Source organism: Carassius carassius, chromosome 24 (genome assembly GCF_963082965.1).
Source record: "Carassius carassius chromosome 24, fCarCar2.1, whole genome shotgun sequence".
NCBI lineage: Eukaryota > Metazoa > Chordata > Actinopteri > Cypriniformes > Cyprinidae > Carassius > Carassius carassius.
The window spans coordinates 20,411,960-20,556,138 of NC_081778.1; the positions used below are offsets into that span (position 1 = coordinate 20,411,960).

At 37.4% G+C, this 144,179-nt stretch overlaps 4 protein-coding genes, 1 long non-coding RNA gene and 2 pseudogenes across 6 annotated transcripts; 5 read left to right on the forward strand and 2 right to left on the reverse strand.

Annotated features, from left to right (window-relative positions):
- The first annotated feature begins 6,649 nt into the window (after positions 1–6,649).
- Positions 6,650–8,565, forward strand: LOC132103130 (induced myeloid leukemia cell differentiation protein Mcl-1 homolog). The gene is made up of 3 exons (XM_059507973.1): positions 6,650–7,166; positions 7,346–7,596; positions 7,719–8,565. Exons 1-3 carry the CDS (start codon positions 6,788–6,790, stop codon positions 7,833–7,835), a joined length of 747 nt encoding a protein of 248 aa, XP_059363956.1. The 5' UTR covers positions 6,650–6,787; the 3' UTR covers positions 7,836–8,565.
- Positions 8,566–17,934: 9,369 nt separating this feature from the next.
- LOC132103510 (vacuolar protein sorting-associated protein 72 homolog) lies at positions 17,935–24,767 on the forward strand (annotated as a pseudogene).
- Positions 24,768–26,001: 1,234 nt separating this feature from the next.
- LOC132103131 (tropomodulin-4-like) lies at positions 26,002–34,650 on the forward strand. 2 transcript variants are annotated; one of them, XM_059507974.1, is made up of 10 exons: positions 26,002–26,139; positions 29,573–29,735; positions 30,659–30,815; positions 31,123–31,245; positions 33,021–33,113; positions 33,253–33,383; positions 33,576–33,683; positions 34,066–34,209; positions 34,296–34,440; positions 34,564–34,650. In XM_059507974.1, the coding sequence occupies exons 2-10, from the start codon at positions 29,628–29,630 to the stop codon at positions 34,584–34,586; spliced, it is 1,032 nt and encodes a 343-aa protein (XP_059363957.1). In that variant the 5' UTR covers positions 26,002–26,139; positions 29,573–29,627; the 3' UTR covers positions 34,587–34,650. The 2 variants fall into 2 exon arrangements, with proteins under 2 accessions (XP_059363957.1, XP_059363958.1); XM_059507975.1 differs by having other exon boundaries at positions 26,136–26,236.
- Positions 34,651–38,027: 3,377 nt separating this feature from the next.
- On the forward strand, positions 38,028–41,082 carry LOC132103132 (lysM and putative peptidoglycan-binding domain-containing protein 1-like; annotated as a pseudogene).
- A 678-nt stretch (positions 41,083–41,760) lies between these two features.
- LOC132103134 (tumor necrosis factor, alpha-induced protein 8-like protein 2 B) lies at positions 41,761–48,826 on the reverse strand. Its single transcript, XM_059507976.1, has 3 exons — positions 48,661–48,826; positions 43,181–43,500; positions 41,761–42,623 (listed from the first exon to the last, which is right to left on the reverse strand). Exons 2-3 carry the CDS (start codon positions 43,496–43,498, stop codon positions 42,381–42,383), a joined length of 561 nt encoding a protein of 186 aa, XP_059363959.1. The 5' UTR covers positions 43,499–43,500; positions 48,661–48,826; the 3' UTR covers positions 41,761–42,380.
- Positions 48,827–56,708: 7,882 nt separating this feature from the next.
- On the reverse strand, positions 56,709–64,155 carry LOC132103511 (soluble guanylate cyclase 88E-like). The gene is given in 12 exon segments (XM_059508632.1): positions 56,709–56,921; positions 57,754–57,833; positions 57,836–57,891; positions 58,120–58,277; positions 58,510–58,636; positions 59,133–59,257; positions 59,462–59,580; positions 60,656–60,797; positions 60,936–61,193; positions 61,282–61,373; positions 63,685–63,802; positions 64,111–64,155. Coding segments are annotated over 12 exon segments (1,533 nt in total).
- Positions 64,156–110,017: 45,862 nt separating this feature from the next.
- Positions 110,018–112,130, forward strand: LOC132103135 (uncharacterized). Its single transcript, XR_009423342.1, has 2 exons — positions 110,018–110,110; positions 110,916–112,130. It is a non-coding gene; the product is annotated as an uncharacterized LOC132103135 (long non-coding RNA).
- The last annotated feature ends 32,049 nt before the right edge of the window (positions 112,131–144,179 follow it).

Sequence of the window (144,179 nt, forward strand, 5' to 3'; positions counted from 1 at the left end):
GGGCGGTCTTCAGTAGGGCCCGGGCCACCTCGCTACCTCCGCATCGCCCCTACGACTGTGCCATTGATCTCCTCCCGGGCTCTTCTCCGCCTAAGGGTCGTTTATATTCCCTTTCAGGTCCAGAGAGAGAGGCCATGGACAAGTACATACGTGAGTCACTTCAGGCTGGGCTCATCCGCCATTCCTCCTCTCCCGCTGGTGCAGGGTTTTTCTTTGTTCAGAAGAAGGACGGCTCCCTGCGCCCTTGTATTGATTACAGAGGTTTGAATGACATTACTATCAAGAACAGGTACCCCCTACCTTTAATGTCTTCTGCTTTTGAATTATTACAGGGAGCTCGGGTCTTCACCAAGTTAGACCTGCGCAACGCCTACCACTTGGTGCGCATTCGGGAGGGGGATGAGTTGAAGACGGCATTTAACACCCCTTCGGGACACTACGAGTACTTGGTTCTTCCGTTTGGTCTGACCAATGCTCCAGCCGTTTTCCAGGGACTCGTCAACAGCGTGTTGGGTGACTTGATTAATCAATTTGTCTTTGTGTATTTGGATGATATTTTGATTTTTTCTTCTTCTCTCCAATTACACACCCAGCATGTCAGACGGGTTCTCCAGCGGTTACTAGAGAACCAGTTGTTTGTCAAGGCGGAGAAGTGTGAATTCCACGCTGAGTCTGTTACGTTCCTTGGCCATATTATTTCTACGGAGGGGATCAAGCCTGATCCCGCTAAGATTGAAGCTGTTGCCCAGTGGCCGGTCCCTGACTCCCGGAAGGCTCTGCAGCGTTTCCTGGGTTTTGCCAGCTTCTACCGGCGTTACATCCGGAATTTTGGTCAGATCGCTGCACCGGTGACAGCCTTAACCTCCACTAAGGTGTCTTTCAGGTGGAACCGGGAAGCGCAGGTAGCCTTTGACATTTTAAAGTCCCGTTTTGTCTCTGCACCTATTCTGATGGTTCCAGATCCGGAGGCCCAGTTCATTGTCGAGGTTGATGCTTCTGACGTTGGGGTTGGCGCAGTTCTATCTCAGCGTTCCCTCCATGATGGGAAGGTTCATCCATGTGCATTCTTCTCTCGTCGTCTCAGCCCTGCAGAACGTAACTATGACATCGGCAACAGAGAGCTGCTGGCGGTACGATTGGCCTTGGGTGAGTGGCGTCATTGGTTGGAGGGGTCAGCGCAGCCCTTCTTGGTCTGGACGGATCACAAGAACCTAGAATACATCCGTTCGGCCAAGAGGCTGAGCTCGCGTCAGGCCCGCTGGGCACTCTTCTTTGCCAGATTCAATTTCACCCTCTTGTACCGGCCGGGATCAAAGAACACCAAGCCTGATGCCCTCTCTCGCCTGTTCGGTGCTCCGGGGGGGGGGAGTTTGCGGCCGAGGCCATCCTTCCTGAGGGGGTGGTGGTCGGGGCTCTTTCGTGGGGTATCGAGCAGCGAGTTGAGGAGGCCGGTCGAGGGGTGCAGGTGCCGGGAGAGTGTCCGGCGGGCAGGTTGCTGGTGCCGGCTGCGCTGCGCTCTGAGGTCCTTGAGTGGGGTCACTCATCCAGGTTAGTCTGCCATCCAGGTATTCGGAGAACGTTGTCTGCCATCCGACAGCGTTTTTGGTGGCCTACTATGGCCGCAGATGTTAGACAGTTTGTGTTGGCCTGCCCCACATGTGCCCAAAGTAAGCCTGTCAATCGCCCTCCTGATGGTCTACTGCATCCTCTCCCTATCCCTTCCCGTCCTTGGTCACACATTGCCCTTGATTTCGTCTCTGGGCTTCCTCGGTCGAAGGGAAACACTGTAATTCTCACGGTGGTGGATCGCTTTTCCAAAGCGGTTCATTTTATTCCCCTGCCCAAGCTACCCTCCGCCCGGGAGACCGCCCAACTGGTGGTGGATCACGTCTTCCGTCTCCACGGGTTACCGGTGGATGTGGTTTCTGATAGGGGTCCCCAGTTCGTCTCCCGGTTCTGGAGGGAATTTTGTAGACAGATTGGGGCCTCTGCTAGTCTGTCATCTGGTTTTCATCCTCAGACCAATGGGCAGTGTGAGCGGGCCAACCAGGATCTAGGAAGAATGCTCCGCTGTCTAGCATCCAACAATCAGAGTTCCTGGTGTCAGCAGCTCTCCTGGGCAGAATACGCCCATAACACCCTTCCTGCGGCCGCGTCAGGTATGTCCCCTTTTGAGTGTGCTGTTGGTTATAATCCACCTCTGTTCCCTTCACAGGAACCCGACGCAGCGGTTCCATCCGCCCTGGCTTTCGTCCAGCGCTGCCGTCGCACCTGGGAGAGAGTCAGGAGGATTTTGGTCCAAGCCTCTGACAGAACCAAGGCTGCAGCTGATCGTCGCCGGTCCTCTCCTCCTACCTATGTGTGTGGTCAACGGGTTTGGCTCTCTACCAAGGATCTGGTAGATCTGAGGACCTGATACCAAGGTTTCAGTACCGCATGCGCAGTAACGTATATGTATTTACCGTAAGTACGATTGTGCGCCGTACTGACCATATATGTCTATGGTACTGACTGTCATTACTGACTGACACTAATCACCTGTCTTTTTGGTGTGGGTGTGTGTGTGTGTGTTGGGATGGTGACAGCTCACCACGTCTGCCTGTTTGTGTTTTCCCCACCTCCCTTGTTCCCCGTTGTTAACCATAATTGCTCGCCACCTGTTCTCTATTTCCTTCTAATTTTTTCCCTTTTATTATTCCCTGTGTTTCTCTGTCTATTGTCAGACTGTTGTTATTCGTTCCAATAGCTCCGATCATCTAGCAGCTCTTTGTACTCACCCTGTCGTGTCTTGTCCTCAGGCTCCAGTGTGTTTGGCTTATTTCTCTGCTCTAGTTCTTACAAGCCCAGAGCTCCTAGTAGCTTCAGCTGTTCATCCTGTCACTACGAGTGAATCCTGTGAAACGTGACTCATCTGCTGTTCATCCTGTCACTACGAGTGAATCCTGTGAAACGTGACTCATCTGCTGTTCATCCTGTCACTGCGAGTGAAACCTGTGGAGCGTGACTCTTTCTTCTCTGTCTCCGCTTTGTGAATAAAGCCTTGAGTTTACCCGCACCTGAATCCAGCCTGCTTTCTCCTGACAGTGAATAGAATACTTTATTAATAATTTGTTTACTGAGTTTGGTCTTTTTAAAACACTGTTTTAATGCATAAAGCCACGTACTTTCATGTTAAGCATGCTTTTAGAATGTCCCAATTATTCATTTGTGAATTAATCTGGTCAAGAAGAGTAAACTTGCAGCAGCTAACATCTCTTGATTCAATAAATCAGACATAGTGAGTCAAGTTAACAATAAAAAAACTGCATTATAGTAAAGGCTTTGTAAAACTGTACAGCGTTTTTACCTTTTTAAACAGCATTCTCCGTCCTACACCAACTACGCACACATTTCCTATCATGTATGTCTTTGAAAGACGATCGAACCAATCAGAGTGGGTGTGGGGCAGGGCTACACGTGCAACCCCGCCCCAAGTGCAGCCCCGCCTCGATCTGCAGGCTGCCAGCAAGTACTGTACTCCTCGCTGCAGACTGTAGCGCAGTGACGTGACGTATGTTTACCGCGCATGCGCAGTAACGTATATGTATTTACCGTAAGTACGATTGTGCGCCGTACTGACCATATATGTCTATGGTACTGACTGTCATTACTGACGATCGAACCAATCAGAGTGGGTGTGGGGCAGGGCTACACGTGCAACCCCGCCCCAAGTGCAGCCCCGCCTCGATCTGCAGGCTGCCAGCAAGTACTGTACTCCTCGCTGCAGACTGTAGCGCAGTGACGTGACGTATGTTTACCGCGCATGCGCAGTAACGTATATGTATTTACCGTAAGTACGATTGTGCGCCGTACTGACCATATATGTCTATGGTACTGACTGTCATTAATGCGCATATCCAGGTTCCCTCACTGCTTCTAATTATAAGAATGCTTTGGTCATAATCATAGAGAGTGTCTTTGAAAATGTGTGCAATTTCAAACATTTATGAAATGTTTTATGATATAGTATTCAAATGCTGGTCTTTCATAGTCTTATTTCGCCTAAAATGAACCATTAAAGATGTCTAAAAATAGAGCAGAAAGGCTTTATTAATGTAAGTAATGCCATTGATGGTTGCATGCATTGCAAAAAAAAAAATCATATATGTAATCTTTTTCATTAACATTATCAAAGATTAATAGATACTGTAACACATGTATTGTTCATTGTTAGTTCATGTTAATTAATACATTAACTAGTGTTTACCAATGACACCTTATTGTAAAGTGTTACCTCTTAAATTGACCTTCATATGTCTTAATATGACTTTTTGGGGACATTGTCAGTGAGAAGAAATCTGTTTTTCTTTCTCTGACAGACTGTATAGCCCTCAACTGTAAAATTTTGAATTTTTTTTAAAAAACTTCAAACTTTCAGGCCATGCTTTCTCAAGCCAAGCCAACCTAAATTTTGACTTGAAAAACTTTATTAATTTAGTTGATGTTAATGCTGGTTATAAATTAAATCTCTTAGGTAGTTTACAGACAAAGCAAATAACACTTTTTCTAACACCATGCTATAATATATTTAAAAATACATTTAAAATATTTTCCTTGTATGGATCTTCTGCCTTTCTTCAAAATGATTTAATATTGCTTTAGTATTGTTTGTTCTTTTATGTAAATTAAGTGACGTGAACTGGAGTGCATTGTCTGAACAATACAACCTGAGTTCCGGGAGTCATGTTCTCGTGCAGTGAGATATTTAAAGACTGTCCACCTGGCTGTGTGAGGAATCGCAGGAGGAGAGTCCTCTGTGGGTTTTTATTCATTCAAAGAATTTGAGGGCTATTGCTTGGCTTATTGTTTTATCAGTAATGGAGGTGAAATTCAGATTTTTTTCTCTTGTGTCATGTCTATAGTCTTAATCTATATTTGTATATACAATTATATTTTCTGTTTTGTTCTTTGAAATAAATAAAAAAAGATCACTGTCATCAGTTTGGTTTTTTTAGAGGCACCTTGCATAAAATGGGATGCAGACACTGAAAATATACTGTATGTAGTCAACGGAACTTAAAACTACTTTACTGGCTTAAATGTTTCACATGCAGAATTGCCAACGCAAAAGAAAAATGTCCAAATTTATTGTTAAAAAATAGATAAACAAGAACCATACCAAAAGAAAGATTAAAATAAGAAAGGCAGTGGCTATTTACACTAAGTGCAAATGGCTATAGATTCTATTTATACTATGTTAAAATAGCAGGATTTTCTGCTATTTATATTACTTATTGCAAATAGTGGCAATTATTTGCACCTCAGTATTGTACATTATAAAACAGTATGCAATAATTACTGAGTGTAAATTATAATTTTAATTCAAATTATTAAGTGGATGCCACCATATTAGGACAATAAAGCCCTCCCTCACAACTTTTTGATTATTTCCTTCGTTCTTATTTAAAATAAATGCTTTTCTGATGTGATTTGAATTTTGAAAAGGTAGAAAAAAAACTGTCAAAATGCAGATTCGGACCCGGATCGATTGCATCAAATTGTGAACAACACACGTTTTACCAGCTGCACTATTAGAGCCGACAACTGTACTTTATCTGTTGTAATTTTGACTAGCTCAATAAGAAATATAAGGTGCCATTAAAGTGTAATATTACAATATACACAGTAAAGTAAAGTGCAACAGAATGTTAATATATTGTAAGATACTACACAGATATTACAGAATAAACTTTAATTCCGTATAATTTTACCTCAGATGAAACATGGTTAAACATGGTTGTTTTTCCCATCTTTTTTTAAACCTTAATGTTCTTTTATACTTTAACATTTTATTAGTTTTCTATTAAGTATGCGCATCGTTTTAATGCACGCATGACGCGAAAACAACTAACGTCATCACGCAATGCAAATTACTAGCGCATGCGCGGTAAACACATACGTGACGTACATACGTGACGTCACCGCGCTACAGTCTGCAGCGAGGGGTGTCTCGGCTGCAACCGGGTGTACCAAGTATAGGTCTCTGCAGGAAAGTAATGGGAGTTACCAGATCAGGTTTTTTTTACACCATGATACCTGATTGGTTGACGTCATAGTGACGTTAGGTTTAGGGGTGGGGTTGGGTAAGGGGGATCATTCAGATTGCATGATCTAGAAACACCCAGCAGTTTGCAAACACCCACAAGGTGATAAACGCACACTTTTGCTCTGCAGAGACCTACTTGACATTCTTTGCTGCAAATTCTGTTCTTCAACTAGTTCTCACTAGGGGGAGCGCCACTCTTTGGATAAAAGGCGGACCAACCAAGAAAAGAAAGCATAGGGTGGAATCTTTAAACCCAAACACAAGAATATGCCATTGATCTCTGGTCGTTTTAAACGGAATTGAACGCTATTGCTTTGAAACATTTTGACATTGCTTCTGCTGGTGCACCCAGTTTCGTTTTACGAAGAGAGTGTAAATATTCGCATTGTCACAGATTTGGGCTTTACAGGAATGTGGAGCGCATTTTACATACGGAAACTGATGTACCTAACGTCTCGAAAGCGCTGTGCCTGGTTTCGTCAATGATTGGTCAAGAGACAGACGGAAAACAGGCCGCCTCCACCCCCTGTTCGACTGTGTGTATATATATGACATCGAAACTTCCCACCAACGAGCTTCGCCTTGTTAAAGTAAATGTGGTTAATTTGCGGTAAGTTTCAATTTCAACTTTGAAGGACGTCGTTTCCTACCATTTACGTCGTTGATAAATTGGATTAAAGGCATTAATGTGAATTAGCAACAATGTTCCCTGGGAGTAAAGTTTCACACGACAGCGGTTTGTGGCCATGCATCGGAATAAGAGCTCTTAACGGCAACAGCAGATCGGGCGGGTTGCTTCACAAGCCACTGGTAATGCCACGACTGAAGCACCAGAACCGGTTTACAGGGAACACACTCCAGGGCTCGGTACCATCCTCGCCTGAGCCGGATTGCGAGAAAATACCAGATGAATACACGTCTACCTACGACGCCCTGGAAATGGACACACGAGAGATTATTGACATTTTCTTAAAAAACTTTACTAAATTCCCTCATTCTAAAAGTGGGAATAAACAGGTTCTGGCAACAATGAATCGGGTTGTGGAAAGTCTTGCAGTGAAGCACGAACTGGTTTACAAAGGTAATTTAACAAGTTCTTGCTGGATCTACGGCTTCCATTTCTCTTTGTTTCATAATGTTTATGGGTTGATAAGTGCAGGGAAACGTTGTTCAAGAGTCTAATGGCAGCCTCGTCCACAGCACGCACCTATTGCTGCCTTTTATGATTCAACAGTGACCTTTAACATCTCTCTCTTTCAGGTATGATTGCACGTCTGAATCAGGAGCAGAAAGGAGAAGATGTGAGTTTTGTCAAGACTGTGGCAACCGAACTCTTCAGCGATGGCATCACAAACTGGGGTCGCATTGCCAGCCTGCTCACTTTTGGGGCAATGGTATGCAAGCATCAGAGTGATAAAGGACATAGCAAGTGTGTGAGCCTGGTGGGGGAAGAGATCTCTTCCTATCTTCTCACAGCCCAGCAGGACTGGCTGCGTAAAAACAAAGCATGGGTGAGGATTTTTTTATTTCCAATCACAAAACTGCATATGCATTTATTTATTTTAATTTTTTTTTAAGTTTTGCTTTGTTTTTAACCTGTTCTCACCTAGTATATGTATATTTTTCTCCTTAGGATGGCTTTGTGGAATTTTTTCATGTCCCAGATACAGAAGCGGCTGTGAGAAACACATTGATGGCCATTGGTAGTGTGGCTACATTCGGAGCTGCACTTGCTTATTTGATACGGTGAATCCAAATGGACTTTGTGACAGATATTGGAAGACAAAAAGGAATCTATGTGAACAATTTGTATAAGAGAACAGTTTTCCTTTTTCTTCAATATTTTATTTTTTTTGGATGTCAAGTGTATATAAAAACTGGTTCAAAGTGATCTTTTGAGAAATGTAAACTATATTTTTATTTTTTTATTAAAAGGTGAAATTGAAAAATTTCAGATGTTTAAATCTGAATTGTTGATCTGCATGTGCAATTAACAATTTCAGTGTCAGTTTTTGTGTGCAGTTTAAACAAGAATCACATTATATTGTCAGTACACTTCCAGCAGTGTTCTGTATGCTTTATATATAAAAATTGGGAATTTTTAAAAAGATGGTGTACATTAAAATTCACAAATACTTTTTGCATCGGCTATAAAAAGATGTGTAATTACCCATTTTAGTACAACACCTTCACATTTTCATAATGTCACTTTTTATTTCAGAAATTTAGTGCATATATGTCCCACACGACTTCATGTGCCGATAAGTAAGCTTTAAAGCTTTTATCTAAAAGCTTATGGTGGTTTTGTTTTGAGTCCTTGCTTAGGACTATGATAGCTTACCACAAGGCTGCTAAATGTTTTCATTACCTGCAAAAAGAACTTTTGGATACACTGAGAAGTTTAAGTACATATGGTCTTTGACCTTTTTCTGTAAATATAATGTTTTCTAAACTTCCAATTAAACTATTTTTTTGTAAAATATTGTTCGTTGATTAATCCCTCACCGCAGTTAACCATGGGGCTAGGTAATAAGTCCAAGGTTCATGTGTTTTATTTTGTCAATTATTTGTAGCTTCAAAGGTTTTCTAGATTTTCATCTGTATCTGCCTTTGGAAAAAGTTGCATTGTGCTGTGGAAATGTTTTGGTAAGTTTGAGAGTATATATATATATATATATATATATAAATAAATATTTATATATTTTGTCACCCATAATCTGTCTAAAATTATTTTATTCTGAGAAACCAATATTACACAAAATATGAATTTCCGTTTTGTTTCAAGCTGCACAATGTGTAGCAGGAAGTATGACGTAGCAAATATCGTGTTCTGATCTTTATACAGAGGAAGTTTCTCCATTGATTTCTTTCTGTTTGCTGTACTTTTTGGCTTAAGGTGCTGGATATAGCCAGTTTGGCTTGATTTCTAATGTGGAAGTAATAGTTGTTAACAACAATTGTTAACATCACGACTGTCACACGGTTTGCGTGATTTACTTTCCTGACGTTACACTTCCTTACAGTGGGCCATTTTTTAATGCTGATTGGCCAGAGTTTTAGAAAATCACATGAGGCTCGAAGAAACTTCAACAGTTTATATTATTAAATAAAATACTAAATTAATGAATGAATTAAAAAAAGTTCTGGCTGAAATTGCTGTGAATGATATCAGATGTTAGTGGGTTACATGATAATGTCCACTTCCTTAGTGAATGACATCTATAGCCTATCACACGAAATATTTCCATAATGAAATGGCAATTCATAATGCATTGACATTCTGGAAATACTTTGCATGTGTGTGTGTGTCTCATACCCTTGATAAGCAAAGGCCAGTTAAAGAAGGAAATATCATGGACCATGAGCAAGGCATTAGAGCTCCAGTGATGTTCATACATCAAAACTATATATATATATATATATATATATATATGAAAGCGAACGAAACCAAACAACCACTATCAATTTAAATTTGTCAAAATATCTTGTTTTGTGAAAGAGTCGAATATGACAGAACCAATGAGGACTAAATTTAAATTTTGGGTGGATGTTAACTCTTGAAGCCAGGAATTTACTTATCAAAACATACAGGAATTTTCTTCCTTCCAGGATATCCTGCTGGGAAATCAGATGTAGAATTATTCAGCCTGCTTAAAATATTTCAAGCTGATCCGAAAAAGAATTCACTGACGAAACACAGTGTAGTCCCTGGTTTTTCTGGCTAAACCTGACAATATTTGTGTGAGTGTGCTTGTTTGCTCAGATTGGCTTTGTGTCTGGTTACAGGCCATCCGTGGGGTCTAATGAGGACTATGGTAATGACACACACAGAGCCTCACCTGATCCTCCAGCTCACTGCTGCAGCACCTGCTGTGGTTACCTGAGCTGGGCAGCACATGGCTGATATACTCAGTGGAATACAAATAAAGCCATGCGACAATACATGTAATAATCTGTACAATATTGTGCTATGGTAGTCCTGGATTGTTTTATTTTTTTAAGTATCGCACAACAGATATCTTTAGTGAGAGGTAAAAAAAAAAACTCATTTGTGATTTATTTGCTTGGCCAGTTTATATATATATATATTGCTGTCGTTGGTTCTTAGCCTTTTTTAAATAACTGAAATAAATTGGCGAAGTGATATGGAACTGTAACGTGGTCAGGACTGAAATTGTTTTATAGCCATGTGGTAAAAACGCCCTTCAGTCAATCAGAATCAGGCATTCTAGATTGCTGTGTTATATGGATTATAGAAAGTAATAATGTTTAGAAACTTATTTGGCCAAACAATCTCATCACATGTTTGGCAAGGAAGTCTGCCTGTTTGATCATTTAGCTTTATTTAGCTCTTTAGCTTTGTAACAGTTTTCGTCATTCCCCCTTTTTTGTGTTTGTTTGTAGTTCCTAGTGTTTAGCTTTCATTTTCTGGTAAACTTACTGAATTATTCACATTGAAGACCACTGCTGGCTCATCAGGTTTGTGACCTTTCTTCTACAGCAACATTCCACAAAGAAAACACATCACTTCCACATTCTGTCATAAAGATAACCACTCAACAAAAAGTGTGAACCCCCAGGTTATTGGTTTTATGTGTAAACTGTGTGTTTATACATATTTCAAATATTTAATCATCCGATTAAATGGTTAAACGGTTCCTAGTGCTTTATATTAGACTTATTGTTACCTTTGAGTCACATGACTTGTGTCTTGGATTGAGTATTCCTTGGTTTGTGTGCTATGTACACAAATGCATAAGGTAAAACTCACAAATATGGACTGGCATACATGATATAAATAAATGTATCTCATCAGATTTCCCTTTTTCTAGTCCTCGCTCACATTTTTTTTCCCATCATGGGTAATTTATTCCGAGCACATGTAAATGTAATACAAATCCTGTCCTTCTATTGTTAGAGCTTACACAACAGGGACAGCACAACCAATATTGCTCAAAATTGTGATGATGTTTGAGAAGAAAGTGCTTGGTAGTCCGACATGTTGAACTTTGTTACATTGGTGAAGCAATACAACTTTTATATAAGTGAAAGAACTTTGAAACTATGCTTTCTTCGTATTGCATTTAACAGTGTTTTGATTGTTATGCACTTTGAGAACTCCAAGCAAGTGGTTAAAACAACTGTTTACATAGAACATTATTGAGTAAGTGTCAGGTATAGCAATTATGGAAGGCTAATTCTTAGATTTAGATACCAGCATGTTTGTGGAAAGATTTGACTCTAAGTCCTCATCATTACTGTAAAGCTGGTCACCTTATTCTCTGATGTGTGGTTGACAGGCAGCAGGTCAATACTAGTCTTAAGTGGTAATGTGGTCTGGTCTTGTTTGGACAGGTCTTAATCTATTTAGACTGTAAAATGTTTGAGGTGAACAAGGCCAAATGGTTATTTACCTGTGTCACGCATTCATTGTCAAAATAACTTCTGACTTAAACTCAGAGCATATGAGACTGACTGATGTTGTGGTCGAAGAATATTGTATTTGTTATTATTTGTTATATACCACTACTAGCAACTCCAGATGTATTACATTTGCAGGTTTGAGTCGATTAGCAATATGACATAACAAATAAAACACTTACAGTAATTACTTTAATATAGTCTTTATATTATATGTCTGCTGTCATTGTCTATTTCATGGTCCTGTGTTTTCTGAGAAATGAAAACGTAATAGTGTCTCATCCTCTTTTCTTTTGTAATTATTTAACCCAAGCAGAAATCTACTGAGTTACTTTCACTTTTGCTTTTGTAAGATAAGGGATGACTAGTTTCTTGGTACTTTTACAACTGTTCAAACCTGCAAACGTCCAAAGAAAGGACATTTTCTTGTAGCATATGGCATGCACAATATTGAACATATTAAATGTCCCCAAAACACAGATAATTGCCAGCTGTTGTCAGTTCCTGGAGGGCCACTGTCCTGCAGAGTTTAGCTACAGCCCTAATTAAACAAACCTGAACCAGGTTATATATATAAAAAAAAAGGCAGACAGGTGTTTTTGAGATTTTTGGAGCTACACTCAAGGTTTAAAACGATCCATAGACTGAACACACCTGTATATGGCTTGTACTTTGATAAGTTTCGCAAGATTGATCTTTCTACCCTGTCTACTAGAATGGTGTTTAAAAGTGAAACTGTAAAAGTGGGGGGGAAAAAAGTAAAATGATTTACTACAAGTCATCCAATCCAAAGAGTTAATGATCATGATGTAATGGGATTTCATTTTTTGTTTTTGTTTTTAGATTACGTTACAATGGAAAATGCAAATATAGGCCTATGGAATTTTTGTTCTTTCAGCTGAGTTCTCCTTTGCTGTTTTAATCATGGGGATATCTGGATTTTCTGTCACATGCTGTCATATGAAAATCGAGAAAAAAGATGTTGTGATTATTATTATTTTTTTTTTTTGTGGCAAATATGTTTCTTTCTTTCTTTCTTTCTTGAAAGCATGTATCCCTCTATTAAATCTAGTTTATACAAAAAGAGAGATGGTTGAGCTCTTAACATATCTCTAGTTAAAAGGAATGTGTACAAAGAAACTGCCAAAACCACACCTATTTACATCAAGGAAGTTATAAAACCCGGATTCCCCTTAACTTATTATTTGTGAGTATTTTGCATGATGCAAAGTTTTGTTGTGTTTATACTTTACATGTTATTATTTTCCCAATGTGAATATCAAAATACTCATGCATGTCTATAAAAGCAGCCTAAAGGCAAAGTGTCATGTTTGGAAAAGGTATTGACGAGGAATGTTTTGCTGCAGCATGTTGTTCTAGGGTGTATAAGATAACTCTGCCTAAGAAGAAATGGAAATGAGGAAACATTTCACTCAGGCTGACTAATAAATCCTCAGAAGTTTTATGTTACAGATGATAAAATGTAAATATATGCAAGGCATGATAAATATAAAGGGATTATTTTTCTCCTGTCAGTTGTTTTGCATGTGCTGCATAATGTTGTAAAAAAGCAAAAGGTTCTGAGCAACTTACAGGTGTCTTTGTTATTTTACCCATCCATATGAGCATATAATCAGTTTTTTTGTTTGTTTGTTTTTATTACAGTTTAATTAGTTTAGAATATTGAATATTTTATCCCTGTTGCAAAAGCAATGCCATCATATGTGTGGGTGTTTTGTACTTTCAGAAAACTTGCTGTTACAGGTTCGGATACCGACACAAATTCCTTTCTGTTTCATAAGAGAAGTAGTGAATAGTGATCCAGAGGTCTCTTGTCAGACACTATATATGTATATATATATTCTATGTATATAGAAATAACACATTCCACATGGTCCAGTCAAGTCACCTTTATTTACATAGAGCCACAATATTGATTTGTCTCAAAGCAGCTTTACAGTGCCAAACAGGAAAACAGTTTGTCAATAAAGTAAAAGGACAATAGCAAAGAGTCATTTTTCCAGCTAAAGTTCATAGATGAAAGTCATCATCCAGCTCTCTTTCAATAGTGTCTGTCTAAGGTATGCTGTCCCACAGAAAGACACTTCCTAATATTTGTTGAAGTACTGCATATCTCATTTAGATACCTGAAAGAGGTGATACTTTAATAATAGGAATAGTTCAACCTAAAAATAAAAAATAATAAAATTTGCTAGAAATTCACCACAGTTCAGACTCTCAGATAAGTTTCTTCATTGGAGCAGGTTTAGAAAAATGCAGCATTACACCACTTGCTCATCAATATATCCGCTGCAGTAAATGGGTGCCACAAAAACATCACAAAAAGCCACAAGTAATCCACATGATAAGATTTGGCAAAAAAGCCACATTTCTCCAAATTATTCAGATGAAGAAACAAATGCCATCTTGTGTTTCAGTTATCGACTGCAGTGAAAATGACCTTAGATGGCTTCTATAGCATTGTTGCAATGTTTGTCTTGCACAGACAATTATTTTGTGCATTTTAATGAACTTTTTTTCTTGAATCAGAACTAGTGACCAACTTAATTATTGTGATTTCCAAGTGAAACAGACAGACGTTTGGATGAGGAGTGGATGTTCTGTTCTGTTCAAGCCATCAAACTGACATCAGAAAAGAAATGTCATAGAAGGGAAAAAACTTTCAGATTTTGGTTATGAAAAGAAACTTTGTGTGTGTGTGTGTGTGTGTGTGTGTGTGTGTGTGTGTGTATGTGTGTGGATTAACGGATTAATTGCACAAGATGTAACAAAGTTAATTGGGTCTATTTTGATTCAATCACACTTGGATGGATGTCTAATGTTTAACAGTCTGCAAAATAGTCATGCTTAAATACATCACTATGTTGCAAGAAATCCCAAATTACACTGAGCTCATGTTATTTATACACTTACAGCACATTGACCTTGCTGGGAACTATAAACACATGAGAGCTTGTCAATGCTCGGTTCCCACGGCTTACTCTTATTTCAGTTGATCTCTTTTCTGTTTCCCATGCAGGGTTTAGTTTCTTAAAAACACATTTCCTGCAGAACTTTTCGTTTTCATTTTCACCTTAAACATCTCAATATCCCAGTACATTCATTGGTAGTAGGCCTGCAGTTTCAAATTCTACTCTAACCCCATTAAAGTGTACAATGTACACACAATGTTGTCGCTGTGCAATGCCTGTGATGTCACCTACAGCGTGACACAACTTGTCCTGTTAGTCTGAAGATACCAGCTTGGCATAGTCTGATCTGTTGGCAATGCAGCCTGATGTTTTGATATCATTGTACTCTGGCATCCATTGATCTTCTTCCCACAACTTTCAAAAGCAGCCAACTTTAAAAAGATGTCTGCTTCAATCTGGATAAACTACTGGATATATCAAAAGCCAAACCTTTGATTTCATATTAGAGTTCAGTTGCTTAATTTTGCTTCAGTATCATAGTATCATATCGTTTTTATTTGATCAAAAAGTAGAAAAATAGTGTGCAATCTATGGTAAAAAAGAAAAAAGAATGTCAGAATTGTCAGAATGTTACGGCAGCAATATTTTAGATTTTGAAATTAAATGTACAAAAAAAAAGGATATTTCATTAACTGATATAATGATAAATATTAACCTACTGAAGTACTCAAATCTGTTTATAATTTACTGACAACACAGGCTATAATAAGAAGGCCACATGTACAATCAAAGTTCGTCTCAAGTAGCTTTCCCACAAGTTGAGGTAAATACTAATACAAAGAATGTACACAGTGTCATGTAAACAAATATAAAACACTATCATTGTAACACATATGATACTACAATAATACAATAACTATTCATTTAACAACATAAGATGTAACACAAATCCCAAATATACACAACTAAACTCAAATAAGAAGGAACTAAGAAGAAACTTCAGTGAAGAATTAATTAACAGGTTACCAATTAAAAAAAATCAGATTTTTACAGTCTCTGTATGTACTTCCTGTGTGACTTGCAACATTCCCTTCATTCTGTCTTTTGTCTTGTTTTTCGTCATATCATTGTCAGACACATTTTTGAATACTTTGGTCAGTTTCTGTTGGGTAAAGTTTTTGTTCTATGATACATTTAATTGGTATATTTAATTAATTACACATTTTGACATTCCTATGAGGAAAAGAAAAAGCCTTGGTTTTCTTACAGAACCAGTGTGTCCATTATGATTCACATTAACTTTACATTGTTATCTAAAGACAACTTTGCAACAGTTATGCTTCCTCAAATTTATGACAAGTTGTGTATTTAAGAAGATAATGTGCATGACACATGCAGCAGCTGTATTGTCATTAAGGGGTGTGTATCAGGTGTGTGTAAGGTATGTGTCATTTTAACTGGCCACCTTTCAGCCACATCTGCCGGAATGCCTTACTGTGGTGTTTACTTCTGTATGCACTCTGGACACTTTTAAAGTGATTTATGGCATATTTTCACACTTTGGAGTATCATTAAATTAAGATTTATACAACTAAAGGGGTGTTGTGTCAGTTTACTGCCTGCTTGACAGTCTCAAATGTTTGCATTGATAAACACTTTTCAGAGATATTTTATACAAGTGTGTAAATCTTTCCAGTTTAGAGTGGCCTTAACATTACATAACTAATAATGATTAAATAGCATGTTACTGCCATTTAGTTTTAGGTTTTGGTTTGTGTACCACAGCATGGATCAAATGGATCAAAAGTGACAGTAGACATTTTTTTTTCACATGATTACCTGATAAACCCCATAACGCCCGATGTACTAGCAACATCCTAAGAAGAATGGCATCTACACTAATATTAGTCTCTTTCATTCTTATTCCGAGATCACTCTGGGCATACAGATCCAGTCTGTATCCAGATCTGATGGTCACCGTAGCCACTCAGATCCAGTCCATATTTAGATCAGATGGTGGATCAGCACCTAGAGACGACCTCTACAGCCCTGAATGTCAGCGGAGACCATGTCAAGATGCGTTCCAGAGGCAGATCCCCTGCAAATACCTTGTCACCTCGATGACCATTGGCACAAGACCACGGGAACCAGAAGTCCTCTGCACAATCTGACCTATGTTGCAGCCTGGAATTAAACCACGCCATGTTGGTTTCGTCTGGCCAGAGGAGAACTGGCCCCCCAAATGAGCCTGGTTTCTCCCAAGGTTTTTTCTCCATTTCTGTAACCGGTGGAGTTTTGGTTTCTTCTCCGCTGTTGCCTTGGGCTTGCTTAGTTGGGGACGCTTGACTGATTTCACAGACAGATGATGATATCACTGAAACTGACTTTAGCTGGAAAAATGACTCTTTGTTATTGTCCTCTTGCATTGTTGTCAAAAAACTATTTTCTGTTTGACACTGTAAAGCTGCTTTGACACAATCAGTACTGTATAAAGCACTACATAAATGAGAATTGACTTGACTTGAAATGCTGATTTTCTATTCATCAAATATTCCTGTAATAAATGTATCACAGTTTCCACAAAGATTTTAAGCAGCACAACTGTTTTAAACACTAATAATGATAAGTGGTGTTTCTTGATTACCAAATCATCATATTAGAATGACACTGAAGACTGGAGCAATGGCTGCTGAAAAATCAGCCTTGCCATCACAGTAATACAGTAAATTATGTATTAAAATATATTAAAATGGAAAGCACTTATTTAGAAGTGTAACAATATTTCACAATATTACTCTACTTACTGTATTTATGAGCAAACAAACAGCCTTGGTGAGTAAAAACATTTAAAAATTTCAGATAATGTACGTTTATCAATAACTATAAACTGAATTAACTCCAGTTGAGTGACAGCTTAATTTAAATCTAAATGTTCCACCTTGCTACTTGCTTCATTTGTCTATTTGATGTTTATTTAATATTTATTGCAAGAAATATCTATTACATAACAATTAATACATACAATTTTTCTGTATGGGTTTTAAGCTATACAGTCTATGGTTTTAAGCTGTTTTTAAATGTCTTAAATATGTAATAGGTTTACAAAAATGGCAAATATTATATCATATTTTAGTCACTTTAACCTTCAGAGGGTTGAATACATTTGCTTTTATAGACCATTGAAAACTTTTTGAGAATTTTAACCCTGTTTTGTTTCCTTTTAGTGAAAAATGCCAGATAAATTCTGTTTCACAAGTATTCTCATGGTCTGTCATGTCAGGATGCTTTAGACTTGATCTGAATCTCAAAAGAATGTTTTAAGCAGTGGCATATGCTCTCTGCTTCAGGAGAAAAGAGGCCATGATGTGAGTGAACAGTGGGCTGGACGTCTGAGAAATTACGTCACCATGGATTCAGACAAGAACATTCTGTTCTGAGGTCAAAACATGAGTCCGGTCTCCAAACATGCCCAAACAGAAACAGTGACCTTATGTAATGTCACGTTGTAATGCATTTGACGTGGACGATGATGCAGAAGGTAATGACAACCCTAACAAAAACAAACTAAACCTGACAACTGAACAACTTTAGAAAACATAAATACGTTATAAGTGTCTCTTTGAGATTTGCTGTACTTATTACTGGATAATTGGGTTGCATTGTGTTTCTCTACACTGGACAACAATCCTTTATATGGAAACATTTTATCCACTAATTCTGTTTGATGTCTAACGTTCTTATGATTCCTCTATAATGTCACTGATCTGATCTAACCTCTCATTTCAGTGGCGTGTGGTCCAGATTGGCCCAAAAGGGGGATATGTAACACCCCGACAAAGGTTTTTTTCCCGACAACAGTGTGTTTTCACATTCCAGCGTTGTGAGATCATCCTCTACTTCAGCTCTCAGAATGTGTTCAGAGGCCCAAACAACGACATCTTTCATTTGTTACCAATCATACTGCCATCCATGATAGAGCCTTTGAGCTCTGTACCGCACAACAACAACAACAGACTCCAGTCTGTAAACACTACTAATGTCATAATTCAAGTTTGTCAGGGGGGAGCTTCAATTTCCTCTGTGAATGAACATGCCCCCTCTCAGATTCTCCAATGTTTTTGTATTCTAAAAAGACAGAAGGAGGGAGAGAGAGAAAGATAAAAAAGGATACGAAAGCCAGACATCAAAGTAAAAAGAAACCAAATACAATGCTGAATACAAAGCACTCATTGATGGCATCAGCATTCTTTTTAAAAGCCGAAACCCACTCATTTTCCACAGAAATTCTAGAATCAGCTGGTTCACATTATTCTGGACCGTTCTAGAACTTCAAGTTCTGAATGAAGAATGATTGTAATCTGGCAGAGGGAAGCATTACATCTGCATTACATTTCCATGTCTTGGAATGAACACCTTCCTTATTCCTTATTCCTGAAACAATGCTAGCACACCTCTGCTGTAAATACCCTTTGGCGTGGGAGGAAGTAAATGCATGAGAACACATTTTAACCATTGCAAACATTTTAACATTCTTCGAAACAAATCTGCTTGCTTTCTTGGTTATAACATAGCAAGTGTTTGAACTTTGAAGCATTTCAAGTATGTAAACTTTGTAGTTAGGATGGGGTTTGTGGGTGTGTTTTACCTTTGGTTTTCAAATGAATGTAAATTGGTTGAGAAGGAATGACATTGAATGTTTGCGCAAAACACACACTGCAGCTTTGTTCCAAGGACAACTGGGTTCTGTCAGTGCTGCATTCACTACTTTCCCAGGAAAGACTAGCAAAAGTGTATTGTCTATGGTAAATTCAGAGATGAAAAAATACAATGAGCACCATTTTGGTAAATTACAATCTTTATATATTGTTTAAAACCCCCTACATATTGGTCATTAAGGGAAATTTGGTAATAGGGTTTCTTATGTGTGTGTGTGTGTGTGTGTGTGTTTGTGTGTTTGGCTGGGTAAATGAAAGATCTGCATGGGTGGCAATAGATGTGTACTTTAACCTTTCCCAGACTAGGAAAGGGAATGCAAATACGGAACCATGGAATTCAAATGATCTTGACCTCTTGGGGAACTCTTCTCACAACCCTAGAATGGTTTATTTTAATCATTGCCATAGATGCAATTCATTAGGGTAGATTTTAACTTTCTAGTCCCGTAATCAATACCTGTTTTCTCGTTTAAAGGATTACAGTTTGACAGTGTTGTTGTTTTGAATTAAATTCAGCTTTCCTGTAAAATGAGTAGTTGTTCTCTCAAGGATTTCCCCATGGACTTTTGCAAATTTTTAAAACCACTGAACCTGGCCTTGGCATTTTCCCTTCAAGTCCACAAAGGTACCAGCCAATGGCCAATGGCCAATTTTCACATTCAATTTACATAAAATGTTGGTCTTTAAATGCCTCATGCCTTTAATAATTAAAATAATAATCTGAGCTACTTGGTTAATCTGAAGCATGAGTGAGTGGCCATCTCCAAAAGAATCAGTCTCTTACAATCTAACTTTTGTTGTAAGGCATTTTTAGACGTCATGAGTCTTTCATGACATATCGAGATTCAAAACGATGAGAGTGGAAAGTTGTTTCGGAATGTTGCTCTCATTTCTGATTAATACAGTACATATTAGAAATATGTGAAGACCTTTATGTTGGTTCCACTGATATTTTTTTAGATTAAAGGCTATGTACAAATCAATAAAGTGATCAAATTAATAATCATTTCCAAAATATTTATACGAGTTATTCAGAAGAGCCAAGTTCAAATGTTGTCACATTCCACTCTCATTTAACAATCATAATTTGTTGCTTTTTACGCTTAACAAGATTCATCAAGCATAACATAAACAGATAAAATAGGGTTTATTTATTTTTCTACTATTCATAGAAACCTCATATTGATGACATTTGGATGCTAATGATCCATGACCACTACTTTAATAACAAGGAGAACAGCAGCCACATCATTCTGTCAAAAGTTACTTAAGAATAAACCAAAATAGTATTTTTAAATCAGTTTTAGAGGATATATGTTTTAATTTATGTCCACCATTAAATAATTTATTTTGATAAATGTTGCTTTTTTATTTTATAAAATCAGTTATAAACTCTTTATCCAGTGGGCTGCTAGTCAAAAAGACTGGAGAAGTCATGCTGAAATTATCATAGCAAATGATCTGATGAAAATGAGAAAACCTGCTTCATAGAATGCCTCATATAATTTCGGGAAGTCATTTTAATTAGCTACGTTACAGCTGGTGTGAAGCGAGATTTCAGAAGATAAACTTGAACCATCGTTTTCCAACACGAGGATACTTCAGTGCATTCGTTCGTGCACTGTAGCTCTGACTCCTCCTGGCGGCTGTGTGATGATTCTCCGTGCTCTGTTAGGTTGGTCTGGAACAAGACCTTTACATCGATTATTCTCCTGATTCTCTCCTGATGATACAGTAATATTTACAGAATATACAGTAATATAAAAACGAATTTAATTCTAAATTCGTTTTTTTTAAAATCATCTTTACGTATCTGTGAAATAGATTTAGGTGCCATGATGTGTTTTATCTTTCAGCAGGGCTCCTCGAAAGACTGCTGGATGCAGAGGAGGATGAGTTCTATAAGACCACCTATGGAGGATTTCACGACGTGAGTGATGAAATATCACCTGTGCAGTTTGTCATCATGGGCTTGTGTTGACAGCTGTAAGACATTTCTACTTCAACATGGATGTCTGGACCGGATTATTATTGTCTTGAGACTGTCAGGAGATCACTATCACATGTCTTTATGAGTCATTGTGCTTTTATTTAGTAAAAATAAAAAAGTTTTTTTTCCTACTATATACAGTAAATTATATTTATATGTATTTTGTATTTAATTTAACATTAGGATTATTTTACATTTAGTTATTCTGTTTGCTTGGTTATTTGCGATACTTAAAATTAATTTAAATAAGCTCAACTTAATGTATTGTGTAGAGATTTTCACAATTCATTTTGTAAAGCAGCTTTAAAAATGTACAATTCTAATAAATTAGATATTGTATATATAGTATAAATTATTTATTCTAACTAAATGAACATTAATATATATATACACACACACACATACATATATATATATATGTACTTATACATGTATGTAAATATATGTGTACATTTATATATATAAAATGTACTTATTTTTTTAATACTTTATACTATAATTATACTGTCACGGCTTATGCTGCTGGAAGGAACACGGAGCCGAGGGATAAACAAAACAAGGATTTATTAAATAAAACATAAACAAGGTAAGTCGTAAATAACAGGTGGCAAGAGGCAAGTGGCAAGTAACAGGTGACAAGTAGACAAGTTGACATTTAGACGAGTAGACCCGACAAAACAGAACTGAAAGGACAAGGCTTTTATAGAAGGGATAATTGGGGAAACACAGGTGGATGGCATGACTAAATTAACAGGGACATGGAACACATGGGGAAATGAAGAGACACACCTGGAAACTAATCAAACCAGACATGGAAGACAGAAACTGGGTCACAGGGGCAAAAACACACAAAATGAGTCCAGGTGTGTGACATATACTTATTTATATATATATATATATATATATATATATATATATATATATATATATATATATATATATATATATATATATATATATATATACACACATTTTTTAATATATGAAAAGTGACAATTCCTTATGTATTATTCAATATGTTGATATTAGCACTGTATGTCGTGTTTTTACAATACTTTTTTACTGTTTTTAAAATGTTTCAAATACATTTAATTATTTAATATATTCAATACACAATTATTACATACATTAATGCATAAGGACTACATAAGGATAAGGTTAAGCATACTGTATGATAATTTGCTAATTGGCATACTGTATATATCGCATAGCTTTTTTACAATGTGTATATAAAGAACACAATAATAGGGCAGACATGTAATATCTTTATTAAAACACTAAAACTTCCTTTATTTTTCAAGATTTAATGCATATAGGTGTATATAAAGGTGAACATATACATTAACTTTTGTCTCACTTTGTTGTTTATATAGTTGCACATTGCATATATAAAAATATATGTAATGGTATATCAGAAATAAAGTTTTAACTGAAAAGAAATTTAATTATTTTTTTTTTGGACAATTGGATATCTTGTTATAATCATGGAAACATGGTGGGTGGAAAATGAGATGACATGACATGGTTAACTTGATGGATTGAGTGATTTAGATATTCATTATATGAAAATACAAGTGATAATCAAATATGTTAAAAATATATTATTCTGTATATATTCATATTTCCCAGTATGTGGGAAAATATATCAGTTATTCTGATTTATCAATTTTGTTGTATTCTGTTTTAGGTGATTAGTTTCTTTAATCCATTTTCTTTATTTCTTTATTATTATACATACATACATATATATATATATATATATATATATATATATATATATATATATTTTACATATTTACCCTTCCTTTTTCCAAGATATGACTGCCATAAAAATAGTTTCTCTGAAGAAAGCAAACAGTATATATCAACAACATTATCCAACAGGAAGTGAATGGATGGTAATGATAACAGAGGTTTCCAAAAATAATAAAAAATTGCAATAAACCTCTGGTGGACGTTTACAATATACTCATAAAGCACAAACAAAATATCATCAGGTTTTGAAGTCATTGTTTCTTCTTCATGTGAATTAGATTCCAGTGCAATAAAACGTGTTTGTTGGCTAAGCTGTCAGTGAGTCAGGTTTACATCCCCTCCATAAACACCAAGATCTTAAACATGTGGCGACAAGCATCATAAAGTGCCGAGAGTGTGTCATAGTAAATTTTTGTAAACTTTGAAATTGTTTTGGTCTTAGACAGGAAGTCGGTACGTCAGTCAACAACAGAACACACATGGCTGACGTACCTAAAGCTGTCGAAGAAAGGGTACTAGACATGAGCAACCTTTGAGGCCAAGGTCACAGCACAGATGAATCTTCGATCACTGGGTAAGGAATTGATAACTGATAACTGCAAATTGTTCTTTGTGTAAAACCTGAATTCATAGCTGTTAATGTTTTTTTTTTTTTTTGGCAGAAAACTATGAGCGATTGGAGGCAAATAAGAAATTACAGGTTCATATGAAGCGTCGGTGTGTGGGTTCTGTTATCTGATATCACTCTGTGCTCATGCCCCTGGTGTCTGATGTCACTCTTAAAGAGGAAAACGTGGATGTAGAGGGGTATCTTCACATAGTTCCTCAACTCTTTCTGAATGTTTACTTTTTACTTCTCTTGCATTTTAGACTTTAGACTTTTATTGTCTTTCAGTGGGTGTGTACACTAAATCTATAACCTTTATATCGCCTGGCGCTTAAAAATATGTAGATAAGTGTTCTCATGTTTACAAATTCTCTTCCCTTCATTTATTTGACCTAAAAATAGAGGTTTGTTTTTGCTTTTTATGTGTGCATGCATTATTTAAAAAAATGTTTTTGACATCACTGTTTCATTTTACATGTGTAATATATATATATATATATATATATATATATATATATATATATATAAAATTTAGAAACATGTTAAACATACTTTAGATATAACATAAATAAAATAAACAATTAAAAAACATTAATTTAAAAAAATATATAATTTGATACAAATTACTGTCATCTTAGGGTACAGATGCAGTTCTATCAAAAAAAAATACTTTATTATTGAAAATGTATTAAATAAGATTAATTTATAATAACTAAAAGCTTAAAGGGATACTCCACCCCAAAATGAACATATATATATATATATATATATATATATATATATACTGTAGACACACACACACACACACACACAGGCCATCATCCTCCCAGTCGGACTCTTACTGCGCCACCTAGTGTCCTCTTCACTAATGCAGCTGCTGTAAACCCTTCCCTGTCATCAGAGCCTGCCAAATGCTCCTGCATTTGATTTCCCTACAAATGATCCTTCCAGTGTTTCTTTCCCCAGTCCCCACCTCCTCGAATTCCTGTCCAGGAGATCTGCCCTGTTACACATAAGCCTGCGCTCTACCGAGACCCCATCACAGACATTCCCTACGCTAATGTATAAGCCTTTAGGGTCATCCGGGAAGCCTAAATAAGTATGTGGCTGCCCATGGCCTGCCCTGTACTGGCACAGTGCAAAGAATCTGTGCCAGAAGGTCATTATTAAACAAAGCATGCAGAACAATACACAAGAAAGATGGACAAGTAGTGAAATAGAACAGGGAAATCAATCACTCAGTCAGTGGTGGTTTCTTAATTAGGGCGATAGGGCGATGCACCACCAAATTGTGAAAAGGGATATTCTTCTATCAGATTCAACCACAGTGTTACTGTAGCTGTCACTGTTCTAGAATGTTTGTTCTGCCTTTGGAGATCCCTCTGTTAATTATATTTAAGCTGTCAGGACTATATGGCCTGAATAAAGCACACCAGTATCTTACCAGTAAAATTTTGATGGATGATTGTTGTGGAACTTAAGAAGATTACAGTAAATTACGGTAGTTGTACATTATTAGACATGTGAGTCTGTTATTATTATTGTGCAAATAAATGTGACGTATTTTTTCCCTCAGTTTTTGCTGTTGCACTGTATACATAAATTGTAAATTTATTTTAATTTTTTTAATGATCATGAAACAGTCTTGCAGAAAATGTAGATTTGTGAGAATAATCCTCCAATTTAATCTTAAACTTGGTAAAACAATTATCTTTATTTAAAATGTTTTAAATATTAGTCTTATTATTTTCCTTTTTGTTATATTGGGATAAATCATACTGGGATATATGCAAGAATTGGATCTATCAATCTATTTATTTATCTATCTGTCTGTCTGTCCGTCCATCCAAAAATAATGTTCTTTGGTGACATTCAACTGCATAGAACTGTTTGCTGTCAAATCTATGTCCAAGTGTAAGTTACCAACTTTGTAAGTACAATAAGCTGCATTGTTTAATTTTTTTGTTGTTGCTTCATTTCATAATTGCTCAATTAAATGTCTGTTTTATGCTTTATTTATTTATTAAATGCACTGTTTAATGTAATTTATTATGTATTAATAAGTATTTATAATGTGTTCATATTATTAAAAACAGCATTAAATATTGCTGTCATGCAGCCTTTTAGATGTCATTACCTTTTATAATAATTAAGAAAAATGTGGTCCATCTATAAAATTTGCTCATGTTGGAAAGATCCCACTTACTAGTACTATTAAATGTAGCCAATATATAAACTTTGACATTCAACTCGAAACAGATAGCAGAACTTCAAACCGGGGTCTCTCTGACTTGCAATACCGCCTCTATACCCTAGAGGTCACTCCTCTCTACTAAAATGTTACCCGTTTAACGAGTAAACCTGAGTTAATCAAACACATGACTACATTGAGTCTCTCTCTGTCCCTCTGTTTCATAGTCACTAATCTCTCAAAGCCCAAATGATGAAATGCTGACCTCATGAAGAGTAACTCGTATCCCTGTCTCAGCTCAATCCAGATAGCAAGCGAGCGAAGAAGGGAGGGCTTAAGGGGGGAACGGCTACCGGGGAGGGGGGCGACGGAGGGCTATTCTCTGATTTCAGACATAGAGTTGCTGTACAGAAGATCCCAGCAGCTCTGAGTCCTAGTGTGGGTAGGTAACACACTAACTGTCTTTCTATAATCTGTCTCTTTTAGCACCAGGATAACATTAATATAATTTTTTTGGACACTGCATATAGTTATATACAGTAAGCAGGATTTACCTTTTTTACTGACTGTTTTATTTGTTTCAAATGTAAAATGCTGTAATTGTTGCAGTCAGCTGCTAACTGCATGAATTATTGTTCTGGCGATTTTGTTGAAGAAATTAGTTTATTATAGTGTAGTTCATGGACAGAGGCCCCAGTGGGTGGTTTGTAGTATAGTATAAAGTGTATAGTAAAAGTTAAAGTTCCAGTTAATATATAGTTAGAGATTCTAGATCTTGTAGGATTAGTTGGATAATTTTTTTGGTTAAGGCTTTATGCAGAACAGTGTTTTTGCAGAGTCTTCCTGCAGATGCACCTGTTGATGTGAGTGAATGTCAAAACAACAATCCTAACAATCATTAAACAATCTTTATTTTATTTCAAATGAAAGTTTTTAATACCAGCTGATTGTCATCCTTTCTTTGGTGGCATAATGTTCTTAGAATTTTCTTCTTACTTTCCCAGCCAGCCTTACTTGCAGTACTGCTGCACACTGCAGCTTTGCAAGCGGAGAGGATTTACGCAGCTGGAAGTAGCTGACTTGTGAAGCTAAAATTAATCTGAGGGTTGATTTGGAATTTTACACTTGGGTGGTTAGGCTTGGTGAAGTCAACCTACAAATAGTGTGAGGTCTTATGAGCTGTGTGTCAGCTGGAAAATGCTGAATGATCAAAATCCATAACTGAAATATGGATCTGAATAAGGTTCTTTTTAGGCTCATCAGAGCTCCGGACACTTGGCAAAATCTGAAGTGTCAGTGACCGAAATTTGTTCTGTGTCCTTCTGAAGTACCAGAGGGGGAATTGGGTTTCTGAGACCCAACCAAAGTTTTTGTCATATGGACAATAATAACTTTATGTCCTCTAGAAGGAAAGCAGTCTGAAGAATCAGATTGCTTTTGGAGGTGTTTAGTCAGTTTGCAGTTTGAAATTGTCATGTTTTTCAAGAAAAAAGCAGAAAAAAAGAAAGGACTAAAAATAAAGGATCCAATATGTCTTTTTTTTTTGCAACCATGCCATAGATAGAAGAATCTTGTTGGGTTCTTCTTTTAGTGAACAGTTATTTTGCTTAGTGTGAAGAAGGAAGTCTGAAGAACCTTTATACGCTATAACTTTTTGCAATGGAAAGTTTCCATGCATGTTAAAGGTTTTTCATGGACCCATAGATGCCATTACAGTCTTAAACATGAAGGTTCTTTATTGCTATCTTTGGTTCCATGAAGAACATCCATGGAACTTTTCCATTTGACAAAAGGTTGTGACAGTTGCTTGTAACAGTTAAATAACAAGGATTCCACGTTGAAGGACTAATTAAAAAACAAAACAAAACAAAAACCTTTTCACAACTAGAGAGCCTGAACAGGTGAACTTAAGCTAATACTTTTAAGGCTTGAGTTGGTGTCACTTGGGAGCTGTGAAAACAGGTGTTAGGAACAGGCAGACAGCCGATCTTTCCTGGGATATGTGCACAACACAAAAAGATGACACCTGGTCAGCAGAAGGCCTGCTTTTGGCCTGTATGTTTATTGTAAGACTGAAGAGACAAAGTAGTTATAGGCTATTTATAATCCTCGAGCCATCAGCCTTGACTGACAGGTTCCTGAAAGAATGGTGTCAGATGCATTATCCATTTCTGAGGGCAAGGTCATTTAGACGCTCACAAAAGATAGTGTAATTTGAATTTGTTCAGAACTGAGATTAAGATTAGTTAGATAGAAACATAACAATAGTTCTATTTTAGCCATGTCAAGCTAATTTCTAGCTTTACCGTTCCTAAGAAATTGAATCTCAATAAACAACAATTATCTGCAAATGATTCATAATTATTCTTTAAATGAGTTGAGGGCTGAGTTTGGTGATGGTAATCCTGTTTCTAGAGTCAGTAAACTTTTGGTGGGCTGAATGATGTCTACAATCTTTAGTTTTCATTTTCTGTTCTTAGCTCTCTGATCCTGTGTTTGTGTCACTGGCTTTACAAATTAGTGCAACACTACTCCGGTCTAACACCTAGGATAGTCAGACAACCCCAAATACACACCCAAAACAAACTCGAACACCCATTTGTCTTTCTGATTTTTTTGCCATAATGTGAAATCAGCCATCACTAACTCTAATAATCTGCAAATGTTATTTTATTTTGTTTATCAAGAATTAGAAGTGTATGAAGAATGCAGAACATAACAGACCCTTGTGATTCATTGTGTGATATTTAGCTGTAATATTCATTAGCATATATTTATAACCCGTTACCTCACTGGTTTCCAAATGGTTTTACCACATGATTGTAAACACAGTTTGACTAACAGTTTAAAAGTAATTTGATTAGAAATATTTAAACATCAAAAGCATCTTTAAAGTCATATGTGCAAACATGCAAAAATCTTTCAGTATCAGCAGACTTTTGTTCTGTGTAAAAATATCTAAGCATTCTTAAAAAAAACCTAGGATCAGTTTACTTGAAAAGTAGCATCACATGATATGTGAGACCTTTTTTCAGAGAAAACATCCTTATGTAAGTTTTCTTTCTTATGTATAAATCTAATACAGTGCTGTGAGGTTATGCATAATATAAAATAAAATAAACACAATATGCCAAAGGTTATGTTCCAACATGTAGTTACAGACAGATGAGTTTAGGTCAGTTACACAACCTGTATTGTCTGTAGTTTGTGTTGCAGATCTAGTTTGGGTGTGGTGGTCTGAAACTGGTAAATCGCCCATGACTCTATCAGTCTTCATGAGGTGGATGGGCGGCAACTCAGGCCACCTTCACGAGTGTGAGCCAGTGATAACTCCTCACAGTTCTAACCTTCTCCTCCTAACTGTAACCCAAAACCCAAGCGTTACTGTTCAGGGACTAAAAATAGTCAAGATTCTCTCTGTCTCTCTGCCTTGGAATGAAAGAAGCAGTGAGTACTTTCCTCATGTCCCATATGATCGGCGCGTCTACTGTAATACGATCATGTTGTCAGAAAGGCCTATCTCTGTTCCCAAGTACACTGTACCCTCAGACCCCAAAAGCCCTTCCTGTACACAAATACTAACCTTGTTCTTTTAATTCAGCTGGGCTTTGTGGCATTTAACAATGTAAGCAGTTCCCTATCATGCCCTTTCAGCGGCTGGCTCTTTTGGCCAGGCTGAAAGTGACTTGGACTGGAAAACATGTTTTTCCTTTTTTTTTTTTTTTTTTTACTTCTACAGAAAGCATTGAGGGACTGAATAAAGCAAGCAGCCATTATTGTGCCTTATTTGCAAGCCAAATACCGTAAAACAATTTTTTGTGCAAGTTTCTGGCTTAAACTTTCTTTCTCTCTCTCTCTCTCTCACTCTCTCTCAGGGCCTGCTGTCTTTGGGCGAGCTGTGTGAATTGAGAGTACCATCAAGCTGCAAGCATGTCTAAGAGCGATCCCCGAGACATTGACGAGGATGCCATCCTCAGGGGCCTCAGCGCCGAAGAGCTGGATCAGCTGGAGTATGAACTACAGGACATGGACCCTGAGGTACTATGCTGAACAACTGTTGGCAAATAAAGCATGGCTAGGTGACATTTGAGTAGAATTTGAAATGTTTTGCCACATGCAAATTTTTGAAGAGACACCAGTTGTAGATAACAACTTAAGGCTGAAATACACTACACAACTTTTACCAAGAATTTTACTCAGATTTTTAGTCTGGAAGTTGCTCAAAATCAGGCTGCAGATTTGAGTTCACAGTTTCACAGGAAATAGTGTAGTGTATAATGGTCACAGACTCCGATTTTCAAAACACAGTTTTCATTTGTCATACATCTCCTTGAAATGAGGCGCATGTTTATGTGTGAGTTTCTTTTGTTCAGAACAGCTTCAAAGTCTGATAGTGTGTGATCATCAGGTGTTTAAGGTATAGTGCTAGTTTGTAATCTGTACCCATTTACAAAGTTGGTAAGTCTATGATGCAAAACACACAAATAATAAAGGGATAATGTACAGTCAGCAGGTCATTATCGCAAAATAAACTCCAAAAAGGTGTTCAGGACCTCTGAGGCCATTTTCACTACAAACAAGACACAAGATGGCATCAGTGGTGGTTGTGTGAACGAGTCCAGGCTGTGATGCGTGAGACATTAAAGTACTGGTGTTTCGGAACAGTGGCCTGATATAAACCATTGCTATGGGCGACAGCGAATATTCAAAAATATATGACTACTGAATGCTTTGTTTGACCAATCAGAGTCAAGTATTCTGGAGAGCTGTGTTATGATTAATCATAATTGCTGCTGAACTTTGCTGTGCTCAGAACAAAATTTGTTAATGATAATTCCTCCTAGTACAGATTTTTTTTTTTACTTGATTTTGGAAGGATGAAGCAGTCAAATGTGCATACGTGAATGGGTGAGTTCTGAAAGCAGAAATCATTTTAAACAATCATTTTCTTGATCTTTCAGAATGACATGCTTCCAGCCGGGTTCCGTCAGCGCGACCATACCAAGAAAAGTCCCACAGGCCCCTTTGATCGCTTCGCCCTGATGGATTACCTGGAGAAAGAGGCCATGGACCATAAGGACAGAGACGACCTGGTGCCCTTTACAGGGGAGAAGAGAGGTACCACCACCACTGGATTGATATTAACATGACATTTCCAATATCTAACATCTGAAAACCCTTAGTAAACAAATGTGCTTTGAAATATTCTACTGAAGGTATATTTGCCATTTTTTGTCATCATCTGATGCCTATTTTAAAATAAAAGTCTGAGCTTTAATAGAATTAAAAGGAATAATTAATCATTAATCATATTATATGTCATTTTCTAATTATGGTTGTATTATTTGGTTGGTTATTTCTTTCATGTGCTTGCATTTTAGCTGTGAGTGAAGTGGACATTTCTCTTTCTCTCTGCTGTCTGTAGGTAAAGCCTTTGTCCCTAAACCAGGAACAGGACAAATCCCTGTGGAGGAACAGATCACTCTGGAACCTGAGCTGGAGGAAGCACTGAAGAATGCAACAGATGCTGAAATGTGCGACATTGCAGGTGGGCATCCCATTTCTACTCAGTTCCTGTTGATTCTTTTCACATGGTATAAAACAACTTATGATATCCGGTCCGGATAGGCATTACAACTCTTCTAAAACTAATCCTCACTTTAAACCTGTAATGTCCTGTAACGGCTCTGACTGTAATCCAAATTTTGATCCTTGACTAAGGACTAATCCTCTTTTTGCTATTGTAAACAGCTGATCACAATACCCCATGCATGACATTGTCAATCAAACCCTTTATAATTTCATCTGCTCTATTTGTGTTGTACAGTCAATGTATGATATGACAATATATATATATATATATATATATATATGTAAAAGAAGCAGCCTAGCTGACTTATAAGTGGAACTATGAATGGTGTGTAGGTCATGCACAGAATTATACCACACAGTATCTATTTCCCCAAGCTCAGCAGCTCACCAAAATAAAATGAGCAACAGCCAACCAGTCAACATGAGCAGAGATGGAGTGAAAATGTTTGCACTTCTGTTTTGGGTTGGCTACAAGTCATCTGTAAGCTAGAAACACTCTATGATTGTGTGTAGGCAGCATTTAGCCAAACATAAATATCACTTAGCTTACTGCTTCTATTAAAACTGCAACATGAGACACAAATAATTCACATTATTCTTAATTTAACATACTAAAGTGATGGAAACCAGTCAACAGTCTAATTTTCATCAAGCTTCTGTGAGCACTTAATAACAAGCCTGGCTGCAGTTTTCCAGAGCCCTCATTCAGAACACAGTTTTAACTCTGGAACACGTCCAGTGTAGGATTTAACTGTCAATAGGGTGATTTAATGGATGAGTCTGCTTTTGCTGAGATGCAGGGTAGCTAACTGGATTTCTAAATAGTGCTGCTGGTTTTAATGTGGTAATTGTATCTGAATATGGAATTCAAGCTGTAGTACAAAGGGAAGGTGTGGTCTATCCCAATCCCAATTTTATCTCCTGTTGCCCTACTGTATTTTTTCACCAGTCAAAGCACCGCTAATCGAAACCTGGAGTGGGAGTTTAAAGTGGATTTAGTGGTTAGTCAGCGCCACCTGGAGGTCATATGAAATTTTACAGTTTCTCTGATGCATATCTAGTCAGTTCTCTGCAGTGCAGCTTAAATGATTTGTGCCAGTATTGCTCGAAATGTATTCTATAAAATATTGATTTAAAAAAAGATTAAATATTTAATTAATTAATTAATTAAAAACATTATATTTATATGTATAACATTATTTATTTTATAATTTGTAATAATATTAATTAAAATATTTTAAATGAGTAATTAAAATGTATTAATTATTATATAATTTAAAATGATAAATGAATTATATTACAATATAAATATATCATTATAAAAACGCATTCATTATTTATTAATTATACATTTATCAACATATTATGATAATAATCATTATATTTTATATGAAACTATTAAAATATTAATTATTAAATTATATTTTATATATTATCTAAAGTGTATATATATATATATATATATATATATATATATATATATATATATATATATATATATATATTATCCAATGTAATATATTACATTGATAATTATTACCGGTAGTTGTATTATTTAAATTAAAATGAATTAATATTGATAATTTTATTAACATTTGATATTTATTATTATTATTATTATTGTTATTGTTTATATTTGTAAAGTTAATAATATACTGGTATCCCATAAGAATAGTCCAGAATTATTGAATGTGTATGTCATTTTCTAATGGGATTTTTGTATCCTCACAGCCATCCTGGGAATGTACACACTCATGAGCAACAAGCAATATTATGATGCCCTGAACACCACTGGCAAGATTGCCAACACTGAAGGCATCAACAGTATGTCTGCATACAGCACATTTCACACTGAACCACTTAATGTCAAACAAAAGTTTTCTATGTGTTTTTTCCATTTTTGTTGGATTTTTCACTTCAGTATATACAATAGTTCTTTAGAAGCTGGTCAATACTCTTTTAGGTGTGGTGAAACCAGATGTGTATAAGGTCTATCCCGAAGAGCCTCCTAATGACACAGATGTAGAGGAAACTCTACGCTGCATCCAAAAAAACGACAGCAGAGTGGTGGAGGTCAACCTTAACAATATCCCGGTAAACATGCTAACTGTACTCCTGCCTCATTATGATCACATTACAGACTGGACATAACATTAATATTATAAACAGACTGCCTAATTAAACTTTCAGTTACACTTTTACTTAATTAGATAATTAATCATAAGAACTGATGCATTTCTCTGCATGAGCAGAAAGAAATAGTGACGACTGTTTGTGTTGCTGTAGGACATTCCCATCCCAACCCTGAAAGCGATTTTTGAGGCTATGAAGCAAAACACACATGTGCTTAGCCTCAGCATCGCTGGGACACGCAGTAATGACCCTGTGGCCCATGTAAGTCCTGGAGCCTGTTTTTAATGTTATTTTCAGTAAGGATGCTATAAGAAGAAATGTTTCTTGAGCAGCAAATCAGGATATTAGAAGGATCATGTGACACTGAAAACTGCAGTAATGGCTGCTAAAAACTCTTCCATCACACAAATAAATTCTTTTAAAATAAATGAAAATAGAAAACATTTATTTTTTTAATTCTATTGTATTTTTGAATGTAGTTTTGGTGAGCATACGAGACAGAAACATAGAAAAAAAATCTTACTGACCCCAAATATTAATCAATAGTTATTTTTAATATTCTTCATAAAATCTGTTTTCAACTCTTTTGAAATTATGGAGAGCTGATGTCATTTGTTTCTTCTGCTCTTTTCCCGTGAGTCAGGCTATAGCTGAGATGTTACAGTCCAACACTACCCTGCAGAGCCTCAACATTGAGTCCAACTTCATTACTGCACAAGGCATGATGGCCATCATCAAGGCACTGGAGGAAAACTCCACCCTGACTGAGATCAAGATCGACAACCAAGTAAGAGACTAAAACACTCCTTACAAAAACATCTCATGGCTTGTGCTTAAATCTGAAAGCCAAATTGTTCATGTGCATTTTCATAGAGACAGAAACTAGGTGACTCAGTTGAGATGAAGATTGCATCCATGTTGGAGAATAACCCCAGCATCATAAAGATTGGTTATCACTTCACTCAGCAGGGCCCGCGTGCCAGAGCCGCGATAGCCATCACCAGAAACAATGATATCCGTGAGCGTCTTTCATATTATTTTTTATATTGTTCTTGTCTGTAGCCTAAACAGGAATATTTTTTCATTCATTTGGTTTTTGGTGTAACACTGAACTTGATCTTTTTTTTGTGTTTATCTCTAGTTCGTCAGCAGAGAGTAAGATGAAAAGAGGAGTTTAGTTCATTTGGGAGATATCACAGTTCTCATGTGCACTCTAGGAAACCCCTACAGATGACCCCGATATGCTTCTACCATTCGCCATCGGCCATTGTGGATATCATTATTGCCAACCTGTTAAGACTTCATTGCTTTTTGTGGATTTCATCAAATCAAAAGTTCTGATCTAATAAAATTGACCTGCTCCTTAATACCTCAGTTTGCAAACTTAAAAAAAGACACCAGTTGCTCAGTTCTTTTTTTTGGTAACATGGTGTTCCCGGAAAGGTTTTTTGTAAATATTTGAAATAAAACATTACATTCTATATTGTCTAATCAGACGTCAATTTTATTAAATTACAAAACCATAATTTAATCCCGGTTTGTTCTGTCAAAACACTGACATGCACTTATGTTCAAGAGTCAGTAGTTTATTATTATTATTTTTTTTTTAAAGAAATTAATATTTTCATTTAGCAAGGATGCACTAAACTGATCAAAAACAATGGCAAATACATATATATATATATATATTTTTTTTTACATTGTTACAGAAAATGTCTATTGCAAATACATTCTGCTTTTTTGACTTTCCATTCACAGTGTCACAGTTTCCACAAAATAGTAAGCACTACAACTGTTGATAATAGGAAATGATTTCCTAAAAACCAAATCTGCATATTACTGAAAATTCAGCTCTGCCGTCACATGAATAAATTATTATTTGAAAATACATTAAAATACAAAATAATTAAGTTGCAATTTCACAATATTACCATTTTACTGTATCTTTCCAAAACATTTTAAAAGTCTTACTGACCCCATATTTTTTAACGTTAGTGTAAATATTTGAATGTATTCTCAGAGCAGATGCTCTCAGTAGACTTACTGTACAAAACAGCTTCATTATCATTTGTACATCTGGACTTTTAACGATTTAGATTAGATTTAGGTGATGCATTATTGAATTAATGGAGGATTGAGATAAAATAGTGCTTGACTCATGTCATAACTGTGATTATATGATGACTTAAACCCAGAGGCACAAAACAAATGGAACTATTCAATATCCCATGGCAGGGCTTCCTGCTCCCCCTCTACTAACCTATTTTTACACACGAAGCACCCTGTCATGAAACCCAGTCTCATGGGTTTAAGTTACAAAGCTCCAAATATACCACCTTCCTCGAGGAGATTTATGCTCCCCTTTGGAACAGATGCTAAAGATTTTCAAGTGTCACCTCTTAACTACCATTATTGCCGTTTTTAAAGATTAATATATACATGGATCATTTGACTTCAAGCATGTAGGTTAATATTGGTTTTGAAATTTTGGTGGCTGTCTAAACTTTACAGGCCTACGTCAGGCCTATGCCACAATCTGATCTGCAAAGGATCCACAGAACGAAGATGGCGTTCCACATTCGGTTCTCAATTTGGAATAGATTTGGACCGCTTTCATCATACAACCAACATTCTGCCATTGAAAGTAAAAGGATAATGTAGATATTTAAATATGAAAATATTTGTGAAAATACACTAGATGAGACTCAACACAATGAGGTTACAACCCCCTCACTTTATTTACATAGAAAAATGACAATTATTATGCATTTTCTATAATAAAACAACCTCTGTTGGTTCAGAAATTGTTTAAACAAGATGGCAAGTACATAGTACTAATACAATTTGCAAAATTAAACAGCACAAACTCTTTTCCAGAAAGAATGTCTTAAAGTTTTGACCTTATTGTATGTAAAGTAGATCAGAGAGATGATATATGAGAGCTGTGACTAGAGACAATATCGTCAACTCGCACGCAGTTCAGTTTAAATGTATTGCATCTCTCATCTGTTTGAGGCTCACATACAGTGCTGGATCTGTTCTTCCTCTACTTTGTCTCTCCTTTTTCTTTAGTCTGTCCCTGATGCACTACAATTGGCATTGAACATAATGCATAAGGAAAATGAAAAAGATAAAAGAACAAAATGTCTACAGCCTTCAAATAAATATTTGTAGTACCTGTTGTTGCTATGGAGTCAATACTTCCTGTCCTAATGGACGTATGAGTTGATGAGTTGGTATTGTTGATTTGATCTTTTCTGTCTTCTAGGCCACATCCTGACAATTCCAATCTTTCACTTCATGAATGTAGAAACAAATAAAATAAATGAGCAAGAATTTAAATAATCAATTAAACAAAAAGACAAAAACAGCCTAGAGAGGACTATAAAAATTCAGACATATGACACAGAAATGGTTCAGCTCACAGACAGTACCTGGCCTTTCTGTGACAGCTACTGTGTGAAGCACTTCTGAGTAGGGCATGATGGGTAATTTTATGTGTTTGGCTCAGTAGAGGAGCTGAACTGGAGGGCTCCTGAGGACAAGAGATAATGGAATGAGTATATGACTTTGTTATATGTGTATGTATTAAAGTCTGAGAACACACTAAAAATCTAAAATAAATCCATCCAATTTGGATGGATTTTTGAATTCTACTGGTTCATAAACTGGTTGAAGAAAATTAATTCAGTTACCTGTTGATCATCTTCTGATTTAACATTGTCTTGATGTCATCTCTTATCCATTTCATGTCACAGGTGATTCTCTTTTTTTTTTGCCATAAAACCATTTTATACAGAGACCAAAGAGGACTTGAATCCTGAATGCTAGTTTATACAGAAGCAGAGTAAATCCAGAGGTAGAATTTCATCTTCGAGGTGTCCCTTTCCTTCCCTGTGCACCATGAGCATATCAACAGTGTCAAACACAGGACTGTGAGAACACACACAAGGCAGCTGTGTCTACAGTGGGGGATAACACAGAGTAGCTTCATCATCTGGGATGAAGTTAGACAGAAGACCTGCAACGGGTCGTTTCTTGTAAGACAACGAGAGACAGAAAACAGTGAGAAAAGGGGAAAAGGGACTGTTGCATGTGTACAAGTACGTCAAAACATTACGTTATCTGTCTGCTTCCTGTTTTTGCTAGACCTTGAGTACATTAAGTTAACTTTGAGCATCACTCTCCCTTTTGAAAGACATATTTTCAGTCCTATTCTTCCAGGTATTAAAGGCAACTATTTCTTATTTCGCTTCCTGTTTTTGTGTCTGGAATTATGGGTAGTGGTCTCTGATTCATGAACGTATCGAGTCAGTTCGTGAATGATTCCTTCGCAAATAGGACTGATCCCTTCAAGCTAAACCACTCTCTTTGTAATGAATGACTACCCGTCTCGAAATAAGTTTTATTCGAGTTTAAGACATGTAAAACCTCAAGAAATAGGTGCAGTTATTTTTTTTTTACCAATTCATTGTCCAAAAGAGTCGATTCGCTGAAGTGGGACTGGGACATGGAAGGAACTTATTTAGTTGACGCCAACAGAGGCTAAGCTAATCTGTTAAAGTCTTGGGACAAATAACGTTAAGACTGTGGTTGATGTATTAGATAATGTCTGAATTGTTAGTTTTTGGGACGCCACTGTTATTTAAGTGAGTTACGTTATGTTAAAAATGTTAAAACGTCTGTGTAGGACCGAATTATTATTAGTAACGTTACGTTAGTTGTGTTTACGTTACTGGTTAAATGGCGTTAAAAAGCTTTATATCGGTTCGTAATGTCGTAACCAGTTAATTCTAACAATTAAATCATGGATAGGTTGTTTATTGCTGCAGACTTAATTTCTTCATTTAAATTGACTGATGGCATAAGTGCATGTTATGTTCAGTCCTGCTGTCTTGCATTCAGTAGCCGCAGATGGTCAGCTGCAGTTCATCATAAGTCATTATTAAAATAAACACTGGAGCTCGGGTCATGTCCTCAGATCACTCCGCGTCACTGGCCGGTACTCACGGCCTCCTCGATCCGCGGCCAGCGCACCCGGTCCTACGGTCCAGCCCGGTGAGACTTTGCAAGGACTGTCATTGAAATATGGCGTGTCTGTAAGTAAACAGAAAGCATGTATTTTAGGAATTTGCCCTTTTAAATTTTTAGTTGGGTTCATTTACATACATAGTTTTCAACATTAATGTACTTTAAACTTATTTTTCTGTCTTTACAGATGGAGCAAATAAAAAGGGCAAACAGACTGTACACAAATGATTCAATATTCCTGAAGGAGTCCCTGTCCTGTCATCCCCGTCCTGACGGAGTCTGTGTCTTTCACAAATGGAGTGGAGTTGACCGAAGATGAGACAAGTCCAGCAAAGATACACAGAGATTTCTAATGAGATCCCCAAAAGCCAAACAGACTCTAGATGTGAAGCGAATGCTGATCTGTAACCAGTGTAGTACCTGAAAAAGATAGACGGCTTGATCAATCAGTCCACACAAGCAGCTGTGAAGACCTGCCAGGAGGGAGAGAAAAAGTAAGTTGTCAGAATGAAATTAGGACTGCTGTCATTATTTTTAGGGATACAGAGTTCACTTATTCCATATCGTTTTTTTTTTTTTTTTTGCTGTCAGCTGAGTCGTTCAGCAAGTTTGAGCTCAATGGAAGAATCATATGACTTGGGGTTCCAATGAACATATGCTGACTCATCATTACACAGATAGAGAGAGAGAGAAAAAAAAGTACAATTTAAGGCTCATTCACACCAAGGACGATACTACAACAATTAAGATATAGTAAGTCCTAAATTGAGAGTCCTCACCTCAACCATAACGATAACAGCAGAGAGGAACTATATTGTTGAAATCATTCCTTTTTTTCCAACTGATGAACAATTAAAACATTGACAGCCAAACAGAATCCATCCTGCTATAAAGAGGTTGAGCATTTAAAAGGCCATAACGTAACATAACTGCACTGTGTCCTTGTAATAAATAGAATGTTGTTATGTGCTAGTGGACGCTAATATAGCTATTGTTATAGTTATCTTTATAGCAGGGGTGTCAGAACTACAGCCTGTGGGCCAGTTGCATTCTGTGGATGAATGGCATTATACTTTTTACATCCGCTGACTGGATATGATGATCACGTGACTATTAAACAGTGCTGTGAGATACATTCGAGTTTGGCGCAGAGGTCAGTGATACAAACCACAAATGTCATAAGTTAAACTAGTTTAAAGCCAGATGAAACCGCTTTGGCATTCTCAACAACACTGATGCAGAAATAACTAAATGCCTTAAAACTATCCTAGATACCTTAGCAACTGTTCATTTTTACCATGGTGGTGCAATGTATGATACTGTGAAAAGGTTCATTTTAATGATATTAACTTACTACCTCAGTAAGAATATTCACATTTTATCTTTTAAAAATGAAGTTTTCATCTTTTTTTTTTATACAGATGTTTCTGTTTGTTAATAAAAAAAAATCTGCATTCTCAACTCAAGCTACTGTCCAAGAGACAAAACATGTAATATTATTAATATTGCTGTTGGCACAGTAGTCTCAAATGTTGATCAGGAGCCCTGTATACTGTACAGTATATGCCCTGCATGTGTGTAATGGACAGCCATGCTTTATAATTATCATTCTTGGTGTGGATGCCAGTTTATTTTGAAACAATTCATAATCAGAAATTGCTAATGAATCTTACAAATATTTACTAAGAAATGGCAAGTAACACATTTAATTAAACATGAAATTTTGAAGTAGAAAAACTGATGTCGTATAAAAAAAAATAAAATAAAAATCCATTAATCTCTGTTTTATTCACAACTTAAAAAAAAAAAATTACGGTGTACAAACCTATGTGGAAATCCATTATCCACCTATAAGGAATCAATTACAAAAGCTATTTTCATACTTTTAGCAGAACATTTCCTGTAATGAAATCACTTAAAACATTCACATTTGCATTTAAAGGTTTTCATCTATGGAGCAGCTCCATCACAGCAATCCGACATCTGACAGAGCATCCTCCCAGCATGCCGTTTTGGGAGCTGTTCCCATTACAATCACCAGACGGACCAGGAATCTGAGGGATAGGGAGGATGAGATCTTCCAGCTCTGATGTAGGCATTTATTAGGACTCTTCTGACTGTTTTCTGTGTTATTTGTACAAATTGATTGTTTTAGAAGGCTCCCTATTTGGGCTTCATGCCTTTTCATGCCTTTTACAGAGATTGCTGGAGTGATTTGCAATAGTATTTTTCATAAAACTACTACCAGCTTTAGACATGCACACATATTAGCACAGTAAAAGCATTGTAGTTTGATGCCTAAAAGTAATAATGTGAATTATAATTCTGCTGTATTTTTTTATGAGCGTAACAAATTAATGATGGACAGTTTTGTGTGTGACTGCATTTCTAGCTTAAAAAAATAATGCACTTGCTAATTGATACTGAATTTGATACTCCCTCACAAATGCTTTGGGAATGTGCCACTGGACATCTTTCAGATAGTGACCTGTGAACACAATGCAATAGTTTTGCACTGCAGTCACATGCTTGGTTTGCTGTTTTTTTCTGTTCAATTTACATTGTGCTAAAGTGTCTAATGCCCTTTGTGGTTACCAAAACATGATAAAAATTTTGTTCATTTCCTGGACTGGTTTTTGGTGTTGCATTTGTGAAATCTAAATGATCAACACTCCACGATAAATGAATGCAGTATGACATGCTCAGATTAAATGCCATAAACACATACAGATCTTAGTCTTTTAACTTTGAAATCTTGTTATAACATTACACAAAACAGTTGTCGTCACAATCGAAATGCACCAGTATTCCTTATACCATACCCATTTCTAACCTGGAATTAATTAATTGAATGTTTAAACAAGGTATTAGGGTGTGTATTATGAGTATAAAAGTTCTCCAGACAACAAAATATAAGCATTTTTCTTTTTTAAGCAGTTTCTTGTCATCAGTAAAAATTCCTTATAGACATAAAATGTTATGTAAGATTAGCTCAGTGCAAATAGATGGCTTACAGTAAAATCGGTAATATTATGTAAAATTACAAATGTAACACTTTTCTATTTTGATAAATATCTGTGCTGCTTTGTTTTTGTGGAAACCATAATACATTTTTCAACACAAAGATTAACAGAACAGCATTTATTTGAAATAAATCTTTTGTATCATTATAATTTTTTTTTTGTCAATTTAACGCATCCCTACTGAAAGTTTTAAAAACTAATCTTACTGATCCCAAACTTTTAAACATTAGTGTGTTTCAACTTGCAACACAGTATGCAAATTACTTTAGCAAAAGCGATGGCTGTAAAGAAATTGTTTTAGTGGTTGTTCCCTTTTAGAACACAGCAGATCCCCCTCAGGGCTGTTCATGTCAAAATGTAGTTGTTGACTTTGCAGTGCCAAGCTTTGATTTATACTGTATCATAGCCATAAGTGTAACACTACAGTAGATGGCAGCGTGAATAGAATGTCTTTCTAAATGTGTGTTCTGGTTTTTGTTATTTTGTTGTCCTGGGAGGTAAATAATCAGCTCCAAAATTTTAACAGTTTTGAACAATACAATTTTCTGCTTTAATTTACAGCAGAGTAGCTGAACCCCAGTGGTTTAGACGTCATAAAAAAAAAGTAGTCTTGAAAACCTCTATTCAACGCAGCTGGAGTCTCAGAGCTTTAAAAAAATTGTTCAGATGGTATTATTTATATTTGATCTGAGCTCGCTTAGGTAGTAACAGTGGCTGTGTTAACAGTATCAGGCCAATGACTGATCTAATATTCATTAATAACACAGCATCACTATTTAAGGGGTTGAACTGAAGTGTGACACCATCAGTCAGTCACATTTTTGCTTCTTTGGTTGCATTGTACACAGTCTGAGATAACAGGTGGTTGCCAATCCTGTAAAAGTCTTTCAGTTCTTTGCCGTCCTCATAACGTCCCGTCCTCCAGCAGTTTGTTAAGCCCGTTGCAGATTTTGGTGAGGTGGGGTTTGAGAGGCCCGGATGGGTTGTAAAGCTGGGTGAGGAGCTCAGGGTCAGCGTAATGGTTGAAGACGTGGTTGATGCGTCCGTGGGATTTTGGTGTGAGGTGAGTGTTTACAAGCTTCAGAAGCATGTCTCTACTTTCTTTCAGGATCTCTGACATAACCGCTTTGTCAAAGGTGAAGTCTACCTGTAAAGGGAACAGAGACAGGTTTTGTTACAAATAAGACTGTGTTCAGAACCACACCACCTGCTTTGTAGAAAGCTAGAAGCAGTTAATGCCTCTTAATGATCAGTTGACAAATAATTAACAAATAAATTGATTGCGATTTTGGAAAGGAAGTATCGAAGTGTCTAAGAAATGCTTACATGAATGCTTCAAAAAAATACTTGGTTTACATTCATTCATTAAACAATAAAAAAATAATTGAAAGTTATATTAGTAAAACCACTGAAAGGAATGTTTTACATAATGTGACTAAAAATGGCAAATATATTATTTATTAATATTGTATTTTCCATTATATTTTTTGTCATTGTATTTTTTTAGTATTTTATGTTGTGACTGAAAAATGCTTTTGTGAAAAATGTATTTTATTTGATAACTTATTTTATTTTTGTAATTTCCTGGATGTTGTCAGTGGTCAAAGTGAACTATATGTGAACTATACTGTATACTTTTTTTAAATTATAGAACATAAATTCAGCAAATACTGCTTAAAGGTGTGAGATGCATGTATTGTGTACCTCGTTGAAGCTGATGGCTGTCATGGCTCCCTGGTGCAGTTTCTTTTGGAAATTCTGGGCCATCTTTAGCTCCTCATCATTGAATCGATTGTGCTTGAAAAGGACAGCTATCTTCACAACCACTTTAATGAGGTCTTTCACCACTTTCTGGGCCTCTGAGCGGTTCCCAGTGTACTCCTTTGACACACGGTAAAGCTCATCTAGAATCTCGCTGCTGGTATCATCGATGAACATCTGCACCGTAGCCTTGTTGACCATTTGGCTCAGCATCTTTTTCTGGGCCTTGAGCACCATGTCCTTGGAGCTGAACGCCTCCATGTCTTAGAAAGGGGAGAGATCAATAGTAATTCAAGATGCTGAATATTTGTATTAATTTTTCATTACTAATACAGTGTGTTTTAAGTTAGCATAACCCCTCAGTAACTTAAAAGTATATAAAAATAAAGATTCGTCATTTAAAATGGCATATGCATATGATCTATGACATGTTTTGGTAATGTTTATGAAATATTCTTATGACTAATTGTGCATTTTCCCTTGTATTTTATTTCTGGTTGTGTATTGGTAAGATTGTCAGAGCTGGGGAAGTCCCCTTAAAGTCTTACTTTAACCAGTTGTTCATCAGGGAAAGCTCATGCCATTTAGGACCTCATCATTGCCCACACATCTCATAAACAACACTAATTGTTGTCAAGATGATGTGTCATCATATCCACCACTCTCAGTGCTGCTCAGTGACATCCAAACATCTGTGATCAGTGTGTCTATATAACATTCAGTATTTTACCAAGTTTAAAGGAATAGGTCACCCAAAAATATAATTTTTACTTATGATGTAATCACCCTCAGGATATTTAAGATGTAGATTTTTTGTGTGGACATTTCCCCATTGAATTAAACAATATATGGTGGTTAGGTATGTTTTGAAGCATGGCCGCTGGTTTGATCTGGTCCTTAGCTGGTTATGTACTGGTCCTAAGCAACTAACTCCTGCTCAGGACCAGCTCAAACCAGCAGCCATGCTTCAAAACATAACCACCTACCAGCTTATGCTGGTTTTTTTTCAGCAGGGTTGTTTCTCCATCAGAACAGATATGGAGAAATTTAGCATTACATCACTTGCTCATCAGTGGATGCTCTGCAGTGAATAGGTGCGGTCAGAATTACAGTCCAAATAGCTGAAATAGTAATAGTTAAGTAATCCACATGGCTCCAGTCCATCAGCCCAACAAAAAACCTTGTCTGCTCACCAAAAAAAATCAACCAATATATTTATATCCTGATTCAGACAATACATATTTTTACTGGAGAAACCAATACTATGGATAGAGGACTTGTATTTTAGCTGAAAGCAATGGTTTGAATTAAAAAAGTATTTTAATGCAAATTCCTTTTCACTTCACAAGACAAACCTTTTTTTTGTAGAATAATTAAATGCAATACTATTAGTTGAACTATGATTTGCATGCACATCCTGTATGCATTTAGGTTGTAGTCTCTGATGTCCAACACAGCATAGTTTAGCATTGCTTAACAGAGCGTATAGTCAGGAGAACGTGCAAAGACATGTATGAAATTTTTTTTTCACTGCATAGTACTTACAAGTTCCTACATGAATCTGAAGATTGAATCATGATACAGGCACCTATGTGCTTAGACATTTCTTCAGTGTATTGGTGCAATTTTTGAGGTCTTGCATATCTCTTTCATCAGATATTCTTGTCATTAGTGATGATCTTTTTGTGCTGCATTTATTAAAAATCATGTACTCTATAACAAATGCAATAACTGCAAAGTATATTAATGTCCAAATGACCTGCACTGTGTTTTTTCAAAAGACAAGCCAAAAGTGATGTCATATCTCAGTGTATTGTATTGCTTTTAAAATCCAGTTCGGTTTAAAATGAACCAACCTGATTACATTTTAATGCAGTTTAAGTACATTAGAACAGTCATTACATTCTGTGACATGGAACATCAAAACAACTATTTAAATACTCATTTGAACAAATCCGCATGTTGTACACTTCAGTAAAACTGTGAAAGCAACATAATCCTAAGGTTTAACACAGCTTCTCCCTTACTCTAATGAATCTAAATAGAGCAAAACTGATCTGATGTTAAATGTTTCACTATATGTGGCTATTTAGATGCAACTTTATTTTTTTATAGAAAATAAATATAAAATCTGTTTAGAAGTTGGTTTCTTAAAACATCTGTTCTTAAACATCTGATTAGATCAGGCTTATGCTGGGCTTGATAATAACCTTTTTATGGGTTTTCTATTAAGTTTTCTGCAGTACCTCAAAACAAACTCACATATAATATAGAATATTATTTATTTTTTAAATAAGAAACCATGTGTGTACAGTCGATCATGAGTGCAGATAAGAGTTAATAAGATGTTATATTTTATAAAACAATTATATATATACACATTCAACATTCTGGTCCCCGAGCCACTTAGTTATCACTTTTGCCTTATGGCACGGTGCTCAATCGTGCTGGAAAATGCATTGTTCTTCACCAAACTGTTGTTGGATTGTTGGAAGAAGTTGCTGTTGGAGGGTGTTTTGGTACCATTCTTTATTCATGGCTGTGTTTTTGGGCAGAATTGTGAGTAAGCCCACTCCCTTGGATGAGAAGCAACCCCACACATGAATGGTGTCAGGATGCTTTTACCTTTTCTTCTCCGGACAAGCCTTTTTCCAGATGCCCCAAACAATCGGAAAGGGGCTTCATCGGAGAATATGACTTTGCCCCAGTCCTCAGCAGTCCATTCACTTTGCTCTTTGCAGAAGATCAATCTGTCCCTGATGTTTTTTTTTGGAGAGAAGTGGCTTCTTTGCTGCCCTTCTTGACACCAGGCCATCTTCCAAAAGTCTTGGCCTCACTGTGCGTGCAGATGCGCTCACACCTGCCTGCTGCCATTCCTGAGCAAGCTCTGCACTGGTGGCACTCCGATCCAACAGCTGAATCCTCTTTAGGAGACGATCCTGGCACTTGCTGGACTTTCTTGGATGACCTGATTCCTTCTTTACAAGAATTGAACATCTTTCCTTGAAGTTCTTGATGATCCTATAAATTGTTGATTTAGGTGCAATCTTTGTAGCCACAATATCCTTGCCTGTGAAGCCATTTTTATGCAACGCAATGATGGCTGCACGCGTTTCTTTGCAGGTCACCATGGTTAACAATGGAAGAACAATGATTTCAAGCATCACCCTCCTTTTAACATGTCAAGTCTGCCATTCTAACCCAATCAGCCTGACATAATGATCTCCAGCTTTGTGCTCGTCAACATTCTCACCTGAGTTAACAAGACGATTACTGAAATGATCTCAGCAGGTCCTTTAATGACAGCAATGAAATGCAGTGGAAAGGTTTTTTTGGGATTAAGTTAATTTTCATGGCAAAGAAGGACTATGCAATTCATCTGACCAATTTTCATAACATTCTGGAGTATATGCAAATTGCTATTATAAAAACTTAAGCAGCAACTTTTCCAATTTCCAATATTTATGTAATTCTCAAAACTTTTGGCCACGACTGTATATAAAATCTTTATAAATATATATAATAATAATAAATAATTTAGCGTTTTAATATTCGATTCAAATACATTATGTAATACAATTAAATAAAATTATTTAATAAATAATACATATAAATTAAATTATTTTAAGGCAAATCGTTGTGCTCATGGATTTTTTCAGGCCCATACTGATCTCATTCATACCTTTCAAGATAAGATGAGCAAATTTACATTAATTTGATTATGACTTCTAACTTCTAAAAAACATCTAAGGTCAATCTAATTAATTTTAAACCTTTTCACTTAAACTTAGCTGAAATGGCCATCTGTATCCCTCCTCATTGAAAGGTTTGTCACAGACAAATAAATATTTAGCATTCCTCAGATGACTTCAGCAAAAGCCTGAGGCTTTATGTGTGTGTAAATCCCAGAGGATTTACAGGATATGAAGAATCATGTTGTTTCTCCATCCTAAAGACCACTGTAGTCACCCTGTCATTACAAAGCAGCAACTCACAGCACAAACCCGTATGACGGCACAGAAGAGACAGGTCAGAACCTGTTTTTTCTTTTTAATTCAGAATGGTCAAACGTGACTTTTATGATAAATGTATATAAAATGAGAGTGTGGAAAGAACTGTTTTGAAGTGTGTGAGTGGAAGCAGTTTTTTTTCTGAATGGCTATTGGCTAAATTAAAGTGATAAACTAAGACTAAGATACGAAGTGTCAGCTGGTCTCTTAGTGTCCAAACCCCCTTTAAAACTAGCCTGGGAAACCAGTTATGACCAAGATTTCAGCAGCGAGAACACATCCTAGACTATCTTTAGACAGCCATGGATTTCCAAAAAATAAATAAATCTTTCAATTAAGCTTGTTGACTGAAGTATGCCAGGTTAAGCTAGTTTAGAAGCCTGATAGGACATTAGACCACATAGGCCAGCATACAAAACACAACGCATGCTGGGCTTTCTTTAATAACAGGCTTTAATCATCATTGCTAAAAGAAAATCATTAAAGAATCATGCCTTAATGTGTCCGCCCAAAGTTTAAATCATTCCTATGCTCGTCTACACAAACGTGTGTTTGGAGCTCGTTCTCAGTGCTCCATGTGTTTCCTCATCAATATCTCCCCACAGCACCTGAATAGTGAGGTCTGAGTATGTGATGATGTCACGTATTGTGCAAAACTCTCCGTATTACTCAATACTGCCTGTTTTTTCACTGCTTATTTACTGCCATTTTCATTCTTTTCATGTGGTAAAAGTACAGTGTTGTTTTCTTTGTAAAATTAGCATGTGTGTGACTCATATGCACGTGTTTGACTCTCACTCAGCCGGAGAAGTTGTTTTTTTAATATGACCAAACAATGTTTAAACCTGACTATAAAGGAAGTGAAACTCTGGGCTGTTAGGCACAGCTTTCCCCCCTGTTTTCGGTTAAACCCCCAACAGCTAATTTCTTCTGACACACGCTGCTACAAAAAGGTTCACATCAACTACCCAAAGCCTGAGTTCACAGAGTTTAGGACATGGTTATGAGACATGAAACTCTTTATTTCAGTAGAAGGTGTGTATTGTTCATATTGCTAGCTTAAAAAGGAAGACTGGACACTGTTTTGTTTATAAAAGGTCCACCGGATGGAACATAAACTATCCCAGTGTGTTTTAGATGTTTAACATGGGAGTGGCTGAACAGAAAACAAGTTTAATTGTACTTGACATTATTGCCTACAAACCTCCATACATTTTTAAGCATACACTAATAAACAAAACAAATCCATAAAATTAAACTTTCACTTGTTATTAAATCAGAATACCAGCATATTTTTTAAATTATTTAGTTTGCTTTAATCCACTAAAGTAACATCATCTCATGTATACATGATCACAGCGCTCTCTGAGATGATGGAGGAGAGGGCAGAGGTCAAGACCAAGACAAACTCACCTGACTTTTCTCTTGTTCACTCTCCCTCGTCTGTTCAGTCGCTCTGTCCTCCCTCTGCGCTCAGATCAGGTGGTTGAAATCCAGCGTGCAAGTGATGAAAAAATCTCCTCAGACAGGTGAAATCAAAGAAAACTACTCCACAAACCCTGTCTTGTGCTCACACCACTGTAACAAGATAATTTGTCTTGTACTTCCTTGAGGGACTAAATGTATAAGACACACCCCTGAGTGTGCCCCCCCCCCTCTCTCTCATCTATCTCTCTCTCCACCCTGTCAGTGTGTTAGTTGCTGACATGGTGTGTCTGCTTGCCCAAACAAGTGCAACCCTTGTAAAGAATTCAGCAGTAATCCTGGATGTGGCACAGTGAAAAAGGAGGTTTTAGTCTCTTTGTGATCTTGTATGCAGCCACTGTCATCCTTGACACTGCTACGTTTCTCACTTAACTGTGTTTCTTATAAACAAAACAAACAAACAAAAAAAACATTATATATATATATATATATATATATATATATATAGTGTTGTTGTTGTTGCTGCTGCTGCTTTCTGATCAGTGTTTCCATCTTTTCCTGCTTACAAAACCATGAATTCATTTTCAGTTCAATAATATTCTCACTTTGCATGGCTAGGAAAGCTATTTGTGTACCCATCAAAAACATACAGACATTTTATTGATTTTATGCAAATTGGATTACTGAATTGCTTTGCTTACAACTGCATGGTTCACAGATTTTTTGTTTGACATTTATTTATGATTTTTACTTTTAACAAGATTCAGCTCTTTTTCTTTATATTATGAAGATATTATAAACTTTTTTCAGTGGTGTCGTCATTTATTTTATTTTATTGTAATGCTTCTCATCAAATTCCTTTAAAGTTTTAATTGTTTGACAATTTTCACTTAGGTAAATGCTCCCTATAAATATTAAATTTTATAGCTTTGATGAACGCCTTTGGTTTGTTTACTGGAGGCATTAGGGGATGTTTTTGTCCTTAGATAGATAGATAGATAGATAGATAGATAGATTAGAACTTTGTATTCTTAAAATTCTCCAGTGATGCATGAACCTTAAAATATTGTTAAATTAAAAGTGTAAAATATGTATAATAAAGTTTATTTCTAAAAGGCCACAAGGCTAAAAAATTAAGGAAACACCCTTGTACACAAACATCCTTTGATAACTGAACGTATTATTTTTCTTAGGCAGCCAGTTATATTATATATTCCATTTTAAACACTATGCAAACACAGATTGTAAACACAAATAGAGAAGTGAAGTCTGCCATTGGAAAGCTGGGTCATACCAGCACTTTATTTGCCATTTTCTTTTGTAAAGTTCATTCTTTAGTCACTAACATTAGAAACTGCTGTACAATGAATTGGTCTTGTGTAATATAAAGTCACTCTCAGGGAAAGGCTGCTTATCTCTGCTATCTGAATGGAAACCATCTGGACTTAAGCTCTAATGCATAAAGACTACAAAAGGAATTGATGCATCTGGCTTGATTTGTGAAAGTTTTGTTTACAGTCTGTAATATTGCTTAGATCCATCACCTCAGCTGAATTCTCAAGCTATAGTAGTAGTAATATACATTTGTATGAGACTGAAATTGAAAGCATGACATTTGTGTTTTTCCGCAAAGCTAAGAGCGTTCAGGCAAAGTAAGAATTAAGCTTGTCTCCAAGACAACAGACAGGAAGTGTCGCTTAAGTGGTTTCCTGATGGATTCCTCTTTATCACTGAATGGTATCTGACATGTTGTGAGTGTGTGCAAGTGTGTAATATTTTAGAGATAAAGCTAAAAATATCCAGTTAGCTAGTTTAATGAATTTAATGTGTTTTGGGATATTTGTGATAATGTAGATGTTAAAAATGCCTTAATCAGGTTAAAAAATAATTTAAAAAGGCCTTACATTTCCAGATTTCTGTTATATTTTCTTATTATATTGTGTCCCTCCTTTTTTTCTTTTGTCTCTAGGCAGAGTTTGATGTAATATTGGCAAATTGTATTTGTGGCTTAACAGACATAAATAGTTTGTTAAGTGGCAAGTATGTCATGTTAGTGTTTGTTTATCTTGTATCTCTGTGTTTACATGTGTGTGTATGCCTGTCTAAATGTAGGTGTACGTCTTTGGGTGTGCGTGTGTTCACATGCTATATTTAGGTCACTTGGTTTTATCTGATGTGTTCGCTCTTACTTTAGCAAAGTATGTGTTTCACAGCCATATTACAGCACTCATCAAATAATAAAGTCAAATGTAAACAATCACATTTAACATATAAGAGGTACAACAAACTCTTTGTTGTTACAGTAACCGAATGAATACAGGGATTCAGCACTTGTATCATAGTAAATATCTCTAACGTTTAACATAAATGTTGTAACTGTACATGCTAATATACGCAATACAGATTGATACGTGATACATATCATTTAACATATGTGTTAATATTAATAAAACATTCAAATACAGTTATTCAATTAATGAGGAATTACTGCAGCATCCAAACTGCACTTTCTGTTAGATACCCAGGCTTTGGATGTCCTCTTTTATTTTCAATATATTTTGGTTACCTGTATTTTATGGCAGATCTAAATAAAGTATGAAGCATGAAAAACATGATTTATTTTCCACAGTCAGATTGTTCATTCACATTTATTCACCAGATTTAATCTCAGAATTTGCTACCTCAAATGCAGTTATTGGACAATTCACTATTTTATCAATCTCTCCTGGCTATTTACAGCAGATTATGCTTCGCATAGGGAGGTTAGCTGGTAATCTCGAGTACTGATTTCTGAAACTGCTTTTTGCTGTTAAGCTTTGGAGCTGCATGGCTGCCAGCAGGGGGAGCTTTCCTGCGCATTAACAGAAGCGTTCTCTGCCTTCTCTCCTTTGTTATTCTTTGTCTTTTTAACATTTTCTTTATCCTGGGACTCATTGGTGAAAGTGTTTGGGTCTGTAGCGCCCTCTAGTGCTGGCAGAGTGTCAGGGGGCAAGTCAGTGGGAGTGGGTTTGCCCTCAGCCTGCTCCTCATTGTAGGGGTTCATGTTTGATGGGGAATGTTTGCTGTTGGTGCACGTGGAACTAAGGAGAAAAGGCATTGAAGATGGAAGAAGACAGAAGCACAAATGTTAAGACTATTTGTAAGAATTTCTGGAGAATATGAAAAACATGATGGATTGAAAAATGCAAGGTATTATCATGTTTCAGGCATCAAAAGAGTATTTTAAACTAGCGAAAATTTCAAATGCGCATTTATGTTAGGCCATCATATATTAAATGCTTGCTAAGAAGACCTGCACATGTTGTGTTTTGTATTTGTTGGTATGCTAGTGTTCCCACTAGGCCTTTTGGACTAGCAAAAGTTCCTTAGTCAACTATTAAGCTTGTCAACCAGTTTTACCAGTTGTTTTTTTCCACCTGTTAGAGTTTTGGTCTTTTGAGTTTTGTTTTTCCAAACTCACCCATTTGAGCTTCTGTCTTCTGAATCTTTCTGGTCATTGCTGTATCGGAGCTCTGCTGGAGTCTTAAATGCAGTGGTGGACGAAGTTCACAAATCAAGTACTTGAGTAAAAGTACAGATACGTATAATAAAATATTACTCCAGTAAAAGTACTCCTTTTTCAATTTTACTCAAGTGAAAAAGTACTAAATTTTTTATGTACTTAAGTAAAAAAGTACTGAAAGATAGATGTTTGCAATTTTATATAGGCTACTTAATTTAATTTTATATTAGCACATATTTTTTTTTATAATCCTACTGCTCAAAATACCTGGGATTTTTTTTTTCAAAATAACCACTATATGGAGTCAAGATATATTTTTGTTGTTGATATGGACTACGTTGATGAGAGTAATGTTCACTGTGAATGTACCTGAGAGAAAGCAGAGTTGACCATCTGATTTTCACCAGTAAGAAAAAAGTATTTTAAAGTTTGTTGTTTTACAGAACATCACAGTTATATATGACATGATAATAAGACCTGAAGTTAGGAAAAACATTTTAAGGAAAATATAATTATATTTTCATAATTATTTTTTCCTTCTCAAACCTTGTATGTGGTGTAAAAACACCCCTGGCCAAACGGGGTCCATGTCTTCCCACTTTGATAATTACTGTAGTTACCATGTTCTGAACATCACATTCTTTCTTTTCTCCCCAGATGTAATCTATCTATCTATCTATCTATCTATCTATATATATATATATATATATATATATATATATATATATATATATATATATAAATAGGTGGTTGAATAAAAATATTTGGACATTATTTATAAAAATTACCTGAAGTTAGCACCAGCAAGCTTGTTAGCTAGACAGTTAGCATCAGCTAACAATATTTACTTATTTTCGGTACGGTTATGAATAAACATTCATGTCTGTCTACTCGTCTAGTTAATCCAAACAATATAACGTTTTGTCTGTAAAAACAGATGTGGTAGCATTTTTATAAAACTGTTAATATTACTTTTTACCTAAAACACAGAGACACTGATTGATGTGTCTGCATCGATCTGCACTCGAGCATTTCAGTGGGCTTAAATAGATCACTCTTTACAGCAGATTTAGTTCCCAAACAACTGACAATTTTGACCTAAATATGATTTTCAGTTACAATAATTAATTCTAAATTTTGACATTAATAACTTACTTTTAGCAACATCAGATGCACGCGCGCTCACAAGATCTCCCGGTTCTTACTTCTGTAGACTAAACAGTTCATTTGAATCAGTGTGTGGTCGACTACAGAACAGCAGCAATCGGATAATTCTAATTCATAAACGAACCGTTTGGTGCGATTTGCGATCCGATTTAAAAGTTTATTCTGAAAAGACTCAGTTCGTTCATGATGAATCAGACACCGCTTCTGCGTGTCGGAGCACGTGATATGGGAGCAACGATACGTTGTATGAAATGTAGTTAAGTCAAAAGTAAAAGTTACTCAAAATAAAACTACTCCAGTAAAGTACAGATACTTGAAAAATGTACTTAAGTACAGTAACGAAAGCTACTACGTTACTGTCCACCACTGCTTAAATGAGAGATCTTTCTTTCCCTTCAGCCAGTATGTCTTCATATAACCTTTACCCTTAATCAACAGGGATTAGAGTTGATTTCACACCAATTTAAGATATTTGTTTGCAGTATGAGTCATATAAAGTCATACTCATTTGCATTCATTTGAGAAGTTAAATAGAGAGAAATAAATAGTACTTTTAGAAATATGTTTAAGGGATGCTTATTTCAGTTAATTTTGTAGACCGACAACCTCTTGTTATAGGAACATTAACCATTAACGGATAAGATTTATAAGATAAGATGAGATAAATAGCAAGCCTACCTCAGAGCTAAATTCTGCAGCGCATTGGACCTCCAGGGCAAGATTTGAGGAACCCTACTCTAAGAGCTTGAACTGGACAAAGTGGATTAGGACCTTGCTCACCCTTTGAATTGGGAAGCATTAAGAAGGGGACAACTTGTGCTCTGAACAGAGTGGAGAGCACTTTTAGCACATAGCCGTGTCTCAGTTTGAGGATGACTCTGCAGTCATTATGTCCAAACTCAAGACAGGAAGCACTGACTGACAGGTCTTGCAGGTTACCCACTCGCTTGACCGATGCTAAAGCCAGAAGGAGGGTGGTTTTAAGCGACAATGTTCGCAAGTCGGCCGATTGGAGTGGCTCAAAAGGAGGATTTTGCAGGGCCCTGAGGACTATACACAAGTCCCAAGTAGGCACAACATGAGGAAGAGGCGTATTCAATCTCCAACTTTCCCTCAGAAACTTAACGACTTGGTCCTTTCTGCCGACTGACAGGCCAGCCATGAGATAGCGATTTGCCGTGATGGCTTCCACATATACTTTGCGCATGTAAGGGGTGCAAGGTTTAGATGCCTTAGCCCGCCATTTTTCTTGGGAACGTGGAAGTAGCGGCTGTAAAATCTGACTCGCTGTTCCCTAGAGCAAACGTTTCCATGGTTCCTTCTGCAAGCAGATTTTGCACTTCAGAACGGAGAAGATGAGCACTATTGTCCTGTATTCTCCACAGCCTGGTGAGAATGTGAATCAGTTTGCTCTTTGTCGGCTCGTAATAATCCATTTGGGAGAAGGGTGTCAGGATCGTCTCCGGAGCATGCCCAATCTTCCAAATCGGAAGCTGTGATATAGAATCATAAGTGACAGCATTCTCCTATGGTCTGCCTAAAAAGATCAAACTGCTTGTAGACAAGGGGCACTGATCCTCATGTGTAAACACATTGGTGGATCAAAGTGCTGCGTGAGACTCATGCTCTTGCAGTGAGAGCAGTCTGCCTCAGTGAGCAAAGCCTCAGTGTGGGCATGGCCCAAGAACCAAATATATACACTACCGTTTGGGGTCAGTAAGATTTTTTTTGGCCAAGGATTTAACACTTTTATTAAGCAAGGATACATTAAATTGATCACAACAACGACATTAACTACTTTAGTAATATAATATATATATAATAATAATAATAAAAAATATTAAGCAGCACAATTATTTTCAACATTGATAATAATAAGAAATGTTTCTTGGGCTTTTTAGAATGATTTCCGAAGGATCGTGTGACACTGAAGACTGTAGAAATGGCTGCTGAAAATTCCACTTTAACATCACATGAATAAATTACATTTTAAAATATATTATTATAAAATTTCACTATATTTTTGTTATACCACAGCCTTGGTAAGCATTAGAGACAAAAAAAGAAAAAAATTGGTGTACACATTTTGAATGATGTACATACATAGTTTTGTAAGTTTCAATGTGCTTAACACAGTTGATATTGGAAGTGAAGACGATGATGAGGTTGATTATGTAGTGTTGTACCTTAACAAAAATCTTTCCACGTTCTTCGATGATGTATGGTTCATGCTCCAGATGGTCTTTGGTGGTCTGACTGATGTGGATTTGTATGGAGGAATTATTGAGTCAGATTATAAACTAAAAGTCTAAAACTAAAAGTCTTAAACCAAATCTAAAAATCTAAATTTGAAACTTAAAGTCCAAGTCGAAAATTAATTTGGTATTTAGGATTGGGCATTTGGGGATTTAGGATTGGGAATTTGGGTATTTAGGATTGGGCATTTTATCATTTAGCCATTTAGGATTGGGGATTTGGGGATTTAGGATTGGGCATTTGAGGATTGAGGATTGAGGAGTGTATGCAAATTAGGAGGCGTGGCCCAAATACTGGAGGCTGGGTTTGAAATGGCTGGTGCGCAGAGGCACCTTATGGACAGCAGAGGGAGCTCCCAGTGCTGAATGTAATGAAAGTAATGTAATTGTAATGTAATTCTGTTTCTGTAATGAAACAGAGCGAGTGGGCGGCTTAAGCGAGGACTGTGTGATAACTTCAACTTAATGACAGCTTTGTAACATTTGTGGCCTCAAACACAAAGTCACCAGTGAAAGGAGGGCTATCGGTCTGACGACGAGAAAGCAGCAGACAGTGTAGCAGGTAAGATGCTAACATTAGCTACTAGTTATATAAGATGATATTGCTAACATGCTTTAGTAGGGTATTATTATTGTTCACTCCTTAATCCTCAATCCTCAAATGCCCAATCCTAAATACCCAAATCCCCAATCCTCAATCCTAAATGGCTAAATGATTAAATGCCCAATCCTAAATACCCAAATTCCCAATCCTAAATCCCCAAATGCCCAATCCTAAATCCTAAATGGCTAAATGACCAAATGCCCAACCCTAAATAGAAAATGCCCAATCCTAAATACAAAATGCCCAATCCTAAATACCAAATTAATTTTCGACTTGGACTTTAAGTTTCAAATTTAGATTTTTAGATTTGGTTTAAGGCTTTTAGTTTTAGACTTTTAGTTTATAATCTGACTCAATAATTCCTCCATAGATTTGCATGCTCTAGCCGCACAGAAAGCAAGGGATTATATATAGCTTTTTAATTAACTGCATTTTCTTTAAAATGAATTTAAAATTACATTTTGTTTAGTTATTAGAGGCTGTTCATTTTTCTCTGTACTGCATAAGATTAAAGGGTTGCAGTTGCTTTAGTATGTGATGCTGTGTGAGTCTGGGTGTACCCACCGACACAGATCTGGATGTTGTCCCCGGTCGAGGGGTCTTTTAGGTGATCAATAGAGCTCAACATGTCTAAAGCCATGTCACAGATGTGGTGGGCATGGAATGTGGTCTTATTGGGCACACATGCCACAACCATGTAGGCATCCCTAATGGTCTCCACCTGAGGGGGAAAGAACATTTGTTGCCATTTCACTCAATTTTGAAAGCTTTAATAATGTTGGTTAAGAATAAAATATCTTAATTAGAAATATTTAGTAGTAAAAAATAGGTATGTAGTGATATAAAGATTCTAGCTGATTTTAAGATCATCCTGAGTTTTTATAGTCAAAATGCTCTGGTTTGTCATCCAAAATATATATCTAAAATATATATTTTTTTATGTCATGGTTAATAATAAAACCTTTAAAGACATTTAATGATACATAGTGTATAATAAATGTATATTCCTTTTGAGATTTGCTAAATATTACATACACTACTGTTCAAAAGTTCAGTGGGATCTGTAAGGTTATTAAATTAAATTAAAATAATTAAATTATTACAAAAGATTTCTATTTCAAATAAATGCTGTTCAACTTATAGTACAATTCATCAAAAACCATGAAAATATGTATCATGGTTTTTCCACAAAAATATTAAGCAGCACAACTATTTTGTTGATAATACTAATATGAATGTTTCTTCAGAACCAAATTAGCATATGATATCTGACGGTCTATTTTTTTATCAAATAAATCCAGCCTTAGTTAGCAGAAGAGACTTCTTTCAAAAGCATTTAAAAAAATCTTTTTAACAGTCATATATCAACTGATATGTATACTTTAAAAAAAAAAAAAAAAGAATATAGGCAGGAAAATTATATATTGTGCTGATATATTGTGACTTCCTTGTAAAGAAAAAGCAGAGGACTCTCTTGAAGGTCTTTAAGGTCAAAGAACATGCATTAGAATCTATTCTGTTATGTCAGGTTGCTTTCGTTTGAGTTATATTACCTTATAAACACTGTGTTTCTCGCTGAGTGTGTCAAAAACGATGTAGATCTCATTTAGCATGTCCACCACCTGCATGGGGTGATGTGGATACAGATCTCATTAAACTTCACCACATCACTGAACAGGATGGTCACATCTATCAAGAATGCCACTTAAAAACAGCCGGACAGCATTACAAGAAAAAAGAAAAAAAAAACAGACTGCTTTTCATTGTATTTTATTATCTCTCTTGAGATCTTGATAATATTTCAACCACAATGGTCTGTGTAAAAAAAAAAGTGTACTAAAGCCAACCATTTTTCCAGTCAGTCAATATTTAGGGAAATTCATGTGAATTGTGTGTTTAATGGGTGGGTTAGTGTGAGAGTGTGTACCTGACATGTCTCCAGAGCTGTTATTCCCTTGCGGAGTCTGTCCGCTACTGCTTTGGGGATCATGGCGAACAGCAGGGAGTCTCCTCTCTTCTTCTCCCCATCCAGCTTTTTAATGATCTCCTGCAGCTGTGCATACTTCTGCTGCTCCTGTAGGTGGCACAGTGAGAGTTCAGCCTGTCATTTGCATATTATTTCTAGATGCAAAGACACAGCTAGAGACTTAATAGCTAGAGACACAGCTACTTGAGTCAGTCCATTGCAGAAATTCTGCTACATAACTCCTTTTATATAAACTGAAATAAAATGTGTCTCTGGTTATGGGTTACAGTATTTGTAAGTCTAGATTTTGAGCTCGGTGGCATCAGTGTGGCAATCATTCCTGGTCAAGTGCCAGTTGCAGCTCGGCTGATTGCTGTGTTCCTGCCAGGATGAGCTCTCTGCTGGAGTCGTGCAGATTTAAATCATTGATGTAAACTCCCATTTTTATCATGTCCTCCACTGTCTCAATACTGTACAAAGGAGAATAAGTTTTAACACAGACTTAAACATTGTAGCTATAATCTTACATCTTTTTTTCCTGTGGTTAAACTGTATCTCTGTATCTACATATCTGACAATTGTAGACTCTTAATTACACATTTTAAAGGGGCCATCTCTTTTTATTATTATTTCTTTTATTTATTGTTGATTTTAAGGACATATTTGTTTGCTCTTGAACACTGAACATTTTTTTGCTGCAGTATTGAACTATGTCCATTGTAAAACAAAACTAGTCTTAGAGGTCTTTTAAAACTTAATAAGGACATTTCTGGCATTAAGGAAATTTTGATATTATAAGCAGACCTCAGGATTAAACTAAATGGTTTACGAGTGCAGGATATGATACCTATGAAATGACTTGGCAGAGAAGCCTTGATTGTCAGTTTTATGTGGCAATAACTAAACTACTGTTTTCCATTAGCTTAGGGGGCAATGTTGTAAACATGTGAGATCATGAGAGTTTACATGGGAGTTCCTAGAAAGATGAGGGAGTCCCACTGAGGGACGTACTTCATCTGGCCCTTGAGGTGGAGAGGCTTTTTAGGGGGCTCCCTCCCGCATGTCTTCAAATATGGTTTCACTGCAATTGCCTACACAAGAGAGAGGAAGTTTCATTTCTCACTGCATAGACAGAAGGTTTGCATTCATCCAGAGGCACTTTATGAGTCAAGTTTAGTTCTCAAAACATGGAATAATGATTGTAATTTCATAGACTTGATAAAATTTCTTGTTGTTTTCATGCCGGTGGAGATTATTCAGAGCATCACTTTACTTTAATGTCTCTAACCAATGACAGTCTGAAAAGCCAGCAGCTCGATGTCCTCTCCTCCACAATTATTTGAGCTGTTGTACTGAGTCAGAGAGCTGCTGTATTTCTGATCCGTCCCCTTCATTTCCTCCATCACTTTAATATCTGAGAGAACAGCAGAGGCACAGTGACAGAAGTCAGCATGAGACATTAGGACATTATCTGCTTTAATCTGTGTAGAGGCAAGACGTTTGGGTGTGAACTGTCACATATCTGATTTTATATGTCTAAGGTTCTGATTGGTCAGTGTGGTTTCACATCATCTTTCACAAAGATTTATTTACACATCGGTTAGTGTCATACTGTACAGTATAAGAGTGTATATGGCTTTGAAAAATCTCCATTTTCATAAAACGTTTACATTTAATGTCTCTAAAAATGTCATATGGTGTAACCATTGTAATCTTAATTTGCAAACAAACAAACAAACACTATCAACCATTTGGGGTCAGTTTTTTAATGTTTCTGAAAGAAGTCTCTTATGCTCACCAAAGCTGCTTTTATTTGAAAAAAAAAAAAATACAATAATATTGTGAAATATTATTACAATTTTAATTCTCAGCAGCCATTACTTCTGGCTTCAGTGTCACATCCTTCAGAAATCATCCTAATATGCTGATTTGGTGCTCAAGAAACATTTCTCTTTATTGAAGTTGAAAATAGTTGTGCTGCTTAATATTTTTGTGGAAACATGATAAAAAAATTGTTTTTAGGATTCTTTGATGAATAGATATTTTTTTTATATTATAAATAAATATTTAATATTAAAACTTTTGTAATATTATAAATGTCTCTATTCCAAAATTTGTATTACAGTAATTTAATGGTTCTTTGCTAAATAAAAGTACTTTCCCCCCCCAATAAATAAAGAAATAAATTGAATTGTAGTGTATTTTTAAAGGTAAAAAATAATAATAATAATAATAATATAATATAATATATATATTATTTATTTTTTTTGTATTTTTGATAAATTATTGGAAATACATAGATACATAGAAATTATTTAGCGTCACATCACTGACTTAAAAAAAAAACTACTATGGATATTTTGTTTTCAGCTGCCAATAAGAGTTTACTGACACATTTGACCAAAATTCCACAGATTTACCCCCCAAAAAACAGCTTAAAATTTTTAAAAACATTCCGTTTTGGCCTTACAATTACTAATTTACTGTACCTCTCTCTTCCTTTTTGGGTTTTTCACTCTCATCTTTCTCCTCTGGTTCTTCTTTGCTGAGATTAGGGATGTTGACCTTCTGTTTACTCTCCACCACGGCCTTAGACAGCAGTTCAAACACATTGTTGAGATAAGTGTAGATCTGAAAGAGCACACACCAGCACAACGCTTTTTTAGGACATAAATGCCAAGAGTAAGAAAAGAAAGCATAAACATATTCTTAGATACTTTCAAGATGCTTTGACTTTGGATCTGTTCCCCTAGCCTCCCATTTACTCACATTATCCCAGCTGAATTCCAGCATGGGTCGCACCAGGGTAAACTCCTCATTGACGTTTTTGCCCTGCAGATCAGAAAACACCTCTTTCAAACCATCTCCGATCAGTAACATGGTCATGGCTCTGCGGAATATCACACTGAAGGGGAACATGTCAAAAAAGATTCCTCACTTCATGGGCAGTTTCTCATAGCCTGGAGCTGTTTTCTGCTGGGGCATACGGTACTTAAATGCAGCATTGTCAAAATTCATCTTGTACACCTTCAGAAAGAGAGTGAGAAGATCAGAAACGTGAGAAATAAAGAATAACAGAGCACAGAGAAAGGTGAATGTCTGTTTGGACTCCTACCACGTATGTCATTTTCTCTGTTTCCTCTTTTGACAGAATCTCCACCTCAATGTCTGTGTTGTAAAACTGTCGGCCCACCTGAGAGAGCTGCCCTACAGAGTAGTCACAACAGATGCTATTTGAAATTTAAACACACTGAGGCTACAGTCACTGTGGACTGACCAGTTTTCATTGTGTAAGATCTAACCAAATCTAAGCTTTACTTTCAGATTATTATTTTACCTCCCACATCTCTCAAGATTTTAATATGCAGTTTCAGAAAGAACACATACAGAGGTCACCATTAAGCTCATCCTGTTAATATGGTAACTGTTCAAAGAATAATTGTTGAAAAGTAGAATACTATTGTACAGTTTTTGGAATGTAAATTATATTAGTTTGGGTTGGGTGAAATCAGCCGGAAATCTTACTACTTGACCCGTAATAAATATTATTAAACAGATCATTTCTGCCCTCGAATTTACATTAATGGTAGCAATTTTTCCAGTAAATCTTTTATTAAGTTACTTTGTTATACCATTAGGTGGCAACTATCTTTATAAATGACATTGATTTAAATCAATTTAACGGAATCATTGAATTACTGAATCATTCATTCCACTGATTTGTTCAAAACACTGATTCATTCAGGAATGAAGCAAGTGATTTGCTTGCTATGTGAATCAATGAACCATTCATTCAGTTGAATCAGTCAGTGCCAAACATCACTACATGTTGCTCTGAGATTCTCAGTGTTTAATTTAGCTTTGGCCAATTTTGAAACATTTGCATTGGTGGAGCAACAAAGTAACTGACCATGTAAAATGTATATTATTGACATATTGTTTATTGAACTGTTGTATAAGAAATTTCACACTATCACACCTGCTGCTGGTCTGAATATACTCTCCTCAACATTTCTATTACCTTTGACAAACTGTGGGAATCCTTTCCTGGTTGAACAGTAGTGCAGGTCAGGCACGTGCACACATAGACATGAAAGGGGGCTTGAGCACCTGCCCTTTTTATTCCTGAGAAAGTGCCCTTTTTTCTGGGATGCTTTTTTTTATTTTTGAAAAATAATATATATTTCTGTTTGCACACAGCTTCCCTGTCAAACAAATATATTTATTGAAATATAGTATCTAAATATCATGTCAGGAGTTGTGAAGCGCTCCCTCTCCCTCTCCCCCGGTTGTTAAACCCGATTGTATTGCTTCCGCTAAAGAAAATAGTCCGCTCCGTCTCTACGGTTAGAATCCTGTGAGTCCATAGCAATGCTCTGTTTTTCATGGCAACGGTCTGTTATTCTCCGCACAGCGGTCTGTTGGTTATAACAGACCACATTCTACATTGGAATTCAACCAAGCCATTTAATAAAATAAGTTAATAAAATAAGCATGTATCACCACCAGGTGATATGCTTTAGTTATTTTGTTTATCCTATTTACCTGCATTTCTCTGTCAATTAGATGCAAATGTGCGCATTTTAACTAGTTGACGCCTAATTTGCATACAGAACGTCCCCAGTTATTGACTTACATCAAGAGTCTTTCCCCCTGAAATTTAGAAACCTTTATAAAATAGTATTCCATACCACCACAAATACATAGCCTACATGACATTGGCTTTTATTGAATTTTTACTCAATTATTTTGGTAAGTTTAATTTTAAAGTGTTATGTATTCTGATAACACCAAAATAATTAAAACGATGTAGTGCCTTGTGCAAAAATAAACAAATTATTAGTAAAACACGCCCCTCTGTTTGATGCAGTTATTTAGGTTATTCTAAATATGAAGAGTTCAGATGAAAAATCCTCTAAGTGCCATCTGAAATTTCCTTCAATAATGATCATTTTTTTATCAAGCTTGTATGTTTATGTTCACTTATTTCACATTACTGGCAATGAAAATTACCTATTAATTGTAATTTAAGTTAAATTACTGAACTTAAATACGAGCTTGAAAAAAAAAAGCTCATAAGAAAATTTCAGATGGCACTTAGAGGCTTTTGCATCTGATCTCATCATATATACTTGAAACTAGTAGCATTGAAAATATTTTCAAAACATGCACATTGTGGAATGGTTTCCTTTGCTGCTCTATAAACCTAGTGAATACTAAGGAGACCATGGTTTCTGTGAACTGATTATTTTGTAGACATCTTTTGAAAATGAAACAATTGCGTGAGTTTGAGGAAGATAAAATTAATTAACTTTTTAAATTATTTTTTTTAAAAAGGAAGTCAGAGTTGCGTTAATATATATATATATATATATATATATATATATATATATATATATATACTTTTTTGTTTCTAAAAAAAAAAACCTAATTATGAGAAGTGCCCTTTATTTCACTTGAGCCCCTGCCCCTCAAAATGTCTGTGCACGTCCCTGGTGCAGGGTAAGACTCGTCTCACATTCTTCCTCTACACAGAAACTGGGTGGCTGGACTTTTGGGAAGGAGAAACGGAAGTACTCATGCAGGTTATCTAGCTCATTGATAAAAAATCGTAGTCGTACATTGCGCCCCAGTACCTGAGACAGAGATATTAGAACAGATTTAAATGCTATGTAAAATGTGTATACAATTAATGAATTAACCACTGAGAAAGCCCAATAAAGAAAACTAAAAGAAAAATGTTATACACGTACAAACGTTAGGGGTTAGTAAGATTAGGGTTAGTTCACCAAGGGTATATTTATTTATTTATTTGATCATAAAAAAAATAAAATAAAAAAAAATCAAAATAAAAAACCCTGACCTTATTTTTTCAGGACAAAATGGTAGTGTATACCTAAATGAGTATCTGTCAAACACAGAGTCTACCATGTTTGAAAATCACCTTTAAGATCCTCTCATAGCCATAGTTTCCTATCCGCTTGACCATGTAGACCCCCAAAGCGTACATCAGCTCCAAAAACCTCTCCCGCTGTCCAGCTCATCGTGAGTCTTTCCCAAAACCTCTCCCACTGCCTTTGCCAATCTTAAAATCAGATTATCACTGGAATAACAAACACCAGCATTGTTAAGTGATCCAGATGCAATCTATGACACTTCATTTATCAGATATGCGACTCTTGGGACTTACTTGTACATCTGGTGTCAAACAAATTTGAGGTGCGGGATCTCCGCTCTGGCCTCGATTAGCCTCCATACGTCCTCTCCATATGATTCATTAATGTAGTCATTCACTGCTTCCAAATACAGGCCATACATTTTCAGGGGGCTTGGGACCTCCACTACACTTCCCCAGAAATCTGATGAGCCTGCAGAGAGCACAATATCTGGATCTGAGACGCTTCAGTGACATCAAGAGGCTTTTAGTTAGGCTTTTAGATGGGAAAAATCAATATAATAGACAAAGTGCATAAACAAGCTGAGATTTATAGATGACTTGAAGATGCAAACATATAATTCGTCTCTGATATGATTAAACTGTCCAGTTTTAAATATTTTACAATTTTTGTTTAATCTATGAGTCTGAGAACGTCTGTGTTGCTTATTCATGCTCTTTTTTTTGTTGTTGTCTATTTGTGTAAAATGCTGTTTGTTTGATCGATGAGTTCTATATAATATGCTGTGCTGTTATAAACCATCTCCCCTGTGACAGGCTATTTAAAACCCAACATCCTCTATACCCCCTATATTCATGTAAAAATATATATATATAACAGATAGAACAGTCTATAATACAAATGAACAACCAATTTGATTAAACTAATAGATCAATAGATGACAGCGAAGTAAGAATATGTATGTGGCTTACCTGCAGACCCTCAGTCCTGTGTATTGAGTCAGAATTTGGATAAAGCAAAACCTTCTCTCTGCCTCTTTCTCTCTCTTAGTCTTTCTCTCTCTTTAAACACCTGTTTTTGACACCTGAATAACTTCATACTCCTTTCTGTCAGGACAATGGCCACACAGGCTAAAACAGGACAGCAGGTGTGTGTTTGTGGCAGGTGCTAAACAACACTTAAGCATGTACATGCGTTCTATAAATGAACTGTAATTATAAAGTTATCCACTTTTTATGTGAGATTTTCTCCTATAATGAACCTGCTTTCAAACACACACGCACACACATGCGCACGCACACATGCACACATGCACACACACGAATGACTTATTATTGACTTCAGTTTTTTTAGTTTTTTGTTACTTAGCTATGATATCTCCTATCCACTGTGGAATCCTTTATATTGTTATTAAGGCATGTTTTATTGTGTTGATTAATTCCTGTCATTCATTGCGATAGCTGATGATTAAAATATAATTAATATTATGCATTTCTGTCTCTAAAACATATTAGATAAGAGAATTAGAAAGAGATGAATAAAAAGAGTATTATGAATGAAACCTATTATGCAATGAATATAAAAACTGTACTTAACCTAATATAAGTACAGGAAATTCATGCATACATTATGTAGGATTTTTAACGTATTGAAAATTGCACATATATGTCAACATTTCAGTAGATAAATAATATTATTCCAGTTGTTTTAAATCATTTTAAATTAAACAAAAGATCTAATCAAAAACTTTTAAATTATTAACTTCCCCCTCTCCTCAAATTGTAAAATGGTCAATGAAAGCAGATTCTTCTGTTGTCCCTCTGTGTATTACTTTCATTATCCGCTAGGGGCCACTGTTGACGCATCGCCTTTATTGACTCAACGCTGCAAGCAGCAAAACGTCTAGGCTGTTGCTCTTTACTATCAAACGACTCATGATCGATGATTTGCAACGCAAATAAATAACTTGCATCATATTTATCCTGTATATATGTGTGTGTGTGTGTGTGTGTGTGCGCACACATATACGCGCATCTCGTGCTTGACAGTGCAATTGGTGGACCGGAGAAGCGAGAATTATGTTCCCGTAGCTTCCTCACAAGCCAATAATTAGCATGTCTTTGTTTCCAGTCACCCAAGGAAACCTTTTCAGCACCCCCCCCCCCCCCCCTCTATCTCTATGGTTTATTTGAATAATAAAAAAGGGTCATATACAAGTCCACCAGTTACTACTAGTCTTTCTAATTTCTGTTAATTTCTTTATTTCTCTGCATAACTGTACAGTATAAGTTACAGTAGGTCATAATGTCAGTGATGAACATGATAGGGTTATTATTATTTTATTTAAATTGAATATAACTGACTTGAGACAGTTTGCCCCACTATAAAAAGTACTTTTTTTTTCTTTTTTATAAATTGTATCGGTTTTTCCCCCAAGGAAACTTACGTTTTCTTGTTTTACACAAACATGTGGGAATATGATAAAAAAAGTAAAACATTTTACATATTAAACAGTTGCATATTTCATATTGCACATTTAATTTGTGTTTTTAGATATTGTTTGCAATATCTGACTAAATGTCAATTTTAAATTGTTCAAACGTATGTACTCTTCAATTCCATTTGAATGTATAATAATAATATTTTATACATTCTATTCTAGAGCTATTTTAATAATAACAAGTTTTTTGTAGCCATGACTTAAAGTATAGAAATTAACTGTCAACCATAAACCTTCCTGTTATAAATATTCAGTTAAGCGCCGATCTCCACAAACTTATATTCAAATGATTTCTTTGAGACATTGTCTCCAGAACCTTCTCTCGTTTTCATCCAGCGAGATACTTTTACTCTTGCCTCTGAGGATTATGCATAACGAATACCTCGATCATTTGTTTGCATTAGCATTTCAGCTTTGTTGAATCTTTCGAAAATCCCATGTCAGTCTATCTGTGAGGCAAATCAGGAGCTCTCAGAGGAGCTATGAAGCCGTGTGTGTGTGTGTGTGTGTGTGTGGAAGTTGAATGCAGCATATGTGAATGTGCGTGTATGAATGTGTGGGAGGACAGCATGCTTATGGTTGCAAAGCCAATGCTCTGCAAACCTCTGCAGAATTTATGTTTTATTCTTATGGTGGGTTAAGGAATTACATAAGACATGTTATTGATTTGTTGTTTTGTATGTAATGAAGTAAAAAAGTTGGAATAATTTAGAGAAGTACATCTCTCCAGCATTCAGCTGGCACTGTGAACTTGTGTGCTTGTATAATGACATGATTTTATGTTTGTTGGCCTGCATGTGTGTTGCTACTTCACGGCTCAATGATGGATGAATCGCGTTTACATCACAGTAAAAAATATTACTAATGCACGTACATGGCTGCACATCCTGTGGTCTGACACTGATGGATTTCACTGATGGATTTCATGCATAATAAGGCCAGACGCTTTCAGGACCAGTAGTCAGAGGCAAGAATGCAAATACCCCCATTATATCTAATATGTATTCACTCATAAATGTTAATTCAATGAGTGTGCGTATTTACCACTAGAATGACTCCACGGAAATATTGCCACATTTTCAAATATGAACTCACTATTTGGCGAATCATTTGTGTGGTCCCTGTAGATAGGATTGAGTCTGCAGCTTATTTAATAGGAACGTGACCATACAAAGGCAATGTGGATAATTCACACGTTGTGAAAATGGAAATTTCTTGGCCGAAAAGCCTGAAGCCATTATGCCCCATAGATGAATCCTGAATACCCATCTGCGTCTGTTTCCTATTTCTCCTCTTTCTTTCTTCCCCCTCTTAATTCAGAATTCTCACTGAGACCTTAACATTCTTGTCTATCGATGGCATAATTTTATCTACGGCCGCAAGGGTTCATGTCTAACCACACAAGCAGTTAAAACTTCTATGATCACTTCACTTCTAGCTCTAAAGCCAAATGCCTGTTTCATATTCATGCAGTGATCTTCCAGTGAGCATTTTTACCATTTGAGGACGCAACTGCAGAGCCCCAGGGAAGCACAGACGTTTCATTTTGTGCTTTTAATGAAATTATTGATAACAATATTGATTTTGGAGAGGTTGGTGTGACCTTGACATTTGCTTGGCAGGCTTTTAGAAGGATGTGAACCAGACATTATTTTGATTTCAATCGCCATATAACACATCAGGTCAGTTTGTTTTTTATTAGGTTGGTGGATAACAGATTGATGACACAGACTTGTAGGAGGCAGTTTAAAAAACACCAATATTCATGTTCTGTGCTTTTAGTTGAACTTTTTTTATATTAAAAGAATAATATTTAAAGATCAGTTTTGTAATTTTATATTTTTGGATTATTTTAAAATTAGAGCATATGAAAGGCACATAAGTAAATAGCATCATTTTAGACCTGCTTAAACAATTTAAGTTAATATTCTGCAATAACTTATTCAATGAAGTTTTGCTTATACCTGTGGAATAAATGGGGAAATCTGTAGATTTTTTATGCTTAGTTAAATGGATTACATTTTTCTTTACAACAAAGATTGTTAAATACTTTGGGAAATCTATTACAGTAGTACTGGAACACACACTGTAAAAAATCCAATTTACAGTTTGTATTACAAACAGGGGCGGACTGGCCATCTATGTGATCTGGAGAATCACAGAACGGCCGGTACTCCAGGACGGCCGGCGGGCCGGCCCACCACCCGCCACGCAGTCATCAGTCATCACCTGTTTTTTCCCCCACTAATCTGTTTCACACTCCAGTACTGTAGGTGGCAGCAATGCACCTTTAAGTTGGATGCCAGCTGCACTGGCCGTGGCCGCCAAGTAAGGAGAAGAAGAAGTGGAAGAGTAGGAAGAAACAAACAGCAAATACGTTAGATAGAAGAAGCATAGAAACAAACAAACAATATGAATAATGCGGCCGCGGGTAAAAAATGGAAAGAAAAGGCAGGGGCTGAGAAGGCGAGAGAAAAAAAATTAAATACTGAAGCCGCTTAATGTCGCAAACTAACTGAAATATTTAGCAGCACCTCGCAGTTAAATATTAGCAGCAGTGAAGAAGTGAGCCAGACAGCTATGCAGCAACATGTCACCAGTGATGATGATGATGATGGACAGAAAGATGAGCTGGTTCCAGTATGGAACATGAGAGGAGAAAGAAAGTTACTTAGGGATGATGTTAGGAAGTGATATTCAGGTTGCTTCATTTTTAATGATTAAAGTAGTTAAAACAGCTAAAATTCAACATTTTAGCTGTAAAATGTCACATGCAGTAGCTAATATTAAGAAATATGTTGTGCTTTTTCTTTTAAAAATGTTGGTAACATTACAGTTTATACTAACAAACTTTGAAGATTTTGAATACAGAAGTTAAATTTGTAATGGTGTATTTTCATTTAGATGTGGTATTATTATCTGTGCAGTAAGATTAATTACTGCATAAATTAAGATTATTAAATAATAAATTCATTTTAAGACAGCATGGACCTGTTTTTTTTTTTAAATCCATTCCATCGTTTGTTTATTTAGGTTGAGCTTAGACCAAGAGCAGAGAAAGACACCCACTCCAGCTCACCATCTAGTCAACATCAATGCTATTGAAATAATTTGGATGATATAGTATCATGAGCCACAATTAAAGTCTTGTGACACTCATGCCAGGCGTTATTGTTGGTGTTGTTGTTGAGTTTACGCGCGCCGTTTGCTTTGGGCCAGGCCTAGTCAAAGTCCAGGGCTGTTTTTTAGTCCCAGTCCGTCACTGATTACAAACTCAGTTTATTTCTCAGTTAATTCAACAATTTAACATTAAAAAAGTTGAGATAACACAGAAATTTAAGTTAAATAGAAATTTAGATCAATTTGTTACACCAAATTAATATGTCAAGTTAGAACAACTAACAACTTTAAGTTGGTTATTAGTATTGCCCACAAAGGCTGATGAGCATGCACAGTTCGATCGCTTTTTTATAAACAATGCCATTTTAATTTCTCCTGTTTCATTTTCGAGTTTCTTTAAGCGGCGTCTGTTTATTCCCTCATTGTGGTCGCTCTGGTAAGTGTATAGTTCTATGTGTATCAATTCACGATATGATTTAAATGAAGTCTGTTCACAATATATTCATACAATAGTGTTCCAAAGATAAATGGAGGTCTTACTGGTTTGGAACGACATGAGGGTGAGTTATTAATAACATAATTATGATTTTTGGGTGAACTATCCCTTTAAGTTGTTATTTTATATTGTTCTCCAGCAATGAATTAATGTATCCCTTGTGGTAAAAAATAAAATAAAATCTTATGTTGTTGCCAAAAGAATTAGTTCTAACTTTACCGCTGTATTGTTTTGTTTTTTGTTTTTTTTCCTGATTAAGGTGATGCAGTGCAAGAAATGCAGATTTGAACACCCTGCCCAGGAGGTCCTTTTGAAACATGACCAATTGTGCGACTACCAGGGAAGATACTGCCAACTACCCTACACAGATTGCATCTGCTCCTTTAAAACCACCGGTTGAAGTCTCACCTTTTAAGATCACACAAGTGCTTATCTTCACGTGAGAGTCACTTAACATTGAATGGTGAATTGTGTGACTTTAAGGAAATTTGTAAAACACCCTATTACTCCAAACATATAAGGAGCCATTTAAAAAAAATCATGAAACTTTAAGGTGCCTTTTAGCCAGTGTGGTTTTTAAAACACATCTGATTTCATCATCCAGTGGTCACAGAATTCAAAAACATTGCAGCTTTTCCATTACAGACTTTAAAGCAAATATCATTATTCAAAATGCAGAACCAAAAGACAGTGAGCCACAACTCTGTTGCTATGCACACACTTTTATCACCATTGGAGTTAATTTTATATTGCTTGTGATAGATATGAAGGACAGATATGAAAGCCAATACATTTTTGACTGGACCCGTTGTTATTTTTGCACATTATTTTGGACTTGAATTTTGTGATAGTTTTTATTTGATGCTTTCCCAATTTAATTAACTGTGTAGAAGTTTTTAATTTTGCAACACAAATGTGACAAATAAGCTCTTAACTTGAAAAAACTTTCTATTGTAATTAATTTATTTTATTGTGAATGAAATGACTTGATTTGGTTTGTGATTTAAACTTGCTGTTCTACAAAAAAAAAATCATATTGATGAAATAAAAAAATTGTGATTCTGTCCATTTAAAGATTTTTTTTGAGGACCAGTGTTGTACTGAGTAGCATTTAATGAATTAATTCACTCATATTGGATTGAGAGTTTTGTGCTGAACTTTAAACTGCTTGAGTAAAACCTAAAGCTCTGAAGCTGCACTGTAAAAACTAAAAAAAAAAGTTGAGAAAGCTCAAAAACCTTCGGAAGCTGGTTGCCTTAAACTTAAGTTTTGTCAACTTTTTTTTTTTTTTTTTTTTTTTTTAAAGCAACTTCAACTATCAGGTTTTGTTAACTTATGGAGTTTTTATCATTTAAGAATATATTTCTAGTCAACTAAACACAAAATGAAAGGTTAACTAAAAGTTCACTGAACTTAATATATTTTGTTTATTAAACATGCACAAAAGTTTGTACAACTAATTGACCTTTAAGTTGAGCAACCTCAAAAATCTGCTGAAGTTTGTTGCCTTAAAATTTTTAAAATTGCCTTAAAGGTGCCATGTGCAAAAATTGAGGTAAAAATATACAAAAAATTACCTACACGCATCAAAAGTATGAGAAGAAATAAGGGCGATGATGTCATTAAAAAAATGTCAAGTTATAGTGCTGCAGAGATATCAACCTTAATTAGCAGTAGCATTACTAGCCCTGACCCGACAGGTGTCGTAATACCAGTTTCGGCTATGGGAGGCGGTATGCGGGCAACATAACCACCAGCCAACCTGCAATACACGAATAACTCGCACGGCTTGTGGGCGTAATCTAACCTGATGTCAATCATGTGGAAAGTACAGCCCACTACTTCATTTCAGTTCAGGGAAGAGAGCGGAAGGATGACTTAAGCCCTTGGCAAGAGACCACCACCCTCTACAGGGAAACAACCGCGCTCGGAATCACAAATCAAATCCGATAAGAAAAGGAGCCGAACCAGAGTAAACATCGGCACTGCTTTCAATCGCTGGAGACAACTGATGGACCTGAAAGAAATGAGGTTCGACACCGAACTTGCAACATTTCTTTTGGATTGGTAAGTTAGATGCTGTTAGTATTTAGCTAGAAGTTTGTTTTATATGTTTGTGTATTTTTTTTCGGGAAGTTCTAACATAGAAATGTATCGAAGGCTGTTCTATAAACGTGCTAATGTTAGCGATGGCTAACGGTAGCTGCGTTTGATAATTAGTTAGCTATAACTTACCCATTTTTTTATATCATAAGTAACCTGCTCTGTCTAGTCTGTTGGTCTCCGTGTCCTCTTTGCTTCGTGGTTTTTCTGTACGTGAGAAAATTGATGTGTTGCCATGAAAGCGTGTGAAAAGAGTCAATTGCGTGTGTCTCACGGTGAATACTTGAGAATTGGCAGCTCTGGTTACGTTGGTTGGCGCTAGCTTGGTCAACATCAGCTGTCTGATGTTGACCAATGATGTTGACAGAATGCTGTCTGTCAAATTAATTTAATTCAAATAGTGTGTATATACAACTCAATGTAATATGAACAAAACGAATATGAACATATTCACTGGTAAAGGTGAAGGGGAGTAGCTTGAAGATGTCATGTTTCAAAATCACTTGACATCACCCAACGTTCCTCTGGAGGCAAATTGTCCTCTTATAGCAGCGGTTCTCAATTCCAGTCCTCGCGCCCCACTGCTCTGCATATTTTGCACGTTTCTCTTTGTTAACACACCTGATTCAGATAATCAGCTCGTTAGAAATGAACTCCGTGCATGAACTGTTTTTCAAATGTTCATTGCTCCCTACTCTCTGAGCAGGGGAAATCTGTTGAAGTTTACCTCACATCGAAACATTCATTCACTGATTTGTGCTGTGCAGCGTCTTTAAACATGGACAACTGTGACATCATATACCTCTGTAAATCAATACAATTTAAATTCACGTCTTGCACACTTCAATGCACTTTGATTGGAACATATAGATACGTTCGCTTCGAACTGGAATCATGGCTGAATATCCTGTGATGTCCACTTCGCAGGGCATTTATGTTCGAATAGAACAAATGAGAAACGTTCAAAATGTGCAGAGCAGTGGGGCGCGAGGACTGCAATTGAGAACCGCTGTCTTATAGGCTTCAGCTATGCTCTAGGGTTGTTGTGAAGGAAGGGGCGGAGCATAGAGACTGCCGTTTCTCGTTTGTTACTCTAGAGTAGACCAATTCACTTTATTGAGGCATACTGCCCCCATCTGGTATGGAATGTGGAGTATGACTTGATTTTTTTGCCAGATATGACAGATGGCACCTTTAAAATTGCCTTATGATTTTTTACAGTGCAGCATTCTTTAGTTTGCATTCAGGCTGTTAGGCCCCCTAAAACTGAATGAATGTACAAACGCTCTAACTTCAGCTGCTTTACTGGTATTTCTCAAACTAAAAACTCAAAGATCGTCACGGACTTTTAGAACATGTTTAGGAAACAAAACTCTCAGTGAAATCGGATTTGATGAAAGAAGTTTTTGACAAAATTAATATTAGATCTAACTAGTCATATTAATCACTTTCACTGTATGGATTGGTTGCCAGTCGGGTATATTTGAGCTTAGTCTACCAAGTTCAACCAATGATTTTCATTACTACGAAGATGGATACATTTTTACCAGGGTTCATTACCAGCTTTTTTGGGTAGGTTATGTTTTCGATCACAGACCTCAAACAGAGGCTGGGCCAATCAGCTGTGAGGAGAGTGATGAATCTTTGATGCACTGAAGTCATTTGCCCTCTATCTCTCCCTCCAACCTAAGGAACGCTTCACAGGAAAAGGCTTTCATAAATCCACATAATCGGCTTTCCATAATAATTATTTGAGAGATATAGATTTTCAGGAGAGAGGGTCTCGTAGCTTTGTCAGCATTTTCACATGAAAAAAAATTACTAGTTTTGTATATCTTATGCAAGTGCTATATATAAGGTAAGCAAAAATACATTCTGCAGTTCTGATTGTAAGGTGCAGAACATTTAGTAATGATTTTTTTCAGTGAATTTTTCTGTAAGCTATATGGATAAACCAGTGGGTGGCGACTTAGAATCATTGAATAGAATCAACATACATCATAATTCTGCACATTTATGCAGGAAAAATTAATCAGTGTTTATATATATATATATATATATATGTATATATACACTGATTAATTTTTCCTGCATAAATTAGTGTACTGAATGAATTATACAATTTATGACAGGCTAATAAAGATTGAATCATTGAATCATGAACTCAACCAATTTGTTCACAAGTCCACACGATCACAATAATTTAAGAAATACTCCTGCTATGTGTTACTTAGAGATTTAGTGGAAATACTTTTTGTTGGTGGGGAAAAATAGTAACTGGGAACATTGCAAACAGTATGTAAGTTGTTAAATATTAACTTATCTATGAAATGTTTACAAAATCACATTCTCAATTCTGATATTGTATGGTCAAAACACAACTGTGCTTATTAGGAAAAAAACCTCTCTTGCTTGTGGGACATTGGATAAATATACAAATGTAATGCACATTTGTATATCTAGTACAATAGTTTAATATAATTTCTCATGAATAATTATTAATATTAAAACAATATAGCTTAATCCCTCTTCAATATAACTGCAATGCATTAGAGTTCCGCAGTGACCCATTTTCGTCAGCCAAACCAGAAGGTATCGTCACTTAGTTTCCCTTGACAAAAAGCCAGTAGGATTTTTTCATTGGCTTTTGGATAATTGCAGAAAACTGACCAACAAAAGTTTATGTTGCTTACATGCTTTGAACATCAGGATAATCTTCATAAATGAACACTATTATATTCCGGCTCTAGAAAGGTCGAGGGTTTGAGTCTTGATACCGGCAGGGATTGTTGTTGAGGGGAGTGAATGAACAGTGCTCTCTTCCACCCTCAATATGACTGAGGTGAGACCCTTGAGCAAGGCACTGAACCCCCAACTGCGTCACATCACTTCCACATTTTGACTTTAACAAAAGCTATTTAAGCAACCATAAAGCTTTTGACAACTTTTGTCAACTTTTGACAACTTTCTCTGAAAGTATGAGCTAGAGTAGTTTGCAAGAGCATGACTATAAACACAATGAGGCTGTATGATTGGGCTAGTGAGTATATGAGTTTTTTAGTTTGTAAGGTGTGATAATGACTGAATGTGTATGTGTGACCTAAGTTAGTTTCTGGGCCTTTCCCTCACACAGAAACCTGTAAGTCCTCAGCCTAACCAAAAGCCACTACTACAGTGTTAGCTAGCACCTCCCTTTGGGCCTGCTATACAGCAGATCTCACAGCTTTGAGCCATAGGCAGGAACACAATAAGATTACAGAGTCTGAATGACAGCCAGTACAATGCAGGAAGGATAAGAAGTGCAAAGAAAGAAATACAGACAAAGACAGACAATAGGAGAGAGAAGAGGAAGCAATCAGTGCATGAATATTCCATATACTGCACTGGAGCACCATAGCCGTGCCTTTATACCTTCAGCCACCTGATCTGGAAATGAAATTACTACAGCCAATGCTCTTTTCTTCAATTTCTCACTCTTCCCTTTACTGTCCTTCGGTTTATCTAGGCTGACACTAATCCAATTTCAGCCCTGCTGGGGCCACAACTTGCTATGTTATGTATACTGATGCCTTCGCAGATACACACACAAACACACACACAAACTCACACACAGTCTCGGTTGCTCGTATGCAACTTTGTGTTATCTGGATACAACAGCTGCTCTGTAATTGCATTAGTGAAGTTCATTTGGCCGCAGCTGTTGCGGACTGGATGAGCAAGGTGGGCTTAATAAACATGCCAATACCAGCACATCTGTCTTTAAAGGAAAATGCCACAGTTTTTCCATATTCCCTTATGTTCTTCCATTAACTTGGACGAGTTGATACGTAGGGCTACCTCTACCGTCTCAGAGCACCATTCATTCCTTAGGGTCCAAACAGGGATGAATTTAGAAGCTACCAAACACTTCCATGTTTCCCCTATTTAAAGACGGTTACATGAGTAAGTATATTGACACAAAATAAACAGTGGCGGTAAAAAATGATGACTATAATGTAGGCAGCACTTTGATCTTGGCGCAGTAATATCACCACTCCATGTGGACACAGAGACACTCACATATTCAACACAGCATTAAAACAGTGAGTCAAGAAAAAGATCTTCAGAATTGAAAATGGTCAAATCAAGCGTGTTGCATTAATTGTAGAATACAGTATTTAAACACAGTAGTCATTTTCATTTTTTTCATTCAAATATATCAGTCAAGTAGTATGTCATCTTTTGTCTTTTAGGTAATAGGCACACAAGAAAGCTCCTGTCTAATTGGTCAATCTCTGCTTTTATGGTCTCTGAAAAGAATGAGTGCACCTCAAAATTCCTCTGTCAGATAACCAGGTAAAGCTATTGAATATGTTTGCCATGTATAAAATGCAACCTGTCTAAATGCCCTTGACCAGGCTTGGTAAATGGGAAAGAGGTGAAATCTTTTCCCCCTCAAAAACAGCTCTTTAAATCCATTGCTCTGAGGAGCAATCATTGTGTCCCTATTATTCCTGCTGCTGTCACCAACAACAGATAGTGTATCTGAGAGTGTGTGTGCGCGCGTGAGTGCTGAGTAATGGTAGGTGGAGGAAGGTCAGCCAGTCCTTGCAGAGCGACTCCAGGGAGTGTGAACAGGGATTATCTGCACATGCAAATCACAGGCTAAAACAAAGGTCAGATTCAAATCACACCAGCAAGAGGCTCAAATCAGAGCTGCTGGAAATATTTTATTTGTTAGTTTTTAGGTTAAAACCATATATGCCTTGATATAACGATGCTTGCACTTACAAAATTTCCCTTATTAGAATGAATAAGCAACAGCTGTGATATTAGCAGAAGCCCATCACTGCAGAACACAGGATCCAGGGGGTGGGATCCACATCTAGGGTGTGGAGACTGGTAAATTAAGGGGTGGAGAGTGGTAGGTTTAGGGGTGGAGATGGGTGGGTTTATAGATTGGGGGGTGGAGATAGGTGGTTTATGTATATGTAAGGTGGGAGTAGTTGGATCTGGATCCAACCACGCCCCCTGGATCTTGGACCATCTCGAAATTAGGCTTATGAGTTTGAAGCTATGTAATCAACCACAAAGGTTAACAAGAGGGTACGCAGGGGTGAAGAGACCATGTTTCAACATCAAGCGGAGGTGAACAAGACGAAGAGTACAATGAAGAAAAGAGTGCTAGACGCAGACAGAAACGTAAGCGACAGAGGAAGGACATCCGTCATGAGTCACAGTCATTGATATGTAAATGAAATTACCCAAACATAAAAGGTCTGAGTAGTAAGATACTCTTGATATGCTGCCTGCATTAAGCATGTAAGACATGCTTGATACCTGATACCCTAAAAAGGGGCACTTAACAGCATCTCCAATATTGCTGTTTAGAGTTTGATTATAGAGCTTGTGGCTTAGCTTAGCTTAGAAGAGAGACCCCCTACATGATTGTAAAGCGCTTTGGGTATACAAAAATACACAATGAGGCACTATATAAATGCATCATTTATTCATTCATTCAACAACCACAAAGGAGCCTTAAGTGTGATAAAAAAAAAAAGCATCCAGCTTTTTAGGTCCACCCCTAAACATAGCTGCATCTGGGGTAAAACATCAAATGAGATTGTTTGAATTCATATAAATTAGCCAAATGTAAAATAGTTACGAATTGCCATGAGATTGTGTTGTAAAATACTCACAATTTCAATAGTATAGCTACAGAATGTAAACAATATTTTAACAGGATTTTTTTATGACTAAATAATACCATAAACTCTAAAATCCTAAAACTGTAAAAAATAACAATTGAAACAACTTTATTAAAACAAGTTTAAACAAGACAATTCATGTAAGTGCTTTTATTCAATTATAAGCATTTCTGCTTTTTAACTCTTCAAAACATACCCCAATGACTTACATTGTAATTTCCACACCATAACCTTTCGCTGTTTTAAAAAAGAAAATGGGTCAACCAGTCAGGATAATTTTTTAAACTAATCAATCATTGTCCCACACTTGCTGTGGACTGAGCTAACTTGTATTGAACACAGAATATTTCTTCAATGAAGCGCTTGACAGTTTAGATGTGAGAAATGTCACTATTTGGTGTTGCTTAAATGTGCATGGTAAAATTGTGTTTGTAAAAGCTAGTTAACACTGCATTAAACACAACAAAGAAAGCAATAAGCCAAATATAGTGTTATACAAAACACTGGCCATTACTTCTGTTTCTATTTGTTACAGAATGGCCGTGCGAGAAATTCATCAACAGCTAATTAGCTGCAGTTAAAGCTTTTGAGATTTTAGCAGTGGCAGCGCTAAGTGTTAGCTGCTCTTTTGAACCTTAAGAAAGAAAAACTGTGAATTCAAGTTTACCTCCCGTAAATCTGTATAGGTTAGAGCACCCTAATCTTTTTTTTTATATAAATGTATAAATTTAGCTCTGCAATAAAAAGCTGAGTTTGACACTGAACTCCTGAGATGAAATGCTCACTTGTGTCTGTGTGTGTCAGTGTGCAAGAGTGTGGGATTGCTTACTTCGGAAATGAAGGGCTCCCAAGAGTGTTTGCTTAGGTAGACTTTCATAGTGTAACAGAAATAAATGGGCTGTGCTGTCATCTTTAACCCCTCAGGTGCAGACAGGAGAGAGAGAGTGAGAGAGAGAGTGGAGGAATTGTCCCCTGCTAAGCTGCAACTGCTTCAGCAATACAAATGTAAACTGCAAGTGTGAGTGAGAAAGATTTTAACTTTCAACACTTTTATAGTGTACATCAAAGAATCCGCTGTAGTTATCCAGACTAGTTTATTATTCTGTTTACCAAGAGCTTGGAAACTGTGTTTTAATCGGCGGAATGGCCATCAGTGAAATAGAAAATTAATAACATCACACTGTCTCGCAAAATAGTTTGCAGGCGGTTACGCTCATGAATGTGAGAATTTATTTACATATATTCTGCCCTGTGTCATCATGATCATGTCTGTCCTAATTTGCAGAAAGAGCTTTGATTGGGTTGCTTTGGGACTGTGTCTTTTCAAGTTCTTAAGGTATATTCGCTGTCAAATTGTTGCCACAAGAAGATGAAATAGTTGTTTTTAATCTAAATAATGCCTTCCTAGTCACCAATTCATAAGATGAGTGGAAATTGTTTTCATATATATATATTATTTTCAATAAGCCTGTCTGCAGTTTTTGTTCAGACCTATGCGAAAATCCACCCACATAACCCTGTTTTAAATTAATATAATAATTTACACTTCTGACTCATCCCTTTTCTTAGAAAATGGTTTAAAGGCCCAATTGTGAGGTTTATCATTTTGTAAATTATTTTGTTTTTGTGAAAACCTGTATCTCAACTGTAAATCAATTGTTATTTTGTGATCTAAAACCTGAAAAAAGCCATTATAACATGTACATGAGAAAACACTAGACCATGGGTGTCAAACTCAATTCCTGGAGGGCCGGATTCCTGCAGTGTTTAGTTCCTACTCTGCTCCAACACATAATATGTAGTTTTCAAAAAAAGCCTGAAGGAGATGATTAGATGGATCAGCTGTGTTTAATTAGTGTTGCATCTAAACTCTGCAGGGCTCCTATTATTTTTTAAGTTTTGTTGTTAGTAATACAATAATGTTTCATTTCTTTGTTTTGGATTATGCTTAACCGTTTTAAAAGCTTAAAATGCTGTGTGTTTCTGAGTCGTCAAGTCAAGAAATTTTTTTAAGTAACAATGCAGATTGTTGAAACAGCTTCATGGATATAAACAAGAAAAGAACATTAACATTCGTATTAATTTTGCAGAATTGATCAGTCATACAACAGCTTCAGTTTTAGCTGTAAAGAAGCTCTGCAATAACTTTGCAATTACATTTTTAATTAAGTAACCAAGTAACTTTCCCTATGATTACCAATGTTTCCTGTTGAACACACAATGGTGTACTGGCATTATTGGGTACTTTTGTACATGGTGCCATTTATTGGTCGACCTGCTATTAAAAGTAGAAAAAGCTAAATATTTGCAAGAAATATATACAAGAAGTGGGTTGTAAAATGAAAGAATTATACATTTATATAGTGCTTTATTGTATATTGTTGTACACCCAAAACACTTTACACTCATGTGGGAGGTCACTCCTCAACCACAACCAGTGTGCAGCATCCACTTGGATGATTAAACATTTATTTTATAAACTCATATTTTTCTTCTCGCTGATTTGCTTCTTCATGGGATTGCTCAATCTGACAATAGGTATTTATGGCTGGTCATGTGTGACAAGTCAAGATCGAGTCTTTGGTTCAAGGGCTCTATCTCTGGTCTTCCACCCGCCAACCAAAATCACCAATGTTTGGACACGCATGTCTGCTTTTTCCCCAGAAGCCTGCAATGCTCCGGAGAGGGAGGAACCAGAGACAGACTGATGAATTCTCCTGCACCTCCCTTCTGTAGTTCGAGTTCCTACCGTTGCTTCGCCTGCAGGCCTGTGTGATGTAGTGTAGAGGACTGGGGGCCTATGAAACGCTGTCTGCTGTGAACTAATGTGCTTGTATTCTTCCTGTAACAATGCCTACCTCTCTCTCTCTCTCTCGTTCCACAGCCATTTGCCTCTTCTTCTTCTGTGAGTTTGGCATGCAATAGATCTCCTGTCTTCATTCCCCTGCTCAAAGAAAGCAAGCCAGAGAAAACACATAATGAAGTGGAAAGATATAGAGCGAGAAGAAGAAACATAAAGATCAAAGTTGGCTGCAGAAAGAGAAAAAATGCAGCTAGATAAAGGGATAGGAACATTTGAAGGGAGTCGTCAAAGTTGGATCTTTCTTCATCAGTGCATTTTGGTTGTGTGGTAAATGCTCTGGTCTGCAGCCAAGCAGACTTCATCCTTTGGGCCCTATAATGCACCCGGCGCAATGCGATGCAAAGCGCAGCGCAAGTGTGTTTGCTAGTTTCAGTCCGGCGCCGTTTGCATTTTCCCGTCCAGCGCCACGTCGTTTAATTAGCAAATGCATTTGCACTCATTTATGCGCCCAGGGGCGTGCTGGTCTAAAAAAGAGGTGTGTTCAGGCGCATTGCTGCCGCAATGCTATTTTAAGGAGCTCAACTCAAACATGGTCTGGCTCAATGGTTTTTCTTTCAAGAGCGTGTTAGTATAGGCGGGTCGGCAATGTGCATTCAACACAGGGACGCAGCAGCACACAAACATGACAAATGTTAAAAATTAAAGGATTGCAATTCATAAGAATTTTTTGTAGGCTAATTAAATTATATGCCTACATGTCATAATGGATAGTCATCGCATGTATCAGAATTAGGCTATCTATTTGCTCGCACACGAGCAGCTCCGTTTCATCGCGGAGATGCTTTCTGTCTTTGCGTTGGCAAATTCTGCCGTGCAAATAGCAAATCCGTCATGGCACGAGCGCAACTGGCTCTTAAAAGGAATGGAAGATTAGACTCTGATTGGTTTATTGCGTGTTACACCCAAAAAATACCCATTACTCATTAATAAGAGAATAGGAACAACCTGTTTAGACCATGCGCCCGGGGGCACCAACCGTTTTTCCGTCGTTAAAATAGCAAAAGTGGATTTGGACACGCCTGAGTGCACCTGAGCCGTGCGCTTTACACTTTAAATAATTGTGGATGCTGTTTCACGAGTTCACACTTACATATAATAAACTGAGTAAAGAGTTCTGCGTATTTGGAGTGCTTAGTTATGATATCTTATGTTAAATTTTATATCACTTTTCAAGTAAATTTATCTTGATTAGGAATATTTGTACTGAAATACAAGACAAAAATTCAGAGTAAGAAAAAATGTTTTTATTGCAAAATATCTAAACATTCCTAGAACAAGATTTATTCACTGTAGAACTTAAATTGCATTATATATAAATATATTTTTTAGCCCATTTTTTCTTGTTTTAAGCATAAATCTAATAAGTATAAGAATCTGGCAAATTTTGTGCTTAAAAGAAGAAATAGAAATGGTTAAGACAAATAAACAGTTTAAGATATGAATCTTAATATCTTATGCAAATTTTCTTTTCAAGTCTTTAAAGGATTAAATCATGCTTTGATTTTTTTTTAGACAGATGCTAATTAAAAAAATGATTATAAAGTCTAAGATTATTGTAATGTCTGATTTAGATGTCGAATGATGTGTGTGATTTGAATGAACATTTTATGTAATTTCTACCACAGTGTAGTGTTCAATCAAACTGTTCTGTTTGCATATTTGGGAAGAAATCACAGTATGTTCCTGGAAGCAGTTATGTGTGAAAGCACCCTGATGTTCTTGTGTATATTGAGTCTTCAAAAACTAAACTCAAATGAAAATTGAATGAGCAGATGATGGGTAGAGAATTCTCTACTCAAATCTCTAACTCTGAAACTACTTAAATCATCCTGTATTTAAGGTTGTTTTATGCAGTTGTGAATGTAACAAAGTAATACTACTTAGTTACAGTATAGCCTAAGTATTTTTGGATACTTTTGAGTTTTTATATTTCTGTCAACTTTCACTTTTACTCCACTACATTTTCCTAATTGAAATGTAGACTCTTAAAAAAAGACATTTGCTAATGTGTAAACAAGTGCTTGCACAAACGCGGGTTTAATTTTCCACTTAATTCGAGGCTGGGTGTGCGACATACACTATATCGTCTACGAAAATATTGTATAGTGTTAGACCTATCTAGTATATCACAAAAACACAAAGTGCACTCTTACACCTCGAGATTCGGTCTATTAAAATGCATTTAGATTCATAAAAATTCAAGGCATTTTTATCAAGAAGGCATCTTTATGTCTTTTTTATATTTATATAATTTAATATAATTAATTTATATCACATGCAGAGTGCCGTATTTTCTTCAGATATGAGCATAATAAATGTAATATTGATTTTATGCATATAAGTTTAAGAAAGCAAGCATTCACTGTCAAAATATTAACTATTTTTGATTAATTTTGCCAACAAAAAATGTTCCAAACAAAGATCACAGCACTGTTTTTCCTCTCTTGGCAGCAACAGGATGGCGTTTCCTTATTGAATGAATTAGCTTTGTGAATGAATCAGTTGAATGAATGATTCAATTACTCACTCATTAACACATAACACGTTCCTGATTTGATCAGCCATTCACATGAATCAGTTGGCTGCCAACTGGTGGGTTTGATTTCACATTTCTTTGTGTGTGTGTGTGTGTGTGTGTGTGTTTCACATAATTTCAAATTTAAATATTCAACATTTTATGTGTAAAAAAAAAGCATTGTTTATGCATTTGTAACTGCAGGTTTAATACATCCATGTCCCCTCTGAGCTACATTAAACTGTGTAACTCTAAATGTCACTTCAGATTCCAGAAATGTTTTCTTATGTTGGAATGAAAGAGACTTAAGCACCTGATGAAGTACCACTTATGCGTACCCAAAGATACAAAGTGGAAGAAAAAGTTAAAACTGAACACATCTTGCTGCTTAAACTATATACACATTTTTTATATTTATTTGTACTCTTACTTTCAATAGGCTACTTAAAGGTGCTCTAAGCGATGCCGGGAGTCGTAACTTCTTGGTGACGTTCAAATTGTTGTCAAACAAAACGGAGGCTAGCTAGACCCTCCCTCCTCCTCATCCGTGCACTAACCCCCCAAACCCCACCCCCAAATCTTTCTTGTCAGTTATTGGCTGGAACAGTTTGTTACGTTTTGTGGTGCGGGTGAGCCCAGTTTGTTTTTCTTGTTGTTTGTGGAGCCTGTGGTGTCTAGAGAGACCCCGTGTTTTTTTTTACAGTGTGTTCAGGGGACAAGCAGCTAGCGGATAGTGAGGAGATGTTTGCTGGATGTGACAAAAAATGTTTTGGCCTAAAAAATGTGTGACATCACTTAGAGCACCTTTAAGTATTTTAAATACACACACACACACACACACACACACACACACGCGCGCGCGCGCGCACACACACACACACATATACTTTTCATCCTTACGTACACTAAATATCACATACTGTACAACTTTTACTCAAGTAATATTATAAATGGTAACTTTAACTTCTACCAAAGTCATTTACTGATAAGATATTTACTTTTACTTAAGTGTGGCTTTCAGGTACTACATCCACAACTGGTTTTATATGACAGACAGAACTGTTAGATATGGGGGGCCATACAAGCCATAATTCATTCTGGCACTTTCACACACATACATTCTCCATTCACATACATACATTTCTACTCTCACACACATATATTCTCCTTTCACATACATACATTTCTACTCTCACACACATATATTCTCCTTTCACATACATACATTTCTACTCTCACACACATATATTCTCCTTTCACATACATACATTTTACTCTCACACACATACACTCTCCTTACACATACATACATTTCTACTCTCACACACTTACATTCTCCTTTCAAATACATATATTCTTGTTTACACACATAAATTCTCCTTACACATACATAATTTTTTTTTTGCTTTCACACACATGCATTCTCCTTTTACACACATATATATATATATATATATATATATATATATATATATATATATATATATATATATATTTCTACCTTTTTTGGTATCCATTACTTCCTGTATAAGCAGGAAGTCACTCTCAGACCAGGAAATACATGAGTAAGACCTGCTCAGCTCTTCCTCACAATTTTACAGTTATGCTATTTTCTTTTAAAGTCATCCTGTTTTCTTTTCAAGTACATATTTTAAGTTTTTATTTTTAACAAATCATTATGTAACCTACGTGTTCTACAGATCTGTGTACAAGTTCTAAGACACTGATTTTGATCGTATTAACAGGGCTTAACGCTAAAGACATTTTCTACTGGTCCGGTTCGGCCAGTGGTTTAATTTTTTCTTTACTTGCCCTGGCAAAGTTTTTACAGGACTTGCCACAATCAATCAATCAATCAATAAGACTAATTGTTTTTATTGTTGACTGTAACATTGTATTGCTATAAATAATAACCACTTTGCACAAATATGTACAATAGTTCAAAGATAAAACTGAAATAAACCATGCTTTTTCAGGTCTTTCAGGTAGTCCTAACTATTCCAGTTAAGGATGCACTGATCAGGATTTTATTTATTTTACTATCAATTGAGCCGATTCCCATTCTCGTTGCCAATTTATTTAGTTTTTTTTTTTTTTTTTTTTACATTTATTAAATGTTTATTTTGCTCTGTTACTGGCCAAACTAACCTTAAGCAAACAAACAAACAAACAAACAAAAAATATATGCAACATGAAGCAAGTGCACAAAACAAAAACATCAGATTGGCTGAATAAATTTTTCATTATTATTATTAGTTTTATTTCCTTAATTATATGTGTGTCTGCACTATGTTTGTAATTTCTGTACTGGAAGCTCCTGACGAAATTTCTTCTGTGTGTAAACACTTGGCAATAAAGCTCTTTCTGATTCTGATGAAAATGCTAATTCAATCTCTGACAACAGGTGGCGCTTATAGATCACTATTCTAGCACTGAGTTATTGCTGCACGCAGAGCTGCAATTGAAAAAAATAATTAAATAAGTAAATGAAAATCTAATAATAAATAAACCGCAATGAGTCTTGAGTTATTTAAATAATATAAAGATATCGCTGTCCCTAACTTGCAACCTCCCACTTTATTCACTTCCTAAATTAAATGAAAAAAAAAACCACCTTGGACGCTTATAATACATCTATCTGGCAACACGACTGAGGCTGAGCTCGCGTCCTCAATCACAACTCGCTCAAAGGACGAGGCCATGTAACCTTTTCACAATAATAATATTTATTTATTTTTTAAAACCCAGATAGCTTGCTGAAATACATCTGCGGCTTCCTCATCTACCTCAGCCATGCTGATCAAGACCTGTCACGGTGAGCCTGATCGCGCCTAACCTGCCTTCCGTTTCAACTAAACGCCTTCCGTTTCCACTATACTCCTTCCGTTTCAACTAAACACCTTCCGTTTCCACTATACTCTCTCTCGCACATACATACATTCTTCTCTTACATACATCTATATATGTATGTGTGTATATGTATGTGAAAGGAGAATGTATGCGTGTGAGAGTAGAAATATATGTATAAGGAGAATATGAGTTTGAAAGCAAAAATATATGTATTTGTAAGGAGAATGTATGTGTGCGTGAAAGCAAAAATATATGCATATGAAAGGAGAATGGAAGTGTGTGTAAGAGTAGAAATGTATGCATGTGTAAGAAGAAGAAAGTGTGTGAAAGAAAAAATATATGTATCTGAAAGGAGAATGTAAGTGTGTGTAAGAGTAGAAATGTATGCATGTGTAAGAAGAATGAAAGTGTGTGAAAGAAAAAATATATGTATCTGAAAGGAGAATGTAAGTGTGTGAAAGCAAGAATATACGTATGTGAAAGGAGAATGTAAGCGTGTAAGAGTGCCAGAATGAATTAAGTCTTGCACGGCCCCTCATAGTTAGATATAGTAAATACTATAATTGACAAGATTTACACCTTGTTCCTGAGTATATTTACCTTAACTTTCACATCTTTTTGTAATCTCTTTGAATCGCTCAACTTTCCTGAATGTAGTTTCTTTCGTCTGCATTTTGTGTATAATGCACCGTTGTTCTGCACTCCATAAAGATGAAAGTGTCCCAGCGTTAGGCCTCTGGGGACTGAATCCTACTGCAAACTGTGTGATCACAGCATCTCAGTCACTTGTAAGTTTATTTGTGATGATCCCTGGCAATCAGCAGAGATGTTCATCTGACAATCAGAAGACAAGAGTGACACTCATTTGCTTTGTAAAGGTCCTGTTCGCTTCGTTACAGCTGCACAAATCTGTATAATTCTGTCACACTTGGATTAAGACTAGCTCAAAATCTCCTTCGACAGGGAAACAGGACAGATTGTGGTGTTTGGGGCTCTTTGTCTGCTGAAACACTGGGTGGTGTGATAAATCCTGCTCGACTGCTGCATGTTCCACTGTGCTTGTTTGTGCCGGTAGATCTAGTTTCGCCAGTCCAAATGTGGGCATAGGCCCTCTTCCCCCAGCAAGTGCCAGGACTCTGACACCATCTGTCTGGTTGTCACACTCCCATTTTCCTGCCCATTTCTCCCTACTGTAGGATGCCGTCAAGGTGTTTAACGTTTGTGTGGTTGAAAAGGAAAGGAAACCATTTTCTTCATTGCTGAGTCCTTTTATGGCACATTGTTCTGGGCCAGACACTCAGTCATTCAAAGCGGGAAAAAGGGATCAAATCTAATTCCCTTTAGCTGGATATGCAGGAAAACCAATCAGTTTATGATACTGCTGGGCTGTGTAGGAAAGTGAACCTTAAAAGGAAGATTTACAGCTCTTTCTGAATCATTGGCATGGCCTGTGAGGGAGTTTACATCATACAGTGGCCACAAAAAGTATTTGAATGCTTATGCTACACATGAAAAATGTCTGAATACATTTGCATTAGATAACGTAATATAAAGCATGTGGCTTATGCAAACAAACGATGCAAGACCCTTTCTCAATTCTTTTATTTTTTTAGCCTTTTTAAACTTTCAACTGTGTTGCTTAAATAATGTTTAGTGGATGTATGTTGTCAGTTTCCCTCAAGTTCACACAGGTTTCCTAGCGTAGTAATCACCACTGTAGTTCATCACATTAACTATTAACATGATTCAATAATAACGAAAAGTTTCCAAACACTTTTATTGCTTTTTTGAACAAAATGCTTAGAACAGCCTAAAATGTTTTTGTTGTTTCAGCAGGCTGGTCACGCACATTAATGGGCCTATCCAAATACAAGACATAAAACACAAAAGAACACAACAGTCTAATAATATTATTTCATAATAATGTACTCTTTACATTCATTTCAACATTATCATCACCTAATGAGATGGGCACAGTGCTTGGAGCACAGCAATTCCATTCTTGGTTTAATTTTGGAGACCACCACTCTGAGATTGTCTTCCATGTTCAGTTCCATCTGTACTTATTTTTTATTTGTGGTATGTTAGTGCAGAAAAAGTCTTTTCTCACAAGTAGGTAGTGTAAAACTGCATGAGTACATCCATAGCGACCTTTGATAGCTGTGGGTATTCCCTCTTAACTGAAACCCAAAACTCAGCCAGGGTCTTGGAATTAAATGCTGTCTTTAAGGTTTGGTTGCTTGACAGTTCATCAGTGCATCCTCCAGGTCAGATATCAGATGATTTGCCCTTGTTACATTGAATGGTGATCTTATCCAGTCATATTGTGTTGGAGATATTTCCACTGTTAAAATGTTGCAGGAGGGCTTGAAGGTAGTGATAGACTTCTTCACTATGTTAACACTCAGTTCATTTTCCTCCATGAATTCGTCCAACTCAGAAAACAAACCAATCATTTTATCATTTCGTGACATGCGTTTTGTGTTTTCACCTTGCAGTGACATATTAAGTCCGTTCACTTTTTCAAATATACAAAACAAATACGCTATCCTTGTTACCTAGTAAGGATCAGTGAGGGGGTCAGCGAGCTGAGACCCATGCTCCATCATAAATAAGCACACTGATTGTAAATTTTGTAAATATGGAATCTTATTATCATTTCTGTATTTATAAAGCAATGTCAGTACCTGTTACCAGGAGTTAAGTTTGTGCTTAACATCAAGGACCAGAATGGAAACAAATTTTAAAACTTTATTATGCTATCGTTGACAAATTAAGTGTATTTCACTACTTTTCTGTCTAAATCAGATCAAATCAAATCACCTGATTTCTTTACGGAACAACAAGCTCTCATGCTCTGATCCCAGTTCCTTACATAGTGTGGTAAACTGCCTGATATTAAGCTGTTGCGCTTTTATGTAGTTGACCATTTTTATTGCAGTCTCAAGAACACATTTAAGTTCTGGGTCAAGTGTTTTGCTTGCAAGAGTTTCTCTATGTGTAATAAAATGCATGAATTTTAAGTGAGCTGCCAGTTGTAAGACTCTTGCTTTAAGACCTTTCTTTTCTCCCAGCATCGCTCCAGCACCATCTTTACACACACTGATGCACTCGCCCCAAGACAGTCCCTGTTCTTTTAGTTTGTTGTCAAGTTTTGTGAAAATGTCCCCGCCTGTACAAATTCCCTCCAGCAGGGTGCAAAACAGAATGTCTTTGTTAAGTTTTCCATCAAGCAGCTGGGCAGAGTTTGATACATCTGTGGATTCATCTAACTGTAAAGCGTATTTCGCTTTCTTCACTCTGTTCACCAGCAGACACTTTATATCCTTGGCCATGTCAGAGATGCATCAGACAATAGTCCCATTAGACAGCAGCAGTGATGCTAGCTCACGGGCCAGTTTTTCCCACTGCATAGCCCAACTTATAGCTATGGCAGCAGGTTTGATAAGGGTGTCCCTGATCATGTGTGGCTTTTTTGCCTGTGCAATTAAATATGCCACCTCATATGATGCCTGTTGTGCTTTGCCGGGGATTGTTTTTTGTTTAGTAAGGACTTTCTTTGGGCCTTGCAACTCGCTCCTTTTGCCGATTTTTTTTTTTACTGGTTTAGCAACAAGAGAGGGGTGCTTGGTTTTCAAGTGTCTTAGCATTTTATAGAGGCTTTAGGCTTTCATGTGCAAGCACCTCAGTGCACACTACACATTGGGGATGTTGTTGACAGTGATGCATGTGAATCCATACTGGATTAATTCCTTTCTATACTTTCGACACTTAGAGTAAGGCTGATCTGACTGTTTATGGATGTCCTCTTTATGCACAGGTCGATGGCCTTTTTGATGGTGGTGCTTCTCCAGCCTCCTCTGCTGGCCTCTCTGCTGGCCTTCCTGTTTTGTTTTTTTTTTCAATATTAACCAAAACAATATCCTAGGCTTAAAGCCTAAAAAATTACCTACGCAGTACGCACACGTTTAACGTGCTGTAAATTGATCTGCTGCAACTGAAATTATTGCTAATATGTCATTAATCCGTCGTAATCACCTCAGGGATAACGATCAAGGGGAAAGAAAATCTAAAGTCTGATGGCTTTTTTTATTTGCATGGTTTTATTTATTTTATATTCAGTTATTTTATTTTATTTTTCAGATTTGGATAACATATGCTGTTTCTAATCGTTTAAATTTTTCATTTGATTTCTGGAAAACCCCTACTTTGGGATCCATTGGACTAAATGACTGGGTCAAAGCATCTCCGAAAAGGGGTGCTCCTGGTATGCAGTGGTTAGTACTTACCAAAAATAAATCAAGGAAGGAGAAGTAGTGCATTGGCTTCAAAGTCATTGGTGCCCAAGGCTTATTGATACACATGTGGAGCAAAGGCTAGCCAAATCAAGTTTGTTGTGTATGGGGCTGCAGACCGGTGAAAGTGCCTGCAATGGCCATCTGAGCATTAAAAATTTACCATGCAATGAAACGAGGTTGCCTGTTCGCACAAATCACGTTTTCTTTTAAATCAGGTTGACACATACAGTACACCCCTTCATGGAAATGGTGTTCCCCCATGGCAGATTTGGCAATGACCTCTTTCAGTGGTATAATGCAAATGCTTTGAGGAACATGACAAAGAGTTCAAGGTGTTTCCTTTGCCTCCAAATTCCCCAGATGTCAATCCAACTGAGCATCTATGGGATGTGTTGGAGCAACAAATCCTATCCACGGAGGCTTAAATGATCTGCTGCTAATGTCTTGGTGCCATATTGAGCCCATGCCTCCACGCATCAGAGCTGTTATGGCAGAACGAGATGGACCTACACAGTTTGAGGCAGGTCGTTTTAATGTTGTGGCTGATGAGTGTAAATGTATGTGCACAAATACATTTACAATTATATATTATATAAATACTTAGGCGTATGTACTTGAGTGTGTTTCTGTATTATAATTAGGCTATGATGGTGCATAAATGTCAACCTTCTAAATCACAATTTCATTACAGCTTAATGAAAGAAACATTTCTGAGAAGTTAAATGAGCCAGCCAGCATTATCATACATTGTAATTCCTATACCATTGCAGATATACGAATCACAAATGTCATGCATAATATATTTTTCCACTATCAAGTTTTTGCTCACCAGTAATAAGTTCCAATTGAATTGTAATCATAACTAGTAATTGTTCAAAAAGCAGTCTTACAATGTGAGAGGAATAATTAAGTGCTGATTTACTGTAATTCTGATACAGATTAGATATTCTCTCTTTGTCTATATGTATATACAGATACAAAACCGTGTTCTTTTATTAAAGATGAGCTGCCCAAAGGGGAAACATATTAAATATTTCATCCGCCGATATGGGGCTTATTACACAAGACTGTTTTGACATTATTTAATGCTTGGGGCCGATCCATCTTAAAGAACAAAACACACACACGCGCACATAAAAAAAACATTTCCCTTGATGGCATTTTAATCACAGGGAATGTTGGATATTTACAAAACCTTTCGACACTTATATTATTTACACAATATGAAAAAGAAACAATGTTCACCTCGACCACACAAATAGAATTTCCAAGGCTCTGAATAATTCAGAAAAAAATATATAAATGCTTACAGTGACACACAGGTCTAACCAGTAGCCATCAAAGCTTAGTTGTTTTATTTATTTTTTATTCAAATACCTGTGAAATCCACTTACATTTCTGTTTTAACAGTGGACATAATAAAGCTGTGTCAATTGGTCTCATTTCATACAGGGAAAGATAAAAATACAAACAAATGAAAATACAGTTGTCATGTACTACACTTGTATAAGCATTGTGTTGTGTTGGATAGGCACATTTTATGATGTCTCTGTGGGCTTGGTCAAAATACTGATGTAGCAGATCTGACCCGAATCAGACAAATTAAAGAGTCGATCAGAACTGTGGCTGAAACACGAGCCGAATAACTCAGAAAGACAACAGGAAGTCATAAATCTTTCCTAGTTCCACAAGTCCGAAACAAGTTAACCAACCAACCAACCAACCAACTCTTTCACAGAACAGCTTTCATTTGGGGCAAGTAATTGAGATGCAATGCCGGACATCACATGTAAACCCATGAGAGTTATACACAATATCCTTAAACACTTCCCCCACCTAGCAGAACCAGACTGAAATTCCTAAGGGGGGCCTTTTAACCTCTGGTCTCCACAGAAATCTTTGTCAGATAATGGCACAGAAAACTGTCTTTTCTACACATATATGGACCAAAATTAACTCAAAAAGACTTATAAATGAATATCAGTCCATCGCTTCACTCCATATTCATTTATATGTAACCCACACATTTGACTATAATATTTAATCACTTATTGTGTATGTTTTTTTTTAATAACTATGGGATAGCTTAAGGAAGATATTCATGTTTAGTGTGTACGTTTTTGAATCTGTTAGCTTGAAACAGTCCTGACCATCAGTTATTTGTCAAATGTATCATATTCTTGTTATAGGAATCATGTCCAAAATTATACCCTTCATTAATTCGGACCACATGCTTGATAAGATAACATGATTTATGATACCCCCGAGCCAAGACAATATCTGATTGGTCAAGACAACATTTGAGGTGTGGCCAACAGGCCAGTTTAAATACTTTGGACACTATAAAATCTTGCTTTTAGTTTTTAGCTATGCTGCTTAGCTTTTGCTATTAGTCATGCCAGCTTTTAGTTCGCTTTTAGTTTTAGCTATCAGTCATGCCAGCTTTTAGTATGCTTTTAGTTTGCTTTTAGCTTTTAGCTTGTAGCTTTTCTTCTTAACTTTAGCTTTTAGCCATGCTGTTAGTCATCACTGTTCTTTGAGCGCGGTTGAGCTACTTAGCCACGATGAGAAGAAACACCACCTAGTCTCGTCAAACTTTACTTCTTTTCTTTTCCGTTTGAGAGTTTCGTGTTCTGAGTTAAGTTTTGTAACGTCGAGTCTCCGACGTCTGACCTCGAGTGCCTGTTCAACTTCAACCAGCCACACAACTCTGCATCGTCAGCCAATGCCCAACCACGGGCTTCCCAGACGTCACTTCAGCAACTACTGAACTTCCAGCCAATCAGCGACATCGGGAAACCCCCTTAAAACGTCAACAAAGGGGACTTCCCTTTATCTAATAAAGCCTTATTCATATTGAAAAGAGAAGTATCTTGTGTTTTGTGCTTACAAGTTAATGTCTTAAACTGCCGATCTTGTTACTGTGCTAATTGATAGTGTTTTCACTATACTTTGGATATTAATATCCAGCGCAGATTTGATGTTAAACGGCTCGTTCAGTGAATCGCAGGGTGTCTCAGTGATCAGTCGTGAAACAGTGATTCTGTTCAAATTCCCTTTAAAATCTTAAATGATTCCCTTTGAGCGAACTTGACCTGTTTCCCTTACACTGATGCAAAGGTATATGATATTTTTTCTTGATTTTACCATAACCTCTTCTAATTTTGACATGTTTTTTTTTTTCTAAGACATAACATCTTAAGTTATTTTGCATCTAAATCTATCTTCATTTAAGAATTTTAAAATATTTTATTGGGAAACAAAACACAAAAATACTAAGTAAGAAAAACATTTGGTAATGCTTTATGATAAGGTTCCATTTGTTAATATTAGTTAACTACATTAGTTAACATAAATTAACAATGAAAAATACTTCCAAAGTGGTTATTAAGTAAGGGGAAATGTACATCTAGCCTGTTGTTATCGCAAAATAACCCCTGACAGGGAGATCTTGTATCTGAAGGGGGTTATTCAGCGATTACAACCGGCTGGATGTACATTATCGCGCTTATTACGGCTACTTGCCACATAAGTAAATAATTAGACATAAAATATTGATTTGAGTTGAAATGTTTGAACTCAAAGCTTCAGTGAACACAGCAGTTGCAAGTTGAAAGTGGCAAGTTCAAACTAGATATGGCATTTGGTGCAGTTATACAACATTTCACCACATAAATAATTATGGCGATAAAAGATTTAAGACAAAAATGTTACCTGTTTGTTAGTTATCTTCTAATCCATTACAGCATACAACACAACAGTAGCAAAATGGCAGCAGCTGCGTTTGAATGAAACAAGAGAGTGAGTTTGTGACACCAGGATGACATAATTAAATAGTTGTACAATTTTAATATTTGAATAGTTTATCAAACACAAAGCTTCCACCAAGAAAAAACTGTTCCTGGCAGTATAGCTCCAACTTCAGTTACCCGGATGAGCCTGTGTTATTAGCTTTTACCGGTTGTTATCGAGGGATAACATACCTCAGAATGTCACGAATGACCAATCAGAATTAAATAGCCCACATAGCTGTGTAATAACATAAAATATATTATATTCTACGGAGAAAAGAAAAATGAGCTTGACTTAATGATGACAGTCTTTTCATTTTTGGGTGAACAATCCTTTTAAGGCAAATTTGATATCTTTCACTCACACTGGTATCTAGAGAGATAAGTGCATTATAAATAGGTCTTTCAGTTTGTTTTTCTGTAGCTCTTGTTCTACCATTTCTTTGCCTCAGTGTAACCACACATCTCGCACCAGGTTAAACTGTAAAGACATTGATTCTGTTGTAAACAGAGTGAGGTTTTTTTTCAGTCTTAACTGGTAGGCTACATTAATATACCATGTGTGTCTCATGCGGGAGCTCAGAAGCTCTGCCATCTGAGCTCCAGCATGCTGCAAATGACCGTCTGCATCCCACATATTATCTCAGGGGTCCGCCTGAGAGTCCTTCCCTTTGCTCCTACATAGACTTCTTTTAGATAGGCTTTATCCTGTGAGAACGCTTATTTCTGAGCATGTGTTTGTGTGTTAAGGCCTTTTTTAAGCTCTGTCATTGGACGTCCTTGAGCGGTTATCTCCCCTAGTTTAACTTTCATTGGCCATCTCTGAATGCTGTATATCCCAGCTAACGGGACATATTGCAAATATGAAAACAGCACATTCCCTAGACTATGCATTGTAGCGCAGGGCTGTGTGCCATTCAGTACTGAACTGACAAAGTTCTTTTAAAGTCTAATTAATGTTCTTGTTAACAATCTTTTATGAACTGGTGTGGAAGAATGTTTTATTTTGCAGAATACTTCTCCTGTCTTGAATATCATTGAATTGTAGTTCAGTATATGAACCTTCTTGTCATTCTGATTCAAAATCCAGTTCAACTACCTGTGAGGAGTGGACAATTCAATTCAAATTCAAACTCATGATTCCTACCATGTTTCAAGCTTATAGTTGCTAGTTTTTTATTTTGTGCGGTATTCATTTTCAGCTTGTCTTTTCAGATTAGTTTTTATTCTACCACTGTTAGATTTACAGTGTTACATTTCTCAGAATAGTAGTGTTATTGCTATCTATTGGTATTTTCTATAATATTAATATATAAGCTAATATTATTTTGATGTTGTTTTTATTTATTTATTTGACATATTATTTATTTGTTTTTGAGTGATTAAAAAAGTTAAAATGTATTTTAGTTTGTGTGTTTTTATTATTATTATTATTATTATTATGTCAGTTTTTTTTTTATGTTGACTTATGAAACTATTTTATTAAGACCTGAACCTGAAACTATAAAGCCTCTTTTAGAATGCAGAAATATGTTGCACATTGCAATTTAATCTGGCCAGGAACTGTCCTCATGGGCTATTTGATTGACATGCAAATTGACCAGTCTTTTTTTGTGATTGCAAGGGTATGTATCTTTCAAATATTTGTCTTTTCTTTGTTCTATTTCTTTTTCTTTATTATTTTGTTGTTGTTGTTATTTCTCAGTGAACTGACAACAACCTGACTGGAAAAAGTGTGTAGCAGTCAGCCAATCGGATTGTGTGCAGTTTGCATCAGACAGGTCTCTGGGTGTGCTGTCTAAGACAGAGACTGTGATTGTCCTTTTCATGACCTCTATGTATGAATGCTCTTATACTTTCTCACATAGTACAGTATGTTGGACAGATCGCATGTTTCCTATACAGGACTGAATGTTTAATACCAAAATGATCCTCATCAGAAGTGCATGATCTGTAAATCCATAATATTGATGATATTGATGTCTCCTGGTTTGCACAGGCATAAAGGAGGGAAGAGAGTGAGGTGGATGAAAAGGGCAGAGTGCATCCCGAAATTCGGTCTCCAATTTAAACCCCGAGATGCATGTGCAGTGACCTCTTTGTCTTCCTCCTGGAAGAATGTAGGATTTGCCAACATTTACCTACCCACAATCCATTATTTAGTGCTGGAGAAAGGCTGAAGGGATGGAATAGGGCTTCTCCCTTCCCTCTGCTCATGTTATAAGAAAGCCCTGAATTGGTATTGCATTTATTCTAAGGTTATTTTTGACTGGATCTTATGCATCGTTCAGCTGGGATTTTTTTTCTCTCAGAGAAACAGTCCTTTAAAGTGGATATTGCAGGTAAAAAATAAAAAAATAAAATCGAATTAATATATAACCTTGTATGAAAATACCATATGAACTGTTAATGCAGGATTTGAAAACGTTTTACAAGAACTGTTTCCTTGACAGTTCTCTAACATTGTGTCATACTCATACAGTCTATGGTCATACTGTGTCACGAGAGGGAGTCGTGTGCTCGTAGACAACCAATACTAGCTTTGCTATTGTCTGATTACATATCGTTAGCTAATAATGGTCTCTCACCAAGACACCTGCCTGGTTCTCCTCACACAAATCAATTTGACTCCTTTGACCGTTGTTCTGTCGAATCCTGGCCTGTCCCTGCTCTCTTGGCCGCATAGCAGGCTCATGATTGTATCTGTGGTGCGTCATAACTGTAAATAAACGGACTGTCGTTCGATCCATTGCTTTCCTATGGACCGCACTCCCTTCACTTCCGGTTTTGGCTGTTTTCAGATGTGGAAGTAAAATTATTTCACAAAAATGACTCCAGAAGCCTTAATAGCATATTTTAAAGTATAGTTTAAAAAAAGTCTAGTTCCTACATTATTCTTCTATACATTGACTCACTGGGGTCTCTAACCTGGAATATGCACTTTAGGTTCCACAAAAGGGATGTTAGTCCTCATTTTTGTTTATGCAGGTTTTTCCAGGATAAAATAAGATATTTTACAACAACATTTGTTAAGCATATTGTACTTGGCTGTTTCCACGCTTAGCCAGAAGAGAAAAATTCAAGTGTGAGTGGAAATCCGACTGTATCATATCCACTCTGAGCAGCATATTGTTATATGATATTTTATAAACACAACGAGCCCGGGCTCCTCACAGCTTACTTTGGCTGAGAGAGATCTGCAAATTGCCATATTAAACTGTAGTGTAGGGTTTTATTTGTATCATTCTCTATTTTTGAATCTTGTATATGGAAGGGATACTCAGCTTTCAGCTTTATGACTGTTGGAGCAGCGTCATTTCAGCAGAGCATCAATATGTTGGTTTTTTTATGCTTCCTATTTATTGGTTATAGCTCTAAAATATATGGTTGATGATTAAAGGTTTTGAAAGGTTCACGGTCAGCTTCATATGCAAGTGTAGCATATGTCAGTTGAGAGGGATTTTATACAAGCAAAAATGTTTTCACCGTGAAAATAAGTTGTCCTCCATGACCACATTACCACTCTTAGTATTATATTATGTAAATGAGAATACTGTATTTTATTTAAATTATAATCATAAAGCATTATATAACTATTATTGCCATTTTTAATATATTAATTGAGAGGATGAAAATTTTAATTCTTTCATAATTTACCCTCATATTTTTTCAAACCTGTACAACTTACTTTCTTCTTTGGAAACAAATTTTTTTTTTCTTCTCTCAGCATTATTTTGGACAAAAATATATTTTGTCGGTTTGGAGCAACATAAGGGTGAATAAGTTATGAAAGAATTAGAATTGCGAGTGGACTATCCCTTTCATTATCATTTTTCATTTTCATTATTGTTAAAAAAACATTTTCATTAGAAATTAAAGATTTCCACTGTGAACATCACTACTCATTTTTGCATAGAGAAGTAAGCAAATTCGGACACAAGGGGTGTTAGAAAGCCGTTAGTAATGCTGACACAGTAAGCCTCGTTCTCTATCATGTAAACAACATAAATCTGGTTTGTGTGGAATGAATATATTTAGAGAATGTGGGAAATGGAGCAAAGCTTTGTTATTAAGGCGAGTGACATTACAGTGAGCAATTCTTTGATTCTCTCAGTGAGAGCCCGGAGTCTGCTTCCTTATTCTTCCTTAGAGTTTGGTTGTAACCTTTCCAAGAGTCCTAAGTGAGTTATTGAGACGATAGGTGCCTCTGCTCTTGCTGAATAGTAAGGGCACCAAGCCTGGGCCTTTATAACTCTGACCTTTAACAAGCAGCAAAGTGGATGAAGCGGGATGTGGGGTATGGGGGTATTGCATGAGGAGGTCAGTGGCTCACGCTACGTGATGTGTTATGTGTCAAACAAATCGCGTTGTCCCAAATGGCAACAAATGGAAAAACACTTCAGCTGTAACTTGGACACATGTACTCTTTCATAGGAAGATTGCTTGAGGTTTTCAATTCGGTGCTGAGCACATTACTTAAAAGTTCACCTGTGCTATTGCTTCGTTGTTTGTGTATATGTAAGTCATATCTCATAAATAATACATGTATGTGTTACGAAGAGAGAGTCAGAGACGTTCGGATCCAAATACAGTGCTTTATTTAAGAATGGTCAAACAGGCAGAATTCAGGAACGTTGTCATTGATAAAATAATAAAATAAAACCTTTATCAACAAACATTTTAATTTTGTAATTTTGGAGATAAACACTACTTTGAAATTTTAATCGATTTTGCTGTGACTCTTCAAGCCCCAGCTGAACATCAAATTGAAAGTGCCATAAAGGACTCTTAAATCCATCCTGGAGTTCTCTTTTTTTTCCCATTGTGATTGGATTCATAATCGAAAGCTGCTCTGTTTGTTTGATGGGGTTGAATCCAATGGGAAAGCAGTACTGAGATTAATATTTGATGGAGCAAAGCATCACCAACCTTTCCACCTTCCCTCAGGTAGGAGACTCCTCACTGACCTTTCAATACACACCTGTCACCATGCTGCTGTTAGCCCAGCTGCTCCTCTGAATCTTAAAGATGAACTGAGATCAATATGGAGCACTAACTGTAACCACCTGAGAACAGAAATGTTGACTTGCCATCAATACAGAGCCAGCTTCCATCAGCCAGAATCCATCGCTGTCATGATTTCTCATGTTGAGTAAGCCAGAATATGCCTGGTTTAAGCAAAATCTTTTTGGCTAACGATGACTAATTTTTATAATACACACACACACACACACACGTTTATTTTTGTGAAAAGGGGGGACATCCCATAGGTGTAATGGTTTTTATACTGTACAAACTGTATATTCAATGACCCTACAACATTCCTACACCTAACCCTAACCCTCACAGGAAACTTTGTACGTTTTTACTTTCTCCAAAAAAAAAAACTCATTCTGTATGGTTTATAAGCGTTTTGAAAAATAGGGACATGGGTTATGTCCTCATAAGTCACCCTCTCCTTGAAATACCTGGGTCATACCCATGTCATTATACAAAGTTGTGTCCTGATATGTCACAACCCCCCCCCCCCCCCACACACACACACATCCTGCACATGTGGTGACAAAATATTTTGTTGGATACCTTGCACCTTGCCTTGGACCCCCTTGCTGTGTTTCATTCCAAAGGCTGTGTCCTCATTTTCTATAAGAAAAATAACCATTACATTCCACAGTAACAGAAAGCACAGTAATTTACTCCTCACTCAGTGTCAGTTTTATGATTAGGACTACTTTTCAGCTCATGTCTGAAGTGAATGTGAATGCTAACAGATAGTTCTTTTGTAGACCTCCTTCCAGTGGGATTTTAGTCAGGTGAGGGCTCCTCTAGATAATTTATAAACCACATAAAATAATTGTGTATTGACCATTCTACTTCTTCCCTTTGATTTAGCCTTACAATGTTAGTGAGCTGAACTTGTCAAAAGTAAGCACCAGTATTCAGAGTCTTGGGCATAATGGGTAGCACACATTTGAGACTTATGTCAGGCCCTTTTTCATGTAATTAATAAACACAGAAGTCCCAATCTCACCCTCCATTTACTTACAGTGAATTAAAAAAAACGTTTTGTCTTGGAAAATTTATCATAATAATGAAATGGTTTTTGTGACTTCAGGGAATGAATTGAACATGAGTTCACAACTTATTGTGTCATTGATCAGGAATGCGATAAGGGCCAAGCATATCAGGCTGTTTACCTCAAACCTAAACCAAATTAATTATTGGCATCTCATGTGCTACTTAGGTACACTACAAGGACAACATAATAATTGGCTTTGGCATATATATATATATATATATATATATATATATATATATATATATATATATATATATATATATATATATATATATATATGGTTTTTGTGTCAGGGTTTTATCTGCTTCAGTCTGCATTTTTCTTCAGACACACTTATGATTTGTTGAAATTCAATGGTATTTGACCCAGGGCTAATGTTGCGAGGACTCCACGTTTACTCCTGTGCACCTGTGTTTGCTTGCATTTCATTAGAAGAGGCAAAGAGCTTTCTTGCAAACAGCACTCATGGATATTTAGGCATGTTTAGCTCACAGTTCAAACAACCACTGTATTTGCTCTGAACCACTGGTAGCACCAAAACATCTAGCAGGGTCGGCACTGAGCATTTTAGATATGATTTGCACTGCACTTTTGTCTTCACATATTCACTTAGCGTCTAGTAAGGCTGATGAAGTGAAAAGCATGTACTGTTCAATAATGAGGAGGTTATAGAGAGCTCCACACAGCCTTTAATCGCTTCTGCTGCAGCTCATGTAGCTAATGAGAATGCCGCTTTATTCCCTCTGATGCCTAATTGCCTGGAATGGACAGTAAATCATAGATTATTCTCATCAAAGCACCTTTTGAATCCTTTGCTCTGAGAGAACAGATGTTCACCACCCGTAGAAAATACTCTGATGGTTTCTAAGTTGAAACCCAATTGTGCAGAAAGAGTGCTGTGTTTTATTAGAAATGTTTGCCTCTCTGTGCACTGGTTGCTTTCAGACATTTCACAGACTTATATTTAGGGTTGTATGTATGTATGCATGTATGTAGCTCAATTGGTAGAGCATTGCGTTATCAAGCGCAAGGTTGGGGGTTTGATTCCCCAGGAACACATGATAGGTAAAAATTGATAGCCTGAAGTGTCTGCTAAATGCATAATTTTATATTTATATTAGGGGTGGCACGGTTCGCTGAAAAAAACCCGTACCGTTTGGTTCACCACACATGGTTTGGTACGCGCTGGGACCGTGGTTCAACTTAAATCAAAAGCATCTGTAATATGGTTTGCTATAAATAGCAGTTAATATAGGTTTCTGTTAATGGATGCGGATTCTGGATTCCCAGACATTACAACAATAGCGATGAGGAAAAAAAAAAACCTGGACAAACCATTCACTCTTGATCAATGTGAATGACTTATGTTGGAATAGAGTGCCGAAGTTATGACGTCACTTTGTAGGCCAAAACGCGGAAGTGAGTTAGCGTTGTAGCACTTCGGGTTCCCTCTCCCTAAAGTCTATGGGTTTTTTGAATGAGTTTTTGCTAAATCGCCTGAAATAAGGTCTGTGGTTAACAAAGCCTCTAAATATTTTCACGTTTTGATCTATGAAATAAAACACACCAGTTATAACCTGCTTGTGATTTTTTTTTAATTTTGTGTCTTAAAAATGGTGGTTGCTAACAAGTTGCTAAAAGGAACTACATCCTTTGGCGGGGACTTTAGATGTCATCATGACAAACATTAAATGTCTCACTAGCCCGCGTTTCAGCCTCACGTTTTTAGAAGTTTACCTTTCAGTTTATATACATAACGTTATATATTTAGTCTTTTAAAATTGTAGTTTTTTCAAATATTATTGTACACAGAATTCTGTGATATTAAGGTAACCGATTACCAGTTCTTTATTTCTGTGGAGAGATTGTAGTTCGACAATGGTGTTTTGTTTTGTCCCGAGATGCAACCACAAGTCGTCGAATGAAAATTGCTCGTTTTACCGTTTTCTGTCCGATGTTACCCAGCGGAGACTCTGGGTTCGTGCCGTAAGGTAAGCTCACACAACGATGATTTCCATGTGAACTCCGTATTTACGGCCTTAATGTGGCCACGACGAACCTTTTATGGTGCATATTGCTAAACACGCTAATGTTACTTTGACGGTCAGATGGAGTTAAAAAGGCTAGCAAGAATAAACGTTTTTCATAACCAAATCAACAACTAAAATACCTTTGACTTTCTCTTAAAATATCTAAATGCTTGTTTACTTTGCCACTGTAATATTGCTAGTGTAATATATAGATTAGATCCGCTGCAGTTTTATTAAAGGCTAACGTTACATCAAGAAATGTGTTTAATTAAAATATTTAAAATAATACCTGGTTTATTGACTTATTGTAACTTGTTTGGATATAATTATAGAAAGGGTGGGTCCTGCACCCTGATATTTGTGAACTTGGCTTTTACGCACTTATAATAATATGATTGTATTTGTAAACAGCATTAGTTAAGGCATTGGGTAACAATTATGTTAATCTTTGTTATTTTAGTAGTAAATGTTTACTATATTTAATGTGCTATATAAACGTGGACAGATCAATGAAGAAGATTATTGTAAATTCTGAAAAACTCAATTTTAATATAATACAAATATTTTATTGTGTGATTCCCCCACCCCACTTTGTAAACTTCCATAAAACTAACATTGCTTATTTTGAATTTATCCTTAGACGAGCTGACCTAAAAATGTTCAACCACCCATTGTAGCAACAATGCCATCTTTCACTGTAGTGTGAATTATCAGTTTTTGGAATTAGAATATAGTTTGTTTTCAGTTTACTTATTTTATGAAAATAAAGATGTTTACTACAACTCTTGCTGTAAGGTTTCTGTGGCTCAGTGATTAGAGCATTTTGTTAACTGTGCAAAAAGTTGCAAGTTCAATTCCCAGAATACACGCTGATATGTATAGGCTGAATGCACTGTAAGTCGCCTTTCTGACAAATACCAAAAATTAAATGTTAAACTATTGTTTACTACTTGTATACTATTGTAACTACACTCCAGTCAGCTCACAGTAATGTGAATGTGAGATAAAATTTACTACACTGGCTCTCACATTAGGGCTTGTGGATTACCAGGTAAAAATATATAGAAAATGTGAAAAAAATGAGTATATATGGTTTATTCAGGCAACATATATGGTTTATTTATAATATATTATAATAAGCATTTGTTGATGCTATTGGACAATTATCTTTAAATTCAACACATGTAATTATATACAACTATTATATTAAATGTTTGGAATTTAACTGTGTTATGCTTGTTCAGAGATTGACTCGATAAACCTTGTCCCTCATGCTGGCCCTTACAATACGGGTAAGTAAATCAGCATCTAAGCTGCACTGTTCTACATGTCCAGATTTACAGTGGTTCTCTCCTCAATCTATGGTTTTTCTATCGTGTAAGAAAAAAGGACATAATAGTGGAAATTGATACGACCATAGCTAACGTTAGTGCTTCTGAGATGGTAAAAGCGCGGGGGTTTTTTTTCTGGTGAATTAGCAAATGGTATGCAAACATACAATCAAACATAATACAGTGAAATATAATCTTTAAAGTTTATTTGGGGCACAATGATAAGGCATAATAATCTCAATCACAAAGAAAATAAAATTAAGGTTTATATAAAATAAAAAAATAATAAACGAATAAATAAAACATTAACAAAAGATAAAAAATCTCAGAGAGGCACGCATAAACAAAATTAGTTTCTAACATTTTTGAAAAAAACGAATGGGCAATATTCTCATGGAAAAGTGGATACGTGTTCATACACATTGCAGATCATAAAGAGCGAACGTGTTTTTTAAATAAAGTTTGAGGAAGCTTGATGATGACGTTTATCCACGACCATGGTGTGCTGTAGTCTGTTTATAGCCTACCGTTAGCATTTTATATCTGACGGCTTTATTTAGGCTTCAAGATGTATAAATTTTGGAGTAGTTTGTAAAGATTATCTTGATAATCCAAACGTGTAAGGGTCATAACTCTTTGTTGAAGACAGATCTTATTTTTTGCGATTTTCCAAAAGTCTATGGGGAAAATGCATGGCTTTTCGATCGAGGGAACCCATGCGCCGCTAACTTCCGGGTTGTCCTACAAAGTGACGTCAGAGCAGTCATTTATTCCATCATCATCCGGGTGCTGAAAGTGCGCGCACAGATGAGACCTGAACAGCACACGTTAATATGTATTTAAACTACGGTAAACTGATTTAAGCTTCGTCAGTTTAAACATTTAAGAGCCAGAGGACGCGAGCTCGCGCGCGCAGTGAGAAGATTTGTGCTTGCGCTCATCCGAAGCGCGCAAACCCGCGCCTCAGAACGCACGCAAATATAAGATCTCTCTGAAGTATTGTGTTTAAATGGACAAATTCAGACAAAAATTATGTCAAAATGCCCGTCTTGGTAAGTATCCTACAGCAGACATAACTGGCTGAACGCAGGCCACTGTATCAGTTTATTCTCTTAAAGTGACAGTCTTTATATTAATAGAAACAGCAACAACAAAGATATCACTCAACTGCTCTTGATTAAAAAGCTTTTATAACTTTAATAAAGAAGTGTCTTTAATTTATATAGTCCAATATGCAATGCTGTTTTACATTTGATTCCTTTATTTAATTTCTGTACCTAAAAACTCATGCTAGACCTGCCAAAAAAAAAAAAAAAAAAAAACTGAAAATCACTGTTTATTGTTTGTATATTTACACTATTATATTTATGTGTGCTGCTGCTTGTAGTTAGATAGAATATTCTTCTTTTTTTATTAGAAAGTATTGTTTTTCAATAAACATAGCACATACCGAACTGTACCGAAAACCGTGAAACAAACCGAACCGTGAAATAGTTGAACGGTGCCACCCCTAATATATATATGTATATTTGACCTCCAGATTACTGCACCAGGCGTTTATACTGTGTAAACATTTTAATAGCATACAATGCAGGGAGAAGAAACTGTGTTGCAGATGCATCAGCATACATAATAACAGACTGTAGTGTGTGAATGGTGCAAAAAAGTAGTTGGAGAGATAGTCAGAGACCCTGAGTGGAGCTGTAGCGGAGGGATTATAGAATCATTTGAGTGGGAAATACTGTGTTTTGCTAGCAGAAATATAAAGTTTAAAGGGATAGCTCAACCACAAATTAAAATTCAGTCATCATTTACTCAACGTCATGTCATTCCATTTTCCCCCTCAGCAGTACACATAATAAGAGATTTTATAGTCAAACAGTTTTGGTTACCACTGACTAACCATTAAATGGACAGCACGAGGGTTAGTGAATGATGACAAAATTTCATGTATTTAGTCAAGTGTCCCTTTAATGTTGTGACTTTTGTGGAACTTTATTTATTTTTAGCTAATTTTGTGTGAATCATACTTTAATTAATATTACTTATAGACCTGCATAAAAGTGTGAAGTGATGTTGCTTAAATTCACACTCCACCCAAATTGAAAATTCTGTCATCATTTGCTTGTCCTTATTCAAACCTGTCTGACTTTCTTTCTTCTGTAGAAGACAAAATAAGATGTTTTGAAGAATGTTAGTAACTTTCATTGTATTTTTCATCCATACTGGACCTGAAACTGTTTGGTTAAAAATATTTTATGACATGAGGGTGAGTAAATGATGAAAGAATTTAGGGTGGACTACCAAATGGATCTAGCAAATTAAAATGCTCAATTGACAACTTACTTTCTATGTTTTAAAATTTAACAAGAAAGATAAAAGAGATGAGATAAAATAAAAGTTTGCAGCGAGAGAGAAGTCAGACGAGAGTCAGAGAGAGGGTTATTTGTTCTAAGGTGCATAATCAAGCCTGTGCTATTTCAGAACTCTTCATCTCCACCTGAGCTCATAGCTCCTCTTCCACAGCCAGCAGCTTCATTTTTTGTTTCGTTATCAGCCAGGACAGGCCTTATTCTCATCACATAGGATGAACAAATCTGATTTGAGAAGCACATTTTTTTTCTCTGCCTCATTAAAGAGAGGGTGAAGCTACTTCACACTCCCTCTGCTGTTCACCCCTTCTGTCGCCAAAAACCCTCTCATCTGAAGAAATACTAGGATGGAAAGAGAGGGATAAGATATGGCAACGATCGTGCCAGGCGGGATAGATCCATCTTCCAAAAGAGGTCCAGCATCAAAGAGACCCATGAGGAGAAGACTAACTCCTGCCAACAAAAGATGGAGATCTATCTATCTATCTATCTTGTTTATAAACAATTTTGTTTAATTATAATATATTTTATTATATTTAAAAGGAATAACTTTGTGAATGGGACTTCTTTCTTTCTTTATTTATTTCTTCCTTTTATCCATGTTATGTATCCTTTTACATTATAATATATTTAATTGATTAAGCATTTACAATTATTTACTTTGTGACTGAGACTTCCCTTATAGGGGCCCACGGCTGAGGGGGGGGCCCCCAGCGATCTCAACCGTCTGGCTGAGGACAGCCCAAAAAAAAGATGACAGTTGATGGGACACTGCTGCGCATCGCCACGAAAGCTTATCTTTTTCACGTGTTTTTAAGCCTTATCACTTGTCGATTTAAAACATTAAAGCATCCAAACACAAGATGTGGGAAAGCTAAACAGAGTAGCTGGTTACTCGCGCGCTGTGTTCGGTGCGCACGAGAGAGAGAGACGTGTATCACGGACAGCGACACTGAACCAAGCTCTCTTCTGCGAAGTTCTCCTCGAAGTCCCTCCTGCACCTGAACGAACAAATACAAATCGCAGTCTGACCAAACAAAAAGATGTGAAAGAGCCCAAATCAGTACCGCGGTGTTCTGGTATTCAGGCCTCACGCAGAGAGATGCGTCTCAAAATGCTTGAACACCGCATTTGCTTCTTTTTGCTCTTGTTCCGACAAATACATAAAATATGACAAAATATGTCAAAATACCAGTCTTGGAAAGTATGCTCGAAAAATCTGTCAGTTATTTCTTTAGTGAAAGTAAACAGTTGAGGAAAAAAATGGGATGTGTATTACCGGTATCCCTTCTTCCATTCATTGCAAAGACACTTGAGCGAGCTGTGTTCAACCAGCTTTCTATGTTCCTTGTACAGAACAACCTCCTGGACAGCAACCAATCTGGCTTCAAAAGTGACCACTCAACTGAGACTGCTCTGCTCTCAGTTACTGAAGCCCTGCGACTAGCAAGAGCAGCTTCAAAATCCTCGGTACTCATCTTACTGGACCTGTCTGCTGCTTTTGACACTGTTAATCACCAGATTCTCCTGTCCACCCTCAGAAAGATGGGCATCTCTGGAACTGCACTCCTGTGGGTTAAGTCCTACCTCTCTGACAGATCCTTCAGTGTGTCTTGGAGGGGTGATGTTTCAATGTCACACCACCTTGCTACTGGGGTTCCTCAAGGCTCAGTACTTGGACCACTTCTCTTCTCCATCTACATGACGTCATTAGGATCTGTCATTCAGAAGCATGGCTTTTCTTATCACTGCTACGCTGATGACACCCAACTCTACTTCTCATTCCAGCCAGATGACCCGACGGTAGCTGCTCGCATTTCAGCCTGTCTGAGAGACATTTCTAGCTGGATGAATGACCATCACCTTCAGCTTAATCTTACGAAGGCAGAACTCCTGGTGATTCCAGCTAACCCATTGCTTCATCACAACTTCTCTATACAGCTGGGGTCATCAACCATTACTCCTTCGAGGACAGCCAGAAACCTAGGAGTTGTGATGGATCATCAGTTAAGCTTCACAGACCACATTGCTACAACGACCCGGTCCTGCAGGTTTGCCTTATACAACATTAGGAAGATTAGACCCTTTCTGTCAGAGCAAGCCACCTAACTTCTTGTCCAAGCTCTTGTTCTCTCCAGACTGGACTATTGTAATGCTCTCCTGGCGGGCCTTCCTGCATGTACTGTCAAGCCTCTGCAATTGATCCAGAATGCAGCAGCGAGGGTTGTCTTTTCTATGAACCAAAAAAAGCTCATGTTACTCCTCTCCTCATCAGGTTACACTGGCTACCAGTAGCCGCTCGCATCAAATTCAAGGTACTGATGTTTGCCTACAAGATGACCACTGGCACGGCACCAACATACCTAAACTCACTGGTTAAATCTTATGTGCCCTCCAGAAGTTTGCGCTCTGCAAGTGAACAACGCCTTGTGGTGCAATCCCAAAGAAGTTCAAAATCACTCTCATGGACCTTTTCCTGGACTGTGCCCAGCTGGTGGAATGACCTCCCAATCTTAATTCGTACAGCTGAGTCTTTACTCATTTACAAGAAACATCTAAAGACTCATCTTTTTCGCTTGAACTTAACCAACTAATACCAGCACTTTTCCTTTTCTTGTCTTTTTATTAAAAAAAAAAAAAAAAAAACCTGGCTATGCGTTCTATACTAGACTGAGACTTGTCATGGCACTTGTATACTGTTGTTGTTCTCTTGTTGACCTGACTGCTTCTATTGTTCTCATTTGTAAGTCGCTTTGGATAAAAGCGTCTGCTAATGATTAAATGTAAATGTAAAATGTAAATGTATTACATTGGATGCATTCGTCGTCTCTTAAAGTGACCTCGCCTATTTTAGCTACTAGCTGCTGTAATGTTAATCCAAGAAAATGAAAGACAGAAAATTACTCACTGCTCTTGACTGAATTACTTTGTAGTTTTAACAAGAATTAATGCACTGCCAAACCAAAAATTATTCAGACACCAGATATAATTTTTGATATATACATATTTTACTAGTAGGTACAGGACATTAGCCTATAATACATTTATGTAAGTGAGTATAGCAAAATTAAGCGAACTGTGACATATACCAAAAGAATCTTCATACAGTGAACTACTAGTGAAATTGATAAAAATTGTATTTCTATCTATCTTTTTTGCTGCAGCACCCGGGGGCTCAGTGCACCTCAGTCGTGGTATTGCCAGCCCGAGATTCAAACCCACAACCTGAGGGTTAGGAGTCATACTCTCTAACCACTAGGCCACCACTTCTATTCAGTTTCTCTATCTTGACAACTTGAACTGTACCTCAAACTTGAAAAAAAAAACTTTAACGTGTAAATAGCAAAAAATAAATAAACTTGAACGAACATACAAAAGAAACAATTTCAAACAGGGCCCACTGGTACAACCTTCACCGGGGCCCCACTGACCCCAGCTATGGCCCTGGGGTTCAGTGCCTTGCTCCAGGGCACCTCAGTTGTGGTATTGCTGGCCCAGGACTCGAACCCACAACTTTAGGGTTAGGAGTCAAACTCTGTAACCACTAGGCCACGACTTCCCCATATATATATATATATATGTCAAGTTGTAAGCTTAGTTCTTCTGTTGATAATTTGTCTTAAGGTCTAATTTTAAATGTTAATTTATGTTTTTTTTTTTTAAGTCAAATAAATTTTTGAGTCTGAGGTACACAACAGTAGAACCCTTTGAATATAACTGAACATCTCATTTTCATTCACATAGAAATTAAATATGGCATCTACCTTTCCCATATTCCACCTTTAGTGCTGTGTTTTGTTTATCTGAGCTTTATTTTGTGTGTTTCAGGTTCAGTTTAAGGTGCCAGTTTCTTTATATTTATGATATGTGAACTTCATAGGGCTTCAGGAAATCATAATAAAAGTCTTGTTTTTGCCCTGGAAGCATGAAATCCTGATTCATCAAAACTAAATGAGCTGATCCCATCCGTCTCATAGATCTAAGGCAGAACTGACGGAAGTGCAAAGTGGAGGTGTGTGTGATGCAGACAGAGCGAGATAGAGGGAGGAATAATGCCAATCAGTTCGCAAAAAACCTGTAGCCTCCTGCCGCCTCCTTCTTGCAGCTGTCAATTTCACTTACCACCAAGAAAGAGATGGAGAAAGGTGTAGGTATGGGCGAATGCCAGCAAGCTGTTTGTTCTGTCCAATAATTGGCCAGTAACCCCTGGGAACATAATGATCAAAGAGATACTTTTGTGTCAGTCACAAAGTTAAGGTTGTTTTCTGTTATGAGTCATTGAAGCCCTTTTCTGATTCATTGACTCCAACTGTTGACTGGTGATGGACAATAATTGAATGCTCTCTGCTCAGTTTTGCCACAAATTACTCTGTATTCACAACCCATATGTCACAATTAAAGCTTTTCAAGATCACTACACATCCATTTGGTTGAACCTCTTCAGCTCTGAAACGTTCACTCTTGAATCACTAAATAATGAAACCTTAAAATAGATGATAATTTAATGCCATTTTGAATAATTTTTACATTTCTTCCCATCACACACTGCTTTTAAAGTGTTGTTGGAGTCTGCAGGTATCCAATAATTCAACGTTCAAAATTGTGAGTTTAAAAAAGCAAATGATATGGTCTTTATGTTAAGGTAATTGTCAAGAGCAATTGTTTTAATGGCTTCTACAACCTCTCTTATAATGGCTGACTACATTTTCTGGTTGAAGTCACATAACTGCACAACAAAAGCAGTCTTTGTTTGCACTGCAAATCACTATTGTTAAAATATCCCATTAAGCATCTAAAAGTGACTTTTCTTTTCACAGAAATGACACGCAGAAGAGGACAGAGAGGCCAGAGAGAGAGTATAAGGGGTATTGATTGACTGCATTCACCTCCATCTCACTGTTGTCCACTTCCTTTTTGTTCGGTCCTAGTGATCATCCTTTCCCTCTCTCTCTCTTTCGCTGTGGACATGTTTTGCTCATTTAACTTCATTACAGTGGCTGACAGCCAGAAAGTCAACAAAACAGTGCACAGCCTGGTATGATCACCTGCAGACCCCCGTCCCTCCCCCAACGGGCCCATCTCGGCCCCTCCTGGGTTATTCAGGCCCGTTTCCCTGCAGTCCATTGCTCAATTGCATTGATAACAATCTGACAGGTCGCAGCAGAAGCCAGGATACATTGTCCCTCCTTCTCGCCGGCAAACCCGTTCAGCAAGGTCACCAATCCCCAACTGACAGCCCAACTGCCAGCTACAAACTGCTTCCAAATGAAAGAATTTCTCTGAAGTGTCGAGCATGCCTGTCTGCCAGCCTCTTTCTGAAAGGAGGAGAGGAAGCAGGCCACCACTGAGAAAAAGTCCAGGCATTCTTCCAGCAGAATTCAAAATCAACAAAGCAACATTTCAACCCCCATAAAGAACCTCCGTGAGTCAACATTTGCACAAAGCTGAATGTCCGATCCATACTTACCCACGGGACTGGGGTGAATGTCAACGTTATGGTTATGAGTTATTTATAAGATCCCATAATACCTTGTTCATTATACATGAAGTCGTCAATCTGGAATGAGGAATTGAAAAACTGCAGTTCCATATTAAGGCCCTGACATAAACCATACGTTGAATGTTTTACCCCTCAGCAGGTTTACAAATAGATGGACTAGGGCATGCTGGGATTGAGGACTGCATTTTTCGAAGGTAATTTAAGTCGTTTTTGTTTAGCTGTATTAAAAATGCATGAAAAGCTCAAGGAGCGGCTTTAAGGCTTGTTTCGTTGCTGAGAAGTTGCAGTTTTTAAATTTAGAGATGCTGTTACTGCTGGTCTCACTTTTAGACCAACTCATAGCTGTCTGTCCTGACATCAAATATTTATTCTATATTTGCTTTTAGGGGTCACAAGGGAAGCAAAATGTCATATTTAAGAACATTGTTTTGTAACAGTCTAACTCTAACAGCTATCCCTATGCGGAGCACCTAATTGTATGTATCTGGCAGTTAACTAGTATTAAAGCAGTTGGTTTTGCTTCAGACTTTAACTAGTTCTTGCCTCAAACTGACTGTTCCTTGGAGCGACCAGAGTTATATCATGAAATATTTGGTTAGTACAGTAAATACATTTGGCTCGTTGTTGTTTACCGTATTTTTCGGACTATAAGTAATGTTTTCTCTTGGTTCATTTATCTTGGTTCATCTCAAATTAATTTTGATAAATAATTCGCACCTGACTATAAGTCGCAGGACCAGCCAAGCTATGAAAAAAGTGCGACTCATAGTCCGGAAAATACGGTAATAGCGATACTAAATCTATTTCAGTCTAGTGAAATGTACATCAAAACAACTTTTTCTCCCTCATTTGTAGCAAGTCGGATTCATTCTTGAGTGAATATTATACTTGAGTGAAATTCTTGACTCTCTCTCTCTCTCTCTCTCTCTCTTGTTCAGCATTAGAAAGACTGATTCTTTCTAGTTATTCAGGTGTATCCTAAATTACTATTTCTCTCTCATATGTAGCACTGGAAAGTCTTTGTATACTGATTCTAGTGAATCGGTTTATCCTAAATTACTCACTCTCTCTTTCTCTCACTATAGCTTTTACTCTCACACTTTCTAATACATAGCATTGAAAAAATTTTATAATTCTAGTGAACCAGTTCATCCTAAATGACTCTCCCTTGTTCTTGCTCTCACTTACTTACTTTCCTTCATCACTGCTTTGCTTATTTAAATTAGGGTGTATTATAATTTTAGTAGCATTAAAGTTTAGTATCATAGTAGCATAAGTTTGATGTAATCAACCTTAAGTGTGTAATAAACTACTGCATCAAAGCATTTATATCTCAAAACCTTGATGTTGATTAGAAAAAAAGTTATGGGCACATTATGCATCAACTAATATTATTATTCATGATTAGGATTACTTGAATTTGAATCGGAAACAATACCGTTATGTGACAGACTTTCCGGTAATTGAGGGGGTGTTTGGTAGATCATGACAGGACAGTGACACACCGTTGCATGCAGACTCTCTTTCTCTCTTTCATTAATAACTCTTTATCAGCATGAAGAGAGAACAGATCAGGCCTCTTCATGGAATGCAGGGGCTGCCTGGCAACATGGTTATACTCCGTCATAAATAGCAACCTACTGTGTCTCTGTTTCATAAGCCATTTCAGCCTTGTGGCACTATTTTTGTTTGCCTCCCAGGATGACTGGCTTTCGGATAAACACAGTAAATTTGGGAGAATGTGAGATGCAGGGGCTATTCTGAGCTGCAGACTTCTTCGTGTTGATGTTACAACATTAAGGCTTTACACCAGATAGTCTCTGCAGGGGGTCGATGGAAGGCTCACACAGGATTTATAATAATGAATGTGCCATAAGGGAGCAGATCAAGTCAATCTGAGCAGGAGTGGTGTTTGTGTAATCATTATATATATTTCAGTATTTTTATGTATACATGCACACATTGGGTCGAATATGAGGTAAAATGCTACTTTTTGTCAGTAAAGATTTCATGTAATTATAAAGTTTAACATAAAATAATATATTGATCTAAGGAAATTAAATTTTAGATTCAGCTCTCAAATTTTGTGGCTTGAGTTGCTTTGCACACATTAAACCAATTAAATAAATGGGTCAGAGACTTCCAGAATTTAAAATTATATTTTTCCTCTAGTAATATGATGCGTGTCACTGATAATTTAGTGACCTGCTTTTCTGACATTTTCTTCCAGTCGATGTCGGGACTTTTTTATTTGAGGAGATTATCTCTAAAATATAATATTTAGACTACAAGACAAGTATGTCTTCTAAGATGTTACAAACTAAATTCCAGTTACAGTGTCTAAACAGAGAATGTAGAATCTTCACATTTGCATGATAACACTTAAAATTCTTTATTATTTGTGGTTGTCCATACACTTTAAATATTAAAGTATATTATTAACATACAGGTGCTGGTCATATAATTTGAATATCATAAAAAAAGTTTATTTATTTCACTAATTCCATTCAAAAAGTGAACCTTGTATATTATATTCATTCATTACACACAGACTGATATATTTCAAATGTTTATTTCTTTTAATTTTTATGATTATAACTGACAACTAAGGAAAATCCCAAATTCAGTATTTCAGAAAATTTGAATATCACTTAAGACCAATACAAAGAAAGGATTTTTAGAAATCTTGGCCAACTGAAAAGTATGAACATGAAAAGTATGGGCATGTATAGCACTCAATACTTAGTTGGGGCTCCTTTTGCCTAATTTACTGCAACAATGCGGCGTGGCATGGAGTCGATCAGTCTGTGGCACTGCTCGGGTGTTAGGAGAGCCCAGGTTGCTCTGATAGTGGCCTTCAGCTCTTCTGCATTGTCGGGTCTGGCATATCGCATCTTCCTCTTCACAATACCCCATAGATTTGAGGGGTTAAGGTCAGGCAAGTTTGCTGGCCAGTTAAGAACAGGGATACCATGGTCCTTAAACCAGGTACTGGTAGCTTTGGCACTGTGTGCAGGTGCCAAGTCCTGTTGGAAAATGAAATATTCATCTCCATAAAGTTGGTCAGCAGCAGGAAGCATGAAGTGCTCTAAAACTTCCTGGTTTACAGCTGTGTTGACCTTGGACCTCAGAAAACACAGTGGACCAACACCAGCAGATGACATGGCACCCCAAACCATCACTGACTGTGGAAACTTTACACTGGACCTCAAGCAACATGGATTGTGTGCCTCTCCTCTCTTCCTCCAGACTCTGGGACCCTGATTTCCAAAGGAAATGCTAAATTTACTTTCATCAGAGAACATAACTTTGGAACACTCAGCAGCAGTCCATTCCTTTTTGTCTTTAGACGCTTCTGACGCTGTCTGTTGTTCAAGAGTGGCTTGACACAAGGAATGCGACAGCTGAAACCCATGTCTTGCATACGTCTGTGCGTAGTGGTTCTTGAAGCACTGACTCCAGCTGCAGTCCACTCTTTGTAAATCTCCCCCACATTTTTGAATGGGTCTTGTTTCACAATCCTCTCCAGGGTGCGGTTATCCCTATTGCTTGTACACTTTTTTTCTACCACATCTTTTCCTTCCCTTCGCCTCTTTATTTATGTGCTTGGACACAGAACTCTGTGAATAGCCAGCCTCTTTTGCAATGACCTTTTGTGTCTTGCCCTCCTTGTGCAAGGTGTCAATGGTCGTCTTTTGGACAACTGTCAAGTCAGCAGTCTCCCCCATGATTGTGTAGCCTACAGAACTAGACTGAGAGACCATTTAAAGGCCTTTGCAGGTGTTTTGAGTTTATTAGCTGATTAGAGTGTGGCACCAGGTGTATTCAATATTGAACCTTTTCACAATATTTCTAATTTTCTGAGATGCTGAATTTGGGATTTTCCTAAGTTGTCAGTTATAATCATCAAAATTAAAATAAACAAACATTTGAAATACATAAGTCTGTGTGTAATGAATGAATATAATATACAAGTTTCACTTTTTTGAATGGAATTAATGAAATAAATCAACTTTTTGATGATATTCTTATTATATGACCAGCACCTGTAGTAACCAGCACATGGTTAAATTCAATTGAGGCGCACAGACTCGGCTTTTCAGGACAGTACAAGGTTTTTATTTATTTATTTTATAAATGAATGTGTGGGTATTATTTGGGCTCTTGATGATATTCTTATTATATGACCAGCACCTGTAGTAACCAGCACATGGTTAAATTCAATTGAGGCGCACAGACTCGGCTTTTCAGGACAGTACAAGGTTTTTATTTATTTATTTTATAAATGAATGTGTGGGTATTATTTGGGCTTTTCACCTTTAATGTACGGGGCAGTAGGAGAAGAGAAACGTAGGAAGGGGAGATGTGTCTGGCCACTGTCCACAAGGCTATGGACCTGACAAGTTCACTACTGCTTTAAGGTCAGATTAATCAAGTCTGTAAAATCACATTTGAAATAGAACAAAATGAGACCCCAGTTCTGTTAAACATGCATTGGCACAGAGCTTTGTCTTCATTCAATAAAACAGGGTCAAACTGGAATATGCCATTTTGAGGAGTGAACCTGAGACATTTTTGGAATTAAATACATATCTTTTAGCAACTGTGCATTATACATGCAATATATAACCAAAATATAGATGGAGTGAAGAGATTAATGCAAATTTTTAACATGCCTTTAACTGGACACACCACTTCTAAAGTTAAACAGTGTTAATGTGGGAACTCACCATGTTTAAAATGCCATTATAAAGAGCCTGACTGAACAGATATAGTCTGAAATTCAGGAACAACTACATCAAGATATCAGTTTTACATATTTTCACTTGCTCCACAATTAACCCAGGGTGAAGGAAAATCCTTGTTTTTTTGGTAAGCCAATTTGATATCAGCCCAGAATAGCAAAATGCCACACAAACTAGATATGATCAGGGTCTAAATCAGTACGAGGATGTTTTTGTGGAAACTTGAGGAAACAGATTTGGAACATCTTGAGGGTGAGTTTTTTTGTGTGTGTGTGTAAACTATCACTATCTATCAAATTGTTAGCTTAGCTAGCTTGTGCCGTGTTGCATGAATTCGTGCTGAATTCACAAAGCTGCTGTCTTGAATAGCACCTTGTACCCCAACACCATGAGATTACACATCTTTCCGTATTGAGATATACCAACCTTACATATTGATTGATTTGTGTCTGTGGCTATGAGTAAACAGCTTAGGAAAGAGGAGTGTTTCGCGCCTGATTGACTGTTCCCATGACGGCAGGTGCATTCCAATAAATGTCATCTAATATCCAATGGAAATGTGTTTCCGAAACAGAGCTCGATCCACCACCGCCCAGACAGACTAACCCCAGTGCAGCTCTGTCTCTTGCCTAAACATTTATGACATTTACAGTGCATTATACCATTCGGAAGCACTGAAGGGTAGAGAGAGGGAGATGAATGAAGTCGCATTTTACAGGGTTGGAGTGTGTCGCCACTGTGCTGCTGGTGGAGGACAGTTAGATGTGGACAGTGGTGTCAAAAGTATTGGCATTCATTACTCAAGTAGAAGTATAGATACTAGGGTTTAAAAAGACTTTGGGGGCCTGTTGTGCACTACCCCACCTCCTCGAAAAAAAACATTTTTCTAAAGGTCATAGGCCATAATGACTATAATGTTATATTAAAATGTTCATGTTGAAAAATTTGGGATGCACTAGGCTACATGTTTCAGCCGCATATATGCCCATTGAAAATGAACGCACTTTAGTACAATGCAAATACATTAAAGAACTAGAGATATGATGACTACTTGCCTAAAAGTATTGTAATGGTGCAAAAAGTCAAACTTCAGAGGCATGTCATCAATAACCTTTAATGGAATGTAAATGTACATCCAAGCTTAGCTGCAGGAATCTGCGAGGGCGATGGACAAGAACATTAGGCTAAGAAACAATTACTCTTGTATGGTTGTCTATTTACAATAAACATTATAGTGCTGTCAAAATGAATGATTAATCCAAGTGATTAATCAAAAACTAAAAATGAAAAATAACTCATAATCCTGATACCTTCTTGATTGATAGCTTCCTGTATTCGCTACATATGTCTGCTATGTCCAGTGTTGGGGGGGTAAGGAGTTACAAAGTTGGTAAAGCCTACTTATCACAACATTGTCAATCGGTCGTCAATCGCAAATGATAATTTATTAAAACGTCTCGCTACCGAACTACCTACAGTAGCTTAATTTGTGGAGGACGAAGAGAAAGCACCCATTTGGTAAATGAGCCAGTGAGAAATAATAACTTTTAAGTAGGGTCCAGTGCTTTTCGATACTTTTAAAATGGTACCGGTGCCTGAACCGATACTTAAAAGAAAAGAACCACAAAGAAACTGTGGACAACGGTAACGATTAAACCTTCATAATCATCGGGAAGAAGGAGGCGGGAACCGGCGGACAATCAAACTGAAACTTTAATTACAAAATAAACACAAAACAGCACGTCAGCCCCTCACGGACGACTGACGTGCACAAATAAAAACCAAATACAAAATAAAACCCAGGCCTGGTCCTCTCTCGTCCGTCACTGTCGTTGCTCTGGTTTTATATCCCTCCATCTACTCCGTGGGACTCGAGACCGGTGGGTCGAGCAGGTGTCGCTCATTCCCAATCACTCCACCGGCCTCGCTCCTGTTCCCACGTCCATCGGCCCCGCCCCACTCGTCATACCCCCATCGCCCCTCGCAGGCCGGGGGGGTACTCCCGAGACTGCGCTCTACTCCCCCCACCCTCTGGGGGGGCCGCTCACGGGGACCTGCTGGAACCTGGGGGTAGGACAGACGAGGCGAGAGAAAAGGAGATGGTGACAGAGACGAGAGAGGGGAGAGAGAAAAAAAAAAAATTCCTGTTTCCCACACGCACTGCCGCTTGGCCCTCCACCAGCTGGGCGATCTCTTCCGCGGTGCCTGGTGGTGGCACTGGACGGCCCTCGGCGAACGGCACGACACTCCTCCGCCGCCCGGTGGATGCCGACGGCTCCTCCGGTTTTGGGCAGCCGGCAGGATTCCCCCGTTCCCTGCTCCTCCCCATTCCGGCGGATAGCAGCAGGCTCCGGCCCCCTGGCGAACGGCGCCGACTCCTCCGCTCCCTCACGGACGACAGCCGCCCCTCCACATCATTGGCGGCCGGCAGCGAGCTCGCCCGTCCCCGGCAACTCACTCCAGCCCACCGCCTCGAGCGTCCATGGCGGCACACTCCCTCGCCTGCTCGATGGCACCGCGGATTCATCACAGCGACGAGGGATCTTCAGCAGCGCGTCCCTCCTTCTCCCGGGTTTCGCACCACTGTAACGATTAAACCTTCATAATCATCGGGATGAAGGAGGCGGGAACCGGCGGACAATCAAACTGAAACTTTAATTACAAAATAAACACAAAACAGCGCGTCAGCCCCTCACGGACGACTGACGCGCACAAATAAAAACCAAATACAAAATAAAACCAAGGCCTGGTCCTCTCTCATCCGTCACTGTCGTCGCTCCAGTTTTATATCCCTCCATCTCCTCCGTGGGACTCGAGACCGGTGGGTCGAGCAGGTGTCGCTCATTCCCAATCACTCCACCGGCCTCGTTCCTGTTCCTACGTCTCTCGGCCCTGCCCCACTTGTCACAATAACATTAAAAAACATTACAAATATTTTAATTAAATCCATAGCTTTCACACGCCCCTTGGATGCTCTAATTTCCCAAGTTGTGCTTCCCTTAATCTAAGGCTAATAAATGTATTTCACAATCTGGGTCATTATTTAATACAAAACCACACATAATGTTTCTACTGTATCTCTGTCAATCTCTCTGATATTTAGTTAAGATGAGTGCTGTCTGTCACTGTCTTTTATCAGTTCTGTGAATTATTGTATGCTCATTCTTTATAAAGTAGCAACAATGTCGTTTGGAAAGTACAGTACTATGCAAAAGTCTTAGGCACATTAGTATTTTCACCCCTAAAAAAAGGTTTTAAGCCAGTTATTTATATCTTTTGCTGTAGTGTGTCAGAAGGAAATATCAGTTTGCCAATAATTTTAATAATAATGTAGTGCGATTTTGAATGCACAAGCAGTCTGTCAACGGCAAAATGAATGTTTGGAAATGTAAACTGATATTTTATACTGACACACTTAAGCAAAATATATAAATAACTGGCCGAACACCATTCTTTTAAGTGAAAATACTAACGTGCCTAAGACTTTTCCGCAGCGCGATTTATCTGGATAGGCTTTTTTTTTTTTTTTGGAATGATGACAAGCCGGAATGAAAACAAGCCGAAATGAAATAGCAGTAACGAAACTATTTTTAAAATGTAAGGAGTAGAAAGTACAGATACTTGCGTGAAAATGTAAGGAGTAGAAGTAAAAAGTCGGCTGAAAAATAATTACTCAAGTAAAGTATAGATACCCCAAATTTTTACTTAAGTAATGTAAAGAAGTATTTGTACGTCGTTACTTGACACCTCTGGATGTGGACACTATAGCTTGCCAGTCCATCACGACTTGTGGTAAATAATACTTCACCATTATATTTGCATAAAAATATAAACTACTGCATTATCTAGCTTAGAGATTTTCAAAGTGGAGGCCGTGAAGAGGTTGTCAGGGGGTTGTAGGACAATTTTCACAAAAAAAAATCTAATAAATGAACATTGCTAATTTAAAGGCCAAATACACATGTAGATTTGCGGGGAGAAAACTGTTGATAACTGAATCTGGTTGAACATTTTTCTCTTATGTTTAAAAATTGGGTAAAATTTTTGGGTAAAAAAATATAATGTATTTCCCAAATTAAACTGTCAGTTTTTTCAAGATTTATTTTTAGCTTTAATATGTAACTATTTTATAATTTGGGAATTTTTTTAAATGTTTGTCTTTATAATATTACACTTATTATTTTCCTCACACAGTACAGTATAAATTGGTTCTACATATAAGAATATATTGTCATCTATATATTTTATGAAGGGGATCCTTTAAGAGGTCATCATCATATTTGGTGGACTTTTAAAGTCCCATATCTAGTTTATATATATCAATAATTTTGAGTTGGTTGAAATCAAAGAGACCAGAATCAAGTCCTTGGTGATTATATTTTCAGTAAACTAAGTAACGGTGCTGTTTATGATTGCATTTGTATTATGATTTTACTTTCTTACAGGGCAGATAGCAATAGTTGGATGGGACGACTTGTGGGTGGGAGGGAAATAGTATAGCTTTAACAAAGCTAGAAAAGAGAAATTAGGTGCATTCCCCCCAAAAAGCAACAACATATTTTTCAGTTTACGGTACCTTCTGAGGCACAAATACTTGAACTACTTAAAACTGCATAAAAACCCCTATTAAACCAGCAGTATTCCCATAAATGTTGTTCAAACTAGTAAAACATATTTGTTTCATTGCATTGCAGTATGCATAAATTATAAAGTTGTTCTCATAGGATTATTGTTTTGCTGATTGCTAAATGTTTGTCATTGTTTTGTCCTTATTGTTAGTTATTTGTTGTGTTGTAATGTTGAGAGCTCATCTTTTTTTACATTTGTTTGTTGAACCTGTTCTTGATTTGTGTGTCAAGTGCTGAGACCTTCAAAAATCATTTCCCAGATATCTTTGCTTTGTAAGGCAATTGCACCTTCAGAAATAAAGATAGAATAGTTTACTTGGTATATTAAGTGTCATAAAAACTATAGACTTATTAGACACTTACAGTATATGGTTACTAAAATAATAGCACAGTTATTGGGTTATTAATTGGAAATTTGCTAAATGAAAAATCTGGTTGCCTTGATGAATTTATTGGCTGAATGAGACATTTGTCTTTACGTAACCAAATTACTTCAGATTGAAATAAAGCAATGTTACTTAGGATCAATAGTAGAGAGAACCTAAAATTATGAATGTATCAGGTTCAACAATTCATTTTTTACAGTGTAGATTAGTGGAGCCCGACGATAATGCAACTTCTGAGAAATAATAATAGAAATGATAATTAAGGCCAGAATTTATTGATCTTGGAGATGCTGACATGAATCAAGGTGGCAGATAACATTTCTGTGTCTGTACATAATTACTGTTGTGTTGTAAATCATTAGCACAGTTCTTTCCAGTTGATTTCTGTTTTGAGTTGATGCTCTGGGGGATAATTGCCTCTCATTCAATATAAAGAGTTAAGAAGTCTCACTCCCTCTTTTCAAATTATATTGATACTTCACTGCTCAATACACTAAGATGGAGAGTAGCAATTATCACATGCGCACCTTATTGCATCTGCATTATTCAAGAGTTCGGAATGGATCCTTGCAACTTCCAGGTTTGGTTAAACAATGTGGATTTGTCTGTCACATCACAAACAAACATGATGGAGTGCTTTCTCAAAGTCAAGGGAGAGGACACGGTAGCGGAGGAGGGTGGTGATAGATGGCCATTCTGTCAGCTCTTGGATTAATATGAGGAAAATGGCACTCTTTCTCACAAGTACAATAAATAAATATAAACAAGGACTCGTGAGCACTCACAGCACTGGCAAATAGACAAGTGTTTGTATCAAACTCATCACACTTTAGTACTCCTGTCCAAATTGCTGCCAAATGCATTGTTTTGCATTAAGGTAAATGTTTGTGAACAAACATGTTTACCAGTTATATTTCATTGACACAATTAGGCCGAGAGAGAGACAGTTTGAGTACCCCCCAAAAAGCAATAGCGGAAAGGACAGCCGCCAGACTAAGGACCCCCCCACAATAGCGTTGAGATCTGGCGGGGGCTGATATTTAGAAAGTTAGCTGGTTGGCAAGTCGGAAGAGCCTATGTACTCCAGTGGGAGAAACTTTACCTATTTGGAGAGATAGGCCCTACCGGCTGCTTGTATCGGACTACGTGAGTCGGGAGGGCTCGAGCCGTTGCACAACCGGAGCACCTCACTGCACTGGAACGGATGAGCCCTACCGGCCGATAGCGGAGGAGCAACGTGATTGGATAGCCCGACCAGGAGGGCCCGAGTTGCCTCGACTGGAATAGGTCACGGTGTTGGCGTACGGGCCCTACTGGCTGATGAGCCCCTGCTAGTCAGTGGGCAACCAGGGCAGATAACTGACCGAGAGGACCCATGAAGCCTCCGACTGGAGATCAAGACTCAGGACGACGGACGTGTAGGTCCTCTCAGTTGAGCAGATAAACAGGCTTTGGGCCGCTGACAAAGTGGACTCTTGCGACACCCGACAAGAGATCAATACTCACGGCATGAGATGGATAAGACCTGTTTGTGGGCAGCAAGTAAAGAAAACCCAACCGGGAGCACTCAAGCCGACATCTGACATGAGCACAATACTCAACGGCATCAGACGGGTAAGCCTCGCCGGCCAGGGAGCAGGAAAAGGAAAACCCGACTGCACGGGCTCTCGCAGCATTCGATGGGAGATCAGGATTCAGAACATCGAACGGGTAAGCCTCACCAGGAGGGGGGAAAAGATTTGGACAGAGTTTGGCGGGAGGTGGAGACTCTTGTCGTCGTACAGCGAGCACCGTCACCCGTCAAACAGGAACGAAAAGTTAGGTGGCCGTGAGACTCTCGCCGACGTCCGATGGGAGCTCAATACTCAAGGCACTGAACGGGTAAGCCACCCCGACCGTAGCATGGAAAAGTAAAGTTTATGTGGCTGGGAGACTCTCGCGACGTCCGATGGGAGCTCAATACTCAAGGCACCGAACGGGTAAGCCTCGCCGGCCGTAGAAAGGAAAAGGTAAGCTTTTCTAGCCGAGAGGCTCTCGCCGACGTCCGATGGGAGCTTAATACTCAAGGCATCGAACGGGTAAGCCTCTCAGGACGTAAGACGGAAAGGGTAAAGTTGTGTTGCCAGGAGGCTCTCACCGGCGTCTGATGGGAGCTCAATACTCATGGCATCGAACAGGTAAGCCTCGCTGACTGTAGGAGGAAAAGGTAAGGGTGTGTGGCCTGGAGGCTCACGCCAGCATCCCATGTGAGCTTAATACTGATGGCATCGGATGGGTAAGCCTTCTTTGACCAAAGGATGAAAAAGGTTGTCTAGCCGTGAGACTCTCACCAACATCTGACGGGAGCTCAATACTCACGGCGTCGAATGGGTAAGCCTCACCGACTGTAGAAAGGAAAAAGTAATGTGGTCTAGACGGGAGGCTCTCACCGACGTCTGATGGGAGGTAAATACTCACGACATCAAACGGGAAAGCCTCTCCGAACGTAAGACGGAAAGGTAAAGTTGAATGGCCAGTATTTGGCCAGATAGTGAAGGAGGGTTGTTTGTTGTTTTTTTTATTTTTTTTATTATAATTGTTTAACAAATCCAATGAGCTGCTTCTGATAACAAGTCAGAAAATCTTGGTGCAGTCATTGTATTTGAAAAATTAAGTGTACAAAAAATAAATTGAATTTCCTGTGCCAGTGTACGCCAAATAAGTGCCATGAATCAGCGATATGGTCATTGTCAATCGTTATCTTGTCAGCGCGTGAGATCGATGATACGTATCGACGATGTAATCGTTTTTGGGTAGAGTAAGAGAGAGACTCTGTTCTTGTCATGGCATGACTATTTGCTGTTTTAAACCATGCAGGTGAAAGAGAGCCTATGGAATCACCGATAGTCTAAAGAATATATACTTTCAGATGCACTGATAAACTGACGTTAAATATAAAATTACTATATTTAAAACAGCTATTTCATGTAGTCGGGTACTACTGTCATCTCGCTTGTCTTGTGAAAAATTTGCCGCATCTGCACACGGAAGTTATAGGTCTAAATGATCTGCAAATCGGTCAATGGTGAAAACAATAGTGGATTTCATTTAAAGTTCAACAATTAAACCCTAATATGGACATAAACGAACGTGTTAAATATAGTATTCAGAATCAGAATCAGAATGAGCTTTTATTGCCAGGTATGTTTACACATACGAGGAATTTGTTTTCGTGACAGAAGCTCCACAGTACAACAGAATGACAGCGACAGAACATAAAACACATAATAAAAGAATATAAAAATACAAATAAGTAGACAAGGAATGACAATATACAAATTGACAATTGTAGGCAGGTATATTGCAAAAATGCAGTTATGTATGTACATGTATATTATGTGCAAAATTTAAGTGTATACTAAGTATGTGTGTTAGATAAATTAAGTGTATGTGTATATAAATATAAAGTGTAGTGTGTTCAGTGTGTATCAGCTGTTCATAAGATGGATTGCCTGAGGGAAGAAATTGTTCCTGTGTCTGGTCGTTCTGGCGCTCAGTGCTCTGTAGCGTCGACCAGATGGCAACAGTTCAAAGAGGGAGTGTGCTGGATGTGAGGAGTCCAGAGTGATTTTAACAGCCCTTTTGCTCACTCTGGATAAGTACAGTTCTTGAATAGAAGGGAGGGTTGAACCGATGATTCGCTCAGCAGTCCGGACTACCCTCTGTAGTCTTCTGAGGTCCGATTTAGAAGCTGAGCTGAACCAGACAGTTACTGAAGTGCAGAGGATGGATTCGATGATGGTGGAGTAGAACTGTTTCAGCAGCTCCTGTGGCAGGTTAAACTTCCTCTGCTGGCGAAGGAAGTACAACCTCTGCTGGGCCTTTTTCACAATGGAGTCAATGTGAATGTCCCACTTCAGGTCCTGAGAGATAGTGGTGCCCAGGAACCTGAATGACTCCACTGCAGTCACAGTGCTGTTCATGATGGTGAGTGCGGGGAGTGCAGGGGGGTTTCTCCTGAAGTCCACAGTCATCTCCACTGTTTTGAGCGTGTTAAGCTCCAGGTTGTTGAGAGTGCACCAGACAGCCAGCTCTTTAACCTCCTGTCTGTAAGCAGACTCGTCACCGTCCTGAATGAGGCCGATGAGTGTGGTGTCATCTGCAAACTTCAGGAGCTTGACAGAGGGGTCCTTAGATGTGCAGTCATTAGTGTACAGGGAGAAGAGCAGTGGGGAGAGAACACAGCCCTGGGGAGCTCCGGTGCTGATTGTACGGGTGCTGGATGTATATTTTCCCAGCCTCACTAGCTGCTGCCTGTCTGTCAGGAAGCTGTTGATCCACTGACAGACGGAGGTGGGCACGGAGAGCTGAGTTAGTTTGGGCAGGAGGAGGTTTGGCATGATCGTATTAAAAGCCGAGCTGAAGTCCACAAACAGGATCCTCACATAGGTTCCCGGTCTGTCTAGGTGTTGCAGAACATAATGCAGTCCAATGTTTACTGCATCGTCCACAGACCTGTTTGCTCTGTAGGCAAACTGAAGAGGATCTAGCAAGGGTCCAGTGATGTCCTTCAGGTGGGCCAGCACCAGTTTTTCAAATGACTTCATGACTACAGACGTTAGAGCCACAGGCCTGTAGTCATTTAGTCCTGTAATTTTGGATTTCTTTAGGATGGGGATGATGGTGGAGCGTTTGAAGCATGAAGGGACTTCGCACAGCTCCAGCGATCTGTTGAAGATCTTTGTGAAGATGGGGGCCAGCTGGTCAGCACAGGATTTCAGACAGGCTGGTGTAACACAATCTGGGCCTGGTGCTTTTTTCCTTTTCTGCTTCCGGAAGACCTGGCGCACCGCATCCTCGCTGATCTGTATTGCAGTTGTGGGGGAGAGGGGGGATGCAGGAGGTGTGAATGGTGAGAGTGCTTGATTGGAGAGGTGTTCAGGATGGGTTGCAGGAGCTGTTAATGGTGTGAACGGTTGTTTGGAGAGGCATTCAGGGTTGGTTGCAGGAGTTGTTATTGGTGTGAACGGTTGTGTGGAGAGGTGTTCAGGGCAGGTGATGGGTGTTCTTTCAAACCTGCAGTAAAACTCGTTCAGATCGTCTGCCAGTCGTTGATTTTCCACAGTGCTGGGGGGTGGTGTCTTGTAATTGGTGATCTTCTTTAGACTTTTCCACACTGATGCTGAGTCGTTCGAAGTGAACTGAGTCCTTATTTTTTCAGAATAATTCCTCTTTGCCACTCTGATCTCCTTTTACAGTGTGTATTTAGCCTGTTTATACAAGACATTGTCCCCCTTCCTGTAAGCATCTTCTTTGGCCTGACGGAGCTGTCTGAGTTTTGCAGTGAACCACGGTTTGTCATTGTTGTAATTTAGTTGAGTCTTGGTAGGAATACACATAGCCTCACAGAAACTGATATATGATGTTACGGTCTCTGTGAGTTCGTCCAGATCGGTGGCAGCAGCTTCAAAAACACTCCAATCAGTGAGGTCAAAACAAGATTGTAAATTCTGCTCTGCTTCATTAGTCCATCTTTTTACAGTCCTTAATACAGGTTTAGCTGATTTTAGTTTCTGCCTGTAGGTCGGTATAAGATGAACCAGAAGGTGATCAGAACGTCCCAAAGCTGCTCGTGGAACAGAGTGATATGCATCCTTTATTGTGGTGTAACAGTGATCCAATATATTACTGTCTCTGGTGGGACATGTAACATGCTGTCTGTATTTTGGCAGTTCACGGGAGAGATTGGCTTTATTAAAGTCCCCGAGAATGATTAAAACAGAGTCCGGGTGTTGTTGTTCTATCTCTGTGATGTGCTCAGCGAGTTTCTGTAAAGCCAGGCTTACTTGCGCTTGCGGAGGGATGTAAACACTAACCAGAATGAGCGAGTGAAACTCCCGCGGCAAATAGAACGGCTTGCAGTTGACAAACTGCATTTCTAGATTAGGACAGCACATCTTCTTTAACACAGTTACATCTGTACACCACCGTTCATTGATGTAAAAGCATTTCCCGCCGCCGCGCGATTTCCCCGTTGATTCTGCGTCGCGATCCGGTCTAAACAGCTGAAAGCCCGGCAGATGGAGCGCGCTGTTCGGTATGGCGTCATTCAGCCAGGTTTCAGTGAAACACAGAGCAGCAGAGTGTGTGAAATCCTTATTTGTCCGAGAAAGCAGAAGGAGTTTGTCCGTTTTGTTGGGTAGAGAGCGTAGATTTGCCAGATGGATGCTAGGCAACGGCGTTCGAAATCCGCGCTTCCTGAGTCTGACGAGCGCGCCAGCTCGCTTTCCCCGCCTGCGCGTCCTGAAGCGTTTGATCAGCGCCGCTGCTCCTCCGATAACAATATTCAGTAAAACGTCTGAATAATTGAAATCCGGAAAAACATCTTGTGGTGCGTTCTGCCGAATGTTCAGCAGTTCATCCCTGGTGAAACTGATTGCAGGAATATAACTAAAGACAGGACAAACTAACAAAAAGACAAAAACATATGCAGAGCACGTCACGGAGGCAGCCATCCTGTACCGGCGCCAAGTCAAAACAGGTAAGTTCATATATTTGGAGTAAAGTTTAGTTGGAACTGATGCATTGGTCGTACGCGCTCCGGACCACGCGCCTCAAGATGAGACCGACACACCACCACAGAAACAAGAATGAGATGCATTCTAACGTAACTGTGGCATTAAACTCAGTTAGTGAGGCTTGTTTAAAATATTGCGCATACCAGATTACCTGTTAAAGTGCAATGAAATACCTTGTATCTGCAGACGATGTATGTCTGTTTGTAGATTGAGACTTACGCCTACAGGCTCAAATCATCCTTGCAAGCACGGGAAAGCGTGAAATGGAATAACGGAGCAGTTTGGTAGCCGAATTATAGTAGGCCACCTAATGATGATAATAAAATACATTATGAGGAGAATGAGCCTAATATCGTCTTGACTATAATCGATACGTAATACTATCACCACCACCTCGGATGAATAGGCATAACTTTGAAGCGGAGGTGATGTCGACTTTTGCCAGAAGCAAAGAAAATATATTTTTTTTTTCTCTCTTTCAGGCGATTATGTTTGAAAACGGCGAGTTATGCAGAGCTGAAAGATCGATTAGGAGTTCTGACCCCGGAATTATCCAAGTAGCCGCTCCAATGGCTAATGCAACTGAGAATATGGGGCATCGAAGCGGATCATGAACCCTTGTTCGAATTCACGTCGCCTATTGGGGAAAACTGAACAGCTTATTTCAGTGAAATGGCTTAACGTAATGAAAATCAGAAATATTGCAACCTTCGATGTGCATATTCAAGGATTTTTTTAAATATATATATATATATATATATATATGCTCCTGCGGGAGCAGGCGCTGTTGTGGCAGTGGGGAGATATAGAAAAGGCTCCTGCGGGAGCAGACACTGCTGCGGCAGTGGGGAGATACGGGAAAGGCTCCTGCGGAAGCAGACACTGCTGTGGTACATAAAGAAAAGACTCCTGCAGGAGCAGACACTGCTGCGGCAGTGATGAGATACGGAAAACAGAAGTAAATGCTCTGTATTTAACCCATCCAAAGTGCACACACACAGCAGTGAACACACACACACCATGAACACACATCCGGACCAGTGGGCAACCATTTATGCTATATCACCCGAGGAGCAGTTGGGGGTTGCTTTGCTCAAGGACACCTCAGTCATGGTATTGCCGGTCCAAGATTCGAACCCACAACCCTAGGGTTAGGGGTCAAACTCTCTAACCACTAGGCCACAACTTCCCCCTCCTTGGCTGTGGGAAGAGTACACAGGTTAGTAACATTTGAAAAGCATAATTCCTCTTGTTTTGGCCTTACGGCCTTTTTAAACAGCCTCCAAAACGGATAAATTTGGAACACTGGTTTCACGTTGTAGTATAGACTGTGGAAACAGAGGCTTCTGAAAACTATGAATATCATTTAGTCTTGTAAAACTTACCAATAGACATGATTATGGCAATAACATTAATTGCAGTTATTTGCTATTGACTTCCAAGCAGTTTCTAAAGATATTTACTTGCATGCTTTTCATATTACAGTCCTAGAAAGACAACAGAATTTTACTCATACTTGCTGTCCTGCAGCAAAACGAGGGTAGTGGTGTATTAGATAAATTCTAAGTGATCACGCCAGTAAATGGTGAAATATGTCCCTAAATAAATTGGTCCTGCCAGAATAATTGCACTTATGTCTGTATAATCTCAGTGAGGTTTAAACATGTACGGTAAGGCAGATAATATCTTTGGACATTTCAGTGTGGATGACGACTCTGGAAAAAATGCCTTGGCTTCGTGGTAAAAAATGGCATCGTCATCCTACAGAACTACGTCATAACCTCATTTAACAAACTTTAAGCCACCTTTCCACGGTAGCCTACACGACATTCGGAGACGATTGTCGCATTTCTCCCTCTAGCGGCAGTCGTGCAGAACTTTCCAACTGGTCGTGCAGCAACTGTTACCTTGGCATGTTCACCATGGTAAAATTAATCATTTTAATGAATATAATGTATATAATGTATGAATACATCGTCACAAATCAGATGACCCCCAAAATAAAAACAGTAGGTTTTATGGGGCTAATCAACGTAAATAATGGTTTAATAATTATTTCTCCCATAATTATTATAAACCACCATTTTACATAAATTGTGTTTGAAGAATAATGTTAAAGTTAACAAAATAGTGGTAATTCTGACCGATAGATTTGATTAGAATACATCACATCCGGTCGGGCGTTCGCATACGGTCTAGTCGCAGAAGTTCAAATATTTGAACGCATCCGAGGCTCAAATAAATCGGATCTGAAATTTCCGCATACATATGTGATCGGAACTCCACGCAGCTCCCGCACTACTTCTAGCCGCAAAACCTCTATTTAGCGTCTTCACCTGAAAATGTATTGATTTACGACGCACGGTCTGCGCCGCTAGAGGAGGACACACTGGCTGCGCAGCGTTTCTCACAATTTCTTTAAAAATGCATTGATTTGTTATGAAAAAGAATACTATTAAACATTTGCATTTAAATTATAACTATTGAATGTATAGAAACAACAACATTACAAAACAAATACAATCTGAATCTGAAAACCATAATAGAACCCATATTAAAGAAAAATAAATAACTGAAAGGATTAAACTGGTCCCTCTTTTTTGGCATGTTATATAGTCAGCATGAACAATCTCACTAGTTATGTTTTGTATAGCATGAACACACACACAATTCTGATCATATTTTTATTTTATGAGAGATTTGCATTCAGAAATGCAAGCTGCCTTACTTTCGAGGGGCTGATGATCATTAAAATGATTCCAAATGCTGCTGTGCTTTCCGACTCATTTTCCTGCTTTTGATTTGTTTTTAAAAGCTGTTGTGTTTTTCCTCTCCTCTCCTCCGAGTTTGACACTGTGTGTGTGGTGTGTGTGTGTGTGATGGCTCGGCCCATCCCTCATGCCGTATAATTGGTTGACACCTCGTGTATGATTGACAGAAACAGAATGTGAGGCTGATCAGACAGTCGAAATAAAAAAACAATTTTGTTCTTTGAATTAGTCAATAATTAAAAAAAATATAAAATGCATGCATTATTACATAATGATTTAATTTCTATAGGCTATTTTTTTTTTTAAATAGAGTCGGCTATTCAGATATGCGAGCCAGCTTCCGTCGTTCACCCACAAGAGCCGGCTCATTCGCGAACAACCCATCACTATTACACACCTACGCCTACTGATAAAAGGACACCGTCAACAGTATTGACGGCAAAATAGACTGTTTGACAGGTGCAATATTTGAAAATCGATAATTATTTATTTATTTTTTAAATTACATTTATATCTGAATTTATGTCAACCTATAGACTTTCAAACATCAAAATGTCATGAATTAATATGTATTTGTGTACAAAATGGCATATAAACATATTTTTCTATTCTATTTTGCCTGGAAACGCTTCCAACACGCTCGCGTGTCGCGTGAAAAATAGGCTTCGGTTCTATTTCTAGCATGCACGCATTGCCGCGCCTGAGACGCGCGTCTCTCGCAGGCAGTCTGCAAGCTCTAACCTGTTAACACGGGAGCCGAATTAAAAACGGACACGCCACGCAGCTGAGACGCTTGCGCCACGCATCCAGTGTGCCGCCGGCCTCTAACTGCGCCTCGGCCGGAAAAGCCGCGGCGAAAGGCTGAGCCGCGGCGGGAAGTGAGAGAGGCTTGCTGCAGTAAGAACTGAGGTGCGGCCCAGGCTGGTTGAATGCCTGCTGCTGCTGCGATTCCAACGCTCGAGGAGAGCCCAGTCTTGATCGGATCAATCGTGGTGTCAAGCGAGGCGAGCTCGGGCTTTGCACTGTCTATTGGCCACGACTAGTGGCTTGGCGAGAAGAGCAGCTGTCGCGATGACGTATGATGGTGCTCAACGGTTGTGTTTAATGATCATGGGTATCAGCAAAAGTAGCAGATCTGAAAAATCCCCGGTATGGATCTCCTCGCTGGAAGGAAAATTGGGTCTGTGATAAGATGACAGACAGAGCGAACCGGGATGCTGATAAACCGTCAATGGAGACAGGTAGGCTAATTCAGCTGTATTTATACCCTAAGGTTGATTATCTTAAAGGCCATGTTGCAGGTTAACCACCACTTTCGATTAATGGGTACATAAATCACTCAAGATATGTATATCATTTTTAAAAGGTCTCAAAAATGGTCTTAAAGACCTATTTTTTAAGTTTTTGGTATTAACGTTTTTTTTACGCAACTCGGTGATGACGTCACGTTGGGGAGAAGTCGAGGAAAGGTAGCCTCAGCCTAGTATGATGCCGCGTTCCAGGCAACCACTCATCAGGACTGTGCATATAAGCTGGACTTCCACAAGAGTTCAAACGCAAATTCTTGATTTGCTGTCTGTCATTTCTGAACTATATGGACATTTCTAAGCGTTTATCTCTTCCTCTGGTGAAAATGTTGTTGCAAACATAGCCACGTGTCTGTCGCTGTGTTTGGCAGGTGCTTGTGTGGGTGCTGTCCCAGGGAAACTGCGCTGAAAAGCTTGTGCTGTAGGGGAAGTGAGTGCGTTTGGGTCGCTGTTGGTCGATATCTCTCTATCTATCTGTCTGTCTATCTATCTATATATATCTATGTATTTATCTATTTATCTATAATCTGCGCTATCTGAATACTGTCGTCTACTACTCGTCTCTCTCTAGTCACTCTCAATGCTCTCAAGGCGGACTTTGATAAATTCTCTCCCCAACGTGACGTGATGCAATGCATTGTGGGGGAAAGGAGACCGCTGTAAGATAGTACCTACCTTTTCATATTATATTCCGTTTTGTGATACCCAACAACATAAAATGCAATGGATAACAGTTTAAATGTTTATTACCAACAAGCAAATTGCACAAATTCGTTAAAAAATTAACCTTGCAACAAGGCCTTTAAGTGGCTCCACTGAGCGTTATTACCCGTGTTTGATTTCATGTTTCCGATCCTGCTTGTTATCCTCTACGTACCTTTGCTGCCTACCTACCGACCCCTTGCTTGTTACTGGATTTTGATTCTCTGTTCTTCCCACACTGTTGATATTGCTGGTTCTGACCATTGCCTGTACGACTACGAGCCTTTACAATAAAGCCTGCATTATGGATCCCATGTCGAGTTCTGGTTCATTACAGCACCCCATCACTCTCCTTCTTGGTCAAATAGCCCTTGATGCCTTCATTGTGACTCTACAATTTTCATAGTCATGAAAATAAAGAAAACTCTTTGAATGAGAAGGTGTGTCCAAACTTTTGGTCTGTACTGTGTATATATATATATATATATATATATATATATATGCAATTTATAACTGAAATATATTTATATTTCTGTTATTTTAAATTTTGTCTTTTTTTTTTGTTACTCGGAAATAATACTTTTTAAAGTCAATTAGTCACTTTAGTTCTTTTTAATTTGTAAAAAAAACTTTTTAGTTAATTTAACAAATTATTTGTTTTCTAAGGCCGTCGAGATGTGTGATTTTTACATATACATGTGATTGCATTTGGTTCTAAATTGGACTATTCATTTGGAATATAATGTGAACTTAATATGCCATGTTTTCTTTGTTTGTGTGCAGATGTAGTGAGTAAGACAAAGATTAGTTCTAAATATAATATAATAATATAATAAAAATATATAATGTGATCCCATCTTATCTCGTTGTGGCCTCAAAAATAATGAAATCTGACTGGCTGTGTAAATTAGAGTCCTTAAGCATCTGGATTACTCATCATAAAATGGACCTGCCATTAAAATCTTAAAGCTCTTGTGAATAATGATGCTTCTAAAAAAAAATGCATATTGTCAGAAAATGATGCATGTTATGGGCTAAATAGTTACTGGAAAGGTACAACCCGAATTCCGGAAAAGTTGGGACGTTTTTTAAATTTTAATAAAATGAAAACCAAAAGACTTTCAAATCACATGAGCCAATATTTTATTCACAATAGAACATAGATAACATAGCAAATGTTTAAACTGAGAAAGTTTAAAATTTTATGCACAAAATGAGCTCATTTCAATTTTGATTTCTGCTACAGGTCTCAAAATAGTTGGGACGGGGCATGTTTACCATGGTGTAGCATCTCCTTTTCTTTTCAAAACAGTTTGAAGACGTCTGGGCATTGAGGCTATGAGTTGCTGGAGTTTTGCTGTTGGAATTTGGTCCCATTCTTGCCTTATATAGATTTCCAGCTGCTAAAGAGTTCGTGGTCGTCTTTGACGTATTTTTCGTTTAATGATGCGCCAAATGTTCTCTATAGGTGAAAGATCTGGACTGCAGGCAGGCCAGGTTAGCACCCGGACTCTTCTACGACGAAGCCATGCTGTTGTTATAGCTGCAGTATGTGGTTTTGCATTGTCCTGCTGAAATAAACAAGGCCTTCCCTGAAATAGACATTGTTTGGAGGGAAGCATATGTTGCTCTAAAACCTTTATATACCTTTCAGCATTCACAGAGCCTTCCAAAACATGCAAGCTGCCCATACCGTATGCACTTATGCACCCCTATACCATCAGAGATGCTGGCTTTTGAACTGAACGCTCATAACATGCTGGAAGGTCTCCCTCCTCTTTAGCCCGGAGGACACGGCGTCCGTGATTTCCAACAAGAATGTCAAATTTGGACTCGTCTGACGAGTCCAAATTTCAATCAAAGTGGATTCCACTTTGAAATAGTCCATTTTAAATGAGCCTTGGCCCACAGGACACGACGGCGCTTCTGGACCATGTTCACATATGGCTTCCTTTTTGCATGATAGAGCTTTAGTTGGCATCTGCTGATGGCACGGCGGATTGTGTTTACCGACAGTGGTTTCTGAAAGTATTCCTGGTCCCATTTAGTAATGTCATTGACACAATCATGCCGAAGAGTGATGCAGTGTCGTCTGAGAGCCCGAAGACCACGGGCATCCAATAAAGGTCTCCGGCCTTGTCCCTTACGCACAGAGATTTCTCCAGTTTCTCTGAATCTTTTGATGATGTTATGCACTGTAGATGATGAGATTTGCAAAGCCTTTGCAATTTGACGTTGAGGAACATTGTTTTTAAAGTTTTCCACAATTTTTTTACGCAGTCTTTCACAGATTGGAGAGCCTCTGCCCATCTTTACTTCTGAGAGACTCTGCTTCTCTAAGACAAAGCTTTTATAGCTAATCATGTTACAGACCTGATATCAATTAACTTAATTAATCACTAGATGTTCTCCCAGCTGAATCTTTTCAAAACTGCTTGCTTTTTTAGCCATTTGTTGCCCCCGTGCCAAATTTTTTGAGACCTGTAGCAGGCATTACATTTTAAATGAGCTAATTAAGTGGATAAAAAAGTGGATAAAAGTGTAAAATTTCTCAGTTTAAACATTTGCTATGTTATCTATGTTCTATTGTGAATAAAATATTGGCTCATGTGATTTGAAATTCCTTTAGTTTTCATTTTATTAAAATTTAAAAAACGTCCCAACTTTTCCGGAATTTGGGTTGTATTTGGGTCCATCTATTACTGTAAGTTAAGTATCTTTTATTAGTTTGCCTTGGTAAATCATTGATGTGAAACAAATCTTATTTGAAACATCCTCTTTCATCCCTTCAAAGCAACAGTTAATCCCCTCTTGTCCCTTAAAAAGGAAGAAAGACTCTCTCTCCTTTCAAAAAGGGAGGTTCAATCTACCCTATATGCCTGGTGATTTCAAGGCCACTTTGAAATCAAGGTTACATACATGCTGAACTCTGCATTGTGACTCCTCCAGGTCCACTCTCAGAATTTGTGAGTTAACTGAGCCATTCATTTACATCAGCAAGGCAAATTAGGCAATCTATTATGGTGCTCTGTTTAAACAAATTACTCACCGCACATCAGCCTTGGTGTGTTTACAGCACTGACCGGGAGTCTGGGGGGTGCGAGGAGGGCTGTGAAGCAGAAGGTCATGAGTGCAGTAATGAGATAAGGTTGTATTTAAAGTGAACGAGTGAGTGTGTGTGTTTTCAGAACAGGATGGATGGATGTCCACTATAGTGCTGAGGCAGCAGTGTCCGTCCGTCCTCTGTTCATCCTTTTTTCAGTTTCTCTCATCCTTCTTCATCCTCCTCCTCCGCACAATCTATCGTCATGTTTGCTTATTGATCTGTGAGCCTGATGCAGGCTGAAAGAAAGCTTTCCCTCTCCAACAGATAGGAGTCATTGCCTTTTAAAACACTTGCTCTCTCACTTCCATTAATGAATGTTGCTTTGCTGCAATACATAGACTATTAAAAAGGCAGGGAGAGAATTAATTACAGAACACTCAAATGACCTTCCTGTTAAAAAATCACAACCTAATTCCACTGAACTTGCTGTTTTAGCTTTGCTTTTGAAGTCCACATTCTCAATTCAGTTTTCCACAGTCTATCAGTTAAACAAACACCCCCAAATTTACTTGTTTAGTGGACATTTACCCCTTTTGAATCCCTATTTATGGACTTACAAGTTAGCTGTCACTCAAAAGTGTGTGATGGTTCTTGTGAAAAGTGTACAGTGATGACATTTAAAACAGAAAGACTGACTGATTTAATGACTGAAAGTTAGATAGACAGGCAGACAGACAGCAAGTTTGACAGGTCGAATGATTGACAGACACACATAGACAGGCCGACTGACCCGCCGGAAGGACGGACATACAGAAAGAAAGAATGATTAACAGTTAGACACACACAGACTGACTGTCCGACAGATGGACAGATAGATAGACAGTTGATATTTATAGATAGACAGACAAACTGACTGACAATTAGACAGACAGAAAAATACTCCTTGGTGTACTAAACCAGGGGCCACATTGATGCCTCTTAAAGGGTTACTCCCCAAAAATGAAAATATTGTCATTAATCACTAACCCCCCCATGTCGTTCCAAACCCATAAAAGCTTTGTTCGTCTTTGGAACGGATATTTTGGATGAAAACCGGGAGGCTTGTGACTGTCCCATTGATTGCCAAGTCAATTACACTGTCATGGTACAGAAAAGTATGAAAAACATCGTCAGAATAATCCATCAGTCTTCAGTGGTTCAACCGTAATGTTATGAAGCAACAAGAATACTTTTTTGTAAGCAAAGAAAACAAAAATAATGACTTTATTCAACAATTTTTCTACTCTGTCTCTCCGCATCACTGTAGTACCATTTTGAAGAATATCTGCTGAACGCAAATAGCATACGGTCTTCTGTATTAGCTGCAACACAAGGATACGTTTTCTACATGTACTTATGATTTGATTTGAACGAAAACAGTGCAGCATAAATGGCTTCCCACTGCTCTGGGAGTGTGTGTGTGTGTTCACTTTGGATGGGTTAAATGCAGAGCACGAATTCTGAGTATGGGTCACCATAATGCAGAGCACGAATTCTGAGTATGGGTCACCATACTTAGCTGTATGTCACTTCACTTTCACTTTTTCAGTTTACTTGCCAATCAATGGGACAGTCACAGGCCTCCCGGTTTTCATCCAAAATATCTTAAATTGTGTTCCAAAGATGAACGAAGCTATTACGGGTTTGGAGCATGGGGGTAAGTGATTAATGACAAAATTTTTATTTTGGGGTGAAGTATCTCTTTAAGAAAAGTAGGTTTGTCAGATTCAATTAAATGGTATCTCTGCGTAATGATAGACCCTGTGACAGGCCAGTCATGCCATTCTTAAGATGTGCTTCAGCGATTAGATGAGCCTTTTGACGAGAGTGACAGTGTGGACCATGGTAAAAATATTTTGATGCAAATTGTTTATAGCAAGCATTAAAGGATGTTATTTGCAGCTCTATGTTAATAGCACATCGTCAATTATCACTGGTCTACTCTAACTTACTGTGTATAAAGAGTTGTCTGTAAGGACAGAAATAAACTGAATTAAATTGAATTTAATTTAATTTAAATTAGACAACTTTCCAGCTCTAATAACGTTGTTTCTCCTGAATATTTTATCTAAGCACTTTATCAAAACTTTATCAATAAACACCACAGCCACAGATGCTGCCAGTAGACACAATGTTGCAAATAACCCGGAATATTCCTTCAGCTGAAGTTTGAAATCATGATTTAAATGGCAGTTTAAAGTGTTTTACAATAATTATATCCAGTGTTGGGGAGTAACTAGTTACATGTAACGGCGTTACGTAATTTAATTACAAAATTATTGTAACTGTAATTAGTTACAGTTACTACGAAAAAATTAGTAATTAAATTACAGTTACTTATGAAATTTTTAACGATTACAAAGGGGATTACATTTGAATATTTACACACATCCACACACAGATTTAACTGATTTCTTTCCCAAATTGCACTGACTATTCTGAGACATACCGCCCTAATAATTTCCGGGATGCGGAAATACAGTCTGGTTCATAGAATCCAGTCATAAAAACGAAATGCCTAACGCGGACGGAATATGCCACATTTTGGATGACTAAATCAAAAGTAGGTCAGTACACTTGAATCAAAACATGACATGGACTAGTGTCTGTGAATATAAAGCCCCAAAAATGCAATATATGACTTGCACATTCTGCGTGTCTGTGGAAATCAGGCGCGGACTGGACACCGGGAGAACCGGGACAATTCCCGCTGGCCCTGGCAGCCGATTTTGCCCCACTATTTAATATCATTTTTGTATAATTGCCTGCCGAATGTATTAAAGCGATCATTTGCGAATCCGCCATTTGATAATTAAATCTCTAATGTGAAGTGTTAGTCATGACTCGCGTGCTCTCCGCGCCTCCGCCAAACGGTTTGGATCAGACTCAGAGTAGTCAATGCGAGAGAGAGAGAGAGAGAGAATAGAGTGGACTGCTGGAGCAGAGAAGCAGAACTACTGTTCAGGGTTTCAGGTCAGTTTCATCTGTAAAGATGCTTTTTTGTCTTTGTTTTTTTATTTAATTAATCAAGCAACAGCAGGTTGCTCACCAGTCATCACTCAAAATACTATATAAAGGACATCATTATTATCAGTTGTAATGTTACAGTAGGAATTTAGCTGAAAAAAATTCAGATTTTTTTTTATAGGTTTAGGGGGAGCTACGACAGACAACAACACAACCCTTACGAAAATTAACATTTTAATATTTAACTATAAATCCAGAGAAAATGGTTACTATTGTTTAACTGTGGTATCCAAAAATGTAAAATTATTTTACAAATGTATTTATTTAAAAATAAATACAAATCCATTTGCAAAAAAACAAAAACAAAACAAGGTTATTTTACTTTAATATAGGCCAATAAAAGCATGGTTAATTTTTGTAAGGGAAAAACATGACTCGTGTACAGTATTAGGATTTTTCTATAAAGATATTGTAGTATTGTAGAGTATTGTATTGTAAAGTATAGTTTTGTTCAATCTTGAGTATTAAAGTCATGAGAGAGATGGATAACAGGGCAAAATAAAGAGACTGAAGAGAAAAATGGAAGTGAAGGTGCAGTTCAGGAGAGAACTTTTAATTATTTTGCATGTCCCCAAATTAAAGATTTAAACCTTTTTTTATGTCAGGTCCATACAAAAAATAGTTTTGTCCATGAATTTGTTTGTATGAGTTTGAATTTTAAGAAATGTTTTCCCAGTCCGCCCCTCCTGTAAATTAATGGCAAAGACATGGTTTCATTTACTACACATAGGCCTACTGAAGCTCGCAGTGTTTTCAACCTCTGCTGCCTCAATATAGGAGTACACGAGCACATAAACATAATTTCTAGAACTGCTCTGTGTCACTTCATGTGCATTTTACTTATTTTGAGAAAACTATCATCATATACAAAGAGACAGCAGTTTAAAAAAATCAATGTTTCAGGAGTTTATTACACAGAATACATCACATGCTTATTAGATAACTGTATTTAAGTTGATGTATATGCTTTTATTATTCTTTAATTTTCACAAATTTAGAAAAGTAATCAAAAAGTACTCAAAAGTAATTAGTTACATTACTTTAATAAAGTAATTGAAAAAGTTACACTACTATTACATTTTAAACAGGGTAACTTGTAATCTGTAACCTATTACATTTCCAAAGTAACCTTCCCAACACTGATTATATCACACAGCACAACGAAAAGACAGGTGCTTGGCAGTGCATTAAAGAACTAGAAGCATCTTAACAGCAGGCTATTCACAACAGTCTTGAACAATCCGATGTAGAAGCGGATGCCAAGTGGATGGATAAGTAAACAGCCTTTCAAAATAATATTCAGTTTCATTGAGCACTTGGATGATGTACCCCACTGCATCTGTTTTACTGACCACCATGTTTAAAAGGTGATACTATAAATCTTCTGCTAAAATTCGCCTGCAGTGTGCAGAAGTCTGGCAGTGTAAGTGTAAGGAACAGACAGAGACACATAGTCCACACTTGCTGTCACCTCGTTCCCCACCTTGTCGTTCCTGCCAAGACCTGTGACTCAGGAGATGAAACACCTGTGGGAAGCTTTGTCCTCATATTAAAGTGCAGAGACAAATTGAAAGACTGTTATTTAGCAGACACTGCTGACTTAGGAAAAAGGGACTACTCAGGCGGGCGTTGAAAAGGAGACTGTGAGCCTCTTTAATACATAATACAACATTAATGAGAAATAGATGGAAAACAGGAAAAAAGATTACAGCGGGAAAGGCTTATCGTTTCATTTAATACCAAAAAAAAAAAACAACAACAAAAAAGAAATCAGATCTTTATTCCCCATATTTTCACTGAATAAGCAGAATCATCAAACTGCCTCTCCAGATTCCTTAATTTTGAATAGCGGCAGTGATGGAATGATGTGGGTTTAAATTCGAATCTCTTTGATTATAGTGTAAAGAATTTATTTTAATTAAGTGAAGGATAATCACTGAATACAGGCCTATTCACATGGAACAGTTAATTATTGATTTCTGGTGAGAAGTGACCATGTAATTATTGCATGCTGGCAAAACTGATCTAAGATGTCAATCAGGCATGTTTAATCAAGGAGGTCGGTCTTCTCTGTAACCTCTACTGAGTTTAATTAGGTGGATTTTCACTATTCTGTTTCTGAGTTAATGAAGGAATTTCTGTCAGTTTTTGCTGGACAAAAGATTGCATTCCTAGTCTTTAAAATTGACATTGCAGAGCGTGATTTCACCAAGTACAACATGCTCCTGGATCAACAGCCTTGTTGATCATGGAACAGCATTCCAATCAGCCAATCGCCATTGGACACTGGACAGCCTTGTCCCTCAGGGTTCATGGCTCTGTGGACCAGAGATGATTAAATATCTAATGAGTCCAGTGTGAAAATCCAGCACCATCTGGAGGGTACGATCATCCTCTGTTCATCCTACAGATCTATAGGACCATCCTGAGAAACAGGCCTGTGAATTTGCATACAAGTGTTGTGTGTGTGTGTGTGTGTGTGTGTGTGTGCAATATAATGGTTATGCATTAAAAAAGCAACTGTTAAAGTAAACTCTTTGAGGGTTAATTATACATAATGACTGAATTTTAAATGAAATGTTGAACCATAACAGTCATAACCATAGCAAAATCCCGGGGTTAAAAGCGGTGTTTAGAATGACAATAAGCCTAGGGTTAAACACAGTGAGCTTGAAAAGCCCTAGTGTACTAACATTAGAGCTGACATGTAATTGCATATTAATGAGAGTTTAAGATATAGTTGTGAAGTTACTTACAGTTAGTAGAATGTTTAAAGTGAACTATAAAAATAGTATAACCTTCTAAATATCTTCTTTTTTGAAAATTCATTTCCTTAAATTGATTTTTGAACAGGGTGTTTGAAACCAACATATAAAACCACTGCTAAAGATTTTTTTCTCACAAAACCTTAGTTGGACTGATTGCCAATACATTCTATTCTTTGTCCCACATTTTTATGTGGGCTGCACTTGTAAATACAACCTGAGCATTTTGGTGTAGACGGAGCCTTTTTTCAGTACATTCAAGCATTACAATACTACTAATGGGTTTTGTTTTAGAGTACAAGTGTGTGTACTCTATTTTTGAGCATCTTTTTATAGGTGGCTGTTTGCTTGTTTTCCCTCTTATTCAGACAGTCTGCTGAAGCCTTTAAGTTATGAAGACACAGCAGCTAAAAGCTCACTACTCATCATATTTTAGACTAGAGTGTCAGCAGATATACCCGTTTTGTCACCCCACAGTGATGATTACTCCCTCAACTGCTGATGTCATTCTATTGCGTCTTCACCTCACATATTCTTCTCCCTCATTTGTTCTCTCACTCTCTTTGTCTTTTGTCTTTGTCTCAGGCTGTCAACCGGTGGTGCCCTTAACCTGTTAGCCAGCACCCCCCATTATGGGACTCACAGCTGAAAGTGCTCTACCAAACTTAGAATTGTAACAGTTTCCTACTTCAGTGTGTTACAAACATAATTTTAATAGTAATAACACAAATGTACCATAAAGTAAATAATCCACTCTCTTTATTCACATAGACGCGTTCACTTTGATAGCCGTGATCATACAGTAATAGCGAGCTGATTTGGGCTGATTTGTACTCAAACAGATGGTAATCATGCAGATACATTTACATTCAACATAAAACACACTCTCACATATATAAAAACTGTTGAAAAATAAAACAAACAAAGAAAAAGGCGATCGTTATAAGTTCCGCCTCCATCAGCTGACAGGTGCATCAGAGCGCGTCACGAGGGAGCGCCAAATTCAAATATACTATCTTTCGCCTATCTTTCATTCATTATTTTTTCCGGTGGATCGTCTCATTCTGTTTGTGACACTGTACGCTGCAAAGCCATGCCGTTTTTTTACTACCCAAGACGCAGTTTCCGACCGTGAGTTATTCCATAACAGACACAAACAGTTCTGTCGCTGATGAACTGAAATGTAAACAAAGGAATTATGATCCATATTACAACCTTATTGCTTCGTTGGACTAAACGTGCTTCATGAGATCAGTGGACCCTTACCTTTCTAACTAAACCGGGATTTACAGCTGTGGATGTGTTTATGACTCGTAATTACCACGGATCTGGTATGTACAGCGTTTTCATTGCTTATGTTTTTATGTGTACTGATTACACAAATGTAGCAAATACAGTCTTTATAAGCTTTCCATTGAAAAACAGCAATCTGTCATCGATGCTTGAGGCTTGTATCTTTATAATGATACATAGTTTGTCAAGATTAAATTTGTCCCGTTTCATTTAATCTATTCATAAACACTGACACGTGCGAGTTGATAGGCTTTCAGAACGAGGGCGTCGGGGTGCAGGCTAAGAGGCTCATGACCTTAATGGAGATGATAGACCTTAAGACAGGAAAATATTTTTTTGTTTAATCAGCAGACATGTGTGCTACTGAAGGGTTTGAACGGAGCAAAGGCTGCCCCCCAGGTGAACAGAACTGTATTAGTGCCCTGTGGGCAGCCGCACACCTCTCCAGTTTTCTGTTTATTTCATTTCAGCTGGTTCACACATTAACACAGTAATGTCCTTTCAGATCTCGTACATTCCATATTAAAAAATTCCATATTAATATATTAGGACAAAGACCCACAGGATGAATCAAATAAACAATTGCAAATTCACAATGATTTAACAACAAAAATCCAAAAACAGCCATTAATCTTGTCCAGGCATGAAAAAAATCCTTGGGAAAGGGGTGCAGAGCTGCTGAACATGTGGTGGTGTCTAATCACGCAGCACTGTTATCCCATTAAAAACCAATGCTGTAATTTCATTTATGAAGCTGAACAGCAGTTGTCCTCCTTAGCAGGAAACAAAAGAGATACATTTCTGTGTATCACGACACTCTAACATGAAGTATATTAATCCATTAAATCTGTTAATTTGAGTGTGTGCATGGGTGTGAAAGTCACTTTGGCAGCTATTCGATCAGGAAGGGAAGATGCGCCCCCCCCCCCCATAATAACAGCGTGCTGCTGAACTGTAACATGGGGTTAACCTGCATAAATTTATTCCAGCTATCTGATTTTTGCAGAATATGATTAATACATCTGATACAATTTTAAATTATTTCTTGAAAAAGTGTCATTCTTTTAAAATGCAAAATTCAACATTTTATGCAAGTTCAATAACAGAATTTGGAGTAAACTATTCCATTCAATTGGCCCACTAGGTTATGATGACTGATGAGGACATTTGAAATGTAATTAAAGTAAGTACTAAGTAATTAAATAATAACATCATGATTTTTCATTTATTTTTTTCATGAAAAAACATGTTTTAGTTAAAGATACAAACACCAACAAACTGCAACAGCCCCAAGTCAAGATTAATAAGAGCAAAA

What these genes read in the sequence shown, in the direction of transcription:
- LOC132103131 (XM_059507974.1), top strand. Translation starts at nt 29,628, where the DNA reads ATGTCTAAGAGCGATCCCCGAGACATTGACGAGGATGCCATCCTCAGG. An exon ending in TGAAATGTGCGACATTGCAG is followed by an intron (nt 31,246 to 33,020) that starts GTGGGCATCCCA and finishes GTATCCTCACAG; the next exon opens with CCATCCTGGGAATGTACACA. An exon ending in TCAACCTTAACAATATCCCG is followed by an intron (nt 33,384 to 33,575) that starts GTAAACATGCTA and finishes GTGTTGCTGTAG; the next exon opens with GACATTCCCATCCCAACCCT.
- LOC132103130 (XM_059507973.1), top strand. Translation starts at nt 6,788, where the DNA reads ATGTTCCCTGGGAGTAAAGTTTCACACGACAGCGGTTTGTGGCCATGC. An exon ending in GCACGAACTGGTTTACAAAG is followed by an intron (nt 7,167 to 7,345) that starts GTAATTTAACAA and finishes TCTCTCTTTCAG; the next exon opens with GTATGATTGCACGTCTGAAT. An exon ending in TGCGTAAAAACAAAGCATGG is followed by an intron (nt 7,597 to 7,718) that starts GTGAGGATTTTT and finishes TTTTCTCCTTAG; the next exon opens with GATGGCTTTGTGGAATTTTT.
- LOC132103134 (XM_059507976.1), bottom strand. Translation starts at nt 43,498, where the DNA reads ATGGAGGCGTTCAGCTCCAAGGACATGGTGCTCAAGGCCCAGAAAAAG. An exon ending in CAGCCATCAGCTTCAACGAG is followed by an intron (nt 42,624 to 43,180) that starts GTACACAATACA and finishes TTCCCTTTACAG; the next exon opens with GTAGACTTCACCTTTGACAA.